Source organism: Sapajus apella, unplaced genomic scaffold (assembly GCF_009761245.1).
Source record: "Sapajus apella isolate SASKATOON/1434 unplaced genomic scaffold, GSC_monkey_1.0 scaffold17, whole genome shotgun sequence".
Lineage (NCBI taxonomy): Eukaryota > Metazoa > Chordata > Mammalia > Primates > Cebidae > Sapajus > Sapajus apella.
This window is the reverse complement of record NW_022436957.1, coordinates 14,566,706-14,696,214: the sequence shown is the minus strand read 5'-3', so window position 1 is coordinate 14,696,214 and position 129,509 is coordinate 14,566,706. Positions and strand designations below refer to the sequence as shown.

The 129,509-nt window shown below is 46.3% G+C and overlaps 2 protein-coding genes, 1 long non-coding RNA gene and 1 pseudogene across 18 annotated transcripts in view; 3 read left to right on the top strand and 1 right to left on the bottom strand.

Annotated features, from left to right (window-relative positions):
- The window catches only part of ADGRG2 (adhesion G protein-coupled receptor G2), a 102,027-nt gene extending 100,189 nt beyond the window's left edge, over positions 1-1,838 (top strand). For all 6 annotated transcript variants that reach the window (XM_032286042.1, XM_032286040.1, XM_032286041.1 and 3 more), the window contains one exon: positions 77-1,838. In XM_032286042.1, the coding sequence (XP_032141933.1) occupies positions 77-261 (185 nt within the window). In that variant the 3' untranslated portion in view covers positions 262-1,838. The remainder of the gene's footprint in view (positions 1-76) is intronic.
- Positions 1,839-2,229: 391 nt separating this feature from the next.
- LOC116556826 lies at positions 2,230-2,346 on the top strand (annotated as a pseudogene).
- Positions 2,347-8,591: 6,245 nt separating this feature from the next.
- PHKA2 (phosphorylase kinase regulatory subunit alpha 2) lies at positions 8,592-111,135 on the top strand. Of its 11 annotated transcripts, XM_032286028.1 has the most exons (33): positions 8,664-8,916; positions 45,116-45,274; positions 46,911-46,958; positions 48,186-48,354; positions 51,891-51,973; positions 56,429-56,509; positions 57,758-57,856; positions 60,399-60,545; positions 62,364-62,417; positions 63,333-63,455; positions 65,944-66,039; positions 70,526-70,633; positions 72,952-73,030; positions 75,903-76,037; positions 77,022-77,131; positions 78,306-78,450; positions 78,704-78,782; positions 83,421-83,590; positions 84,776-84,949; positions 92,296-92,384; positions 94,316-94,449; positions 95,192-95,348; positions 96,452-96,531; positions 97,047-97,125; positions 97,236-97,365; positions 97,927-98,028; positions 101,591-101,709; positions 102,427-102,456; positions 104,229-104,282; positions 106,073-106,243; positions 108,279-108,332; positions 109,037-109,237; positions 109,775-111,135. In XM_032286028.1, the coding sequence occupies exons 1-33, from the start codon at positions 8,839-8,841 to the stop codon at positions 109,943-109,945; spliced, it is 3,708 nt and encodes a 1,235-aa protein (XP_032141919.1). In that variant the 5' UTR covers positions 8,664-8,838; the 3' UTR covers positions 109,946-111,135. The 11 variants fall into 11 exon arrangements, 9 of the variants coding, with proteins under 9 accessions (XP_032141926.1, XP_032141925.1, XP_032141927.1 ...); XM_032286030.1 differs by lacking the exon at positions 108,279-108,332 and having other exon boundaries at positions 8,610-8,916; positions 109,775-110,478; XM_032286029.1 differs by lacking the exon at positions 104,229-104,282 and having other exon boundaries at positions 8,619-8,916.
- On the bottom strand, positions 108,694-110,234 carry LOC116556722. Its single transcript, XR_004271132.1, has 2 exons — positions 110,100-110,234; positions 108,694-109,292 (listed from the first exon to the last, which is right to left on the bottom strand). It is a non-coding gene; the product is annotated as an uncharacterized LOC116556722 (long non-coding RNA).
- Positions 111,136-129,509: the final 18,374 nt, after the last annotated feature.

Below are 129,509 nucleotides of genomic sequence, written 5' to 3'. Positions count from 1 at the left end.
TGCTTTCTGTGGATACTTCATACGCCCTGCTTTCTGTGGATACTTCATACGCCCTGCTTTCTGTTTCCTTACACAGGAAATGCTTCTACAGAGAGGAATGGGGTTTCTTTTAGTGTTCAGAATGGAGATGTGTGCCTTCATGATTTCACTGGAAAACAGCACACGTTTAATGAGAAGGAAGATTCCTGCAATGGGAAAGGCCGTATGGCTCTCAGAAGGACTTCAAAGCGGGGAAGCTTACACTTTATTGAGCAAATGTGATTCCTTTCTTCTAAAATCAAAGCATGATGCTTGACAGTGTGAAATGTCTAATTTTACCTTTTACACAATGTGAGATGTATGAAAATCAACTCATTTTATTCTCAGCAACATATGGAGACGCATAAGCTAATTAAGGGCAATGATTACTATTACAAGAGAAAACCAAGGCATTACGCCATGATTTTTAGACATTTGTGATTTGGTTTCTTATCTTTCTTTTTATAAGAAGGTTGGTTTTAAACAATACATTAAGAATAAAACTCCTGTAAAGGAAACAGAAAAAGGTAGTGAACTTTCAGCCACCTTTTAAAGAGGCTAGGCTCTCTTTGATAACATCATATAAAGCAACAGTTGATTCAGCCTGTTGGTGAGTTTAGCTTTGCATGCCTTTGTTGTATATAAGCTAAATTCTAGTGATTCATGTGTCAAAAATCTTACTTCTACATTTTTTTGTATTTATTTTCTACTGGGTAAATGTATTCCTTTGTAGAATCGTGGTTGTCTCTTGTGATAATTCAGAAAATCCTTGCTATTTCTGCGAATTCTAAAGCTCCTTTTGGAGATGATATAGGATGTGAAATACAGAAGCCTCAGTGAAATCAAGAAATAATGATGCCAGCCAGACTGGGAAAATGTAAGCAGACGGTGCCACAGCTCATACAGTGCCTTTGAGCAAGTTAGAAAAGGGTGTCCTGTGTCCCCACTGGGCAGACACAACCCTATGGGCTCACGGTTTAGCAAACGGAGTGGAGACCATATTTTAGTCCCGCTCACCCTCGGGTGCACGACCTGTACAGCCATACACAGCATCCGGTATGAATACTCACCTCCTGACCTCATCCCCAGTGGTCAGATTATAGAATCTGCACCAAGATGTTTAATTTTATACCTTGGCCACAGAGAGGGATGGAACTGTCATCCAGACCATGTATCAGGAAAATTGTGAACGTAGATGAAATACATACACTGCTGCTTCTCAAATCCCCCAGAGCCTTTCAGAACAGGAGAGTAGACTAGGATTCGTTTTCTTAAAAAGATATATATATATATATATATATATATATATATGGAAAATACCATATTGCTGTTCTTTAAAAGGCAACTGCATGGTACATACATGGCTGATTGTTATAACTGGTACACTCTGGCCCAGCCAGAGCTATCATTATTTTTTAAATGTGTCTTGAAGAATGCATAGTGACAAGGGGAGCAGCTATTGGGAACAGGGGACTGTCCTGCACTGCTATTGTTGTTACATGTATCGAGCCTTGATTGCTCCTAGTTATATACGGGGTCTGTCTTGCTTCCCACCTACATCTGCTTGAGCAATGCCTCAAGTACGTGCTTATTAGGAACATTTCAAAACCCTTTCACTTAAATCTTTTACTAATGTTCCCTTGCATATATTTCAAGTGAATGTTATATCTCAGACTAACCATAGTAATAATACATAGTTCTGTGAGTGCTAACTTGTCTTTGCAATATTTCTTCTCTGATTTATTTAATTGTCTTGTATTTATATGTTAAAATCAAAAATGTTAAAATCAATGAAATAAATTTGCAGTTAAGATATTTAAGTTTGGTAATTTTCACAAAGAGAAAACATCTACAGTCTCTTTCCCTGGTAACCTGGCATGGAAGCAGTAGGATGTGCTGATTAAGACAAACACAGTTGGCCGGGCATGGTGGCTCACGTCTGTAATCCCAGCACTTTGGGAAGCTGAGGTGGGCAGACTGCTTGAGCGCAGAAGTTCGAGACCAGCCTGGGAACCACAGGGAAACTCCTGTCTCTACAAAAAATTAAAAATTAGGTATAGTATTGTGTGCCTATAGTCCTAGCTTCTCAGGAGGCTGAGGATGGAGGATTGCTTGAGCCTGAAAGTTTGAGGCTGCAATGAGCCATGATTGTGCCACTGCACTCCACGTTAGGCGACAGAGTGAGACACCATCTCTTAAAAAGACAAACATAAGACTATACTTTCAGAGATCATTTCTATAGTATGTTACTAGAGAAGTTTCTCTGAATGTGTAGAGCACCGAAACAAGCAATGGGGAAAGGATTCCCTGTTTAATAAACAGTGTTGGGAAAACTGGCTAGCCATGTGCAGAAAGCAGAAACTGGACCCCTTCCTGACACCTTACACTAAAATTAACTCTTAAACATAAGACTTGACACCATAAAAACCCTAGAAGAAAATCTATGCAAAACCATTCAGGACATAGGCGTAGGAAAGGACTTCATGACCAAAGCACCAAAAGCATTGGCAACAAAAGCCAAAATAGACAAATGGGACCTAATCAAACTCCACAGCTTCTGCACGGCAAAAGAAACAGTTGGCAACCAACAGAATGGGAAAAAAATTTTTGCAGTCTACCCATCTGACAAAGGGCTGATATCCAGAAGTTACAAAGAGCTAAAACAGATTTACAAGAAAAAAACAAGCCCATTCAAAAGTGGGCAAAGGATATGAACAGATACTTTACAAAAGAAGACATACATGAGGCCAACAAATATGAAAAAATGCTCATCATCACTGGTCATCAGAGAAATGCAAATCAAAACTACATTGAAATACCATCTCACGCCAGTTAGAATGGCAATCATTAAAAAATCTAGAGACAACAGATGCTGGAGAGGATGTGGAGAAATAGGAACATTTTTTACACTGTTGGTGGGAGTAATTAGTTCATCCATTGTGGAAGATAGTGTGGCAATTCCTCAAGGACTTAGAAATAGAAATTCCATTTGACCCAGCAATCCCATTACTGGGTATATATCCAAAGGATTATAAGTTGTTACTGTAAGGACACATGCACACGAATGTTCATTGCAGCACAGTTTACAATAGCAAAGACCTGGAAGCAACCCAAATGCCCATCGATGATAGACTGGACAGGGAAAATGTGGCACATATACACCATGGAATATTATGCAGCCATCAAAAATGAGTTCGTGTCCTTTGTAGGGACATGGATGAACCTGGAAATCATCATTCTCAGCAAACTGACACAAGAACAGAAAATCAAACACTGCACGTTCTCACTCATAGGCGGGTGTTGAACAATGAGAACACATGGACACAGGGAGGGGGGCTCTATACACTGGGGTCTGTTGGGGGGAAATAGGGGAGGGACAGCGCGGGGTGGGGAGTTGGGGAGAGATAGCATGGGGAGAAATGCCAGATATAGGTGAAGGGGAAGAAGGCAGCAAATCACACTGCCACGTGTGTACCTATGCAATAGTCTTGCATGTTCTTCACATGTACCCCAAAATCTAAAATGCAATAAAAAAATTTAAAAAAGACAAACATAACAATAACATCTTTTGGAAAACAGCAGGTACCCAGCAGATGCAACATTCAAGTGAATGAATGTTATATCTCAGACTGTGACTGTGAAATCAGAGCAAGGGTTGTTCTGCCTCATGAGATCAGTTTCTGAGGTCTCCTTTCCATTTTCCCATGACTCTTTGAAGATTATCTCTTCAACACATTGCCTTTGGCCTGTAGGCAATGTACATGACCCAGTTCAAATCTCATCTAAGTATCCACTTCCTCAGTGTCAAACAGGTAGGACTACTGAAAAGTGAGAACAGGATTTGGGATTTCTGCATTGCTGGTTAGCATGTGCGATCCCCAAATACGGGAAGCTGGCCTCACCCTTCCAAGAGGTCTCTGAGCAAGCTCTTCTTCCAAGGTCCTCAGCTCCCACAAAGATGCCAAGTATTTAATTGATAAGGAAGATGTGAGATCCTCTAGATTGGGGGAGGGGTGAGACCTCAGAAATCAATCCCCCGAAGCAAATTACATAACCAAAATATACATAAAAGGATGCACAATGTCCAGTATCTTTTAGGTTCTACCCACCTTATTTTTCCTATTGTGTCTGCGCTGTGGTCCTTAAGATGAATTCTCTCATCTATTTCTTACTTTAGGCAGACATAGGGCAGAACAGAGACTGTTTCTGTGATGCATCCTCCTTTGGGTTTAAGATTGATCCCACAATCTGAGACTGTACTGTAAGGAAACAGAGGTGGTGCCAATATTAGGAGGCAAGGAGTGTCAGGGCAGAGGCCAGTATTTAAAGAAGTATTTCCTGAAAATATTAGAGTAGTTGTTTTGTTTTGTTTTGTTTTTCACAAAACACTCTGCAGTCATTAACCCCACAAAGGAACTCTGCTGACTTCAGTGAGCAGCAGCACGATTGTTCTTACTGAAAATGGTGAGGCAAGCCAGGCAAGCACCTGTAGTCCCAGCTACTTGGGAGGCTGAGGCAGGAGGATCGCTTGAGCTCCAGGAGTTTGAGTCCAGCTTGGGCAACATAGAAAGACCTTGTATCTTTAAAACAAACAAAAAACGGTGAAACAGCTTCACTTGGGATACTGGGTATGTCTAATGAGGTCAGCTAGGAATCGGTCAGTTTGTTGAAGGCCGTTTAGAGGAAGATCTAATTTACTGCATAACCAGTTCACAGAGTGGGCTCGTTTGGTCATTTGTCTCCGTAAGAGCATTTTAAGGACTATTTAGTTTGTCTCTGTCTCTGCTCCTTGCTGCTGTAGTTGGAGTCCAAAGGTCAGGAAAAAGGAAAGACTGGGTAGGCATAAGAAGAACATAAGCTTCAATGTGAAGAATTCTTATCAATATATCCTTTTTGTTTTGTTTTGTTTTCAAACAGTCTCACTCTGTCACCCAGGCTGGAGTGCAATGGTGTGATCTTGGCTCACTGCACCCTCCGCCTCCCAGGTTCAAGCGATTCTCTTGCCACATCCTCCCGAGTAGCTGGGATTACAGACACCTGCCACCATGCCTGGTTAATTTTTATACTTTTTGTAGAGATGTGGTTTCACCATATTGGCTAGACTGGTCTTAAACTCCTGACCTCAAGTGATCCACCCGCCTTGGCCTCTCAAAGTGCTGGGATTACAGGTGTGAGCCACCGCGACCGGCCAGTATATACTTCTTTCTTTTCACGTTAGTCTCGGGGTACAGCTTCAAGAAGTCAGAGCAGGCAAAAATGGAATATATGTTCTTCTAGAATACATTCTTTTAAATATATTTAATAAACATATTCCTCACTGTGAAGAAATCTTATGTTCCCTGGTGTTTCCTCTCTTTATCTCTAAGTCTCAGCTGAGCTACAGGAAGCTGGAGCAGAGACAAATTCAACATGCTTTAAAATGTAATGAAAAACAAAATGATCTCCAGTCAACTAAATTATCATAGAAATAACTAAATTTGATGAATTGGTCATTTTTGGCAAATTCATTCAGAATTGACCCTCTGGGTCAAAGATGGAGTGCTTTTCTTTAGAGTCAAAGATCTGAACCCTACAAAAGAAACATTTATTGGTTTCCACCTTGGATGTTAACGTGGCAGAATGATGGCAGATCCTCTGGTTGGGGTCAGAAAAATCATACATGGTGCTACCCCAGGGTCCAGTTCTGGGTTTGCATTTTTTTTTTTTTTTTTTTTTAGGTGGAGTTTTGCTCTTTGTTGCCCAGGCTGGAGTACAATGGCGTGACCTTGGCTCACTGCAACCTCCACCTCCCAGGTTCAAGTGATTCTCCTGCCTCAGCCTTCCGAGTAGCTGGGATTACAGGCACCCACCACCATGCCCGGCTAATTTTTGTATTTTTAGTAAAGAAGGGGTTTCACCATGTTGGCCAGGCTGGTCTCGAACTCCTGACCTCAGGGGATTTGCCTACCTTGGCCTCCCAAATTGCTGGATTACAAGCATGAGTCACCACGCTTGGCGCTAAGTTTTCATCTTTATGGAGATCATGAATCAGCTTCAGAGACAGTAATAAACCCTATCATATACTATATCTGATTCTTGACAAATATTTGAGAAATGACTCGGAGACAAGTTTCTATTGGGTGATAACCAGAGAATGGCTTCATGGATATGGGAACCCAGATATGGCAGTTTTGTACCTCAAGGATATGAGGATACTAAAACATGAGACTGATTCTTATATAATATAGCTTACTGGTCCAAAATGAATCACTAAAGTTTGCTCGGAAATTTAAAAGTTTAAAACAGAGTAGCCTTCCTTCTTGGTTTTATTCCAGAATCTTGAGCTTATTGAAGAACACAGCTTACATGTTGCTATGCAATAAGCATAGACCAAAGCCTAAGCCTGTAGACGGCCTGTACACCAAAAGAGGTGCATGCGTGTATAGCAGGAATAGCAAAGAAAGAAGTCAAGAAACCGAAATGTTTCTATAATAGGTAGAAATGCCAGATAAGGAGCAAAGATCATCAGTTATTTCCCATATGGCTGCAAAATTGACTCCTAAAGAAGGACCCAATGGAAAGAAAAACCACAGTGAAAAGAAGCAATGATCCCAGATTTTAGATGCAGATGAATACATGACAATTCTAACAAGTGTGCATTTCAGATTACCAAAACATTTAATGATGATAACAATGTCTGGTTTTACTCACCCCCTAGACCACAGCAGATTCTTCATGGAGGCACATCACATGGATTGCTGCATAATTCAAGAGCCAATATTAAGAAAACAAAGTATTACATGAAGTAATATGTGAGCTGATGAGGAGTTTGGTGCTTTAGTTGAGTGACAGAGTCAAGCCATAGATTTATGTTCTGGAATATCTAACATAAACTTGATTAAGGACCAAACATAAAGGAACTCAACTAAGCAGGACTGATTTCATTTATTCATGCAAGCAACATTAATTGAGCTCCAACTATATGCTCTACCCTGTAACAAGGCATGGTAGGAGATACCAAAGACTGTTTCAGTGAGTAACATACATTCCAATTAGGAAAATATGCCTCATCCACACACGTAAACATAAATGACAGGAGGCAATACACTTCAGCCAAGTGACAATGAAATTAGTTATGATTTATTAAATATTTTTATACTAGCCAGGCTTGTGCTAAATGCTTTATATTCATCCTCTTGATCTTAAGTCATATTGTGAGGTAGGTGCTATGATTATCCCCATTTTACAGATGACAACACTGAAGTTCAAACATGCAAAACAGTATGCCAAAGGTCATACCACTTGTAAATGGCAGAACTGATATTTGAACTCAAACTGAACTGACTCCAAGTCCTAAGCTCTTATTAAAGAAATGGCTATAGAAATTCAGAAAAGGGGGAAGGCTAATAGAGATGCTGAACTGGCCGTTAAGGAAAGATAGGCTTCAGTTAGTCAAGGAGAAGAGGAAGGACCAAAGGGTTCAAGCGTAGAGTAAATGCCTGGAGACTGGCAAAGAGCTTGCGGAAACAATGATTACATTAGTCTAGCTGTCCAGTGAATTCCTATGTGGGCCAGATTTTGGTGGACAATGAATACCAGGCCGAAGATTGTGAACTGTAAGTTATAAGCAGCCACGAAACATTACAATGAATGCCAAGTTTCAAGCTGTAGAACTGTGAGAGATGAACTGCGAAACTGGCGGCGAGAGCGGCGCCCAGGTGGCAAGGGGCGGGGTCACAGGCTCCAGAGGTGTCGCTGGGGCACTTGTCCGGGCCTCCCCCTTTTTCTTCCGGACTGGGCCCGGCTACTCCGATTCCGCTAGGCGACGGAGACGGCGCCAGGGGCGGGGCTCCAATCCTGCCCGCAGAGGGGTGCCCAGGCGGCCGCGGTGGGCGGCCCTCTTTCTCCTGCCTCGGGTGGGATTGGCACCCGTCTCGGAGGCCTCCTCACTACCACGCAGGGAAGCCGACTCGTCCCCTGCCCAGAACCAGGTTCCCCTAAACTCCCGCGGGCAGCCTCCTTTTTCGTCCCCCACCCCTCAGGGTCGCGACTCTGAGGGTTCCGCTCTGCGGCGGAGGCGGGGCCGGAGGTGGGAATGGGAGACAGGGCCAGACGTCGTCACAGGCGGGAGGCGGGGCGGCCTCCTTACCTGTGCCCCTCAGGGTTCCAAGGGTTCCACTCTGCGGCAGGGGCGGAGGTGGGGTGGAGGTGGGGTGGAGGCGGGGCGGGAGGGGCCGAGGCGCCCAGGTGGCCACGGCTGGGGCTGGCAGCCGGCTGGGGAGAGACGGGACTCAGGGAGGAAACGTGGTTCCCGCTGGTTGCTGATTTCTCAGCGGCTCTCCCGGACCTCCCCTTTTTCCTTCCCCCTCAGGCCGCGACTTGGAGGGTTCCGCTCCGCAGCGGGGGCGGGGCCAGGGGCGGGGCTGAGCGCGGCCTGGGCGGGCTGGACTCTTTTTCCCGCCCGGGGGACCTCCTCCCGACCGCTGGGACGTAAAAGGGGCTCGGCAGGGGCGTCCTCGCTCTACGCCTGGAATCCTATTTCCCGCTGCTTCCGCGGGGCGTCCCGGGTCCCGCCAGCGTCGGGAGCCCCGCCGGCCTGGCCTAGGCGGGACCTTCGTCACGCCAGCCCCCGTCCCCGCCCCCGCGCCTCTGGTTGGCTTGCTTTCCAACCGGACTTTGGGGCTAGCGTTTAGAAAAGTCTCGACCTCCTCCGGCCCAGTCCCATTCCGAGAACTGACTGAGGCTGTGAGTGTCCAGGAACCACGGCCGCTTGGAGGCCACAGCCTCGACGTCCCGCGCCCACGCGGCAGAGCGGGCTCTGCGGCCCAGGAGCCTCGGGAAATGCGGAGCAGGAGCAATTCCGGGGTCCGCTTGGACGGGTACGCGCGGCTGCTGCAGCAAACCATCCTGTGTTACCAGGTAAGGAGGGACCGCCCACGGGGAACGCTTAGAACTGCCCTCTCGTGTCACTCAGTCTCCTCCCCAGGCCTCTGGCCCTCTTGTGACCTGAGACTTTGCAATTGAGTTTCCTATTTGAATCTAGTCCTTGCTAGCCAGTGATTCACCCTATTGCCACCTGTGCTCCTTAAAATTCAGGGGACCTAATTGTTGCTACGGCTACTTTTCACAGAATTCTTTGGCCATTGTTAAGGATGAGAATGAGCCTCCTCTGTGCCCTGGGTCCAAACTGCCTCTTTGCATTACTTTGCTTTTTTTGGACGAGAAAAGAGGTATGGGGGTGTTGGACAGACAACACTGGATGAAAACGGTAGACAGGAGTGAAGAAGTTCCTGAAGTTGACACAGGACTCTGCAGTGCGGGGCGACAGCTGCTGTCCCTCCCACGAGCTGCCTTGGTAGAGACCCACCTGGGAGGCCTTTAGGGACTACATTGGTTGCTATTTTATAGATAAGAAAATTGTAAGGCCAGAAAGGTCACTACATGTAGCAGGTCAGCCCCGAAGTCTCCCAAGCTCACAGGGCCCTAAGACACTGCCCATGTGGCCCGAGGTCTGAATGTGCCTGCTATGCTTTGTGTTCCTGGGCTAAAATTATATGTGGGTCCATCAATGTAAGACCACTGAACTATTTTTATTCCTAGTGAAGACAGCAGCTATGTTTCTTGCCCTCAATCAACAGCAACTATTTATAGGGCCTTCAAAGTCAAAAGAAGGAAGTGGCATTCACGGTTTAGAGGCCTGGTCTGCAAGTTGGGAGCCATGGTCATTTCCAAGGCACTGACCATTTTCCCTTCTTAGCTAATTTCTTAGCCTTGCTTCCTCACTTAGGAAATATTTGTGGTGTATCTGTTATATGCAAGGCACTCGACAAAGTGCTGGGGTTACAAAGAATAAATAATCATAGTGCAGTAACGTTTATGCATAGGGTATAGGTCCAAAGTCCCTTATCTGTTTTGGTTTGGTTTTGTTGTTTGAGACAGGGTCTCAACTCTGTCGCCCAGGTTGCAATGCAGTAGCATGATATCAGCTCACTGCAACCTCCCCCTCTTGGGTTCAAGGGATTCTCCTGCCTCAACCTCCGGAGTAGCTGGGACTACAGGCATACGCCACCACACCTGGCTAATTTTTTGTACTTTTAGCAGAAAGGGGGTTTCACCATGTTGGCCAGGCTGGTCTCGAACTTCTGGCCTCAAGTCATCCTTTCACCTCAGCCTCCCAAAAGTGCTGGGATTACAGGCATGAGCCACTGCACCTGGCCTCAGAGTCCGTTAATCTGAAACCCTGTGGACCAGTTGTGGTTTGCCCGTCAGAAATGTTTGGCTTTTAGAAAGGTAATATACATACAATGTACTGTATATACCATAATAACTACAGCCAGATCTGGGCAACACTCCTTCATCAAACAGGTTGTTACTTCCACATCAGAACAGGAGTATTCACGCTGAGTGGGATAAGAAAAGGCTGAAAAGAGTTTCACGTTAGTTCGGCTCATCCTTTGGCCACCAGAGAGCTTGCTGCAAACTTAGGAAAACACTTTTAAGTTTTCAGAGCTTACTGGCTTTTGAGATTGCACATGAAGGATTATAGTCTTTATTTTGGGAGCTTTGAGGAAGGACCCCTCACCCAGTTTGTGGGAGCAGGAGAGGAGTCCTATAAGAAATGAAGTTCAAGTTGAGAGCAGGAGAGGTAGGCAGGCAAATGAAGGTTATTTTTCCCCTTCCTCCTTGGAATATAATTACATCTATAAAGTGTTTTAAAATCCAAATGGAAGGCCGGGCGCGGTGGCTCACGCCTGTAATCCCAACACTTTGGGAGGCTGAGGCAGGCGGATCCAAGGACAGGAGATCGAGACTGGCCTGGCCCACGTAATGAAACCCCATCTCTACTAAATATACAAAAATTAGCCGGGCATGGTGGCGTGCACCTGTAGTCCCAGCTACTTGGGAGGCTGAGGCAGGAGAATTGCTTGAACCTGGGAGGCGGAGATTGCAGTGAGCCGAGATCATGCCACTGCACTTCAGCTTGAGCGACAGAGTAAGACTTTGTCTCAAAAAGAAGAAAAATCCAACCCCAGGCCTTGTGGTCCTCACAGGAGTACTCTGGCTTATTGTGCACCCTTTCCTGAAGGTCCTACTACAGCTCCTCATTCCTTGAGCATAATTATATCTCCTCATTGATGCCATGAGATCCTAAGTACAGAGACTTCATCAGTTTCTTTGCATCAAGCAGTGGCCCAAAGCATGAAAGGTATTCAGTGTTTTTTTTCTTTTTGGAGACAGAGTCTCGCTCTGTCACCCAGGCTGGAGTGCAGTGGCTCGATCTTGGCTTACTGCAACCTCCGCCTCCCAGGTTTAAGTGATTCTCTTGCATCAGCCTCCTGAGTAGGTGGGACTACAGGTGCACACTGCTACGCCTAGCTAACTTTTTATATTTTAGTAGAGACAGGGTTTCACTGTGTTGCCTAGGCTGGTCTCGAACTCCTGAGCTCAGGCAATCCACCCGTCTCAGCCTCCCAAAGTGCTAGGATTACAGGTGTGAGCCGCCGCACCTGGCCGAAAGCTACTCTGAAGTCCTTGATGGTAAAAGACTTCCTGCAGGATCTGAGCCATCCTAATGACCCAGTTACCTGTCCAAGTTTGCCTTCCTGCAGAAGCAAAAGAATTGTCTTCTCATTAAAGCAAATCTGTGGGATTGGACTTTCCTCCCCAGCATTTTAATGATTAAAAAAAAAGTTGTGTGAGCCTTTAGTTGTATTTATTTTGGGGGTAGTTGGGGAGTAGCCCTGGTGTTTGCCCTCTTTTTCCCTTCCTGTGTTGTCAAGCTCTTCTGGCCAACCAGAATAGTCCAAGCACAGTTCTGCAGGGAAATCCCATGCATCCACAAGTGCAGAATCGCACCCATCCACCCCCACAACTGGTGTTCACAGCGGGAGAACCCTGACCCATCCAAGGCCCCATCACCTTCTCTGAGTAATCTTAGGAAGGTCACCTAACTACTCTGGAAAAATGAATAAGCACTTTTATGTATATTTTACCACAATTAAAGAATGAGCTGCACGAAAGATTTCTAAAGTTTATGTTGACTCTCCCCACCTTCTGTAGATAATGTGCAGACGTTTTGAGGCGTTTTTTTAATGTCAGCTGGTAACAAGCTCTGAACTCTGTTTCTGATTTGCTTTTTAAATTGAGATTGATTTACATTGGTTTCATCTGCTAGAAATCATTTGTGTTAAATACGTCAAGCTAATCATCATTCTTCTGTTAGAGGCAATAGTTGGTTCCTATCAGCTAACATCTTAACTAATCCCTTTTCCTATATCTGTGAAAGAGAAGAACATTTCCCATTAGTCATTTGCCAAATAGACTTGCTGCTAAATATTATTTGAATCTTTAATGCAAAGAATGAAAGAGCTACGGTTACAAAAGGGTTCTTTTGCAGGTTTGATTTTGTAAATATATACTCTAGGAAGTATCTTTAAAAATTTGTTGCCTTTGCCAGGCTTGGTGGCTCACACCTGTAATCCAAGCACTTTGGAGGCCAAGGCAGGCAGATCACCTGAGGTCAGGAGTTCAAGACCAGCCTAACCAACATGGTGAAACCCCGTCTTTAAAAAAAAAAAAAATTGTTGCCTTTAAAAGAAGAAATTTTTAGATTGTTTTGGCTCAGGTAAGAAATATGAACTTCATACATCTTTTCACTAACAGCTGTTTGAAGGCTCCTTAATGAAAGTATGAAGCATGAAGTAGTGATAAGAGAATATGGTTCAGAAGGAGAAGCAATGATCAAGGCAGTGTTCACTGTAACGAGATTATTTTGTATAATAAAGCAAATAACTAAGAGCCTGGGACAGTAAATATTGTTAGTTAATGGCCATGGAATTTAAAATGAGAAGAATGGAATAAATAAAACATGGAGTATGGAACAAATAGTAATAAAGAGGAATTGGGGAGAGAGTTAAAAAAGATATAATTAAGTACTAGAAAATAATAATATGGCAGAAGAATAGAAAGACACTGGAGTGAAAGCATTCCTTTTTTTTTTGAGATGGAGTCTGGCTCTGTTGCCCCAGCCTAGAGTGCAGTGGCATGATGTCAGCTCACTGCAGCCTCTAATTCCTGAGTTCCGGCGATTCTCCTGCCTCAGCCTCCAGAGTAGCTGGGATTACAGGGGTGTGCCACCACACCTGGCTAATTTTTGTATTTTAAGTAGAGATGGGATTTCACCATGCCAGGCTGGTCTTGAACTTTTGACCTCAAGTGATCGGCCCACCTTGGCCTCCCAAAGTGCTGGGATTACAGACATGAACCACCTCTCCTGGCCAGAAGTGAAAGCATCCTAAGGGTTTTATCCCATTAAGAAGGAGGATAAAGGTGTTATCATAGCTTTTTTAAGTTAAGAGTTTGTGTTTAAGTAGTACCATTAATATATGTGGAATATATAACTTTTAAAATGATAGAGGAATAAAGAAAAATCTGATCATCTGGGTGAAGGGAGGAAAAGAGTGCTGGAAAAGGTAGGAAGTAAAAAAAATGTGGTAATTATAAAGTACAAAATAAGAAGATGCAAATAAATCCAACTACACAGTATTACTAATCACAACAAGAGTCTTTCTCATTAGTGTAGTGGTGAGGATCTCTGCCTGTCACAACAAGTATAAATGTGGAAATCCACTAGATAATAGAAATTATTATTATTATTTTGAGACAGAGTCTTGCTCTGTCACCCAGGCTGGACTGCAGTGGCATGATCTTGGCTTACTACAACATCTGCCTCCCGAGTTCAGGCAATTCTCCTGCCTTAGCCTCCTGAGTAGCTGGGATTACAGGCACCATCATGCCCAGCTAATTTTTGTATTTTTAGTAGAGACGGGGTTTCGCCATGTTGGGCAGGCTGGTCTCGAACTCCTGACCTCAGGTGATCCACCTACCTTGGCCTCCCAAAGTGCTGGGATTACAGGTATGAGCCACCGCGGCTCACCCAGATAATCGTTGTTTTTAAAAACTTTTTAAAAGGTATATGTCATTTATAAGAAACAAAACCTAAAACACAGGATATTGAGAGGTTGAAAGTAATATGCTTGGCAAACACTAACCAAAAATACATTGATGTATGACTATCAGACCGAATAGACTTTGAAATTATTTTTTTAATTATATTAGGGTTACAGAATGGTATTGCTAGATGACAAAAGGCTAATTCGCCAAGAAAATTAGCAATTTTAAATCTGCAGAATACTAACAACATAGCTTCAAAGTATGTAAAGCAAAACTCGACCTAACTGTAGGAGAAGTTGTCAAATCCATAATCATAGACACAGTTTTTAAACCCCCCTCTCAGATACTGTTAGATCAAGGAGAGAAATAATTAGGCCATAGAAAATTGGAGCACCGTGAGAAACAAATTTGATTGAGTACCTGTACATAGAACTCTGCACTGAACCAATAGGAAATACTTAATTGTTTCAGCCTCACAAGGTATATTTTTTTCAAAAAGTGATGACAGATTAGGGTATAAAGGAAATTAAAAAAATACTGAAGGATCAACTTTATGTGTGCCACATTTTTTTTTTTTTTGGCCAAAATGCAAGAAAATTAGAGAGCAATAGCAAACAATTGCTCATGCTTCCCATATATGTTTGGAAACTTAGCAAGCCTGCCTCTGAATATGCATGGATTGAGCAAGAAATTATAATGGAAGTTAGGAAAGAGTTAGAAGTGAATGACAGCAAAAGCATTCCAAATGAAAATGTATGGGATTACAGCTAAAGTGGGGTTTGAGGTGAAATTTATATTCTTACATGTATATGTTGGAAAAGAAGAAAGATTTAAAAATTAATAAACTCACAGTTGTGAAAAGGACAACAGAGTGTATTCAAGAAAATAGAAGGAAATAATAAGGGTACAAGCAGCAATTAATGTACTATAAAACAGACAGCAAAGATGGGCAAAGCCAAAAGCTGATTTTTTGAAAAGACTAGTAAATAGACTTCTGGCGGGTTGATGGGAGGGATAGGGGAGGGAGGAGGGACAAATGGACCATACAGTAGTCCCCCTTCTTCACAGGGGATGCATTCCAGACCCTGGTGGATGCCTGAAACAACAGATAGTAGCAACCTAGATATACTGTGTTTTTTCCTGTACATAGATGCCTATGATAAAGTTTATGAATTAGGCACAGTAAGAGATTAAGAACAATAATAATAAAATAGAACAATTATAACAATATACTGTAATAAAAGTTATGTGAATGTGGCCTCTCTCTCTCAAAATATCTTATTGTATGTAGTATTTTCAGACCACAGTTGACCACCAGTAACTGAAATGATGAAAAGGAAACGGGATTGGGAAGGACTACTATGTTAAGAGTGGACTGTTTTTTAGCTAAGTGTTACCAGTGTTAAGAAAAAATTAAATCCCGATTAGACCTATAACCCTTAAAAAAATGGAATGAATCCAAAAAGTCCTAGACCAAGATGCTTTTACAGTGAAGGACCAAGGAACATTTAGAGATTTATTTCTTTATATGTCTTGGAAGTTAAATAATTTGACTTTTATTCTGAGTGAGAAGGGAAGCCCTGAGAGGATTTTGAGCAGGGGAATGATGTCATCCAAATCGTGTTTGAAAAGAATCACTTTGGCTGGGTGAGGTGGCTCACGCCTGTAATCCCAGGACTTTGGGAGGGCAAGGTGGGTGGATCACGAGGTCAGGAGTTCAAGACTAGCCTGACCAAGATGGTGAAACCCCATCTCTACTAAAAATACAAAAATTAGCTGGGCATGGTGACGCACGCCTATAATCCCAGCCACTCGATAGGCTAAGGCAGAGAATTCCTCGAACCCAGGAGGCAGAGGTTACAGTGAGCTGAGATCGCACCACTGCATTCCAGCCTGGATGACAGAGCGAGACTCTGTCTCAAAAAAAACAAGAAAAGAAAAGAATAAATCACTCCATCGGCTGCATGGAATATTGACTGTAGGGGACCAAGGAGCAAAACAGAATGACCAGTTAGGAAGCTTCTGCAGTTGGAGCTTAATGACTCAGACAAGGGTTGTTCAAGTGGAGACAGTGTAGAATGGTGAGATTTGCGGTAAATTTTGAAGGTAGAAACAACAGGATTTACTGGTGGAATGAGTATTGGGTGTGTGAATAAAGAAAAGTCAAGAATGACTTCAAGATTTTAGGCTTACAAAACTGGGAGGATGGAATTGCCATTTACTGCATTGGAGAAAATTGTGGGGAAGCAAGTTTGGGGTGGAAAATAGTGTTTTGTTAAGTTTGAGGTATCTGTTAGGCATCTGTATTAGTCGGTTTTCATGCTTCTGATAAAGACTGGGCAATTTACAAAAGAAAGAGGTTGAATTGAACTTATAGTTCTACGTGGCTGGAAAGCCTCACAATCACGGCAGAAGGCAAGGAGGAGGAAGTTCCATCTTATGTGGATGGCGGCAGGCAAAGAGAGGAGTGCTTGTGCGGGGAAACTCCCCTTTTTATACCATCAGATCTCGTGAGACTGATTCGCTATTATGAGAACGGCATGGGAAAGACCTGCCCCCATGATCTAATTACCTCCCGCCATGTTCTTCTCACAATATGTGGGAATTATGGGAGTACAGTTCAAGATGAGATTTGGGTGGAGACACAGAGCCAAATCATATCAGCATCCAAGTAGAAATGGTAAGTAGGCAGTTGAATATGTGAGTCTAGAAGTTAGAGGAGAGGTCTGGGCTAGAGACAGAAATGTAGGAGTTATTGGTATATGTGTGGAGGTTAAAAGGCCCTGAGACGAGACGAGATCACAGGAACAAGTACAAGACAGAGAAGTAATGAGGTTCAAGGAGGAGACCCCCAGAAGTGGAAAGATCCAGATTATGAGGGGGAGTTGCTGCCAAGGGGGACTGAGAAGAAACCATCAGGAAGTAGGAGGAAAACCAGCTAAGGGTCCATGTGCCCCCAAAGTCCTATGTTGATGTCCTAATCTCAGTGTGATGGCATTAGGAGGCGGGGCCTTTGAGAGATGATTAGGTCATAAGGGTAGGGTCCTGATGAATGGGATTAATGCCCTTCTGAGCAGAGACACAAGAGAGATGATTCTCTTCACTACCACCATGTGAGTGCACAGCAAGAAGGTGGCCATCTGCAAGCCAGGAGGAGGGCCCTCACTAGAACTTGACTCTGCTGGCACCGTGAGCTTGGATTTCCTAGCCTCCAGAATTGCGAGAAATATATTTCTGTTGTTTAGGCCACCTCGTCTTTGGTATTTTGTTAAAACAACCCAAACTGACTAAGATAGAAGTTGGGAAAGTAATTCAAGGAGGAAGAAGTCATCAGATGAGGAAAAGGCTGATAATGAGACAAGGTCAAGTAGCTTCAGGACTGAGAGTTGACCATTAGATATGGGAATGTGGAGATTATTGGTGACGATGTCTGACAGTTTATATGGAGTATAAGACACAAACATTGGGCAAATCGAACTCAAGAGAGAAGGGAAGAACAGAAACTAAAGATTCTGAGTTTAAACAGTTCTTCTGAAGAGTTCTGCTGTAAATAAGAGCAGTGGTTGGGTGGAGATATGGGGTTGAGAGGTGTTTTTTTTGTTTTGTTTTGTTTTTTTGAGACGGAGTTTTGCTCTTGTTGCCCAAACTGTAGTGCAATGGCACAATCTTGGCCCACTGCAACCTCCGCCTCCTGGATTCAAGCAATTCTCTGGCCTCAGCCTCCCAAGTAGCTGGGATTGTAGGCATGTGCCACCATGCCCAGCTAATTTTGTATTTTTAGTAGAGACAGGGTTTCTCCATGTTAGTCAGGCTGGTCTCCAACTCCCGACCTCAGCTGATCTGCTCACCTCGGCCTCCCAAAGTGCGGGATTACAGGTGTGAGCCACCCTGCCCGGCCTGAGGGTTTTTTTTTTTAAATATGAGAAATTATATATCTGGTGGGAATGATCTAGTAGACAGGGAAAAACTGATCATGCAAGGAGCAAAGTCCTGACGTGCAAGAGAGCAGATGGATGGTAGCATACATATTATAGGTGACCTTAGACAGGAACACAGATAGCTCATCCATCAAAATGAGGGAACGCAGGGTACATTGCCACTGTGTTCCCTTTTGATTGGTTCTGCCTCCTCAGCAAAACGTGAAGCACGGTCACTAGCTGAGAGTGAGGATGGGGAGGAGCTATTGGAGGTTTGAGAGAGAAGGTATAAAAGTGTCCTTTAGGAGAATAAGGAAATGAATGGACAAGGGATTTCTAGTTATTCATTAGACAGCACTAAGGGTCATTCATTTAAAGGGAGTTCAGTCAGCGTGGCTGTGTGTTTTTCTTTAGCCACATTCAGCTGCATGGGTGCACCTTCAGAGTGGACAGAGGCAGATTTAGCCAGAGCTGGCCTTTTGCCCAGTGAGTACAAGGACTCCATTGTTGCTGACAGAGGGGCAGGGGATTAAAGATAATCCCTATCTTAAACTGTTTCATATAAAAGATAGAGAGAGAGCTCTCAACTCTTTTCAGAAGACCAATACCCCATGATACCGTAGTCAAACGAGGCATGCTAAGACATAAAACTTAAGAAGGAAATTCACTTATGAATATTGATATTAAAGACACAAAGTAAAATATTAAGAAAATGAATCAAGCAGTGTATATAAAACACATCATGATCAGGTATGGTTTATCCCCCAAATACAAGGAAATTTACTATAAAATCTATTAATGTATTTTTTACCACATTAATAAAGAAGAAAAACTGTGATCATCTCAATAGATATAGAAAAGCATTTTATAAAATCCAGTATCCATTAATGATTTTAAAAGCATCTGTTAAGGCCAGGTGCGGTGGCTCATGCCTATAATCCCAGCACTTTGGGAGGCTGAGGAGGGTGGATCACCTGTGGTCAGTAGTTCGAGACCAGCCTGGCCAACATGGTGAAACCTCGTCTCTACTAAAAATACAAAAAATTAGCTGGGCGTGGTGGCAGGCACCTGTAATCCCAGATACTTGGGAGGCTGAGACAGGAGAATCGCTTGAACCCGAGAGGTAGAGGTTGCACTGAGCCAAAATCACGCTACCGCACTCCAGCCTGGGTGACAGAGTGAGACTCAGTCTCAGAAAAAGCACCTCTTAGACAACGAGGCATACAGTGGAATTTTATTATCTTGATAAAGGGTAATGTGAAAATAAATCTACAAACCTCATAAGTAATGTATTGGGGAAAGATTTAAAGTCAAGAACTTCAAGGATCCCCCCATCAACCCTTCTATTCAGCATTGTAATTATGCCCCCATGTAACAGACATGAAAAGGAAGTAAGAGTCATGGAGATTATTATTTGCAGAAAGAAGTGCTACAGAAAACCCAAAGTGACTGGAACTAGTGTTTTCTATTTTTCAAGCAAGTTTGCCATATATAAAATCCATAGGCAGTAATCAAGGTACCCCTTTACGGCAGTCACAAACAATTTGTAAATGTTATTTCTTAGAAAAGCATTCACAGTAGCAATGAAAACTGTTGAATAAATCTAACACAAGGGCTAGACATGCCTGGAGCAAGTTATAAAGCTCTGTTGAGGGATATAAAAGAAGACAAATATAAGGAGAAACACACCATGTTCTTGAATGGGGAGATTCAGTGTTGTAAAAATACATTCTTCCCAAATTAATGTATAAATTCAGTGGAATGCCAATCCAAGCCCAAAGAGACCTTTTCAGGGAAATTTATCCTAAAATTCACATGCTGTAGTAAGGGGCCAAGAATAGCCAAGATACATTTTAAGTCGAAAAGGTGAAGGATTGCCTTGCCAGATTTCAACATGTAAATATCAGGTCATTAAGATTGTGTGATATTGGCACAGCAGCAGACAAATAGACCAGTGGAAAAGAATAAAGACCTCAGGAACAGAAAGAATAGATTATTCAGTAAAAAAATGTTAGGACAATTGGCTGTCTATATGGAAAAAATTCTGTCTCTCTCTTAGACTATACGTAAGAATAAATTCCAGAGGGAATAAAGACCTACATAGGAAAAGCAAAGCTATAAAACTTGAACACTTTTATAGTCTTGAGATAGGAAATGATTTCTTAAACTAACCATAAAAATCATAAATCATAAAATAAATTGATAAATTCAACTATATGCAAAAGCAAAACGTCTTATGACAAGAAGTTTAAGGTTAAAAGATGACCTACAGAATGAAAGAAGGCACATATGAGGAGAAACACACCATGTTCTTGAATGGGAAGATTCAGTTCTTGAATCACATCTTGGAAGCAGGTCCTCTGCCCTAGTCAAGCTCTTACATGACTGCAGCCCTGGCCAGCATCTTGACTGAAACCTTATGAGAGGCTTTGAGCCAGACCCACCCAGTTAAAGCTGCTTCTGAATTGCTGACCCACAGAAACTGTGAGATAATAGAAGTTTATTGGTTTTAAGTTACCAAGTTTTGGAGTTATTTGTTATTTAGCAATATGTAACTAATACGAAAGCTTAATCCTAAGAGAGTCCTTAGAGAGTCAGCCATTTATATAGTTGATTGGATTGAAGTTTCCATCTTAGTTGAGAGCCTGTTTTAATTTGATGAGATAGCAGATAACATCATTGTTTAGCTTCTGGGTTTGCAAATCCCTTCTCTTTTCATTACAAAGAGAAGGGATTTGCAACATAGTACCAGAATAACCAAAAAATATTTTAAATTCAGGTGACTCACTTCATTTTATCCCTTTAATTAAGTTGATTCCCTTCATCATTTACAGTAATTTTATATATTTCTATAATATTGTATTCTACACCGTAAACAAGCAATTTGCAGAGGAGAAAACTAATAAACGGGCTAAAAGATGGCTCAACTTCACTAGCAATCTGAGAAAGTAAAGCAAATTAAAACAACAAATTCAGACTGACAGATGGCAACAATTTTAAAGCATAATTCTAAGTGTTGGCAAGGTTGTAAAGAAGAGGTAACTGTCATGTATCACTCATAAGAAGATGTATTAATAAAGGTAGGCTAACTGCTGTTACAAACAAAATCCAAAATTTCATTGGCTAAACACCGAATTTGATTTTGTACACATATAACAGCCCCTTGTGGGTCCAGGTCATGGGGGGTTCACCCAGATACCTGGACTACTAGTGGCCTTACCATCTTCAGTGTGCAGCTTCCAAGGTCACCCTGGATGTAGACATCCAGCTGGCGTACTAGGGAAGTACAAAAGATTATTCATGAGAAGGCTTTATCGGCAAGGCTTGGAAGTTGTGTACATGACTTTCGTTCACATTCCCTTGGCTAAAACTCAAGCACAGGGCCATGTGGAACTGCAAGGGATGATGGGAAACAGTATAACTAAGTGCCTAGGAAGAAGAGGAAATCAGATTGGTGATTAGGTGGTGGTTTATGCTGCAAAATGTAAACTACAGACTGTTAATTGGTGCAATCACCTTGGAAAGCAATTTGAGATGGTGAAACTGACGCAATGCATGCTGTACGACCCAGGAGGCCCATCTCTAAATATAGACACTAATGATATGCTTTTACCCACTGCCCAAGGAGACTTGTACAACGACATTTATTGAAGCATTGTTTATAAAAGAGGAAAATTAGAAACAATCTGACTGTTCATCAATTTGGAATGGACGAATAAGAGATCTAGCCACACAGTGGACTACTATGTAGCCATTAAAATGAATAACCCAGATTTACATATATCAAATTGGATAACCCTCAAACATTTACAGTTGAATGGTAACTGTATTTAATAACAATATATTGTATTCTTGAAGATTACTAAGAGAGAAGATTTCAAGTGTTCTTACCACAAAAATAAGTATGTGGGGTAGTACATGTGTTAATTAATTCAATTTAGCCATGCCCCAATGCACTCATTTCAAAACATGTTATATATGATAAATATATAATTTTCTTTATGAGGCAGGGTATCACTCTGTCACCCTGTAGTGCGGTGGCAGCATTGTGGCTCTTTTTAGTCTCAACCTCCCGGGCTCAAGTGATCCTTTCACCTCAGCCTCCCCAGTAGCTGGGACTATAGGCACATGCCTCCACACGTGGCTAATGTTTTATTTTTTGTAGAGACGAGGTCTCACTGTATTGCCCAGTCTGGTCTCGAACTCCTAGGCTTGAGCAATCCTCCCACCTCAGCCTCCCAAAGTGCTGGGGTTACAGGTGTGAGCCACCACACCTGGCACAATTCTTGTCTATTAAAAAATTTAAAGATGAGTAAAAAAAAGCAAGTTATAGAAGAATAAATATAGAATATTACTAGGTATGTAGGACTTCTAAAACACCTGAAATATGGTTATATCTTGATTATGGACACATATTTTTCTAAAAATTTTAAAACCATGAACAAGAAAAATATATTCCAGCTTTGGAATAGTGTGACAGTTCACAGAGGGTGATCCCCAGATTCCTGAAGGTCCCTGACACCCTTTCAGGATCTCTGTGAGGTCAAAACTATTTTCATTCCTAACATGTGATTTGCCTTTTTCACTGTGTTGACATTTGCAGTGATAGTAGGAAGCTAGTGCTTCAGTACAAATCAAGGCAGGGACTCCAAACTAGGAGTCATATACTATAAAAAACAAAAAAAGAAGAAAAGGAAAAAAAAGCAATTACACTTCAGAATGTCCTTTTTGAAGCATTAAAAATTTTTTCATGTTTAAATTTTATCTAATCTTTAAAATATTCTGTGTGTTGGGCCAGGCACCATGGCTCACGCCTGTAATCCCAGCATTTTGGGAGGCCGAGGCGGGTGGATCACCTGAGATCGGGAGTTCAAGACCAGCCTGACCAATATGGAGAAACCCCGTCTCTACTAAAAATACAAAATTACCAGGGCATGGTGGCATATGCCCGTAATCCCAGCAAGTCAGGAGGCTGAGGCAGGAGAATCACTTGAACCCGGGAGGCAGAGGTTGTGGTGACCTGAGATCACGCCATTGTACTTCAGTCTGGGCAACAAGAGCGAAACTCCGTCTCAAAAAAAAAATATTTTGTGTGTTGACGTGAAAAATACCTATAAAGCACTTCCGTTGTGTACTGAAGTGTGATGGCTGCTTCTAGGATAATTACTTGCACAGTTGTCCAAGTTGTGAGCTGAACTAGCAGTTTGGTTTTTTTCTTGGATGCCATTTTTACTTGAAAGATTGACAAATTATGGTCATTCAGACTTTGGCAGACATTTTCTCAAAAATGAACAAAGTAAGCCTGTTGCTTTAAGGAAAACAACTGACAATATTTTTTGCAATGATAAAATTTGATCTTTGAATTGAGATGAGATTTGGGGGAAACTTTTTTTTGTAAATTTTCGCTCTTGTTGCCCAGGGTGGATTGCAATGGCACAATCTCGCCATTATCTCACACATAATCCCAAAGTGCTGGGATTATAGGCATGCGCCACCATGCCCACCTAATTTTTTGTATTTTTAGTAGAGACGGGGTTTCACCATGTTGATCAGACTGGTCTCCAACTCCTGACCTCCGGTGATCCACCCACCTCGGCCTCCCAAAGTACTGGGATTACAGGCGTGAGCCACTGCCCGGTATGTTGGGGAAACTCGTATGAGCTTGTGTGTCACTGTGAGCTTGACTTAAAGCTCCTGATACTTGATTTAAAGCTTCCTGATACTTAAAAAACTTTTCTGATGAGATTGGTGGTGATATTAACAAATGTGGATAATGAAATATGTCAACATTTCGGAGAACTGCATAACTCACTGAACTGATATTTTCCAAATGACCAATGCTTGATGTTATAAAATTACATATGGCCAAATGATTCATTCAAAGTACAAGATAGACCAATGGATTTTAAAACGTTAGAGTACATAAAACTCACTGTTATAACTTCAGATTCCACATTTCAACTGACGTTTAAGAAGCCATCACTTGTTGAGTTTTGGTGATATGAAAGAATATTCTTAATTATCCAAAAAGACTTAAAATATTTCTCCCTACATATCTGTGTGAAGCTGGATTTTCTTCATATACGTCAACTAAAATAACGATGCCGTGAAGTGAATACAGAAGCACATATGAGAATATAACTATCTTGTATTAAGCCAGACATTAAAGAGATTGTTTTAAATGTTAATCACTGCCATTCTTCTTGTTACTTTTTTGTTTTGAATTTTTTTTTTAATTTTTTGTAGAGACAAGGTCTCACTGTTTTGCCCAGGCTGGACTCAAGCTCCTGGCCTCAAGTGAGCCTCCTGCCCCAGCCTCTGAAAGTGCTGGGATTACAGGTGTGAGCCACTGCACCCAGCCTGAAAAAAATTTGTAATGTTTTTGTTTTGAAATGACACAAATTTTTTACTTACGTTCACATGCAATAGGTGTTTGTTAACAAATTAGTAAATAATTTAAAGTTTTTCAGTTTTAATTTCCAGTATGGTAAATATCAGTAGCTAGAATGCATATAAACAAAAGCTCTTCAGGGGTCTTCAGTAATTTTTAAGTGTAAAGGGGTCCTGAGACCAAAAGGTCTGAGAACTGCTGGGAAGTTTGTAAACTGTTAGGGAAGACCCCAGGAAGGCTTCAACTTGATCTTTAACTTTTTCTTTCTTTTTTGTAGTCAAGGAAAGACTTGCACAGTTGCAGCTGAATGCTTTCATTTATATGGATATGGGCTATATTGCTTTCTCTTTGCTTCCATATATGTTTAGGCTTTATTTTTTAAAAATGCTATTTGTTTATTTTTATTTATTTATTTTTGAGTCAGAGTTTTGCTCTTGTTGCCCAGGCTGGAGTGCAATGGCGTGATCTCGTCTCACTGCAACCTTCACCTCCCAGGTTCAAGTGGTTCTCCTACCTCAGCCTCCTGAGTAGCTGGGATTACAGGCATGCGCCACCACACCCAGCTAATTTTATATTTTTAGTAGACGAGATTTCTCCATGTTGGTCAGGTTGGTCTTGAACTCCCGACGTCAGTTGATCCACCCGCCTTGGCCTCCCACAGTGCTGGGATTTACAGGCGTGAGCCACCGCGCCTGGCCAAAATAAGGCTATGTTAATAAATATAACCTAGGAGTCAGCTTTGATTCCTCCTAGAATGGGAGGAAATTCTCCACCTAGAATAGAGAGAATTTTCTAATAGATGAGAAAACCAAAACATATCTCAGCTCCACCCACTTCTGTCTGGATTCACTGTCACCACCCTCGTCCAAGCCACCGTCATCTCTTGCCTGGACCACCCCTCTAGTCTCCTGATTCATTCCCTGCCTCTACTTCCAGCCTCTCCTCTCCAGAGTAGTACATGATCTTCCATCAGGTGCCAGACTACACTACTTTCCTCTTGCAGACTTCCCATGGCTTTTGTAACTTCTAGAACATAAAATGCAGAGCCCTCCCGTGACCGACCAGCCTCTGCGAGCTGGCTGCAGCCAAGCCAGCAGCTGCCAGTGTCCCTTCATTCACCACCATTGGGGTCCTGCTCAGTGCTTAATAACAGGCTTCCATTGACTTGAAAACTTTGCTTCTCTGTCAAGAGTGAACCCAGGGGCTGAGGAAAGTGGCTTATGCCTATAATCCCAGCACTTTGGGAGGCCAAGGCAGGAGGATCACGAGATCAGGAGATCGAGACCATCCTGGCTAACACGGTGAAACCCCCATCTCTACTAAAAATACAAAAAATTAGCCAGGCATGGTGGCATGTGCCTGTGGTCTCAGCTACTTGGGAGCCTGAAGCAGGAAAATTGCTTGAACCTGGGAGGTAGAGGTTGCAGTGAGCCAAGATTGTGCCACTGCGCTCCAGCCTGGACAACAGAGTGAGACTCCATCTCAAAAAAAAAAAGGATGACCCCAGGAGAAAATGAGAGAAAGCCACCCCCAATTTCTCATTCCTTCCAGCAAACCTGGATCTTTGCCAACAAGTCTGGTACCACTACCCAGTTGGCAGCCTATGAGTCCTTTTGACCCCTTTTTTTTCCCCTCTCCCGCCTATATCCAGTCCATTACCAAGCTTTGTTGATTTTACACTCTAAACATTCCTCCAGCCCACCTGCTGCCTGTGTTCCTCTGTCACCACCACCATCCTTGTCTGAGCCACCATCCTCGCTGTCCCTCCTCCTGCAATAGCTTCCCCTCCCATCTTATTCCTGAATCCACTCAGCCCCTTCCCGGTACTTCTCCCCACTGAAGCCAAAGTGCCCTTCTCCAAGGACCAGCTCCAGCTTTCGGAGCAGCACTGGGTCCAATTGGGGGAGAGGTGACATTCTTAGTCCCTAGTTAGACAGGGACTGTCTGACAGATGGTCACCTGGTCTTTGTGTTAAAGGGAGCACTCCACGGATAGTATTTTCCCCCTCCTGGGATAATCCAGGGCCCTGCCTTCTGCACCTCCTGCTTCAGCTCTTTTTCGGGATAGCCAGGAGGAAAGCTTTTGCTCTTTTCTGGACAGCGTTTAAATATTTTAGTGTCAGATGAAAACATTTGAAAAAAAAGTCCTCGAATCCTCCATTTACAAATCGAGGACTGCAATAACTGGACAGCATTTAAATATTTTAGAGTCAGATGCAAACTTTTGAAAAAAGGTCCTCAAATCCTCCATTTACAAATCAAGGACTGCAGTAACTCACACAAAGAAGCGGTTTAGAATTGTTTCAAGCTTTTCAGGGATCCAAAAGATCTAGTTGGATTACTTAGTGGCCTTTTACAGTTAAAGAACCCTAACTAGCCAGGCGTGGTGGCTCATGCCTGTAATCTCATCACTTGAGGTCAGGAGTTCAAGACCAGCTTGGCCAACATGGCGAAACCCTGTCTCTACTAAAAATACAAAAAAATTAGCCAAGCGTGGTGGCGCACACCTGTAATCCCAGCTACTCTGGAGGTAAAGGCAGAAGAATTGCTTGAACCTGGGAGGCGGAGATTGCAGTGAGCCAAGATCGCACCACTGCACTTCAGCCTGAGTGACAGAGCAAGACTCTGTCTCAAAAATAACAAAAAAGAGCCACTATGAAGGGAGTTGAGTAGACCTTTTTCCAGGTCATCCTTCTCATGAGCTGATAGCCCTGTGATAAGCACTGTGTCTTGGGCCAGGCCAGATGAGTGGAGATGGTTTAGATACACCAGATTGCAGTGAATATCAAACAAAGTTGCATTCTCCTTACTTTATGTGTTAAAATAGTGAAACTTTAAAAGGCTATTTATTTAAATATTCCACTAAATTTAGTTCTGTCATATTGTTCCTTGTCACTTATATTTGATTATCACTGTTACTTAGGAAAATAAATATCACACCTGTCTCACAATGCGTAGGGAGAACATAATTAATGTTCATAAAATACATCTTGAGAAGTGGTTCTTAATCAAATGGGTTACAGATCCATTTGAGAATTTGATAAAGGCTGACTATCCAACGCTCTCCTGAGAAAAAACACTTACACAAAAATTTCAGGAGTCTCGTAGCCTTCCACCTCCCTGTCCACAATGCGAACCTCCTACCAACACACCACACAAAGCTGATCCGTGGACTCACAGCAGATCCTCTGGAGATACCAGCTTAACAGCCCAACTGTGGAGCGACATGTGTGGTATCTTCATGCTCCAAACCCAAACCCCAACCTGAAACTTGCGAAATAAAAGTCAGTCTTAGGATTGAAAATACCAAATAGTGACATCTGCAATACCCCTGTTCATCTGAAAGTTGACTAGTGCAGCACCCAGGAATCCACCAGTACCTAACATTTTCAGGTTTCAGCAGGAGGAAACTGATATCCCCCTGAGCTGATTGTGTTCTGTAGGTTTCTACAACCCCAGGCTCAGGACTTATGTCTCAGTAATCCTCCCTCCTTACTACAGGAATTGGCAAGAGAGGCAAAGAATTAAAGCCTCCTAGGAGAGTGGTAAAGTCATTTACACATTTGATTGTAGCTAAGGAGCCCAAAGCGGTTTGTGTGAGTTTCAGAAGTTTTAAGATGAGCTTTGGGATCTGGAACGAAGCTGCAACCAAATGGATGCCTGCAATGCTTGGCTTCCAAACCAGTTTATTTCCCTATGGGCCATGATTCATCATTGCAGATGCTGCAGACACCTAGGACCAGGACAGCTTCCAGCTTGTGCGTTGTTTGTAAACCCAGGGGGGAGAATCGAATAAGCAGCAATTTAGACAAAAATATATCATTTGAAAGTGAGAATTACACACCTGTGATCCCTTTAAGTAAAGCACGAGGCATGTTAGAGCTTATGGTTTCAAGATCATTCTCCAAACCACCTGAGGTTTACCTACCAAATTGTACAAAATCTATCTTTTCAGCTAACGTAAAAAGAAACTGTTACTTATACAACCAGTAGTCTCAATTGTAGATGCAATCATCTTAAAGTAAATGCTATTGTAATTCCTCCTTTAGAATACATCTCAAGTGTAAAGCATTGCCCTTGCCCATTCCTCTTTAGTATTTCAAAAGGTAGGAGCTGGAACAGAATTCTGGTACAACAAATGAATTTAACCAGTTGTTGGCATTATTGTAACAGTATTTTTCGCTTTCTGTTTTTGCTTTACCAACATGGAGAGTGGTGGTGAGATATGTCTTTTCAACATTCATCCTGGTCTCTTCTGTGCATTTTATTTGAATAATTGAACTGTACTTTCCTCCCTCAAAACTGAGCAAGGTGGGGATATGCACTTAGCAATTCTTAATCCAGAGGAAAAAAGACCAAGGGTAGGGTTGGCCTGAGGCCTGTGACCTCTGTCCCATGGAGTGAAGGAAAGGGAACCAAAGGGCTGGGAGATTGGGGAAGGCTTCGCAGAGGAGGGAGCTGCCGTAGGAGAACAGTTTGCCAGGAGGGCTTTACAGGCAGAGGGAGGAGCAAGGGTGTACATGGGCCCGGAAGTGCCAGAGCAGAGCGTGTGCAGGAGACACTAATTCAGGTTTTCTTGTGGGCTAAGGAGGGAGTGTCAGGTGATCAGGCTGGATGTGAGGGGAAGAGCCAACACACAAGCCTTGGATGGTAATCAAAGGGATTTAGATTCTATCTTGCAGGCACTGGAGAATTCTGAGCGGGCAGAAATCTTGGAATTCTAGGTCTGTGACCTAGAAGCACAGGAAGGGTGGCCTTTCTGTGACCACCCTATCAGGAGGATGGATTGGAAGGAACCAATACCAGAAGCAAGGAGATCAGTGAGGCGCTATTTTCAGTTTTCTTGTGGGATACATGTAGGGGAAAAAGGGAATTGTTACTTTGTATTATTTCTGGTGCATAGATGACGACGTTCATCTCTGTGCCATCCAGCTAGAAACTGAATTGCAAACTGTTAGATGTAAGTAGTTTGCTGCTACCATCAGGCATATGTATTTTGCCTTGGTATTGCCTCAATTGTCCATGTCTTTAATAGCACCAAACACATGTTTTTATGGCGTCTAGTTCATCATGGCCATATAAGCATTAATGGTTATATTTTTCCAGATTCTTTCAGTTGGAAATGACAGAAACTCACCTCAAACAGCCTTAAGCACAAAATTTATTGCTCAAATAACTGAAAAGTTCAGGGGATTGGTCTAGATTCAGGCATGGCTGGATCCAGGAGCTCAAGTCATCAAATACAGTATGTCTCTTTACAATGCCCTGTTTGACTCTGAGTGGGCTTTATTCTCTGGCAGGCTTGTCCCAGGCGGTAACAGTGGTGCCCCTGGGAGCTGCAGGTGATAGTCTTCCAGAGTGGCAGCCTCTGCAGAAAGCAAGCTTTTCCTATAGTGGCTCCAGTGAAAGTCCTAACTGAGCGTGGCTCTCAGGTGGTCCAACTTGGGTAGTCTGCCCATCCCTCAACCGTGCCCAGCTTGGCCAGGCTTGGGCCACATATCCTTCCCTGCAGCTGGGCCAGGTCCAAAGTCAGCCCCACCAGAGCCACACTGGGCAGAGCAGGGGAAATTATACACCATCACCAGAAAGCGGGAAAACAGGTGCTGGACAGGCAGAAGCAACAGCATTCCATCAGGACGGGGACAAAGTAAAGGGCCCAAGGAGACACACTGAGTTGAAATTGGAAGAGTTCAGTGAAAGGGAAAAATTGAATCCCTCTTGCAGAGGACAACCTTTTAACTCTTTGAAGCCTCACCTTAACACTTGTGTTCTTCCTCCTTCCCATGAGATGTGGCTTTTAGTTTTTTCATTGCCCTGATCACCCTCCTCTGGCTATGCTCTAGGTAGTGAATGTCTCTTTTAAAACATGGTGTTTAGTGATAACAGAATATACCAGATGCACTCTGTCAGGCTGGCGTTTGGTGAGGCTCTTAATTCCCTTGTTCTGAAAACAATACTTCTATTCACACAGCATTGGCTTTTTGGTACGTGGTACTCCCACACTGCTGGTACAAGGTTGCTGTGAAAACTTGCAGTTGGTGTCATCCCGTTGAATGTTCTTTGTTTGTTTGTTTGACTGTAGTATAAGATGGGTTTAGTAGACTGGCTTCATGAATTTTCTTGAACCTAAGTGTTGGGCAAGCTGTGGCTGGGTCACAGAGTGGTTGCTGGGGTGGAGAGTGATTTGGCAAAGAGAGAAGCTCTGTTTAAAGATTTATTGGGATCCCGAAGGTGGGGGTGTATGTGTAAAGAGAGCTGAGTCACCTCAAATGTGGGAGTGATGGCTAATAAAATTAGTTCAGCAAAAATTTATGAAACACATGAGCCCAGTGAATAAATCCTTATTGAATGCCATTTAGTTTGTTTCGATCTGTTGTCCAAGTCCTTGACATTCTGCTGTTCCAGTATTGGCTCAGCGTCCATTTTGCAGTCCTTACCTGACCCTCCTTGCACACGCATGCACCCATAAAGGAGCAGTGTATACTATTTCAACGTCTCCCCCTTCTTCTGTTGTTAAAATCTAACCCATCCCCTGCTTGCTTGGAGAATCATCATCTGTGTATTGCCACCAGTCAAGAAGATTGTTTAAGTGATGTTTCTCAAGCTTGTGTGATGAAGACTTTTGTTTTTCACTTTACAATAGAAAATTATAATGTTGAATATGTGTTTTTAAATTACAAACGTACCACCTTAGGGAGTCGTGTAGCCTGTATTCTCTGGTCAGCTTCTACCACTGCACCCTGACCCCCACTGAAATTCACTGCTTTAACTTTTGCTTCCTTAAACTTCGCCTCCATCCTGTGATGTTACTGCTTTCTATTTCACCCATCTCAGCTCTGACTTGAGCAATGATCCATTTCCTGTATTTGAAGCAGCTCTCCTGTTTTGTCCACTTTTCTACCTTTAAAGCAAAAATGAGGCTTTACCTTCTGTTTGAGTCATTCTCAAGGTTCTCATTTTGCATGTCTGATTTATTCCTTTTGGGTTTCCTAAAGAAAGGCTGAACAGAAGAACATTATAATAATAAAATGAGCATTCTTTTTTTTTCCCCATTTATTTATTTTATTGCATTTTAGGTTTTGGGGTACATGTGAAGAACATGCAAGATTATTGCATAGGTACACATGTGGCAGTGTGATTTGCTGTCTTCCTCCCCTTCACCTACATCTGGCATCTCTCCCCAGCTCCCCACCCCACGCTGTCCCTCCCCTATTTCCCAACAGACCCCAGTGTATAGTGCCCCCCTCCCTGTGTCCATGTGTTCTCATTGTTCAACACCCGCCTATGAGTGAGAACATGTGGTGTTTGATCTTCTGCTCTTCTGTCAGTTTGCTGAGAATGATGGTTTCCAGGTTCATCCATATCCCTACAAAGGACACAAACTCATCATTTTTGATGGCTGCATAATATTCCATGGTGTATATGTGCCACATTTTCCTTATCTAGTCTATCGTCAATGGGCATTTGGGTTGGTTCCAGGTCTTTGCTATTGTAAACAGTGCTGCAAAGAACATTCATGTGCACGTGTCCTTATAGTAGAACGATTTGTAATCCTTTGGCTATATACCCAGTAATGGGATTGCTGGGTCAAATGGAATTTCTATTTCTAGGTCCTGAAGGAATCGCCACACTGTCTTCCACAATGGTTGAACTAATTTACACTCCCACCAACAGTGCAAAAGTGTTCCTATTTCTCCACATCCTCTCCAGCATCTTTCGTCTCTAGATTTTTTAATGATTGCCATTCTAACTGGTGTGAGATGGTATCTCAATGTAGTTTTGATTTGCGTTTCTCTGATGACCAGTGATGATGAGCATTTTTTCATATGTTTGTTGGCCTCACGTATGTCTTCTTTTGTAAAGTGTCTGTTCATATCCTTTGCCCACTTTTGAATGAGCTTGTTAGTTTTTTTCTTGTAAATCTGTTTTAGTTCTTTGTAAATTCTGGATATCAGCCCTTTGTCAGATGGGTAAATGCAAAATTTTTTTCCCATTCTGTTGGTTGCCGATTTACTCTATTGACTGTTTCTTTTGCTGTGCAGAAGCTGTGGAGTTTGATTAGGTCCCATTTGTCTATTTTGTCTTTTGTTGTCAATGCTCTTGGTGTTTTGGTCACGAAGTCCTTGCCTACACCTATGTCCTGAATGGTTTTGCCTAGATTTTCTTCTAGGGTTTTTATGGTATTAGGTCTTATGTTTAAGTCTTTAATCCATCTGGAGTTAATTTTAGTGTAAGGTGTCAGGAAGGGATCCAGTTTCTGCTTTCTGCACATGGCTAGCCAGCTTTCCCAACACCATTTAATGAACAGGGAATCCTTTCCCCATTGCTTGTTTTTGTCTGGTTTGTCAAAGATCAGATGGTTGTAGATATGTTGTGTTGCCTCCGAGACCTCTGTTCTGTTCCATTGGTCTATATCTCTGTTTTGGTACCAGTACCATGCTGTTCTGATTACTGTAGCCTTGTAGTATAGTTTGAAGTCCAGTAGTGTGATGCCTCCCGCTTTGTTCTTTTTGCTTAGAATTGACTTGGCTATGCGGGCTCCCTTTTGGTTCCATATGAAGTTTAAGGTGATTTTTTCTAGTTCTGCGAAGAAGGTCATTGGTAGCTTGATGGGGATAGCATTGAATCTGTAAATTACTTTGGGCAGTATGGCCATTTTCACGATATTGATTCTTCCTAACCATGAACATGGAATGTTTCTCCATCTGTTTGTGTCCTCTCTTATTTCGTTGAGCAGTGGCTTGTAGTTCTCCTTGAAGAGGTCCTTTACATTCCTTGTTAGTTGTATTCCTAGGTATTTTATTCTCTTTGTGGCAATTGTGAATGGAAGTTTGTTCTTGATTTGGCTCTCTTTAAGTCTGTTATTGGTGTATAGGAATGCATGTGATTTTTGCACATTGATTTTGTATCCTGAGACTTTGCTGAAGTTGCTTATCAGTTTCAGGAGATTTGGGGCTGAGATGATGGGGTCTTCTAGATATACAATTATGTCGTCTGCAAATAGAGACAATTTGACTTCCTCCTTTCCTATTTGAATGCCCTTTATTTCTTTTTCTTGCCTGATTGCTCTGGCTAGAACTTCTAGTACTATATTGAATAGCAGTGGTGAGAGAGGGCATCCTTGTCTGGTGCCACATTTCAAGGGTAATGCTTCCAGTTTTTGCCCATTCAGTATGATATTGGCTGTTGGTTTGTCATAAATAGCTTTTATTATTTTGAGACACGTTCCGTCAATACCTAGCTTGTTGAGGGTTTTTAGCATAAAGTGCTGTTGAATTTTGTCAAAGGCCTTCTCTGCATCAATTGAGATAATCATGTGGTTTTTGTCTTTGGTTCTGTTTATGTGGTGAATTACGTTTATAGACTTGCGTATGTTGAACCAGCCTTGCATCCCCAGGATGAAGCCTACTTGATCATGGTGGATAAGCTTTTTGATGTGCTGTTGCAATCGGCTTGCCGGTATTTTATTGCAGATTTTTGCATCTATGTTCATCATGGATATTGGCCTGAAGTTTTCTTTTCTTGTTGAGTCTCTGCCGGGTTTTGGAATCAGGATGATGTTGGTCTCATAAAAAGATTTGGGAAGAATTCCCTCTTTTTGTATTGTTTGGAATAGTTTTAGAAGGAATGGTACCAGCTCCTCTTTGTACGTCTGGTAGAATTCGGCTGTGAACCCATCTGGACCTGGGCTTTTTTTGGGTGGTAAGCCCTTAATTGCTGCCTCAACTTCAGACCTTGTTATGGGTCTGTTCAGGGTTTCAGCTTCTTCCTGGTTTAGGCTTGGGAGGAGGCAAGTGTCCAGGAATTTATCCATTTCTTCCAGGTTTACTAGTTTATGTGCATAGAGTTGTTTGTAATAATCTCTGATGATGGTTTGAATTTCTGTGGAATCTGTGGTGATATCCCCTTTATCGTTTTTTATTGCATCAGTTTGGTTTTTCTCTCTTTTTTATTAATCTGGCTAGTGGTCTATTTTGTTGATCTTTTCAAAAAACCAGCTCCTGGATTTATTGATTTTTTGAAGGGTTTTTTGTGTCTCTATTTCCTTCAGTTCTGCTCTGATCTTAGCTATTTCTCGTCTTCTGCTAGACTTTGAGTTTTTTTGATCTTGCTCCTCTAGCCCTTTCAGTTTTGACGATAGGGTGTCAATTTTTTATCTCTCCTTGCTTCTCATGTGGGCACTTATTGCTATATATTTTCCTCTAGAGACTGCTTTAAATATGTCCCAGAGATTTTGGTATGTTGTGTCTTCATTCTCGTTGGTTTCGAAGAACATCTTTATTTCTGTCTTCATTTCATTGTTTATCCAGTCAACATTCAAGAGCAAGTTGTTCAGTTTCCATGAAACTGTTCGGTTCTGGGTTAGTTTTTGAATTCTGAGTTCTAACTTGATTGCACTGTGGTCTGAGAGACTGTTTGTTATGATTTCCGTTCTTTTGCATTTGCTGAGGAGTGATTTACTCCCAATTATGTGGTCAGTTTTAGAGTAGGTGTGATGTGGTGCGGAGTAGAATGTATATTCTGTGGATTTTGGGTGGAGAGTTCTGTAAATGTCTATTAGGTTTGCTTGGTCCAGGTCTGAGTTCAAGTCCTGGATATCCTTGTTAATTTTCTCTCTGGTTGATCTGTCTAATATTGACAATGGGGTGTTAAAGTCTCCCACTATAATTGTGTGGGAGTCTAAGTCTCTTTGTAAGTCATTAAGAACTTGCCTTATGTATCTGGGTGCTCCTGTATTGGGTGCGTATATATTTACGATCGTTAGCTCTTCTTGTTGCATTGATCCTTTTACCATTATGTAATGTCCCTCTTTGTCTCTTATGATCTTTGTTGCTTTAAAGTCTAATTTATCAGAGATGAGAATTGCAACTCCTGCTTTATTTTGCTCTCCATTTGCTTGGTAAATCTTCCTCCATCCCTTTATTTTGAGCCTTTGTGTATCCTCGCATGTGAGATGGGTTTCCTGGATACAGCACACCAATGGGTTTTGGCTTTTTATCCAATTTGCCAGTCTGTGTGTTTTGATTGGGGCATTTAGTCCATTTACATTTAGGGTTAATACTGTTATGTGTGAATTTGATACTGCCATTTTGGTGCTAGCTGGGTGTTTTGCCCATTAGTTGATGCAGATTCATCATTGTGTTGATTCTCTTTACCTTTTGGCATGTTTTTGGAGTGGCTGGTACTGGTTGTTCCTTTCTATGTGTAGAGCCTCTTTCAGGAGCTCTTGTAAAGCTGGCCTGGTGGTGACGAAATCTCTGAGCACTTGCATGTTCACAAAGGATTTTATTTTTCCTTCACTTATGAAGCTTAGTTTGGCTGAATAGGAGATTCTGGGTTGCAAGTTCTTTTCTTTAAGGATGTTGAATATTGGCCCCCACTCTCTTCTGGCTTGTAGGGTTTCTGCTGAGAGATCTGCTGTGAGACTGATGGGCTTCCCTTTGTGGGTAACCCGACCTTTCTCTCTGGCTGCCCTTAGTATTTTCTCCTTCATTTCAACCCTGGTGAATCTGACGATTATGTGCTGTGGGGTTGCTCTTCTTGACAAATATCTTTGTAGTGTTCTCTGTATTTCCTGGACTTGAATGTTTGCCTGCATTGCTAGGTTGGGGAAGTTTTCCTGGATAATATCCTGAAGAGTATTTTCCAGCTTGGACTCATTCTCTTTGTCACATTCAGGTACGCCTATCAAACGTAGATTAGGTCTTTTCACATAGTCCCACATTTCTTGGAGACTTTGTTCATTCCTGTTTACTCTTTTTTCTCCATTCTTGCCTTCCCGTTTTATTTCATTGAGTTGATCTTCGACCTCTGATATCCTTTCTTCTGCCCGGTCAATTCAGCTGTTGATACTTGTGCATGCTTCACGAAGTTCTCGTGTTGTGTTTTTCAGCTCCATCAATTCACTTATATTCCTTTCTATTTTGTCCATTCTCATTAGCATTTCATCAAATCTTTTTTCAACGTTCTTAGTTTCTTTGCATTGGGTTAGAACATGTTCTTTAAGTTCACAGAAGTTTTTTTACTACCCACCTTCTGAAGTCGGATTCTGTCATTTCATCACACTCGTTCTCCATCCAACCTTGTTCCCTTGCTGGTGAGGAGTTGTGATCCCTTGTAGGAGGAGAGGTGTTCTGGTTTTGGGTGTTTTCATCCTTTTTGCCTGGTTTCTTCCCATCTTTAAGGATTTATCCACCTGTCGACTTTGTAGTTGCTGGCTTTCAGATTGGGCCTCTGAGTGGACGTTCTGTTTGTTGATGATGAGGTTATTTCTGTTTCTTGGTTTTCCTTCTGACAGTCTGGCCCCTCTGCTGTAGGTCTGCTGAGGTCCACTCCAGGCCCTGCTTGCCTGGGGTTCACCTGCAGCAGCTGCTGAACAGTAAGGGTTGTTACCAGTTTACTTCTTCTGCTATCTTTGTCCCAGAAGGATACCGGCCAAGTGTCAATCTGATCTTTCCTTTATGAGGTGGCTCTTTGGATATATAGAGGTCAGGGAGCTGCTTGAGGAGACGGTCTCTTCTTTATAGGAGCTCAAATGGTGAGCTGTGAGCTCTGTTGTTCAATCAGAGCTGCTGGGCAGGTGCGTTTGGGTCTGCTGCAGAACTCATAAGCTGCTTTTTGTTCCCAGCTGCTCTGTCCCAGGGATTTAGGGCTTTATGATTTTCGGTTATGCTGCTGCCTTCTCTTTTTTTTTTTTTTCCTTCAGAGCTGTCCTGTCCAGCAAGGAGGCAGCCTAGTCACTGTCTGCCTGTAGAGGCTTTGCTGAGCTGCTGTGGGCTCCACCCAGCTGCCGAGTGAACTTCCCTGCGATCCTGTTTATATGGGTGTAGTTAGAACTGCCTCGGCAATGGTGGCCTGCCTCTATTAAGGCAGAGCCTCTCTGCAGTGGCGGGTTGCCTTGGCAACGGCAGGCTGCCTCAGCAATGGCAGGTTGCCTTGGCAACGGCAGGCTGCCTCAGCAATGGCAGGTTGCCTTGGCAACGGCAGGCTGCCTCAGCATTGGCTGACTACCTCTGTAGTGGTGGGCTGCCTCGGTAATGACGGACACCCCTCCCCCTCAGAGCTGGACCATCCTAGGTTCAGCTGCGCTTGCTGTGAAACTCTCAATCCAGAGAGTTTCTGATTGCTGTTCTTTTGTGGGGGTGGGACCACACTAGCCTGATCGTCTGGCTCCCTGCCTCAGAGCCTTTTTTTTCTTTTTTTTTTTTAAGTTGGTGTTCCAGTCACCTGTTGAAGAGGCGCCGCGGTATGTGTTTTTTCCACTGCGGCAACTCACTGTGCTGGCTTAAACAGCGGCACTGAGATTCGTGGCACTTTTTTTGCCCTGGAATCTACTATCCTGGCTCCTTGCTCAGTCCCCTTTTTAAACAGACAAATGGGCGACTTCCCGTGGCTCCAATCTCCAGCCAGAAGGGCACCCGGACTGTTGTATTTTGTACGGAGAACCGTTGCTCTGGGGCGCCGACAAAGCAGCCACGCGGGGCAAAGCAGCGGTGCCGGCCGGCACCGCCGCTCTGGCCGAAACAGCCGCACTGGCGACCGTGGAGCTCTTCCGCCTGGGAATTGCCTAGTCTGTGGGCAATAAAAATGCGGCGCCCACTCACCCTCTGCGCTTTCACTGGGAGCTGCAATCCTGAGCTGTTCCTAAACAGCCATCTTGGATATCCCCCCAAATGAGCATTCTTAAGTGGCAAGTTACTTGTATTAGCTATGTATAATACAAATATATGTAGACAGAGAATGTCTATATATATTTATATATATATATATATATATATATATATGAGTGATACTTAAAAGTGTCTTTGAAAAGATATATCAGACTATAAATCAGTAAAAATAAAGTGATTTATTATACAGACATTTATTTATTAGGTGCCTAACTAGGCCAGGACCTTGGCTAGAGTGATAAACAAAAAAGATAGACTTTGCCTTTAGGAATCTTGTAATATGAAAACCATGCTTAAGATTGTGCCAGAAAGACATCCCATGTCCATGAATCATAAACTCAATATGGTTGAGATGGTAGTATTGTCCAAACTGGTCTACAGCTGTGGAATTGAGATTGAGGTTCTTTTTCTTGCATATGTATGTCCACTTGTCCCAACATTGTTAAAAAGGCTGTTCTTTCTTGGATTGTCTTTAGATCTTTGTCAAAAATTAGTTTGCCCTGTTCATGTGGATCTGTTTCTGGACTCTGTTCTGTTCTGTCCAGCTATGTGTCTATTCCCTTTCCTCTTGTTAGGATTTTGATGAACTGACCCTCATGGTTCTCTGTGTCTTCCTTCTCCTGTGCACAAGATGAGCAGTGACATCGTTTGGATGTTTGTCCCTGCCCAAGTCTCATGTTGAAATGTAATCCCCAGTTTTGGAGGTGGGGCCTGGTGGGAGGTGATTGGATCATGCAGGTGGATTTCTTATGAATGGTTTAGTATTTGTGAGAAATGGTTTAGCATCCCTTGGTGTTGTCCTTGCAATAGTGAGTGAGTTTTCCTAAGATCTGGTAGTTTAAAAGTAGGTGGCACCTCCCACATCTCCCTCTTGCTCCTGCTCTCGCCATGTGAAGTGCCTGCTTCCATTTTGCCTTCCGCCATGAATAAAAGCTCCCTGAGACCTCCCCAGAAGCAGATGCCGCCATGCTTCCTGTACACCCTACAGAACCATGAGCCAACTAAACCTCTTTTCTTATAAACCTAGTCTCAGCTATTTCCCTATAGCAATGTGAGAATGGCCTCATAAAGGCAGTGTTTTAGATGCAAGTTGCTCTAGTAGCCTGGTTTCTACAGGGAAGATAACACAGAACAGAACCACAGCTGGCCAGGGATAGACACACGGTATGGACAAGAAATAAGCATTTGTTGTAATAAACCACTGAGATGTTAGTGTTATTTGTTACCAGACCATGGGGGCCAAGCTCTGGACCCAATCCATTCTAGGTCATAGGGGCCTGCCCTTTATTTTTCATCAACAGGAGCCAACAAAGGCGCTTTTCCTAGATTAGAAACCCAGAAGTGGTGCAGAAGGTAACAGAGGTGAACACATGGCTGGAGATGAAGGACAAGCTGTTCAGCTCTTGGCCCCTTGCTTTTGATGAAACACAGTTTATATTAGACCCCTCTGTCTTGGGCCCCTTCTCACAGAGTTTAAGGATATCGTTGGCAGGTTCTCCTGCAGCAGGGATGCTAACTGTCAGTGCAGGTTCGGGCTATCTCCACTAAGACCGGCTTGTGATACTGCTTATGATTCTTAGCTATCCTCAGAGTTGCCGTTTCTAGAGATCTGCCCCATTTGCTGTCCTTCAGGACTCTACATCCGATCACCTGATATAGGTGGGAGAGTGGATATTATTACAGAATTTGCCAGTGATGTTAATTTAGTCATTGTTTTTTTCAGGCAAAGTACACAAAGAGTTTAACAAAGTAAACAGGGAAGATTTATATGAATGAGCAAAATTCAGGGCTAAACTTGAAGGAAAAAGGCAAGACCTGGGTGTGGAGAGGACAGAGTGCCAGGTTTTTTGTTTCAAAAATATTAATGTGATAAAATAGTTTCACCAGTATTGTTTACAGTAATGATAAAAGAGGGCACCTCAAACTTTGGTGTTTTTTCTAATAAAAATGATGGTTACATCAACCTCACTTGCAGATTCCTCCCCTTGCTACATCATCTGACTTCCTGAAATTATTGTAATTATATGAAGAAGAAATACTGTTAATGAAAGCCATTTAAATGGGTCAGTAATATTAAACATTGCAATTATTAAGCAGACAGAGTCCAAGAAGCTTGATACAAATTCATTCATTTAATCTTGACAAATAACCCTATGAGGTGTACACATTGTTATAATCCCCACTTGACAGGTGGACACTGAAGTTATTTGCTCAAGGTCACAGCTGGATGGTGGTAGAGCTTTGGACATGGGCAGTTTGATTCCAGCTTGCTCTTAAACACAATACATGGAGGGTTGTCTTTCTTTGTAGGTAGAAATGGTGACATAGTACCTGGTTTAAAAAGAAACTATGCCAGATCCGGTGGTTCACGCCTATAATCCCCAGCACTTTGGGAGGCCAAGGTGGGGTGGATCACTTGAGGTCAGGAATTCGATAGCAAACAGCCAGGCCAACATGGGGAAACCCTGTCTCTACTAAAAGTACAAAAATTAGCTGGGTGTGGTGGCATGCACCTGTAATCCCAGCAACTGAGGTGACTGAGGCAGGAGAATCGCTTGAACCCCGGAGGCAGAGGTTTCAGTGAGCCGAGATCGTGCCATTGCACTCCAGCTTGGGTGACAAAGCAAGACTCCCATCACACACACAAAAAAAGAAACTAAAAATTGATCAGCTCACCAAAGAGCAAATCCAGTGCCCTTCCCTCCCAGACAAGAATGACTGGATGGTTAAATTCATAGGTAGTCAGGGAAATAAAAATTTTTAAAATAAAAATGGTTGGCCGGGTGCGGTGCCTCACGCCTGTAATCCCAGCACTTTGGGAGGCAGAGGCGGGTGGATTGCCTGAGGTCAGGAGTTTGAGACTAGCCTGACTAACATAATGAAACCTCGTCTCTACTAAAAATACAAAAAATTAGCTGGGCGTGGTAGTGGGCACCTGTAATCCCAGTTACTCGGGAGGCTGAGGCAAGGGAATCACTTGAACCGGGGAGGCGGAGGTTGCGATGAACCGAGATTGCACTCCAGCCTGGGCAACAAGAGCGAGACTCCATCTCAAAACAATAAATAAATAAATAAATAAAATAAAAATGGTTATGAGATACCACTTTACACCCATCAGACTGACAAAAAAAACTATTGATAACTTGTGGCAGAGATGGGGAATAACTATTAAAATTTAAAGTATGTATGCATATTACATGCCAATCCAGCATTCACATTTTGGGGATTCTGTTTCATGGAAATAAAAGCACTGTTGAATATATAAGGATATTTATTGCAGTCTTTGTATTGCCAAATAAAAAAAAAATCCCAGAAAACAAATGAAAACCTGTTGTTACAGGTATCCTCTGGAATGTGATGCAGCCTCTGAAACTCGTGAGTTTGAATTATGCCAGATCACTTGGAGGGACCTCATAAGGTTCTATTGAAAGAGAAATGCAGGGTGCAGCAGTATGTATCATTTGATCCCACTATCATGCTCATTAAAAACAGTTGCCCTGGCCGGGCACGGTGGCTCACACCTGTAATCCCAGAACTTTGGGAGGCCGAGGTGGGCGGATCACCTGAGGTCAAGAGTTTGAGACCAGCCTGGCCAACATGGTGAAACCCTGTCTCTACTGAAAATACAAAAATTAGCCAGGCATGGTGGCGCACACCTGTAATCCCAGCTACTTGGGAGGCTGAGGCAGGAGAATCGCTTGAACCCGTGAGGCGGGGTTTGCAGTGAGGCGAGATTGCACCAAAAGAAAACCTGTGCATGAACAGGAATTTTAATTATATGTATGTATATGTGTGTGTGTGTGTGTGTGTGTGTGTGTGTGTGTGTGTGTGTGTGTATAGACTTCACCTTAAGGTATACAATTGTGTGTGTGTGTGTGTGTGTGTGTGTATAAAATCTGGTTTTAGTAACACATAGGAGAAAATGTGGAAAAAATGTATATATGAGGTTGTTACATGGACTGTGTTTATGGGATTGGTGAGGGGAGGAGGGAACCAAGCGAAAAAAGAGAAGGAAGAAAGACAACTGAAAAAGATACATCTATCTGATTATGGTTATATATTTCTGCAATGCTATGTGTGGGTGCAGATATAGCTAAATAATGTTTTTCAGAGATTGGAAAGCAACAATGGTTAAAATGATCATATCTGAAACCATAGGTTTGGCTTGGACAAATCTCCCTACTGACCTCCTGTAGTCTGTCTTTGCCTGTGTTTGTGTTTAGCTTCCAGAATGGATCAGACAGGGCAGCTTCTTGTTCCCTCCTCCATCACCATACTTAAAGTAAAGGAAAGACTCCGGAGCTCCAAAGAGATGGACCTGTGTAGGTGGTTCCCAAGCATCAGTGAGTGAGAGTACAGATATGGCAGCATAGTCCATCTCCAGGCAGGAGAATGACTCAAAGACAAAACCACTGGGTCATCCCTATTAGAAGGGACAGCAGAACAGAAGTATCTGTCAATCTGTGGTCATTTCAGTTTTTATGAATCACATCAAAATGGAACCACCTACATCTCCTTCCAATACAGAGGATTGGCTTTTATAGACTTAACACGAGAAGCAAGTCAAAAAGTAAATATTCTTATTGCTGAGTAAAGTAACACCCTAATTTTACATGGTTGGTGTATGTCTGCTTCTGAGTGTGGAGATCCCCTGAAACACTCAGACTGCTTCTCTGTAGTTGAATGAGGGGGACAGACAACATACCTTTGGGTGAGGATAAACTAATCTACTCCAACAGTTAAGCGCAGTCTAAAGAATAAGAGAGATGACTTTCAGTTAACAGGACAGGGATATTTCATAATCCAAACCACACTTGGCACTATGTGAGCGATCACTGCTGTGTCACCGGAAGGTTGTTTGTTTCAATAGGCACATGGTTGGCAGGCACACCATAAATGGGTTGAGTTTCTTACTCTGGGTCTCCTGTTTCCCTGTCCCTGGCTTACCTAGCAAGCCTCAGAACAGATAAAGATGCTTATGTTGTTGTTGTTTTTGAGACAGAGTCACATTCTTTGTCACCCAGGCTGGAGTGCAGTGGTACAATCTTGGCTCACTGCAACCTCTGCCTCCTGGGTTCAAGTGATTCTCATGTCTCAGCCTCCTGAGTAGCTGGGATTACAGGCATATGCCACCACGCCCAGCTAATTTGGTCTCAAACTCCTGTCCTCAAGTGATCCACCCGCCTCAGTCTCCCAGACTGCTGGGATTATAGGCGTGAGCCACCGCACCAGGCCAAGATGCTTATGTTATATGTTATTGGTGAATAGTACTTTTTAAAAAGAGCACCATTAGTCTACTACTGGAATAAGATTTGTACTTGCACTCAGCCATTCCTAGACTTCAGTTCTGGTTTACTTTAAATCAGTAATTCATAGTTGTTAGCTATAGAACCATGTCAATACATTGAATGCTGTTGCCCCTGCGGGTAATATCAGTTGAGTTTTAGATGTTTTGGTAGAGGGCGTAGATTTGTTAGGGGAGAAAATCAAATATTTAATTTCTTAGGTGGGAACATGTGAAACCATGCCAGTGTTTTTTACCTAATATCGGCAGTATCATTATGAAAGTACCCAGTGGAGTGTTTTCATGAGCTCTCTTGTAAATAATATGGTACCCTTTTGAGTAATGTAATTTTTAAGCCTACAAGGTTCTGATTATTATGATACATTTTATTAGGTAAGTACAAATTTTCAGGAAATGTCAACAGAAGGGTTATCATTATATGACTCTTTTATCTGATTTCTAGGCAGAGTTTATTGGGACTGCCTTTTAAAAAGTTAATAGCTTTATTTACTTACCATACAATTCACCTATTTAAGCTGTACAGCTGAATGGTTTTTGGCATATTCACAGATTTGCGCATTCGTCACCACAATCCATTTTTGAGCATTTTCATCACCTAAAAAAACAAAAACCACTAGCAGCCACTGACTCCCAGATTCTACCTCTACTCCCAGCACAGTCCACCACTAATCTACTCTCTATCTCTATAGCCTTGCCTTTTCTGGACATTTCATACACATGGAGTCACACAATATGTGGCCTTTGGCATCTGGCTTCTTTCACTTAGCATGATGTCTTCAAGGTCCATCCCTGTGGTAGCATGCATCAGTACTTCCTTTTTCTGCCAAATAATATTTCATTGTTTGTATAGATCACATTTCATTTATCCATGTATCAGTTAATGTGTATTTGGCTTATTTCCACTTTATGGCTTTTATGAACAATGCTGCTGTGAACATTTGTGTGTAATTTTGTGTGGCAAGGTCTGGCTTTTTAGTGACTCAGTTGCCCTTTTAAATGCCCATGATATCATAGCTAAATAGGACTTCCAGATGTCCTCTTGCTTGGTACCTTCTCTTTAGGCACATGAAGGTCTGGATTCCCCAGAGAGGGAACGTCGCTTCCCTGGCACACAGAGCTAGAGAGTGGAGTGGGGTCCTGCCTCCAGGCTTCTTGCTCTCAGGGTCAGTGCTTTACCTATTGATATGGACACATGAAGGCTGAAGAAGACCTAAAGTCTGCAATATGCCACTTTGTGAAAGCCTCGCAGGCTTTTTGTTTGATGTTTCTTCTGTTTTACCACTTACAACAGTGTGGTCTTGTCTGAAAGCAGAAGAGCTGGAATCTTCCTTAGATATGTTCTTTGTTTTGTTTTGTTTTGTTTTGTTTTGTTTTGTTTTGAGATGGAGTCTTACCCAGGCTGGAGTGCAGTAGTGTGATCTCTGTTCACTGCAACCTCTGCCTCCCAGGTTCAAGCAATTCCCCTGCCTCAGCCTCCCGAGTAGCTGGGATTACAGGTGTGTGCCACCACATCTGGCTAATTTTTGTATTTTTAGTAGAGACGGGGTTTCACCATGCTGGCCAACCTGGTCTCGAACTCCTGACCTTGTGATCTGCCCGCCTCGGCCTCCCAAAGTGCTGGGATTACAGCCGTGAGCCACCGCGCCCAGCCCTTAGAGATTTTCTAGTCACGTATCCTCGTGATACAAGTAAGGAAACTGAGGTGCCAAGAAGGAATGTGATGTCTCACCCAAGATCACACTGTTAGTGGCAGATCAAGGACTGGAACTTTGGTCTCTCTGCTCCAGGTCCTGGTCTTCATCTCCCCTGTTAGGGCAAGCATCTGTTACCCAGGGACTGCATGAAGGGTGGCACTGAGCCATTTTGTGTCTCTTCTCTAATAGAATCCCGTCACGGGGCTGCTGTCAGCCAGCCATGAGCAGAAGGATGCCTGGGTGCGGGATAACATCTACAGTATCCTGGCCGTGTGGGGCCTGGGCATGGCCTACCGCAAGAATGCAGACCGCGATGAGGACAAGGCTAAGGCCTACGAGCTGGAGCAGGTAATGGTGACTGACGGCTGTATCTCAGCTGCTCAGCCACCTTGTCCTTCAACTGGAAAACCTACAGAGAAGTAGCTGTGTGCGCAGAACTGTTTGGGTGCAGGCCTCTCCTCCATTTCCGCTTTAGAATATTTTGGGGAGGCACTTAGATGGTCTCATCCTCACATTTGTCTTTCTGTTTGAGATTGGACATTCCCCTGTAAAACAATGACAGCATCCAGAATCACAGCAAATAGAAAATGAAGGTGTCCACACTTCTTTTTTTTTTTTTTGAGACAAAGTCTCACTCTGTTCTCCAGGCTAGAGTGCAGCGGTGGCTCACTGCAACCTCTACCTCCCGGTTTCAAGTGATTCTCCTGCTTCAGCGTCCCGAGTAGCTGGGATTACAGGCACCTGCCACCATGCCCAGCTTATTTTGTATTTTTAGTAGAGACAGGGTTTTACCACATTAGCCAGGCTGGTCTCAAACTCCTGGCCTCCGGTGATTGGCCCACCTCGGCCTCCCAAAATGCTGGAATTACAGGCATGAGCCACTGTGCTTGGCCGAATCCACATTTCTAACCCCAAAGTGTCAATTTGCGTAATTAGTTACATTTCTCCCATATGTGCTTTATCCATTTTATGCATATTTATACATGAGGTGTCATCATAAACTGATATGTTTTTACAAGTCACCTCACCACAGCTTCACATTCCAAAGCATGTATTCTTCAGAGTAGTCACATTGAAAGGATATTTATCCAAACATTGCTGCTGCATAAAATATTTTTGAAACTTCCCTTAAAAATACCTTTCTAATTTGAGCCATTCCAGGAAAGCAATCTTATTAATTTATGGTCAGCCTTTAATTTTGAACCAAATTGGTGTATCCAGTTTGGGAGCCTATATTATTCACCACGAGAAGGTGGTTTTCCTGCAGCAATGAAGTCCTTTTATTGTTGCCCAAAATCTAGAACCAAGACACCTATCAAAAAGTGTTTTGAGGGGTAGCATTGAAGTAGGGAGCACTGAAATATAAAAATCATTCTCTTGGCATGAGAGCTCTTGGGATTTTTCTTTGATGGTCTCACAGTCAGTGGATCATCTGGCATGGTGTCTCATTCATTAACATAGCATTATTATTGTTATTTATAACGAGAATAAGACTTGTAATTGGTTACAGTAAATCAGATTATTCAGAAACCTTGGCTGTCACTTGCATTTTGTTAGAGCTTTACTCAGTAATTCAGTGATGGTTTCACAAATGGCCATTTGGGCAAACAGTACTTTTGGGCAGGCGTGGTGGACTCAGTGTAACAAAAAAACATTACCAAAAAATGTGACATAAAGCACCAGAGTATTAGCCTTACAAAAATTGTGTTGCTAAGGTATCAGCGAGGAGTCACTGAATTTCAGAGCTGGCAGGTAATATGTGATCTGGCCCCTTTATGTGAGGTAAGTCACTTTGTCCAGATTTTTCTTTCTTTGTGATGGAGTGGGGAGAACATGAACCATCAGAATACTCACATAGGTTCAGGATTGGCCTTTCCAGGGGAATTGCTGGGCAGCCCTGGCTTGCCGGCCACGGTGGTCAGGAGGTGGTTTTCCTGCAGCAAGGGCCCTGGGCCTTGTTCCTGATTCTGCTTTATCTCCACAGAATGTGGTGAAGCTGATGCGAGGTCTTCTCCAGTGCATGATGAGACAGGTAGGCAGAACGCACACACATGCTTGCCAAATGGGCATTCCATGTCATTGTAATCGTGACAGTTAACATGCTTAAGATGTCTTTTACTTTTCTTCTCAAGAGGAAGAGAAATTGAAAATATTTAGCTTACTTTCTCTCTTTTTTTTTTTTTTTTTTTTTTTTTTTGAGACAGGGTCTCACACTGTCACCCAGGCTGAGTACAGTGGTGTGATCACAGCTCACTGCAACCTCAAACTCCTAAGCTCAAGTGGTTCTTCCACCTCAGCCTCCTAAGTAGCTGGGACTACAGGTGTGTACCACCACACCTGGCTAATTTTTATTTTTTATTTTTTGTAGTTACAACACCTCACTATGTTGCCCAGGCTGGTCTTAAACACCTGGATGCAAGTGATTCGCCCGCCTCCTGGCCTCCCAAAATGCTGGGATTACAGGCATGAGCTACCATGCCCAGCTACTTTCTCTTTCTAAAATTATTTTCAGTAACTTTGCTGTTGAACCACAGTCTCAAAGGACAGTTTCTGAGAATCTCTTTTGAAGAGTTACATGAGTAAAAGGAGAACATGCTTTTTTTTAAAATGGGGAAGATAACTTTTTTTTAAAGGCGCTTCTAGAAAGCCATACAGTATTGTTTATTCCATCATGTTTATAAAAGGTATATTTTCATTGAGATGAAATGCTTGAGTTTTGAAAACTTGATATTATTGTTTAGTGGTATTTTCAGTGAGAGGTAAATAAAACAGTTCATTGAGCATGTACCGTATATGGAACATTATGCTAGGATCTCCACAAATTCAAAGATGAAGATGACACAGTCCCCACCCTTAGTCAGCATGAGCAAAAACATAGTAGCTCTTTACCTTTCAACATTAAGAAACAAGAAGTTGAAATTTAAACAGGTCCCTTTTCTCCCCTCTTTTTCTCTCTTTTACCTTCCCTCCATCTCTCCTTGAGTATCTACCATGTGTCACAGCTGGGGATACGTAGACAAGGACACCCTTTGGCATGACCCATCACTCCTGCAGATGAGATTCTCCCCAGGCTGGTACATTTCAGGCGAGTGGGCGAGAAGAATCACCAGCACAGCCCCTCTGTGCGGTGCCCCCTAGCAGCTGACTTCCCTCCCAGAAGCGGTAGATATGAGCTCTAGATCCAGGTGGCTGGCCTTGGCCATGACCTCTGCCAGCCATGAACCCCGGTAACTGCAGAGTGGGCTTGCCTTTCCCTTAGGTGGCCAAAGTGGAGAAGTTCAAACACACTCAGAGCACCAAGGACAGCCTGCATGCCAAGTACAACACTGCCACCTGTGGCACAGTGGTGGGCGATGACCAGTGGGGCCACCTCCAGGTGGATGCCACCTCTCTCTTCCTCCTGTTCCTGGCCCAGATGACTGCCTCAGGTGAGCCGGGGTCGCTGGAGCCCATTGTATAGGGAGTGGCAATCCAGAAAAGGGGTGGGAGGAGGGCAGGCAGCGGTCAGGGTCTTAGGCCGTTTGTGCTGCTTCACTGCTTTAATAAAATACCTCAGACAAGGCCAGTTCTACAGAACCAAAATGTGTTTTCTCACAGCTCTGGAGGCTGGGAAGTCCATGACCAAGGCACCACCAGGCTCAGTTGTCTGGTAGAGGCTCCATCCTCCAAAGAGGAGGATCGCTGTGCCCTCACCTGGGGGAAGCCAGAAAGGCAAGAGAGCCAAAGGCTCCATGAAGCCTGTTTTGAAAGAGCCTATAGCTGGGCACAGTGGCTCATGCCTGTAATCCCAGCACTTTGGGAAGCTGAGGCAGGTGGATCACCTGAGGTCGGGAGTTCAAGACCAGCCTGACCAACATAGAGAAGCCCCATCTCTATTAAAAATACAAAAATTAGTCAGTTGTGGTGGCGCATGCCTGTAATCCCAGCTATTCAGGAGGCTGAGGCAGGAGAATCATTTGAACCTGGGAGGCAGAGGTTGCCGTGAGCCAAGATCGTGCCGTTGCACTCCAGCCTGGGCAGCAAAAACGAAACGCGAAACTCTGAAAAAAAAGAAAGAAAATCCCTTCATCCCACACATGATGGGAAGAGTCCTCAGGGCCTGATCTCTTAATGGTCCACCTCTTAATATCATCACATTGGCCGCACCTCAGTTTTGGAGGGGACCCATTCAGACCATAGCAATCAGTATTTTAAATCAGCAGTTTACACAAAAGAAAAGCATGCTGCCTGTAATCCCAGTACTTTGGGAGTCCAAGGCGGGCGGATCACGAGGTCAAGAGATTGAGACCGTCCTGGCCAACATGGTGAAACCTTGTCTCTACTAAAAATACAAAAAAAGTTAGCTGGGTGTGGTGGCATGAGCCTGTAGTCCCAGCTACTTGAGAGGCTGAGGCAGGAGAATTGCTTGAACGGGAGGCAGAGGTTGCAGTGAGCCGAGATAGCACCACTGCACTCAAGCCTGGTGCCTGGCGACAGAGTGAGACTCTGTCTCAAAAAAAAGAAAAGCATGCTTCTCCATATTCTGTGCATTCTCCTCTGTGATAGGGCAGGGAATGCAAGGACCCTGTCTGTAACCTGCAGAGAGGACAGTCAACCTCTGCCTGGGCCCCAGCAGGGTGAAGGCCGTGGAGCTGGCTGTCTCAGCTTCCCTCTGTTGGGCACACAGCCTCCTTACTGTCACTCTCTCCTAGTTCCTAGAGCCACATAGGTCAGGTCTAACTTTGACACTTAGCTGTCTGGAGACCATCCCCCACCTGCTCTTAGAGGATCAGAAGCCCTGCCCTGTCAGCTCTCCTGCTCACTACCCTGGTCACCCTCTTTTAGACACACCCTCACTTTTCCAAATTATATCTGAACAACACCATATCCACCACTTGGCAGTGTGCCCAGGGTGAGCTGAGCAGCCTGTGGCGCCTGTGCTGTGAGTAGGCTCACAGTTTGCAGGCAGCGTGCCTTGTTCCTCTTGAAGCTGGCGCCGCTGGCCTCTGTGGCAGCCTGGACGCCAGGCCTCTGTCTCCCCGACTAGGGTCTCACACCAGGAGATCCCTCTCTCCCACAATGGCATGTGCCACAGATGCTGCCCAATTTAGGGCACTGAGTGCCTGTGTCTTGGAGTTCTTATCACCTACCTGTCCAGTCAACTGATGTGCCTGAGGCCTCCCATTCATTGCAGACTGCAAATGTGACACTCTCAAAATACCAAAAATCAGTAAGCAGTATTGTTTATGGCTGTGAGAATAAATCACACATTTATGCAATTACTTTTTGGCTATGAAAGTTAATATGAGCTCACTGTAGACAACTTTGAAAATGTAACAGAATATAAAGAAAAAGATTCCACTGCCAACTTTCATTTTGCTGCACCTCCTCCAAGTCTTTTTTTCTGTGCATTTTTTTTTACATGTTTAAGGTCACATTGTATACATAAGCATAGTCTTTTTATTACATAGCATTATAACAAGCATTTCTTCCATGATATAACAAGCTTCTTCATAAACATTATTTTAGTGAGTTTATCAATGAATATACCATAGTTAACTATTCCTTGATTCCTTCTTTAATTTATTTATTTTTGTTTTTATTTTCTCTTGAGACAGTTTCACTCTTGTTGCCCAGGCTGGAGTGCAATTGCATGATCTCAGCTCACCGCAACCTCCACCTCCTGGGTTTAAGCAATTCTCCCGCCTCAGCCTCTAAGTAGCTGGGATTATAGGCATGTGCCACTATATGTGTGTAGTTTTAGTAGAGACGAGGTTTTTCCATGTTGGTCAGGCTGGCCTCAAACTCCCAGCCTCAGGTGATCCGCCCGCCTCGGCCTCCCAGAGTGCTGGGATTACAGGCGTAAGCTATCATGCCCAGCCCCTTTCTTTTATTTATTTATTTATTTATTTATTAAGACAGAGTCTCACTCTGTCGCCAGGCGCCAGGCTGGAGTGCCGTGGCGTGAGCTTGGCCCACTGCAACCTCCACCTCCTGGGTTCAAGCAATGCTCCTGCCTCAGCCTCTCAAGTAGCTGGGACAATGGGTGTCTGCCACCACACCTAGCTAATTTTTGTATTTTTTAAGTAGAGAGAGGGTTTCACCATGTTGGCCAGGATGGTCTCGATCTCTTGACCTCGTGATCCGCCTGCCTCGGCCTCCTAAAGTGCTGGGATTACAGGCGTAAGCCACCGCGCCTGGCCCCTTTTATTTTGCTATTGTAACTAATGTTGCAATACCAACCTTGACCCCATCTTCATTTACTTCCTTCTGAGAGTTAGATATCACTCAAAGGCAACTCATATATATTGCCAAATTGTTTTCAGTTTCTAGCTAAACTTAGTTCTGATTCAACTTCTAATCTGGCTTATTAGTTAAGCTTCCCTCATTGATGTAAGTGTCTGTTTCCTATTATATCCATAGCAGCTTCCAGAATTCATACTTTAAAAATACCTGTATTTGTTGTAGCTGACTGTATTTTTGCGCAGGATTAAAGGCCAGCTCCTGGAGCTGGCGACTCTGCTTTCCCTGTCTCCCACTGGGAAAAGTATTTGCCCTTCTCTTTGGCTCACTCAGAGATAGATCAGTGTCTCAGGTTCTTCTGGGCTAAAATCCTTGCTTTGTTGGACCCTTCTCTGCACCAATCCAACCTGTACCAGAGGTCCCAAACCTCTCTCAGCCCTTTCTACTCAGGCACACACAGGAAAGTGGAGCCCTCCCTCCCTCCTTCCTCCCTTTCTCCCTTCCTTCCTTCCCTTCCTCCCTCCCTCCCTTCCTCCTTCCCTCCCTGCCTCCTTCCCTCCCTTCTTCCCTCCTTCCCTTTTCTGAGATTAGACATTAATAGTTATGACTTACTTCAGAGATGCCTTTGGAAGAAAAATGAAAATGAAGTTGAAAGGGTTTATTTCCTAGTGTGATATTTGTAATTTGTGATGGGCAGCTTTCTGCGACATGACTTCATAACCTCATTGTTTTTCTTTGCTAGGCTTACGTATCATTTTCACCCTCGACGAGGTGGCCTTCATACAGAACCTTGTCTTTTACATAGAAGCTGCATATAAAGTCGCTGTAAGTATCAACCCTGGTAGCCTTTTCCGATGTGCCAGTCATCAAAAAGAGTAAATATCATGCCAGGTGCGGTGGCTTATGCCTGTAATCCCAGCACTTTGGAAGGCCAAAGCGGGCCGATCATGGCGTCAGAAGTTTGAGACCAGCCTGGCCAGCGTGGTGAAACTCTGTCTCTACTAAAAATACTAAAAATAGCCAGGTATGCTGACGTGAGCCTGTAATCCCAGCAATTCGGGAGGCTGAGGCAGGAGAATCACTTGAGGCAGAGGCAGGAAGCTGAGAATCACTTGAAGCAGAAGTGGGAGGCCAAGGTTGCAGTGAGCCGATATCATGCCACTGCACTCCAGCCTGAGCGACAGAGTGAGACTCTGTCTCAAAAAAAAAGAATAAAAATCATACAGTTTTTTTGAGGGCCAGACTGTTTGCAGCTGACCAAAAGGTTAGCGAGACTAAAGCTATGAGATTGTGTCACCTCCACACACAAAGTGCGTATTTTTGTCCTGGAATAGGGTTGGGGGTTTCATGATTTTGAAATGTACTCTGTGCTCTGTCTGAATCCATTATGCTTGTTTTATTTCTATTTATTTATTTTGAGCCAGAGCCTTGCTCTGTCACCCTGGCTGGTGTACAGTGGTGTGATCTCAGCTCGCTGCAGCCTCCGCCTCCCAGGTTCAAGCAATTCTCCTGCCTCAGCCTCCCAATTAGCTGGGATTACAGGTGCCCGCCACCACTGCTGGCTAAGTTTTATATTTTTAGTAGAAATGGGGTTTGCCATGTTGGCCAGGCTGGTCTCAAACGCCTGACCTCAGGTAATCCTCCTGCCTTGGTCTCCCAAAGTACTGGGATTATAGGCCTGAGCCAGCTCCTGGCCCATTATGCTTGTTTTATTTTTTATTTTTTTTAATTTTTTTATTTCCATAGGTAATTGGGGAACAGGTGGTGTTGGTTACATTCAAGTCCTTTAGTGGTGATTTGTGAGATTTTGGTGCACCCATCACCTGGGCAGTATATACCACACCCTATTTGTAGTCTTTTATTTCTCTCCCCTTTCCCACCCTTTCCCCTAGTCCCCAAAGTCCATTGTGTCATTCCTATGCCTTTGCATCCTCATAGCTTAGCTCCGACATATCAGGCAGAACATACGATGTTTGGTTTTCCATTCCTGACTTACTTCACTTAGAATAACATTCTCCAGTCTCATCCCGGTTGCTGCAAATGCTATTATTTCATTCCTTCCAATGGCTGAGTAGTATTCCATCATATACCTAACAGTTTCTTTATCTACTCATTGGCTGATGGGCGTTTGGGTTGGTTCCACGTTTTTGCAGTTGTGAATTAGGCTGCTGTGAACATGCATGTGCAAGTGTCTTTTTCACATAATGACTTCTTTTCCTCTGGGTAGATACCCAGGAGTGGGATTGCTGGATTAAATGGTAGTTCCCATTATGCTTGTTTGAAATAAGATCCTAAAATGTCCTGCGGGATGCATTTGTGCTGGCCTGAGTTGGGGCTGAAGAGGTAGTAACATTAGCACCTTGGTGGGCACTGGGGTGCCATGAGTATCACCCCAATTGGGCCACAGGTAAAGGGGCTCAAGCCAGGCGGAGCCCCAACTTGGGCCAGACTTGCTGGGTATAAATGTATATAAACCCCCTTTCCTCCCAGCTTCTGTCTGGTTTGGAAGGCAAAGGCTGAGGGACCTTTACACAACAACCCCAGTGTGCAAAGCTGTCGGGGAAGGAGGATAAGGGTAAAAGGTTGTTTTGTTGTTGTTGTTTTTTTTTTTTTTGTTTTTTTTTTTTTTGGGACGGAGTTTCGCTCTTGTTACCCAGGCTGGAGTGCAATGGCGCGATCTCGGCTCACCGCAACCTCCGCCTCCTGGGTTCAGGCAATTCTCCTGCCTCAGCCTCCTGAGTAGCTGGGATTACAGGCACACGCCACCATGCCCAGCTAATTTTTTGTATTTTTAGTAGAGACGGGGTTTCACCATGTTGACCAGGATGGTCTCGATCTTTTGACCTCGTGATCCACCCGCCTCGGCCTCCCAAAGTGCTAGGATTACTGTGAGGCCAGGCGTGGTGGCTCACGCCTGTAATTCCAGAACTTTGGGAGGCCAAGGCAGGCAGATCACGAGGTCAGGAGTTTGAGACCAGCCTGGCCAACATAGTGAAACCCTGTCTCTATTAAAAATACAAAACTTAGCCAGGCATGGTGGTGGGCCTCTGTAATTCCAGCTACTTGGGAGGCTGAGGCAGGAGAATCGCTTGAACCTGGAAGGTGGAGGTTGCAGTGAGCCGAGATCGTGTCATTGCACCCCAGCCTGGGCGGGTGATAGTGCAAGACTCCAACTCAAAAAAAAAAAAGCCACTGTGATCTAAAAGAAGGTCAGCAAAGGTTTTCTGTAAAGGGCCAGAGAGTAAATATTTTCGGCTCTACAGGATCTAGGGTCTGTTTCCTAGGTACTTGGCTCTGCCTTTCTAGCATAAAAGCAGTCTTAGACAGCACATAAACAAATGAGCATGGCTGTGCCCCAGATAGACTTTGCAAAAATAGGTGGCAAACTAAATTTGGTCTAAAGGCTGGAGTTCGCTGGCCCCCAGTCTAAAGCAGTGATTCCCAACCAGAGGCAATCTTGTCCTCCCAGGGGACATGTGGCGACGTCTGGAGACATTTTGGTTGTCACATCTGGGCAGTAGATGTTACTGGCGTCTAGTGGGCTGAGACTAGGACTGCTGCTAGACATCCTAGAATGCACAGGCTAGTCCCCCACTATGCAGATTACCTGGCTTGAAATGCAGTACTGCTGAAATTGACAAACCCTGGTCTGAAGGAACTTGAGAAGTCTGTGGAAAGGGTGGGCATTGAGTTGGACCTTGGAAGCTGAGCAGAGCTTAGATCAGCAGAAGGGAGGAGAAAGGGAGTTTGGGTGCAGGAATAGCTTGTGCAGTCCCAGAGGCAGGAACAGGCTCTGAGTGTGGCTGGGTGGGCTAGGGGGTGCTTGAAGAAAAGGGTACAGAATAAAGGAGTAGACTTAGGGGGAAAGCTGACTTGGAAAAGAGTAGAAAATAAACCCAGCTTGTGGGTGTGTCCAAGAAGGCCAGATCATGGGGCATATGGCCATCCAGAGAGAGAGATGTGAATATGATCCACTAGGAAATTCACCATTTGTCATTTTAGACCCTGAAGCAGATGGAAGCAGCGATCGATGCAGTTTTTGAGGATGAATCACCCAGCACCAGGGTTGGAAGAAAGGTGGGATGGGCCTCAGGAAGGTGCAGATGAGAGGAGTACTCAAGGAAAGAAGTCAGTTTCAGTCACCAGGCACACTCGGTGGGGAAGTTGCTCTAGGATGCCTGAGTCTCAGCCTCCACGTTTTGAAAATGTTCTGGCCGGGCACAGTGGCTCATGCCTATAATCCCAGCACTTTGGGAAGCCGAGGCAGGTGGATCACCTGAGGCCAAGAGTTTGAGACCAGTCTGACCAATATGGTGAAACTCCATCTCTACTAAAAATACAAAAATTAGCCAGGCATGGTGGTGTGCGCCTGTAGTCCCAGCTACTTGGGAGGCTGAGACAGGAGAATCGCTTGAACCTGGGAGATGGTGGTTGCAGTGAGCCAAGATTGCGCCACTGCACTCCAGCCTAGGTGACAGAGGGAGACTCTTTCTCAAAAAAAAAAAAAAAAAAAAAAAAAAAATTCTTTTTTGGAGATAAAAAAAAAAAATAAAGACTGAATTGTTGGCATCAGTCCTGTTTATGTTAGGTGGTCAGCTTTCAGTAGTGTACATAACATTGTTTCAAAACAGCATCCCATATGTGGGTTTTTAAATGAAAATATGAATGATAGGTTACGTACACACATACCAAGTCCTCTGTGTGCCAACATTCTGAGTCAATCCCTGGTAATCGGTTTGTAAATACCACGTAGGTTCGTGTTCTGTGTCTCAGTTGTGACTTTGGCTCCAGTTACTTGCTGAGCATTTTTTCCCCCAAGAGGTAATGCTAAAAGTAGGTACTAAATTATTTTAAATGCTTTTGTTGGCTTCGACTAGTTATGAGCCATGTGCTAAAGTTTCTGTATTCTATCTTACAACTTAATATAAGTTCAAAGGCATTGACTAAACAGAGAAGCAGCATTTTATTTGATTTTAAGAAGATAAAATATTTTGTTCTCCATATATCCAGAGTTTCTTACAAATGAATACCTTCTAGAAATAAGAAATTTGAGAGTGTTGTGGCGTGCACTTTTTTCCCATTTAAGTATTTTCTTCTAAAATTCTGCACAGTGGTCTCAGGAACTGAAATTGAGGAAGAACACAGTATGAGTCTCCAGAGCCTCCAAGAAGATCGACTTGTGTTTTAGTGTGCCTGCGGGAACATAAAGGAAGCATTTTTCACATAGCACTTCTCATATGCCTCTCCCTCCCCTCTGATTCCTACCTTTTTCTCCCCCAGGATTATGGAATGTGGGAGCGTGGAGATAAGACTAATCAGGGCATCCCGGAGTTGAACGCAAGCTCCGTAGGAATGGCCAAGGTAACAGTTGCCCTGCTTGTTCTTCCTTCTGCACGTTTTTACTGCTTTGATTCTGTTTCCTTCATCAGGAGTTTGGATTTAATCTGATTAGCATATGTTTTCAAAAGTCGACAGCAAGTATGTGAAATTCAAGTGGCACAGGTACCCCAGCCACCTGAAATTCTAGGTAAAGAGGGTAGATTTCCAGTGCTGAAATCTGCACATGGCAGAAAGTAAGAGTGCCCCATCCTGGTTAGCCGCTGCCATCACCCACGGGTCTAAGCTCTTGCTGTTGCTAAATAAGCTGCATGTATAATGTCCGGTCTTCTTTTCTGGGTCACAGAGAGGACTGAAGAATATCACCACTTTGTAGGTTGGGCTCACAAGTTCAAAAGTCTACAAGGTCAGGCAAGTAATGGATGCAGAGTGAAACTAGCCAGACAGAAAGATGGGAGTGGGGGAGGTATTGGGGACACTGGGAAGCTTTCCCTAAAGGTATTCTGATTCAAACTCATATAAAATACTCTTCAAGCCAAAAAAAACACACCTATAGGGCAGATTTATTCTGTGCGTTACCAGTTTGCTTCTCTTGCCATAGACTTATAGGGTGCCTCCTTCCTTCCCTCCTCCAGGATGAAGCATATTTTTTGGACAGGGTAGAGCCTCCAGGGCTATAATTTTTAAAGCAACAACAAACATGCTCTGTTGAGGTAAACAGACTGAAAATATACTTATTACTAAAAGAATTAACTTTCTGGAGTGCCAGAAGTTTGAAGATAACTGTTAAAACATGTGAGAGAAAAGACTCATGAATTTAGTGCACACACCCACACAGTGTTATGAACTTGTTAATTCATTTTTTGGTAGAACACTAACTTCACTTTGGAAAATGTTTTTCTGTTTTCTCTTTCTTCTTTCTGTAATGAGCAGCAATGTACAGGAGAGCTCTGATCCAGTGAAAATAAGAATAGGGTAGGGCACAGTGGCTCATGCCTGTAATCCCAGCACTTTGGGAGGCCGAGGTGGAAGGATAACCTGAGCCCAGGAGTTCAAGACCAGCCCCAGCAAAATGGCGAGACCCTGTCTCTACAAAAAAAAAAAAAAAAAAAAAGACTAGAACATGACTATAGGATTCTAGCTGGATTTTTAAAATGTGTTTCATTACCTTTGGGAAAACATGTATACTAGGTTGCTTAATGAAAAAGGAGCACCAGATATTGGAGTATATGTTTATTAGAAAGAAAAAGTAATTTATACCTGTGTTTGCAGGCAGCTCTTGAGGCAATTGATGAACTGGACCTTTTTGGAGCCCATGGAGGACGTAAGTCAGTGATTCATGTCCTGCCGGATGAGGTTGAGCACTGCCAGGTAATAGCCTCTTGCATTCCGGAGAGTAGGGAAGGAAAGTTCTGGTGTGGAAGGCCTGGGATCCAGTGCAGATTCCCCACCTTTCTAGCTTGGTGATACTTTGCTTCTTTGAGCTTAAGTTTCCTGACCTATAAAATGGGCAACTTGGGACCCTCTCCTCTGGCCTCACAAGGTAGTTGTAACAATCAGTCAACTTAGCTGGGCATGGTGGCGCATGCCTGTAATCCCAGCCACTCAGGAGGTTGAGGCAGGAGAATTGCCTGAACCCAGGAGGCGGAGGTTGCGGTGAGCCGAGATCGCGCCATTGCACTCCAGCCTGGGTAACAAGAGCGAAACTCTGTCTCAAAAAAATATATAAATAAATAAAAATTTAAAAAATGAAAAAAAGAATCAGTCAACTTAGTCTAAGCACTTTGTAAGCCAGAAAGTACTATGCAAATGTAAGACACCGTGATGCTGTGTAGATGGAACCAAGCAGCCTTGTTTTGCTAGAGGCAAAGTTTGTTTTTTGTGTTTTGAGCACAAAGGTGGTTTTCTTTCAGGCTTATTTCACAGTGCTCCCAAAGTGAATGATGAGCAAGCACTAGTTCACTTGGGGGTGTGGGGTTGGGGATGGGTGGAATAGGTAGTGGGGAAGAAATGAGACAGGAGAGATGGGAAATGAGTAGAACCTCTGTGAAATACAGATGAGAGAAAGGAGTGATCTAATACAGATTGGGGGATTGTATTGAGCAGAGTGCAAGTCATCAACTGCTGGACCCTCAGCAAACTCTTATTCAGTGAGGGCCCACTGTGTGCCAAGTATGTTGCCAGGGCTAAAGTGGGTCAGATACATAAAGAATTTTGAATGGAGAGCTTTTGGTAAAAGTTTGTGTTTCCAGGCAGAGAAACTCTAGGGAAGAGTGAGTTACAGAACAGGGCTCCAGGCTCGGTTGGCTATAGAAAATAAAGCTTTATTCTGAAGCTGAAGGGTTCCACTCATCTTGACTCTACCTTCCAGCTCACTCAATTTTTCCCCTTTAAGTAGTCCTGATATTTCTTGGGGTGTAATCTAATGGAACCAAGATGGTGTATTTTTTTATTTTTTTAAGAGGAGGTCTTACTCTATTGCCTAGGCTGGAGTGCAGTGGTACAATCATAGCTCCCTGTAACCTCAAGCTCCTGGGCTCAAGCAGTCCTCCCGCCTCAGTTTCCCAAGTAGCTAGGACTACAGGCATGTGCCACCCACACTCAGCTAATTTTTTAAAAATTTTTTTGTAAAGACAAAAGCTCGCTCTATTGCCCAGGCTGGTCTCCAACTCCTGGCCTCAAGCGATCTTCCCACCTCAGCCTCCCAAAGCTCTGGGGCTGCAGGCATGAGCCACTGTGCCTGGATGTGGCGTGCATCTTAATAGATGTGCAATCCAGTGGAAATGCGTGAGCTTTGCAGCCAGCTGGGCCTGAGTTAGAATCCTAGTTCTGTCACTTACTAGCTGCATGCATTAGACATGAGTCTCTATCTCAAAGTCTCAGGGTCCTCAGGTGTGAATTGGACATGGTACCCTAAGTCCTTCTTCATATGAAAGATTCAATGAGCTTATGTTTGCAGGGGTCTAGCCTCATGTCTGTACATGTTAGATCTCAGTGTTAACTCCTTCTTTCCCAAACTTTTCCTGATAATTTCAACTGCTGTCCAAGTTTCCAGTCCCTAATCTTGCCATCTTATCATTGAGGCCATATTATAGTGCCTCTAAGTAACCCTAGAAAGATTCTAGGACTAAACTAATTCTGTGGGTTACCATTTTGTCTGAGTGTTCATGAGATCTTCTGGATTTGTCTCCTCTTTTAAGTGGTTTCTGGGTCACCCAGTCCAATTGGTCACATTCCACAGAAGCCAGACATTTCTCCACGCTGGCCCCCTGTATGTGTTCTTTTCTGGTCTCTGTCTTCATAACTAGACACCTTAGCCTACTGACACAGGTGGCCCTATAGTTCCTTCCCTAGGGCATGGAAAGAAGGGAGATAGGCGGGGCACGGTGGCTCACGCCTGTAATCCCAGCACTTTGGGAGGCCAAGGTAGGTGGACCATGAGGTCAGAAGATCGAGACCATCTCCGCCAACATAGTGAAACCCTGTCTCTACTAAAATACAAAAAATTAGCAAGGCATGGTGGCATGTGCCTGTAGTCCCAGCTACTCGGGAGGCTAAGGCAGGGGAATCACTTGAACCTGGGAGGTGGAGGTTGCCATGAGCCAAGATTGCGCCACTGTACTCCAGCCTAGCGACAGAGCAAGACTCTGTCTCAAAAAAAAAAAAAGAAGGGAGACAAGCAGTTCTCAGTATGGGCTCCAGGCAGTACCATGCTCTCACCAATCCCTGAGGAAAAGGAATCATTGCTCTGGGTATACAGGGTTGGCTAGCAGGGGCCATGTTGGTAAGACAAAGCTGTACTCAAAATCAGCAACCATGTTTGAATGTTCCCTTGGGGCTAAACTCATGGTCCCTAGATATTGCGCCTATTACTGCATCTCCAGGTTAAACCACCTCTTTGTTTTTCATTCAGTCAATTCTGTTCTCCATGCTGCCAAGAGCATCAACATCTAAAGAGATTGATGCTGGACTTCTTTCCATTATTTCCTTTCCGGCCTTTGCAGTAGAAGATGTAAACCTTGTGAATGTGACCAAAAATGAAATTATTTCTAAGCTCCAGGTAAGCATTAATCACTGGCGCCCTTCTGTCCTGTGTGATGTGCACTTTGACATGATGGCATGGAGTAGCTCACCCATGCCTTAGTTCCCCATGAGGTTAATGGCTCGATTTATCTAAACTGATTCATAAAGCGTTCAGAGCTGAGTCTACAGGCAAGAAAACAAAGTCTCCAAGTGATTTAGTGATTTGGTTCTCTCCTTGAGTAGCAGAACTTGCACCCAGGAGGTACCTGTGAACCACAATTTATACCAGTACCATACTTCTAAGGCAGAGCTACTTAACCCTTTAGAGGTCACAAACAGTATATAGAGTCACTGCCAGAAAAAAAAAAAAAAAAAAAAAAAAAAACTGCATGTGTCCCAATATCCTCAAACTTTACACACCATTTCAGTGGACTTGGCAATCCCAAAGTTACTTTCAGGTTGAAAAAAAATCCCTGTTTTGAGGTGAAATGCAGTAACCATGATACACTAAACTGAGAATATTATTAAATACTCCAGCCAGTTAAAACTGTCAGTAAATTATCAAAGAATATAAGTTTCCCTAAGCTGAAATCTGCATGTTGATTGTCCTACTTAGGTTCCATGAAAAATGTTTTTGTCCCTTGGAGTCCCTATGTCTCCAATCACATTCCCAAAAGAAAGCAGCTGTTGGCCGGGCACGGTGGCTCACACCCATAATCCTAGCACTTTGGGAGGCCGAGGCAGGTGGATCACCTGAAGTCAGGAGTTCAAGACCAGCATGGCTAACATGGTATAACCCCGTCTCTACTAAAAATACAAAAATTAGCCAGGCGTGGTGTCATATACCTGTAATCCCAGCTACCTGGGAGGCTGAGGCAGGAGAATTGCTTGAACCCGGGAGGTGGAGGTTGCAGTGAGCCAAGATTGTGCCACTACACTCCAGCCTGGGCATCAGAGTAAGACTCTCAAAAATAAATAAAAATAAGAAAGCAGCTGTCTCAGGGTTCAGGGGGAAAAGGGGAACTCCTTTAGGTAGTTGAAGTAGGAAGGGAATGAATGCAGGGAATGAGGTGTTTACAAGAAGAGGAGGTTCTAGGCTGAGCCTCCTGGGATGACTCCCAGGAAAGTGCAGTGCTAGCCGCTAGGGCTGGGGGCGTGGTTGCCTCCATGACCGTCGCAAGAGCCGCATCTGCTGTAGCAGCCTCCACACACCTGCAGACCGGAGAATGGACACCCAAAGCTGCGATCTATGGATTAGGGGGTCAAATTAATAGAGTGCTGCCCCTGCCCTCCTTTTTTAACATCCAGGAAGCTGGGGCAGAACCCTGGAGCCTGCAGCCCAAAACCAGCAGCAACAGTCCTAAGTGCAGGAACCCCCTCCCACCTTCTGCTAACCCTTGTGGGGGTGCATCTGACCTGCAGAGCCTCCTCTGCAGCCGGAGCCTAACTTCCGGGAGTCTGGGGAATGTCCTTTTAGCTTTCCAATCTTGCAAGTAGGAACAAACCAATCCAAGTATCTGCCTTGGTGGCTTTTCTAAATAGTGAGGGTCCTTTTAGGTCTCCATGTAATACAATAAATCAGAATGAAGGCATGGTCATTCACTGAATTCTTGGTAATTACTCTTGCAGCCCTGATATTCCAATGGAAAGTTTTGATATTCCCTTCCAAGTACTGATGAAACCGGAATTGATTTTGCTTATTACTTAAATATGTTAATAACTATACTGACAGCAAAGAACACTAGGTATAAAACTCATTACTAAAAGATTCATGGGAAAGTGGGTGCAGGGCTGACTTGAATTAAAAAGGCAATGAAATTCCTCTGAGCTCATCAAATGTACTTTCTCTTATTAGGGGCGTTATGGATGCTGTCGCTTCCTTCGAGATGGTTATAAAACTCCAAGAGAGGTTGTATTTAAAATTGTTTCTTATGCTTCCTTAACTGTTTCATCTCTAAGTTGCCACTGTGTTGTTCTCCCTCTATTGATTATATGTTGGAATACTGGAAAGGGAAGTGTTAATTTTGGAGTCAGTAAGCCTGGAGCCAGGCAATAGAATAGTGTCTTCAGTAGGGACAGTGTGCTGGTCGTTTAAAACCAGCTTGTAGGTCAGGTGCAGTGGCCTGTAATCCCAACACTTGGGGAGGCTGAGGAGGGAGGATCACTTGAGCCCAGAAGTTTGAGACCAGTCTGGGCAACATAGTGAGACCTTGTCTCTACAAAAAAAAATAAACAAAATTAGCCAGGCGTGATGGCAGGTCCCAGCAATTTGGGAGGCTGAGGTGGGAGGATCACTTGAGCCCAGGAAGTCAGGGCTGCATTGAGCAGAGATCACACCATTGCACTTGAGCCTGGGTGACAGAGTGAGACCCTGTCTCAAAAAAATATAAATTTCTTTAAAATTTTAAAAATAAATAAAACCAGCTTGTAGACAAGGACAACCAATTCTGTGGCTCACACATTTTTCTTAAAGACCAACTGTGGTCCCCTCCTTGGGTTTCTTTGCCACAGTGACTAATATAATGATATAAATCAGATCATCTGCCAAACTTGGTGGTAGACATATTGCTATTTCTCTGTTAGAGATATAGGAAGCTTTAGTATAGTAAACTACCAAGGAGTCTTGTGTATGTTTCTCACTTACTTTCTGAAATGTTACCATGGAAAACTGCCAAAAACAGCATCTCCTCATTATAGTAAAATTCTACTCATGCCAGCCTCAAAGCTGTAAAAATCAGACAAGCATGGGAAACGTTGTGAGGCACAGGGTGTTACGTATGTACTCTGATTTCACCTTTAAAAAGTTTGACTTATTTGATTCTAGGACCCTAATCGACTGCATTATGACCCTGCTGAACTCAAGCTCTTTGAAAACATTGAATGTGAGTGGCCTGTGTTCTGGACATATTTTATAATAGATGGAGTCTTCAATAGTGATGCTGTTCAGGTGAGACAATGCTGGGTGTTATGTTGATAATTATTTTCATTCCACTGTTGTACGATTATTATTAGAACATAGGGTAATACAAGAATTTAGGTCACTGTTTGGTTTATCTGTTCCCACTTAGCAAACTTTCCCATAACTGAGTGAATTAAAACAACAGTATTTTATTTATTTGCTCATGATTCTGCGATTTGGGCAGAGCCCAGCAGGGACAGATTGTCTCTACTTTACCTGCTGTCAGCTGGGATGGTTCCATGTGAAGTAGAGAATCCATATCCAAGATAGCCTCACTCACATGGCCAGTTGATGCTGGCTAGCAGCCGACACTGGGAGCTCAGCTGTGCTGTTGGCTGAGGCCATGGTTCTCCTCCACGTGGCTAGCTTGGGCTTCTCACAAAATTGTAGTCCCTGGGCCATTAGTTTTACATGTTGGTTGTTTTCTCCCCAGAACACAAAAGCAGAAGCTGCTAAGCTTCCTTAAGTGTTAGGCCCGGAAGTGACAAAATGTCACTTTCATCACATTCTGTTGGTTCAAGGGCCATCGCATATTCAAGTGGGAGGGGACTAGACAAGGGCATGAGTCCTAGGAGGCGTGGTTCCCTGGGGTCTGGCAAGAACGGTCCATCATAGACAGGTTTTGTTGTTGCCGTTGTTCTTTCCAGATCAGCCAGTGGTTTTGCTGTCTTTAGTCCTAGCTTGGGGAGCTCTTCTATAACATCTTACTTTGTGTAACAGCCTCCTAACTTGAATCTCAACCTCTGGCCTGGCTCCCTGCTGTTTCCATTCTTCTCACCCGTGGCAGAGTGATCTTATTAGAAGGCAAATTAGGTTATGATACTGCCTTACTTGAAAGCTATGAATGGCTTTCTGGTTCCTTTTGGGATGAAGTACAAGCAATTCATGCATTTTGTGGGGTTCCATATGATCTGATCCCTGTTTTCACCCCTTTAGCCTCATTTTTTAGTGCTTCTTTCTTTTCTTGAGTTCTGTGATCCAGTCCTTTAAACAGGCCATGTGCCCTCCTGTCTTCTGAAAGGCCTAGGACATTCTTTTCTTCCCCTGTTGTCCCTCCCCCTTCCCTTGGTTCAATGTGAGTGTGTCTTCTTTTGGAAAGCCTTCTCTGACCTTTAAAGCTGGGGCAGGTGCCCCTGTGCCCCATAACAACTGTAACAGCATGGGTCACACTATGTTGTATCTCCCACTTACCTGTCAAAGGACCCTGGTAGAGGCCATCTCTCTCCAGCTCACGGGTATAATCCCTGTGCCTAGTGCATTGTACATGCACAGTAAACATAAGCAACACTCATTTGTTCAAGACCTATCTCTTTAGTTTCTGCTTGGTACCATGCTCTGTGCTGAGCCCTGAGCCTACTTCGTTGAGCAGAACCAACCTGTCCTTGTGCAACTTACATGAATGACCGACATCATAGATGCTTTGCCATTTTTTTCAACTGGTTTTGATCACGTTTGGTGGAAGTGGGGATGATCAATCAGAGATCCATTTTAGCTCTTGAAAGTTCTGCTCAGGAATGCTGGGGGCTTCAGAACCAGCAGTTAGCTGTAAATGTTAATATTTTCCCACTGTTGATGCTTTCTCTTAGGCTTCAGTGACAATCTTAGATTATCTGTCATTTTATCCCAGAATTGAAAGATCTCAAAAGAATTGACTTAGAATTTCCATTGTGAACAGGCTTAGCAATGATTGGGGGAAAGAACACTCAGGGGAGGAAAATGACTATGCTTAGCATCTTGTTTAAGCCTCATGTAACCTATCCTACTACACGTGTGCTGTCTCTCCCACTTGCTGCGCAATGACATTTTTAATATGGGGTCAACTTTTTTAGCTCCCACACATGAGGGAGAACATGCGGCATCTTTCTGTGCCTGGCTTAGTGAAATAAGTGAAATTAACACAATGTTAAGTGAAATTAACAGTGACCTCAAGTTCTATCCATGTTACTGCAAATGACAGAATGTTATTCTTTTGTTATGGCTGAATAGTAATGAATGCCTCTTAAGTGGAAAACTTCCCAAGAGGTAGAAATGGGATACACTGCTTAAGATACTGCTTCCCCCACAAGAAGTTTATGATCTGGTCGCTAAGACAAAATTTTAAATATATGATGGGTTAGGAGTGAAATAATTACATGATGAGTTAAAGACAGCATAGGAAAGACATCTGATACATGGTGTAGATGTGACTACTGGAGGAATTTTGAGGAAGAAACAGCTACTGCATGATGGGTGCTCTGTCCCTTTTCTGGAAGCGTGACAGGTGAGCTTAGACACACTCCTGGGAGGAACAGCTGATCGTGTTTAGCTCCTCCTAACACTGTAAGTGTGCCTCCTGCACTCCTGGAGCTGAGGGTATTTGTGCCCTGTATCCTAACTCTAATCTGTTGCCATGAGAGTTTTTGTCTCTGTTGCACCGCTGTTAGAGCATTCATGACCAGACCTCCTTCCTTCCATGGATGATGGGGCTGTTTTCCAGGTCCAAGAGTACCGAGAGGCCCTAGAGGGAATACTCATCAGAGGCAAGAATGGGATCCGCCTGGTGCCAGAACTCTACGCTGTCCCGCCTAACAAGGTAACCCGGTGGCAGGGGGCCCTTTGCACCGCTTATCTAGAACTAAGTGACTCATTGCTTGGTCTGTTGGTATTCTTTATCCCTCTTTTTGATTTAATGAACACCTTTTCTCCAAATGTGATTTCAAAAGCCCTAGGTAGGCTGGGCATAGTGGCTCATGCCTGTAATCCCAGCACTTTGGGAGGCTAAGGCGGGTGGATTACTTGAGGTCAGCAGTTTGAGGCCAGCCTGGCCAACATGGTGAAACCCCATCTCCCATCTCCACTTAAAAAAATTAATTAACCAGGCATGGTGGAACATGCCTGTAGTCCCAGCTACTGAGGAGGCTGAGACAAGAGAATCACTTGATCCCAGGAGGTAGAGGTCACAGTGAGCTGAGATCATGCCACTGCACTTCAGCCTGGGCTACAGAGCAAGACTCCATCTCAAAAAAAAAAAAAAAAAAAAGGCAGAAAACCCTAGGTAGTTTACCTGTCTATCTCAAGGAATTGTGGCTTTGGGAAAAAAAAAAAAAAAACCCTAGGTAGTGTTCCTGTCTATCCCAAGGAAACATGGCTTTGGAAAAATATGTGGAACGTGCTTGACCATGGGTATCATGTGGAGGCAGCAGTTGAAGACCTTCAAAGGCTACCTGTCCCTCCCGCAACCCTGACACAGGCTCTCTAAAGAACATAAACCTCTGTTGTGCACCATGTTTTTACATACTTCCACAGACGAAGAAGCCAGAGGTACAGGGATATTCAGAATCTCTTCCTTTGATTCAAGCAGTTTGCAAGCTAAAGTTTGAATAATCAGAAGCTATTCTACATCTGGGAGAGAAAAACAGTCCAGTTTCAAGAAAATACCCAAACATAGTTTTATTCTTTCAAGTTTTCTAAATTGGGTCAGGATGGACCTATTATCTTGGCAGGAAGATTTCTCTGTCAATATCTCATGGTTAAAAGAGAAGAGTTCTTGGTTCTAGGCTGTCCCTCGGATGCTCCTGGTGCCTCAAAGCTTGATTATCGTGTTTGTGGGATGAAAAGACCTTCAGAGGGCTGTGTCTTCCCCCAAATCACCAGGGCCTGGAGGAGGTCGTAAACCAGCAGAGGCCTGGCATACAGCGACTTGGGTTTAGGTGTTCTGTGGTTAAATCAGGCCCACACGCACATGGCCATAGAACTGGCAGGGCCTTTTAAAGTGTCTGCCTTAGCTCAGCTAGGCTGTGGAACCTGTCAGAGCTCACATAGCACTGGGCTCCGCTCTGGGGCCAGAACCCAGGTTCAGGGCCTTGCTGTCACCCCATGCTGCCTCCTAATGGGTGGTACATTTCTGGATAATGGAAGTATCCACAGTGGATGCTCTCACTAGGCTTCTGAAAGCAGTGGTATAGTGGACTTCTTTACTTTTCCAGGAGTCTGATACTTGGTCCTTAAAGCAAAAGAGGTACCACCATGTATCACTTTGGGCGATATTTTCATCTAAAAGGAACTATTATGTGTTAGATCATTGAAACAGTTAAACCAAGTAGAAAATCAAAGGAAAGAGTTGACTTTCCATGAGTAGAATGTGCTATTGCCGGAAGTATTCAGGTTTTTGCATTTATATTAGCCCATCTGGTTCACTGGGCCACTTGAGGTGGCCACTTGCTCCAGGTGGGCTCACCAAGTCCCACCAGCCTGGACCCTTAGCCCTGAGCTCCGGGATGTTGATGGCCCCTCATCCCATCATGAACTGACAGCCCACATCATCCGAGCTCTCTCAGGACTGATTTTGTTCCAGGGTTAAGGGCCAGACTTTGGACAGGAACTGTCTTCCCTCACTCTGCGGATCAGTCCAGGGAGCCTGCTGGGGCTGTTCCCTGTAAGTGTCCTCAGCCTAGATTCCCTGCAAATGAGTGCATTCTTTTTAGTACACGTACTGCAGTGTGTGGGTTGGGGCAGGGCTGGCAGTGGAGGCTGGGTGACCTAGCAGCTACGTGTTCATATCCCCCTTCAGGTTGCTCCTTTCCCAGTACTGAGGCATTTGGCAAAACAGAATTGGTAATGAGAGGTCGTTTGGAACCTAGAAGCAGAGCAAGGGAAAATAAATGCCTTCAGGGGTATTTTACTTATTCTGTGGTAGAGAAGAGGCATGCAAACTAGAGGGCATGTTTTATTGACTGTGGTAAATGCTAGATGTTATGAGCTACCCTTTTCTTTCTTTCTGATGAGCAGTGCTGACTACACATTGTAAAAAATTACTCTATGACTTTCTCTCTTCTAAACTCCACACTGACCTTTGGGTTTCTGCATGTCATTACAATGTCCTTAGTGTGTGTATGCAGGTGTGCCAGGCACCAATTTTGCACACTCTTTGACACTGATTGCATTTTGTGTTGGCTGCTTCCAGATGGCAGCTGGGAAGGTTCCTCAGTCACATCAATAACATGTAGAGACCGCCGGGTAGGATTTCTGCACACAGGGCCACCACAGGGCCATGTGGCACCTGTGTGCAAATTAGATAAAGGGGCTCATCAGAGTGGCAGCAGCCCCAGGCCAGGGTGGCATGCAGCTTGGATGTCAGCCCCACTCATTTCCTCAGCTGGAGGTGCTTGCACAGGGCACCGCCTTGCATGAGGCCCTCCGTGGACAACTGGAGACAGTGAAACTTCCTGCAAACATGAATTGAGCACCCGCTCTGTGGCAGGCACCAGGCTAGCTACTGGGTCACAAGGTGGGCTACAGCACCAGCTCTGTCCCCATGAGCTTGCAGGTTAGCGGGGGCCAGAGGATCTGGCCTATGAGATGGAGGGCAGCAGAGGCGGCAGCAAAGGCATGGCACCTTTGAGGACCTGTGGGCAGTTCGGAAGGACCAGTGTGCAGAGAAGCGGAGAGGGACGCCTCCATGTGGGGCAGGAGCTGGCTTATGGGTAGGAAGAGTGCAAATCCAGGCTGTCTTGTGACCTGGACACCTTGTCTGCTCTCTGCTCTTTGCACTGAATATTTCTCATTCTAGATCTTTGCAGTTATTTGTTTTTGTTTTTGAGACAGAGTCTCCCTCTGTCACCCAGGCTAGAGTGCAGTGGCGCAATGTTGGCTCACTGCAACCTCCTGGGTTCAAGCAATTCTCCTGCCTCAGCCTCCCAAGTATCTGGAACTATAGGCATTTGCCACCATGCCCAACTGATTTTTGTATTTTTAGTCAAGACAGGCTTTCGCCGTGTTGGCCAGGCTGGTCTTAAACTCCTAGCCTCAGGTGATCCGCCCACCTCGGCTTCCCAAAGTGCTGGGATTATAGGCGTGAGCCACCGTGCCAACCTAGCAGTCTTTCTTAACACGACTTATATTTCAAATAGTTTTCACATACTACCTGATTATCATACAAGTAATTCTGTACACTACAAAACATTAGGATTCTGTAGAAAGAAGAAAACATTATCTCTAATTCTACTACCCAAAGATTATGACATTTTGGAGAATCTTCCACACTTTTATCCTATTGGATTATTTGATTACTAATGACATTTAGTTCTGTTCAGTTCATGCACTTAAGTTTTTCTTTTTTTAAAAAAAGTTTTTAGTTTATTAATTTTAGTTTTTAAACCCATCTTTTTTTTTTTTTAATTGTACTTTAGGTTCTGGGGTACCTGTGCATATCATGCAGGATTGTTGCATAGGTACATACATGGCAAGGTGGCTTGCTGCAGTTTTACTAAAATATATTAATAACATCACTGATTAATCCACAAGCAGAAAATGACTCCCCTGTGGTGTGATGTTCCCCTTAGGAGAAAGATGTTGCCTGTTTCCTTTGGTTGACTTATGTTTTCTGGAGGAAAAAAGCAGTCACTGACATTACCCCCAACCAATGATGTGATGGCTAAAATGGCAAAGCGCAGCATGGAGTTTAGAAGAGAGAAGGTTGTGGACTAGCTTACAATGCGCAGCCAGCTCTGTCCATAAAGCACCAAAGTTGATTTTGCTGAGACAGAAGCCCCCAGTGGATTGAGCTTTTTGAGGCCCTGAAGGAGCAGTTGCAGGCTAGTAGTGCAAGTGTTTTTCCACAGTAAATAGTGCCACCTTCTGGCAGTTCTCCTGCGTTAGACGCACAGTTTATAAACCCCTAGGGATGGCTTCCAGTGATGCACCGCCACAGCTGGAGGCTGATGTTTTCCATCATTTCACCTATAATGCAGCCAAATGTAAGCATGAGCTGTGAGCCTTCTCACAGCCAGAGCCATGCCACAAAGAAGGCAGGCCAGACATCTGGTGTCATGACCTTGCATTTGCCTGTAGGAAGGACACTTGTCCAGAACCAGGCCGCAATTTGACTTCCACCTCCACTGCTTTATATATAGCCTTGCAGCCCTGAGGAAGGAGCTTGCGCCCCAGTATCCTAGCGCCTGCATGGAATTGGCCTGGAGGATGAATACCATTCTGTAAATCATCAGCGCACTCCCCAGGGTCAGGTATCATGGACATTTTATCCTCTGAGTTTCTGACTTTGGATTTGTTTCTGTTTCCAGGTAGATGAAGAGTACAAGAACCCTCACACTGTGGACCGAGTTCCTATGGGGAAGGTGCCTCATCTGTGGGGCCAATCTTTGTACATCCTCAGCTCACTGTTGGCAGAGGTAGGGGGCTTGGTGGCCTCACAGACTGTAAACCATGTGATTGGAGGTTCAGGGAACCCCAGAAGGGCACAGGGACTCTCTGCCAGGGGTACATGCGGATGTCTTTTGCATCTTCATGCGTTTAAGGTCATCCGGACCATGTTGGCTCCAGGGTTCGACTCCTGGCCTTGTGTGTCCATATTTCCATGAGGCCAGCTCAGGTCCAGGCAGGCCCAGCTCTCCCCATCGCCCCTGCCAGCATTCCTCCTCTGTGGTTGGAACCTGTTTCACGTGATGGTCAGAGGAGCTGGAAGCTTCTTGGCCAGGATTATTAACACATCTGATCCTAGAAGATACAAGATTTGGGAAATGACTAGATCAGCCCCAGCTGCCCCTGCCCCAGTCCTAGGTGCAGGAAGTGCAAGAACCACAGATCTCTCTACAGAAAGAGGCGGCAGGCCAGATTTTCTCTGGTGGATTTTGTGTCAGGTATCTCCTCAGACAACCCACAGCACCCTTCCTTCTGCAGACAACTGCCTCTGGACACCACTTTTTGTTCCGTATTGACTTGTCCCCAGGCTTTTGTTTTAATATGCAAATACTCTGGAGTTGCCTCAGAATGAATCCCCCAGTCCTCAGTATGAGTTACCTTAACAGATGTCCTTCCTGAGAAGGTCCTGCTCAGCTGAGTGCAAGGAGAAGTGGGGAGGGGAAGGAGCCCAGGGAAGGGTCAAGGGGCTGCCGGGCTCTAGAAAAGGCCGAAAGGGTGGTGGGTCAGCATGCCACCGGGTTCCCAGAGTGTCGAAGCCCAGGATGAAAGATACCACCGTGGAAGCAGCCCTCTGGAACTCTAGCAGCCAAGCTGGAGCAGTTGTTTCATGGGTACCTCTAGACTCCCCAGGGTCCTGGTCATGTCTTTGGAGTAGGTGCTGCATCTTCCACTCCTGTGTTTATTAGTAGGGAAAATGCATATATCTCCTTTGAAAGCCAGCCCTGTCTCTCAGTAGTTCTCTGACTCTGGGCGAGTTTTTAACCTCTCTGGGCCTTGGTTTCCTCATCTGTAAAGTGAAAAAGTTGGACTTGATCATCTCTGCGATACCTTCCAGCTGTGATTTCTGTATCAGTGAGATGGGAAACCAGTAACTCCCCTCCCCTGCTTTCTGCTCCCTGATATGAAGGCTTTCTCTGGGCCCAGTACTAGGCCCATTTCTCCTCAGAACTCCCAGAATACCTTGATCCTCCTTCTCGGGGCTCAGATCATTTGTAGAAAGTACAAGGAGGTCCATATTCGAAGAGAATACTTTGCAAGCAAGTGGGGGTGGTGGGGCCAAGTTCCCACTCTGCCACTTCCCTTGAGTCATTACCTTGGTTTTCCCACCTGTACAGTGATGACGGTGGTAGTATAGGGGCCAAGGCGTTCCCCTAAAAGTTTGATGAAAAGTCGCTGACACGAGGCAGATTGATTTATAAGAAAAAAGTGCATGCAGATGTACTTAACATGTATACAGGGGAGCCTTCAGAATGAAGACCCCAAGATCTAGGGGAAATTGTCCATTTTTACACATAGTTTCAACAAAGTATGGACAGCTGTGTATAAATGTGATTACCCAAAAAGGGCCCAATTGAATACCAATGGCCTGAGTGGGGAAACCCAGCGAGGCCTTTCTGTCTAGATTCTTCTTGGCCTCTCTGTGCAGCGCTCCTTCCTGCTGGGTGTGGGGCCCTTATGACCTACAGCCAAACAAGGTAGGTCAGGGAATTTTTTATGGCTAGTTTTTACAGAGAATATTTTTAGGTTTTTTTGGCTGGCTTTGGGAAAAAGGGATTCTGGTTTCTATGCCCCGCCTTTGGGAAGAGGGATTCTAGTTTCCAGGGTGCCTCCGGGAGAATGGACTGAGTGAGGGAGGCAGGAGAAGGTCAGAGGAAAGCTTTTGCTTCTGAGGCTGCTGCTGAGGCTTTCATTTGGGGGGGTGTTTTCTGAGCCCCAACAGTATTGCCTACCTGTCAGGAGACATAAATGTGACAGTCCACATATAGTGACACAACACAATGCCTGGCACGTTACTGAGAGCTCAAATAGTATTGGTTATCATTCTTTTTGCTCATACAAGATGGTGGCATATTCGACGAGCCCTAGAGAGCTAGGTGCAAAAATGCAATACGTTTATCAGTGGCGATTTGAACGATGTTACTCTGTTTCACAGAAAATAAGCAACTGACTCAAAAAATATAAAAAAAGCATTGAATATGTTGAGCCTCAAAATATTTCGTTTTCACACTTCAGTTTAAGATGAAATTTAACTTAATATTTCATAGTGTTAATGTTCCTTTTTTCATAGGGATTCCTTGCCACTGGTGAAATCGATCCCTTAAATAGAAGATTTTCCACTTCAGTCAAACCTGATGTTGTGGTACAAGGTTTGTGAGTGTGTTTGCTATTTATGTTTAACTTTGTAAAACCAATGTTATTTTAATTCATAGTGTTTCCTAGTTTCTTATTTCATTTTTTAGAATTGTGTATGTGCCTATGCTTTAGCATGTAGCAGTTCTGTCAGATGCCTTGTATAACTCAGTGGCTCCCAAATGCAACAGAATTCTTCCCAACCACAAAATGACTTTCTACAAAGCAATTGTTTTCTTGAATATAAACCTTGATTGCAAGTTGGGCACAAGTGATTCATTGTGCGTCATTTTTCATAATCGTTATTCTTTGAAAAATAGAGCCTAAGCCTGGTGAAAACACAGAAGCCAACTGAAGGTCGTTCATTCCTCCCTTGGAGCCCTGACGTCTTTCCGCCTTTTGCCTGTATCCACCTTTCCTCCCCCTCCTCTCCAGCCAACCCTTCTCCTGGAGAGGTGGGACACCGGCCCAAGCTACTGCTGCCATCCACCTAGCAAGTGATTTCACCCTTCTGTGCCTCAGGGTCATCAAGACTTGAGCTCCCTCTCTGGGGCTTCCTAAGATGGACTGAGATTGCAGTGGGGAAAGTGCTTGGTGTAGTGCCTGGGGTATGGTGTGCACCCACGTGCAGCTGTTCCTCTTCCTACCTTCCCTCTTAGGGAGGACCTCCTGGCAGTCCGGTAACATTCTGTGTGCCCCATAGAGCACACCATCTGTTGGAAATAGATGTTGGAAGTAGATGCTTGGTGCCACAAAGAAAAATTAGCACTGAGACAAAGGATCTTTCAGCAACACAATTTTTTACTTCCTGGACTGCAGGAAGAGTACTCACTAGCCATGTTGCCATGAGAATACAAAGAACAAAGAACACACACAAATTTATCCCTTTTGCATTTGGGGCTGTCCTTACTGCTGTGTTTGAACTCCATTGGCTGGAGTTCTAATGTCATAGCACGTTGTGTGTACACCTTATTGCCCCTAAATGAGACTGTATATTTCTTAATGACAAGGCTCATATCATTCTTGCAATTTCTATGTTGATTGGCACATACACACCCATACATTGAAAATGGTGATTGAACAAAATGGCAAGCATTTCTCTGTGGCCACTGGTTCATTTTGCTTTGGGGGCTCATGCTGTGGTGAGATGAGCTGATATCACCCAGTCAGTAGAGCCATGAGATACACCTATCACAACATTCTGATTAGGTAAAGTTTGTGAGGATGATCGTCATCTCCACCTTATACACGAGGCTTAGAAGTTCACCCCCCTCAAGGAGCCACAGCTGACAGCTGAAGGTGTGAAACCATTCCTGACTTCCAGGCGGACTGATCCAGCTGGACTCCATTGTCCCTGCGCTAAGCCAGAGCACGGCCTGCTAATTAATCCCTTGAATCGACAAGACCATTTTTCTAACTGCAGACTGGGGCACTTTGATGGGTGTTCACTAGCATTTGTTTAGTGTAACAGAACAGCGTAGAAATTCCCAGGTCAGGCATAGAGTAGGGGAAGTGCAGTTTTAGAACCTTAGCCACATCCTGCTGCACAGATCGTGAGGCTCCCAGGCCTCCCCCAAAACCACTGCTCTAAAGGAGTTACTCCTACAGAGAGTGGCTGCTGGGGTTTTGATCATTGTGGAGTCTCACATGTCATTGGAAGCTTTAGAAGAGACAGGTGTTCAGGGAAGCCACCCAGCCAGCCCTGCATGGCTGATGCTTCCATTTGCTGAGGGCCTGGGAGATGAGGTTTCGGTCCACGTGCAGCTGTCACTGGCCAGTTGCATATGCAAGGCTTCCCTCGGGCCTTGTTGTGAAGGTCAGATGAGATAATGGCTATGAAAATACTTGAAAAGGCATCAAGTGCCATGTAAATAGAAGGAGGTGGCACTCAGCTCTCAACTGCATGTATATGTATTGTACATTCCACCCTGCCAGCCCGTGGGTACAGTGATTATACTTACCGGTAGCCAATCCTGCACCACCCTGAGCCTCTCCAGCCCCCACCACAGCTGGACATGGCACCAACCTCTCTCCCTGTGGCAATGCTCCCCTTTTCCAGTCCCGTCCCTGGAGTCCTTCCCTTTGCCAAAGCGCTGTCCCTTCTGAGAAAGGCTAGCAATACTAGTACAGCAGGTGCAGACTTAGCCGATCCTGGGGGTTCCCCAGTGACAGCCTCCCTCTTCCATGGGCCCCCAGGTCCCAGGCACTATGAGCTCCCTGTCTGCTGGAGAGCCAGGTGCCCAGCCTCTCCCACCAGAGATGGGGCCCAGGCCAGCCCTGGGGTGATTTTTCCCCACCAGTGGGGCCCTGTGCAGGGGTTCTGAATAGGCCAGGCTGTTCCACTACCACCAGCATCCTCACTCACAGGCCCACTTTGCTTTCTCTAGAGGGATATCTCTTCCTTCTCGCCCCCTCAATCAGAACTTCCCCTGCCAGCAGATACCCCATCTTACTTTTCTTTTCCCCGTCCTTTGGGATCAGGGGCACAGGCTTCTGGCATCCTCCAAGCAGAGCTGTTTCCACTCCTGACCCTACACGAAAAGGGACACCAGGCAGGTTTAGAACAGTTGCAGACCCAGAGGGAGGCAGGACATTACATGAGACTGGGTGACTTGGCTTGGGACTTACTGAGGATAGTTTCTAGAAGTCTCTTATCAGACTGTCTTGCACATTGAGGGCACTTGATAAATAGGCCTCAGGGGTGTTGAGGGGTGGCAAGGACAGAACGGGGAGGAGCAGCAGGACAAATGCTGTCATTTCCAAATCCAGTCATGGCATGGAAGAGCATGCTAATGTGTATGTCACCAGGCGGAAGAGAGCAGTAAGGAACGTGTGTCCATAAGAGACAAGAGTCATGAGCTACCACTCATTCTGTGCTCTTGTTCACAGTTACTGTTTTGGCAGAAAACAATCACATTAAGAACTTGTTGAGGAAACACGGGGTGAACGTCCAGAGTATCGCAGACATTCATCCAATTCGAGTCCAGCCAGGCCGGATTCTTAGTCACATATATGCCAAGCTTGGTAGGTTTGTGGAAATTACTAGGGCATTTTTGGCTTGGGGACATCTCGGTTCTAGGTTTGGGGTCTGAGGGAAACTGTGATATACGTAAGTTCTAATGAGTTGGACAAAACACTAAAGTGGGCAGTTCCATGCTTTGGTGTGAAGAGGAACAGGCAAACCAGCACGCTCTTCCCACACCCGTTCAGTGGGTACCAGCACAGGTGGCCACAGCATTCGCTGGATCTGTTGTAAAGTAAGGAGCCACCTTGGAAAATTCACAATTGGGAAAGTCATTTGTGTCTTGATGATGCTTCTCATGTTTACCTTTAGTATCAGAAAATGCTCATTTACCCATTAAAATGGGAGGAGGTTCTCTATGCTTTTTCTTTTATTTTTTTGAGGTGGAGTCTCGCTCTATCACCAGATTAGAGTGCAGTGGCATGATCTCAGCTCACTGCAACGTCTGCCTCCTGGGTTCAAGCGATTCTCCTGCCTCAGCCTCCCAAGTAGCTGGGATTACAGGCGTGCCCACCACACCTGGCTCATTTTTGTATTTTTAGTAGAGATGGGCTTTCACCATGTTGGCCAGGACTGTCTCAATCTCTTGACCTTGTGATCCACCTGCCTTGGCCTCCCAAAGTGCTGGGATTACAGGCATGAGCCACCACGCCCGGCCTCTCTCTGCTTTTTCTAGAATCTAACTTTGTTTACTATGATGGCTCAATACTAAATAAATCAAAAGTAAACGTTCTGTAATCCTTTTAGTAGTTTTATTCCATGCAGTTCCAACTGAGTACTGTTCCTATACATTCATGAAAAGAAGGGAGGTAGGATTTGTTTTTATATTCAGCTGTGTGCCATTTTAAAGGATGATGGCAATAGAATAACCAAGCCCCAAAGTAGGTTGTCTAATCTAGAAATGAGCTCAGTCTTAGCCTGAGTCGCCTGGATTACTTGTTACTGTATTTCCTCTAACTCCGGTTTCTCTTTTTCTCTTCAAACAGGACGGAATAAGAATATGAATTTGAGTGGGCGACCGTATCGACATATTGGTGTCCTTGGAACCTCTAAACTATATGTGATTAGGAACCAAATCTTTACTTTTACACCCCAGGTGAGGAGAGCAGGCCAACAGCAAGCCAATGAGCTTCTTTTTTTACTTACATTCTCTTGGCTGTCTGGTAAACTTTTCCCCTATGAATATGGCAGAATTCTGCATGCATAGGTTCAAATAGAGACATGAGAAATGACACACAGTGTCTGGTACAAGTCTGCCCATAGTAGGTACTCAGTAAATGTTGATTGAGTCACGTATGCCATCACTTCCGGTCATAAATAGTAGTGAAACTCAGACTACTTTAGAGGTTTGCTGTTGACATGTCACCTGACACTTGACTTACAGTCCTTGCGCCCCTAATCACAGTCATCTCTGACCCTTATGCAAGCTGTCATCAGACCCTCTGCTAACACATAGCCACGCTGATTTTCTGGCCCCACTCCCCTTACTGGGTTACTGAGTATACTGATTATGGAACTTATCTGCAGAGCTTTGGGTTCCAAAGAAAACTAGTCCTGTGGAAGTACCTAGAAAATGTTTTTCACCCATTTGGGCAGCTAGAAAGACCAACAGTGAGATCACTTTGGCCACGCGGGGCACAGCCCCAGCTCACCTGGGCACAGGGGTGGTCATGGGGTCTTGGAGCACTAGCCCCAAACTGCTCTTTTTCATCTTAGCCCCTGCTCCTCACTGAAATCTTGCAAGCCATTTCCTTTAGTAACAGATTTCAGTTCAGAGCTGAGCCTGCGCTAGTCCAGAGGCCAAGAGAACAATTTGATTTGTTCTCAACATCTGGCAGCAGTGTCTTTAGGTGACATTAACCAAAGCTATCAATCAGGTAAACAGAGTGTCCACCTCTCACCTGCTCACGGTGCCCCCACTTGGAAAGCATCTTCGAACCCATAGCCCTGGAAAGAATAGGAATTAAGGAGTTATTGATTTGCTTTCAGAGACAGTCGTGTTGGGCAAGATGCTTAAATCCCCATCTGAGGTGCTGAAAATAAATCTAGCACCACACCTTTCTCTTCCACACTATAGCGACTGCTCCTGGGCCGGCAGCAGACCGATTTGTCTGATCTAGAGCAGGGCAGCCCAGTGACCTAGTGGATTGAAACCAGCACTGAGTTTCTTGCCTGGCAATAAAACCCCAGGATTAGTGCTGCCCTGAGTGTCAGCTGGTGTTTCAGGTAAATGAAGGGTGGCCGTTGACCTGGCCTCTTCTGACTTTCAGTTCACTGACCAGCATCACTTCTACCTGGCCCTCGATAATGAGATGATCGTGGAGATGCTGAGGATCGAGCTGGCCTACCTGTGCACCTGCTGGAGGATGACGGGCAGACCCACGCTCACCTTCCCTATCAGCCGCACCATGCTCAGTAACTCCAGGGATTTCAGCAGGCTCCCTCCTGCTCCAGGGGTGGTTTGGGCTTTTACAAATGTTTGAAATGACTCCCATGGCCACAACAAAGCACTGAAGGGGTTTCTTAGCAGTTTGGTTTCTTATCTTGGGAATCTTCTAGGCCAGAAGTATTTTAATTAGATGGTGTTGATGAAAATGTTTCAGTGCATACCAGGGGGAAAAAAGTCTTCCCAGACTAAACTAATTCATCCCTTTCTTTTTTTCCTTAGCAAATGATGGTTCAGACATTCATTCTGCTGTGCTTTCCACAATTAGAAAACTAGAGGATGGGTATTTTGGAGGAGCCAGGTAATTTGTGATTTAAAAAAAAAAAATAAGAGTAGCACTGACCTTTCTTAAAGTCCTGCTGCCCTTGTCCCGCTTTTCATATTAATCGTTGAACCTAAAAGCATGGAGTTTTAGAGTAAGCAGGAAGTTAACACTTCTCTAATCCAGTCTCCTGTGTGAAACTTGGCTTATCTCTGAAATAGCACTCAGCTGATATCTTTTAAGCTTTACAGGCACCAGAAGGCCTCAGACATAGGGAGGTGAACCCATCAAGTCCCTCTGAAGTGTCCATTCTTCTTGGAACACGTGTATGGGATTCTGCGTATGTTTTTCTTAAAAGGTGTGGAAGAAAATACTCAGTACCTAGGATCTGGCAGGGTCCCAGTAAACGCTCCTTGCACCAACTTTAGTATGCTATCACCCTAAGATTCATTTGCAGGCTGGGCGTAGCGGCTCATGCCTATAATCCCAGCACTTTGGGAGGCTGAGGCGGGTGGATCATGAGGTCAAGAGATCAAGACCATCCTGGCTAACACAGTGAAACCCCATCTCTACTAAAAATGCAAAAAATTAGGCATGGTGGCACGCACCTATAATCACAGCTACTTGGGAGGCTGAGGCAGGAAACTCGCTTGAACCTGGGAGGTAGAGGTTGCAGTGAGCGGAGATTGCACCACTGCACTCCAGCCTGGGCAACAGAGCGAGACTCCGTCTCAAAAAAAAAAAAAAAAAGATTCATTTGCAGGATGTGGTAAATTCCTTAGAGTCCTGGGAGCAGAGCACCTGAATGAGCCTGCATAGGTCACTGTTCCCTCACCCTCTGTGGAATGAGCCACCTTCTGGTTTAGAGGCCTGGATTAGGGCAGATGGCACCCAGATTTTCTGCTTAAGCACCTTAAGTGATGGAGGGCTTACCCTCCAGGAAAGCCCCTTCCATTTTTGTGCCCACTGTCACAAGGCAGAGGTTTTCTCTGTAGTGTCTCTTCTCTCATCTCCCTGCATCCCCTAGGATATACCAGAAGGGCCCCAAGAGACACCGTGGGCCAGGCACAGTGGCTCACCCCTGTAATCTCAGCACTTTGGGAGGCCAAGGCGGGCGGATCACCTGAGGTCAGGAGTTTGAGACCAGCCTTGCCAAAATGGTGAAACCCTGTTTCTACTAAAAATACAAAATTTAGCCAGGCATGGTGGTGGGCGCCTATAATCCCAGCTACTCTGGAGGCTGGGGCAGGAGAATTGCTTGAACCCAGGAGGTGGAGGCTGCAGTGAGCCAAGATTGCACCACTGCCCTCCAGCCTGGGTGACAGAGCAAGACTCCAGCTAAAAAAAATAATAATAAAAATAAAATAAAAGAATTTTACTGTGTAGCCCAGCCCCGGTATAGCCTTTCCAGGGCTCAGGGAGGCTTTTGTTTGGTCCCTGATGGAATGCCAGTTGCTAAAACTGTTGAAGTTGCCCTTTCTTCTCACATTCTCTCACCCCAGGTATACTGCCACCACGGCAAAATCACCGTCATTTTTTAAAATTATGGTAATTTACCTGTAACATTACCTTAACGATTCATAAGTGTACAGTTCAGTAGTGTTAAGTACATTCACATTGTTATGCAGCCAGTCTCCAGAACTCTTCATCTTGCAACAAGTAAAACCGTGGACCCATTAATAGCAACTCTATTTCCCTCCTCCCAGCCCCTAGCAACCACCAGCCTTCTGTCTCCATGAGTTTGACTGCTCCAGATAGCTCAAATAAGTGGCGTCATATGCTATTTATCGTTTTATGACTGGCTCATTTCATATGATGTCCCCAAGCTTAAGTCCCTGTTATTTCTAACCCTGGCCTCCTGCGATTTGAAGAGCCTGCTGAGGTTGGTCTCTCTGCCCACAGAGCTTGTTGCGGGTTTTGCTGTAGACTTGAAGCCACCCTTGATCCAAGCTTCTCCTGGCCTTTCTCACAAGACTGTCCCCAGTGTTTTGCCATGTATGCTTCCAGGACTAATGCCATACCAGCAATTTGCATCTGCTTCTGCACATTTTACCTTTAATTCGCTTCAGTTACCACCTGGTACATGGCATCGTAATGGACAGAGAATACCAAAGGCCTATCATTAACCATTTTGCAAAATAAATTCTTTTTTTCCCTTTTTTTGAGATGGAATTTCACTCTTGTTGCCCAGGCTGGGGTGCAGTAGTGTGATCTTGGCTCACTGCAACCTCCACGTCCCAGGTTCAAGCAGTTCTCCTGCCTCAGCCTTCCAAATAGCTGGGATCACAGGCATGCACCACCACACCTGGCTGATTTTATATTTTTAGTAGAGATGGGGTTTCACCATGTTGGCCAGGCTGGTCTCAAACTCCTGATCTCAAGTGATCCATGTCCCTAGGCCTCCCAAAGTGCTAAGATTACAGGTGTGAGCCACCACACCCAGCCGCAAAATAAATTCTTTTGTTGAGATCTAACCATTGTAAAAAGGATACTGTCTGCAGTTCACTGAGCACCGGCAGTGTATGCAATGTGTTGTCTCATTGAGGCTTCACTTTTTGACTTGGGGGCATTCCCATTTCATAGACAAGGAGCTGTAGACTCAGAGAGCCAGGGGTGGAAGAGGAATAGGTGCAGCGGCTCTGCATGAACCCAGAACCCGGCCTCTAAGCCCTCTTCTGAGCTGGATGAGGGCCCAGAACCTGGCCTCTAAGCCCTGGTCTGAGCTGGATGATGGCTTCATGGTGTCAGGAGGGCCCCTTGGTTCTAGACCGTGGCAGATAATTGAGAGAGCCTTAGAAGAGACTGGAACACCTAGGCTACTTCTGCTCAGTTCTTGATCATTAAGAGCTTTACAATTAATAAATTATATTATAAAATTAATATAGTTATATCTAGTATATAATTTATAGATTACATATAGAAGTTATACCTATGTAATACAGTGTTATATTATAAAATACAAATTATATTGCAAAGATAATTAAATTCTTGATAATGTTGAATCCTAGCTTTGGCTTTTCCTCTATTTCTGAGGGTTTTTTTTTTTCTTTTGAGATGGAGTCTCACTCTGTCACCCAGGCTGGAGTGCAGTGGCATGATCTCAGCTCGCTGCAACCTCTACCTCCTGGTTTGAAGCAATTCTCCTGCCTCGGCCTCCCACATAGCTGGGATTACAGGTGCCCACCACCATGCCCTGCTAATTTTTGAATTTTTAGTAGAGACAGGGTTACACCATGTTGGCCAGGCTGATCTCAAACTCCTGAGCTCAGGTGATCCGCCCACCTCCGCCTCCCAAATTGCTGGGATAACAAGCATAAACCACCATGCCCAGCCTATTTCTGAGGGCTTTTTAAAAGCTGAACTAACCCTACATGCCCCCTAGATCCACTTGGTGGGTGCTCAATTAAAGGAAGGCTTTTCTTTCCCTTGGGCCATCGTTCTGGTGATAGCCCTTTTGAGGCTGAAGCTCCAGCATCCCTGATACTCTTGCATTGCATATGCCTCAATTGACTCTTTAAATGTTTCTCAGACTTTTTTTTAACTTCAAGTTCTAGGGTACATGTGCAGAATGTGCAGATTTGTTACATAGGTATACAGGTGCCATGGTGGTTTGCTGCATTCATCCCCCTGTCATCTACATTAGGTATTTCTCCTAATGCTATCCCTCCCCTAGACCCCCACCCCTCTACAGGCCACGTTGTGTGACGTTCCCCTCCCTGTGGCCATGTGTTCTCATTGTTCAACACCAACTTATGAGTGAGAACATGCAGTGTTTGGTTTTCTGTTCTTGTGTCAGTTTGCTGAGAATGATGGTTTTCAGCTTCATCCACGTCCCTGCAAAGGACATGAACTCATCATTTGTTATGGCTGCATAGTATTCCATGGTGTATATGTGCCACAGTTTCTTTATCCAGTCTGTCATTGGTGGGCATTTGGGTTGGTTCACTAAATCCCAGTCTGGTGCTGGTAACTCTGAGGGAGGGATCCGTTGCTTTCTGCTGCCCCCAGTGTAACCTTTTAAGACTGTTTTCTGTAGGGTGGAAGTAGCTCCCAGCATGTGGGGTTAGACCTGAGAACCTCAGACCCCAGGCTGCCAAGCCCAGTTTCCAGGTTTCAGTGGAACTGTACCCAGCCTAAAGTGAGAGGGCCACTCAGGGCTTCTGCTCCAGTCTGGGGACAGCTTCCCCATCGAATACTTTCTAGAGGGAACCTGGCCTCTTCCATCATAGCACTCCTGTCCCTGTGTGATGGTGTTTCGTGGTAGAGACTCAAATAATAGAACGAGTGTGCCCAGAGAATCGTGGCTTCTGGTCTAGTCATTTTGGGGGAAAACAACAAAACAAAAACATGGGTGGGTTCTGTTTAAAAGTAGTTTGCTCGATATATTTTGTCACACTGTTGGTTCACTAAAATAGATTCTTATTTGTGTTGGGTTGGGAGTAAGAAGTCAGTGTGATTCATTTGGCTTTTAATATGCTGTGCACGTTCACGTCATACTTGTTATTGAATTTTTCAATGAACGTCTTGGCTGACCGCTTATATGGGGCAATCTGCAGAGTAATATATATATTGATTCTGGCAGAAGCGCCACCTGGTTGTGCAGAAATCTCCGAGTGATGCATAGTAGAAGTTTGTCCACACTCTACCCATGTCCCTCACACAGTGTCTTCTTGGCAGAGTAAAATTGGGGAACCTTTCGGAATTTCTCACCACATCGTTCTACACGTATCTGACTTTCCTGGATCCAGACTGTGATGAGAAGTTGTTTGACTATGACAGCGAAGGGACTTTTAGTCCCGATAGTGATTCAGATTTGGGAGGATATCGGGAAGACACCTGTAATCAAGGTACGGCTTGGAATGCTTTTGTGGACAGTTTGCTAAATTTATTTAAACTTTAGCATTGTGATAAAATTGCCCTAAGACTCAAATACAATTATAATTAAAAACAAGGAAAAACAAAACAAAAAAGAGGCTTCTGAAACTTCCATATATTAAAATGAATAAAATGCCAGTTTAAAAACCTAAAATGCAAATGATGTCCTTAAAAGTGGGGCATTTTTAAACCTAGAAGGACAAAGTGTTTCAGGAATGGGGACTTTTTTTTTCTTTTTCCCTTTTTTCTTCTTCTCTTCTCTCTTTTTTTTTTTTTTTTTTTGTTGTTGTTGTTGTTGTTTGTTTTTGAGACGGGGTCTCACTCTGTTGTCCAGGCTGGAATGTAGTGGCATGATCATGGCTCACTGCAGCCTCGACCTCCTGGGTGGGCTCAAGTGATCCTTCCACCTCAGCCTCCTAACTGGCTAAGACTATACACCTACAGGGAAGCACCACCACACCCAGCTAATTGTTTTGTATTTTATAGACATGGGGGTCTCCTTATATTGTCCTCGCTGGTCTTGAACTCCCGGGCTTAATTGATCAGCCTGCCTCAGCCTCCCAAAGTGCTGGGATTACAGGCATGAGCCACTGTGGCTGGCCAGAAATGGGGACTTTGCACAGAATACATTCTGAAGACAAAAACATACTGCTTGAATTTTCAAAGGAATGGTAGAATGATCTAGGTTTGTTTGGATATGAGTGATGAAACCCTATGTATATTAACATTTCTCAGCCTGAATAAGGTTTTGGGGTGGTCTGTTTTTCACTTTTAGATAGTAGTTGGAATTAGGGCTGGGAGTTCCATAAGGCTTAGCTCACTCATGACAAAGAGCCCAGATTTCGGCCTCTACCCTTCAGGTTGTCTTACATATTATTCAGTTTATCTTGGGAGGATGAGATATAAACACTACCTTGACCTGAAGTTGTTTTTTCCTGGGATGAAGTTTCTCCAAACAATAAATTTCTACATGTATATATTATCTCTGTAAATCTCCTCTTACTCTTCGGGGATGAGTGGGAGTGCAAATATCGATATCTCAGTGTTGTCATCTGCTAAGCCTACTCAGTGCCACTTGCTACCCACGGTCACTATTGTGCAGTCATATTTCTGCAGCTTGGTTTCATTGGCTCTTTTTCTTGCTTGTCCTATTACAGAAAGCCAAGACGAACTTGACCAGTATATCAACCACCTTCTACAGAGCACATCCTTGAGGTGCTATCTGCCTCCTCTTCGTAAGAACACAGAAGACCGCCATGTCTTCAGTGCTATCCACTCCACGCGGGACATACTTTCTGTGATGGCAAAGGCAAAGGGTTTGGAAGTTCCATGTATGTTATTAACTCTTTTCTGCCTGTTAAAATACCTTCTTTTATCAAAGTAATGCAGAGACATAATTTAAAGGCCAAAGAATCCTAGAAGACAACAAAATGCCCCCCTGCCTACCCGCCCCCCGTGTCCTTCTACTTAGAGGTAACCACTTTCAACTCTTTCAGCTCTTTCTTCTGGTATATGCATATCTCCATATTTCTCAGATAATGTGAGGATACTTCTGTCTTCACATGCATTGACTTGATTCGGTAGCTATTGACTTCTATCATATGAGTAAGGATCTGGTGTCTAAAATCGCCACTCCTCTGCTTCACTCCCCCTCACCCACCAAGGGGTTAAAGTTTAGTTCAATCAGTATTCACTCTTTATCTCATTGTATTTATGCAAATATGACTTGCAACTGAGCATTATAGTATACTCTGATTACATGCCCATTTTTACTCTTTGTTTTCTCGTAAGGTAAAGTTACCCTAGCTTTTCATTTGCTTTGCTTTCTTTCTACATCTTCCAGTGACCTCGCAATACAAATTTCCACAGGCTCAGCCATATCAGTGAATCTCTCAATTCCACTGCCTTTCTTAGAGGCCACGAGACTCCTTCTGTCTGGGCTGACTGTGATCTAGGCCTGTTGCGTATCTGTCATCCTGGGAATTTCCCTGGTTTGTCTCTTTAGTTGGATTCCCTGGTTCCTGAATCTGGTGTGTTCTCCTTTCTCAATGTATTCTTCTGTTTTGGTGTAGCGCATTCTAGAAAGTTTCAGTAGGTTTAAAAAAAAAAAATGGGTGCAGTGGAAGAGGGTATGATGGTGACAGCTCTCAACTTGCTCGTTTTTGAACTACAGTGCCCACTGCCCCCCTTCTGGTTTAGTTGCCCTCCGTGTCTGAGGTGCGTTTTACCCCGAGATCTTCCCTAGAGAGTTCCTTGACTTGTCTCCTGGGATGGCTCTCCTGTGTACTGTATCTCAACTCTTCTTTCTTGGTTCACCCTTATTTTGATAGAGGACATGCAGTAGTTTCCTGAGAAACAGTGCACGCTGGGTAAAATTGTTGAAAGCTTGCAATTTAAAAAATGTCTACGAATGTTCCAGACCCATTTGAGAGTTTGGCTGGGTATAGAATTCTAGATTGAAAATACATGTTTTTGGCCAGGTGTGATGGCTCATGCTTGTAATCTCAGCACTTTGGGAGGCTGAAGTGGGCAGATCACCTGAGGTCAGAAGTTCAAGACCAGCCTGGCCAACATGGTGAAGCACTGTCCCTACTAAAAATATAAAAGTGAGCCAGGTGTGGTGGCCTGCACCTGTAGTCCCAGCTACTCCAAAGGCTGAGGCAGGAGAATTGCTTGAACCCAGAAGGCAGAGGTTGCAGTGAGCTGAGCTTGTGCCACTGCACTCTAGCCTGGGTGACAGAGCAAGACTCTATCTCAAAAAAAAAAAAGAAAATACATTTTTTTTCCAGATGTTTGAAAGTACTATTTCATTGTCTTCCTGCTATCAGTGTATCAGTGTTGCTATTGAGAAATCTAAACCCTGCCAGACACAGTGGCTGATGCCTATAATCTGAGCACTCTGGGAAGCTGAGGCAGGAAGATCACTTGAGTCCAGGAATTTGAGACCAGCCTGGGCAACATGGTGAGACCCTGTCTCTACAAAAAATAGAAAAAATAGCTGGGCATGGTGACACATGCCTGTAGTCCCAGCTACTTGAGAGTCTGAGGCAGGAGGATCACTTGAGCTTAGGGAGGTTGAGGCTGCAATGAGCTGTGATCACACCACTGCACTCCAGCCTGAATAACAGAACAAGACTCTGTCTCAAAAAAAAAAAAAAAAAAAAAAATAGGCTAGTCTAGCATTGCCATAAAGAAATACCTGAAGCTAGGTAATTTATAAAGAAAAGAGGTTTAACTGGCCCAAGGTTCTGTAGGCTGTACAGGAAGCATGATGCTGGCATCTACTTGGCTTCCAGGGAGGCCTCAGGAAGCTTCCAATCATGGCGAAGACAAAGGGGGAGCAGACACTTGACATGGCAACAGTAGGAACAAAAGAGAGAGTGGCAGGGGAGGGGCCACATACTTTTAAACGACCAGACCTCAGATATCTTGTGAACTCAGAGTGAGAGCTCACTTATCACCAAGGTGATGGCCCAAGCCATTCATGAGGGACCCACCCCCATGATCCAGACACCTCCCACTGGGCCCCATCTCCAAGACTGGGGATTACATTTCAACATGAGATTTGAGTGGGACATCCAAACCATACCAGAAATCTAAACCCATTCTGGTTTTTTCTTTTTTCTTTTTCTTTTCTTTTTTTTTTTTTTTTTTTTTTTGAGACAAGAGTCTCACTTGGTCACCCAGGCTGAGTATAGTGGTGCGATCTCAGCTCACTGCACCTTCCGCCTCCCAGGTTCAAGCGATTCTCCTGCCTCAGCCTCCCAAGTAGCTGGGATTACAGGCGTCCACCACCACACCCAGCTAATTTTTGTATTTTTTGTAGAGACAGGGTTTCACCCTTTTGGCCAGACTGGTCTTGAACTCCTGACCTCAGGTGATCTGCCCTCCTGGGCCTCCCAAAGTGCTGGGATTACAGGTGTGAGCCACCACATATGGCTCATTCTGATTTTTGATACTTCGAAATCAGAATGAGCGATTTTTCTCTTTGAAAGTGTTTAGGATCTTCTCTGCACCCAGTTTCTGACATTTCAGTGCCACACCTTAACCTTTAGCTGGGTGTGTTTTCATTCATTGTATTGAACACAGTAGGCCTTTGCAATCTGGAAATTTATGTTCTTCAGTCCTGTAATGTTTTCCTGAAAAGTTTTTTGACTCATTTCGTTCCCTACATTTTTTCTGTTCTCTCTTTCCGGTGTTTCTGTGATTCCAAAGTTGACTTCCTGGAGAAGACTTTATCATTTTTTTCCCCTCTGTTTTCCACTTCTCTGTCTCCCGTGAGAGCCACTGTCTCAACTTTTTGTTCTACTCCCTCAATTGAGCCACTTTTGCTATCATGTTTTAAAACTTTGTTCCCCAATTTGCATCTGTTTTTGTTTCATGTTTACAATATAATCTCTTGGCCAGATGCAGTGGCTCATGCCTATAATCCCAGCACTTTGGGAGGCTGAGACAGGCAAATCGCTTGAGTCCGAGAGTTTCAGACCAGTCTGGGCAACATAGCAAGGCACTGTCTCAACAACTACAAAAAAATTAGCCAGGCGTGGTGGTGCATGCCTGTGATCCCAGGTACTTGGGAGGCTGAGATGGAAGGATCACATGAGTCCAGGAGGTTGAGACTGCTATGAACCGTGATCGTGTCAGCGTACTCCAGCCTGGGTGACAGAGCGAGATTCTGTCTCAAAAAGATAATAAAAATACAGTATAATTTCTTTTTATGAGAGAGAGAGAGAAAAGGGTCTTTCTCTGTCACCCAGGCTGAAGTGTAGTGGTGCAATTACGACTTACTGCAGCCTTCACCTCACAGGCCCAAGCGGTCCTCCTACCTCAACCTCCCGAGTACCTGGGACCACAAGTGCGTGCCACCACACCCGGCTAATTTTTATTTTAATTTTTGTAGAGACAGGGTTTCACCATGTTGCCCAGGCTAGTCTCAGAATTTGGCCTCAAACAACCTGACTGCCTTGGCTTCCCAAAGTGCAGGGATTACAGGCATGAGCCACCGTGCCTGGCAATTTGTTATTATTCTAAGAATATTAATGGCAGACCTTTTTGTTTTGGTTTGTATTTACCCTTTTTTTCTCTTTGAATGGTTTCCATTCCCCCAAGTCACTTTTTCTGGTTTGCTTAGGTTTCTGTCTTCCACATGACAGTCTTTCTTCCAGTGCCCTGCTGCTCCTCACTTACCTGGTCATGCATGAGAATCTCCAAGCCCATGAGTGGGGCTTGTTGACTCGGAGTTATTTTATTTCCCAGAGATACTCTACAATCTCTGAGTGGATTTCTTGTTTCAAGGGTTAGGGTCTAGTTGCCTGGAGCTATATAGTTACTTATAATTCCCTTAAGGAATGTATCCAAGCCTTCAGATGTGCTAGTCAGCAGCCCCCCTCTCTTCTACCATCTTTCTGAGAGACTCTCCAGCCTTCTGTCAGAGTGAGTGAGTTGGTCATCAAGCTGGGTGTCGTTGAAGAGGATGTCCAGGGGGCTCCACTGCTTCTCAAACAGCTTCTCCCAAGCCTTCCTTGTTTTGCACACCCCTTCTAGACCTCAGTTCCAGCACCACATGGTGCAGCAGGCTCCAGAGACTTCTGAGGACCCTCAGGTGTAACTGACAAGCTCTCGGATTTCTCCACTGCAGACTTGGGAATTGTGGCCTTGTATCAGCTAAATCACCTATCTTTCATCCATCAGCTTTCCCACTTCTGAAATCTGTTTCTGTCATCTTCTCTGTTGCTTTTCTTCATTCTCAAGGATTTGTCTTTTTTTTAAATATATATACGGTCATGCACCACATAACAATGTTTTGGTCAATGGCAGACCGTATATATGGCGGTGGTCTTCTAAGATTATAATGGAGCTGAAACCTTTCTGTCACCTAGTGACATTGTAGCTGTAGTGATGTTGTAGCACAGTGCACTGCTCACGTGTTTGTGGCAATGCCAGTATCAACAAACCTCCTGCACTGCCCGCCGTATAAGTTAAACACATATAATTATGTATAGCACATAGTACATAGTACTTGATAATGGCAATACATAACTACATTGCTGATTTGTGTATGTACTATACTATATCATTATTTTAGAGTATACTCCTCTACTTATTAAAAAAAGTTAACTGTAAAACAGCCGCAGATAGGTTCTTCATGAGGGATTATAGGAGAAGGCATTGTTATCTTAGGAGATGACAGCTCCATGTATGTTACTGCCCCTGAAGACCTTCCAATGGGACAAGCTGTGGAGGTGAAAGACAGTGAGATTGATGATCCTGGCCCTGTATAGGCCTGGGCTAATGTGTGTGTTTGTGTCTTTTTTTTTTTTTTTCCCCTGAGACAGAGTCTTACTCTGTAACTCAGGCTGGAGTGCAGTGGCACAATATTGGCTCACTGCAACCTCCGCCTCCTGGGTTGAAGCAATTCTCCTGCCTCAGCCTTCCAAGTAGCTGTGACTATAGGCACCTGCCATCACACCCAGCTAATTTTTTGTATTTTTAGTAGAGATGGGGTTTCACCATGTTAGCCAGGATGGTCTCGATCTCCTGACCTTGTGATCTACCTGCCTCAGCCTCCCAAAGTGCTGGGATTACAGGCGTGAGCCACTGCACCTGGCCTGTGTCTTCATTTTTTCACAAAAGTTTAAAAAGTAAAATAAATAAACTAAAAAATAGAACAAAGCTTATAGAATAAGGATATAAAGAAAGAAAATATCTTTGTACAGCCATACAATCTGTTTTAAGCTGTTATTACAAAAGAGCCACATTTAAAAAAATTTAAGTTGATAAAGTAAAAAAGTTACAGTAAGCTGAGATTAATTTATTAAAGAAAGAAAATGCTGTGATGAATTCAGTGCAGCTTGAGTGTAGAGTCTTTATGAAGTCTATAGCAGTGTAGAGTCATGCCCTAGGCCTTCACATTCACTCACCACTCACTCAGAGCAAACTTCTAGCCCTGCAAGCTTCATTCATGGCAAGAGCCCTATGGAGATAAACCATTTTTCATCTTATATACCACATTTTTTTTTGAGAGGGTTTTTGCTCTGTCACCCAGGCTGGAGTGCAGTGGCACAATCAGGGCTTACTGCAGCCTCAACCTCCTGGGCTCAAGCAATCCTTCTGCCTCAGCCCCCACTACCAGTAGCTGGGACTACAGCCATGGGCCACCACACCCAGCTCATTTTTTTTTTTTTTTTAATTTTAGTAGAGATGAGGTCTCACTATGTTGCCTAGGCCTGTCTTGAACTCCTGAGCTCAAGCAATCTTGTCACCTCAGCCTCCCAAAGTGCTGGAATTACAGGTGTGAGCCACCATGCCTGGCCTATACCATATTTCTACCGTACCTTTTCTGTTTAGACACACAAATACTTACCATTGTATTAGAATTACCTACCGTATTGAGTATAGGAACATACATGTAGATTTGTAGCCAAGGAGCAATCGCCTTTATGATCCAACCTAGGTGTGTAGTAGGCTGCACCATCTAGGCTTCTGTAAGTACACTCTGTGATGTTCATGCAGCGAGGAAATTGCTTAACAACATATTTCTCAGAACGTATCCCTGTCATTAAACAACACATAACTGTATATATTTTCTGTAATGTTAGTGGAGGGTTGGAAGGAAGTAAAATGACAATGTCTATTCAATTTACCAGTGTAACCTGGAGGTCTATAAGTGCCGTTTAAATATGCATCATGTTTACCTTGAAAACTTCCTATTCTCCTGAGATAGCATACTATAGCCTGGAAGACAGAAAGGGCTTAATGAATAAATATCGATAATGATCATATCCAGAGGTGGTTGAAAAACAAGCCCTACCACCCAGCAGTGGCGGAGTAAAGTGCATACTGGACCGGAAGCTCAGATACCTTGATTATGGGAGCCCCAGTGACCTTAGACAAATGGTCTACCCTCTCTGGGTCTCTCAGTTTCCTCATCTGAAAGAAAAAGAGCTCAGGCGCAATTACTTCTGAGTCTCTTTCCAGTCCTAGGACGTTATATCATTTTCCCTGAATTCCAGGAGGGAAGAGCAAAATCCAATTCTCAAAGCAAGATCCATTCCCTGCTCACTTCTTATTCCCAGATTTAGCACATGAGGTGGCTACATGATAAATTCTTACTGAAACTAAATAAATGATCTTTCCTTTGGTTGGTTTGTGTTAAATAAGGAGTAGCCGCCATACTTCTCAAAAGAAGTATTGGCCGGGCGCAGTGGCTCACGCCTGTAATCCCAGCACTTTGAGAGGCCGAGATGGGTTGATCACCTGAGGTCAGGAGGTCAAGACCAGCCTGACCAACATGGCAAAACCCCATCTCTATTAAAAATATAAAAATTAGGCCAGGCATGGTGGTGCATGCCTGTAATCCTAGCACTTTGGGAGGCCAAGGCGAGCGGATCACCTGAGGTTGGGAGTTTGAGACCAACCTGACCAACATAGAGAAACCTCATCTCTATTAAAAATACAAAATTAGCCGGGCGTGGTGGCACATGCCTGTAGTCCCAGCTACTCGGGAGCCTAAGGCAGGAGAATCACTTGAACCTGGGAGGCAGAGGTTGCAGTGAGTTGAGATCATGCCACCGCACTCCAGCCTGGGTGACAGAGCAAGACTCCATCTCAAAAAACACAAAAAAAGAAAAAATTATTTTATCCTTCTTCCTCCTCAAAACTCTATTTTGTTTTCCAGTTGTTCCCATGACTTTGCCGACTAAAGTTCTAAGTGCCCACCGTAAATCACTGAATCTTGTCGATTCTCCTCAGCCACTCCTAGAAAAGGTAAAGTATATGGAATAGGTTTTTGAAAAAGTATGGTGTCCTGCAATGCAGGATTAGTCCCCCAACTCTTTCAAGTGGTTCAGCTCAAAAGAAAGAAACAGCCTATTGTTATCTGGGACCTTTAGGTTTAGAACCTCTGGGCTTGGATATGAACCCAATTCATTGTCTGGAATCTGACTTGCATCAATATGTACATTAAATTTGATGCAAACCTTTACGTTTTGCCTGTAGGAAAAGCTACTGCCTTGCTGCCTTCTCATCAGAGTCTATGTAGTCACTAGAGGAAATCACTCACTACCTAGCCCCGCCTAACTGTGTAGCCTGCCAAGGTGGGACTGCCTGTGGAACAGGGTATAGGACTCTTTGTTCCTAATGGCCTTTTTAAAATTTTTCTTAGACAGGGTCTTGCTCTGTCACCCAGGCTACAGTTCAGTGGTGTGGTCATAGCTCACTGCAGCCTCAACCTCCAGGCTCAGGCGATCCTCCCACCTCAGCCTCCCAAATAGCTGGGAATGCCAGCGTGCACCACCATGCCCAGCTAATTTTTGTATTTTTCGTAGAGACAGGGTTTCACCATGTTGCCCAGACTGGTCTGGAATTCCTGGGCTCAAGCAACCCTCTTGCTTTAGCCTCCCAAAGTGCTGGGATTACAGGCGCGAACCTCTGTGCCCAGCCCCTAATGCTCTTTATGTAAGAAAAACGAGTAAAAGATTCTTTAGGATACTGCAGGAAAAAGATGGACATTAAAAAAATTAAAAATTAAGATTCCTCAGGAGAATAAAATCTCAGGGTGTTCCATGGATTCCCACAGTTTATTTTATCCAGGACTCTTCTCTGATTCTACCCCACACAAATAGACTCAGTGCCTGTTGGAGAAGATTTTACCCCGATTTCAATTTTAGGTTGCTTAAAACATACTTTTTGTGTTTGTTTTGCTTCCAAATAACTATACTATATAGGCAGCATGGTGCAGAAAGCAGGAACAGAGGAGCGACAGGTCACCTCCAACCCCTCCTTAGCTGTTGTGAGGGCTTTTCAGCTCCATCTAGAAAGCCAGCTTGACACCAGGCAGGTTAATAAGAAAAAGCATTACAAAGGTGATTTGTTTTCTGGGTACATGGGGATCTTCACAAGAGCATGAGGTCTGAAGAAGTGGTCCAAGCAAGATGGTTTCATACTTTTTAAACCAAGTGATAAATTTGAGAAGCTAGACAGGACAAGAAAAATCTGGCTAGAGGCAGTTACTAGGAGATCCATGGGGGCGTGTAGAACTAGCGGAAGATAAGGGTTCTTTGGGTAAGTGTGTTTATACAGGTCCATTGCCACCCACCCCCAGTTCCCAGGCTCTAGTGATATGGGCTATTTTCGCGCCCTGGGAGTGCCCCCCTCCCAGAGGCATCTTTATGGCTTACTGCCTGCAAAAAGAGACAGGTCAGCTACCCCTTTCTGAAACTACAATTTTTCCAATGTTTTCAACTCAAAATAGTCAATATACCAACCTGGCATATTTGGGGATAGCATATCCTTCACACTTTCAGCTCAGTGAATGATCACCAAACCAGTATACCTAGATCAGTGACCACCTTCTGTGACCCCCCTCCCATCTCTTTCTCCTTTTCTAGTCCAGAGATAACTGCCGTCATGATTCCTAACACCGGAGATTAGTTTTGCTTGTCTGTGAACCTTCCATAAATAAAACTCACATATATTTTAACCAGCTCAGTCCAGTCTCTTGCAGATGTTGACCAGCACGATGATCCACTGATCAAAAATCATAAAAGCCTATAAATAAAAAGGTACAAAAAAGTCATTGAAAACTGGAGCACAGCACAGTGATAGAGTTCCGAGACCAGATTGGCGTTTCACTTCTTGATCTTCCAAAAGTTCCATGCCTAGCCCATCTCCCTGCTTTTTGGCTCTTGTATGAGCAGGTTCCTGAAAGTGACTTCCAGTGGCCCAGAGATGACCATGGTGACGTGGACTGTGAGAAGCTGGTTGAGCAGCTGAAAGATTGTTCGAACCTACAGGACCAAGCAGACATTCTGTACATTCTTTATGTCATCAAGTAAGTGTCTTAGTCCATTCTGGCAGTTAAAACAAAATCACATGAACAGGGTGGCTTATAAACAACAGAAATGTATTTCTTACAGTTCAGAGGCTGGGAAGTTCAAACTCAAGGCCGAATTGATGTCTGGGAGGGCCTGCTTTCTCATAGATGGCATCTTCTCATTGCATCCTCACATAGGTGGAAGGGGCGAGTGATCTCTCGGGAGTTGTTTATATAAGGGCACATCTCATTCGGGAGGGCTCTGCCCCATGACCTGATGACCTCCCAAAGGCCCTGCCTCCTAATGTCATCATTGTGGGGGTTAAGATTTCAACATAGGAACTGGGTGGAAGCAAACACTCAAGCCATAGCAGTAAGCTGATGGTCTTTACCGGGTTGAGCTTTCCCTGTTTTCTTTAATTTTTTCCCTAGTATTCTTGGCCTTCTAGCCAGTCCAAGTCATGATTATATTCACTCCAGTTACCCAGGATCACCAGGAATGAGACTTCTATCCCCTTCTCTGCCTACTGATGCTGGTCCCCCAGGATGAGAAGGCCACGTGAGGCCAGGAGGCCACAATCTCCTCATGTCAGGCTTCTTTTTCAAAGGACATAGAGAAGCTTTGGTCGGACATAACCCTCTCAGTGAGACTCGGACACTGGGAGAGCCCAAGCACTTTGCAAAATGCACAGTGATCTGTTCCTCTCCCAGTCTTTAAACATTCTGGACCATATTTCTGAGTTTTTCTACCTCTTGGCAGGGGTCCCAGCTGGGACACAAATCTCTCTGGACAGCACGGGGTCACCGTTCAAAACCTCCTCAGCGAGCTCTATGGGAAAGCTGGCTTGAACCAGGAGTGGGGTCTGATTCGCTACATCTCAGGCCTGCTCAGGAAGAAAGTGGAGGTCCTGTCTGAGGTCAGTGCGACTGTGCGCCGGCCCGTGTGTGCTCATTAGCTCACGCCCCCTTCCTCTTCCACTTTCAGTCTTCTAGTTACACCTCTTACTTGTGAAGGAGCCCCATTCTTTCTTTTTTTTTTTTTTTTTTTTTTTTTCTGAGATGGAGTCTCGCTCTGTGCCCAGGCTGGAGTGCAATGGTGTGATCTTGGTTCACTGCAACCTCTGCCTCCCAGATTCAAGCAATTCTCTTGCCTCAGCCTCCCAAGTAGCTGGGACTACAGGCATGTGCCACCACACCCAGCTAATTTTTTATATTTTTAGTAGAGACAGGGTTTCACCGTGTTAGCCAGGATGGTCTCAATCTCCTGACCTCGTGATCCACCCACCTCAGCCTCCCAAAGTGCTGGGATTACAGGCATAAGCCACCGCACCCGGCCTGGAGCCCCATTGTTTAACCTACAGGTAGAGCAGGCCCTTCTCTCCTGCCTGCTCACTGCTCCAGGAAGGTGAGCAAAGAGAAGGAAATGCAAGTGGATTTGTTTTGTTCTTTCTTAGCTATAGAAAAAGGCTTGCCAGGAAATCAAATGAGAGTGCTCTGTGGCCTGGCAGCCTCTTAGAGCTCTCTTTTTTCACACATCCACAGTACAGTGATCATTAATATTTATAACACCAAAGCCAGGCAAAATCCAGAAAGACACTCAAGTTCAGTTGTGATGGTAAGATGATGGCATTTATTAGATGTGAATAATGGGGAAACGGGTAATTTCAGAATTTAATATGGTTATTAACTCTTACCATCAGTATCTTAGGACTCATCCCTCTCTCACTGAATAGCAGGGAGTCCAGTGTGTTTGCTACAGTGGATGGGCATTCATCACCCACTGACGGGCCCTGCAGAGCCAGGCCTGGGCCACACATTGGAGACAGAGCCCACAGACACCCAGCCCTGCCTGGGTTGCTTAGTCTGGGGTCTAGGTATGCATTTTTCAAATCAAGGGCAACATGGGTCATAAAGTTTGTAAAGGTAAATGTACAATCTGATTGGCAGTGCCTCGCCCCCCCCATCATCTTTGCCAGTCTCTCTTGCGCCCTGTTTCTCACCCTGTCTCCTAACTGCACAGGCCTGCACGGACCTGCTATCACACCAGAAGCAGCTCACCGTGGGCCTGCCACCCGAGCCCCGGGAGAAGATCATCTCTGCGTAAGTCCTCAGCCCTGGGGACCTCAGGTTTTTTCGGGGAGCCGCGGGGAAAACATCAGTGCTTCCCAGTGTTCAGAGGAGGGGCTTTTTAAAGACACTCTGTCATGGCTGGGCACGGTGGCTCACACCTGTAATCTCAGCACTTTGTGAGGCCGAGGTGGGCAGATCACAAGGTCAGGAGTTCAAGACCAGCCTGGTCAACATGGTGAAACTCCATCTGTACTAAAAATACAAAAATTAGTTGAGTGTGGTGGCAGGCACCTGTAATTCCAGCTACTCGGGAAGCTGGAATCACTTCAAGGAGAATCACTTGAACCTGGGAGGTAGGGGTTGCAGTGAGCTGAGATTGTGGCACTGCACTCCAGTCTCGGCAACAGAGCGAAACTGTCTCCAAAAAAAAAGACACTCTGTCACATGGGTGCATCTAGCACAGAAAATAAGGGTGTTCCATGGAGGGCGAAGAGGCACTGCCTCAAGACACCTCATCATGTTTATGGGACAATGCTCCTTCCTAGGCCCCTTCCGCCAGAGGAGCTCACAAAACTCATCTACGAGGCCAGCGGGCAGGACATCAGCATCGCCGTCCTCACACAGGTCAGGGGCTGGTATGGGAGGGGCTGAGCCACAGCCTTCCTGAGAGTGGAAGGGACCCCTCAGCCACCCACTGGTCTCTGAAACCCGATCTCCATGTGTGTCTGCGTCAGGAGATTGTGGTTTACCTGGCCATGTATGTGAGAGCACAGCCCAGCCTCTTTGTGGAGATGCTGAGACTCCGGATTGGACTGATCATTCAGGTGATGGCCACAGAGCTGGCGCGGAGCCTGAACTGCTCAGGTGAGAGGCCCGCAGCTCATGCAGCTCCCGCCGCACCTCACCCTGGCCACCCAGCCATTGCCTCCATGCTCAGGGGAAGCCCTGCTTAGGTTATCTTGAACCTAGCATCCAAGCCTGTGGGCAAGCTCAGGCCTGACCAGCCTCTCTCATTTAGATGGAATTCCCATCCACGTGACATGGAGCTGAAGTTCCTAAGTCAGGGAGAATGGGGCCTTAGTGACATTTACCATTAGAGCCTCAAAGGCGATGCAGAATCTTTTGCCCTGTAACTGACATCTAAGCTCCTTCCTGGATGCCCTTGCTGGGAGATGTCACCCCCATTTCATAACACCTTCACTAGGAGAAACCCTACCAATTTGAATATAAAAATCCATCATGAGGCATCCCATGTGGGGGATCATACATTCTTAGACACAAAATCTACAAATAGCGAGGTTCTCCCGAGAGGGGGACCTGCCACAGCATCCGGTGTCACTTCCCTCCCCACCCAGGTCCACCTGACCCTACCTTCACCCGCCACCAGCCCTGTGTCTGGGACACTTACAAGACATTTGTTTTTAGGAGAAGAGGCTTCTGAAAGTTTAATGAACCTCAGCCCTTTCGATATGAAAAATCTCCTACACCATATTCTAAGTGGGAAAGAGTTTGGTGTTGAAAGAAGCGGTAAGTCCCATGCTCCTATTACCTCTTCAGGGAGCTGCCCCTTTACATGCCACAGACATCACAACTAGCGCTGGGGGGCATAGGGAATGCGGGAAGGAAAGGCTCCTACCTGAAGGAGAGGGACAGAGTCCTCGGCTCCAGCTTCCTGCTTTGGGGGCTTTGGGACTCACTGTGGTGTGCTGGACGAGCTTTTCTTCCCCAGGTTGGCATGACATGTGGGTGTGGTATGCTGCCTCCTGTAGCCATAAGCACCTGGTACCATCACTTGTGTAAAAAAGTGTGGGGGACCCCGAGTGCCAGGATGAAAGGGCTATCCTTTCAAACCACCTGAGTGTCCTGGCCTTTGGTTTGGGTGAAAACATTCTCAACCTGGCCTCACATCACCCTCCACAGGGCAAGGAGGGGACCCCTCTGTGACCTCACAGCATGCTCAAGTGACCTCACAGCATGCTCAAGCTAACGTAGTTTGCTTTGTCCTGCCTCACTCACTGTGTTTGTATCTGAACCAGAACCCTGCTTGCAGTGCTGGAAAACATAATCTCCCAAGTCCTAGCATGATTCTTGTTCTCAAATGTTCCCTAATTATAATTGAAGCAATTATCATTTCTACTCGTCATAAAAAAGCTAAATGATTTGCAGGCACGTTGGTGAATTTATTTCATTATGCCAAAGAAACGAGCTGTGGGCTATCATTCCATTTATTTAATAAGAAGGACACTGGGTACTTTGTAGGTTTCCTGAGCATGTGCTGGCCACAAACAAAGACGGCATCGAGCAATCAGATGTGTTTTGGTGGTTTTTCTCCTTTCCCGAAGGAGGGGTGCTCAAAATGCTTCTGCAAAAGTAATTTCCAGTTCTTTCCAAGGCAGAGTCCTTGAAATGGTAATGTACAAGATAAATATTTAATGTGCTCTGCTCATCATTACAGTATTCATGGCTTGACACAGATAATTACTAAAAATTTGTCATTAGATGTACAGCTATAGATGCTATGAAACTAGGAACTGAGTCATGTCATTTGAAAGCCATAAATATGTCTGATTGCAAGCAAGAACAGAAGACATGCTGTCTTTTTAACATATAACATCGTTTGTTAGCTGTCTTTTGTAATCGTTCGATTTTTGTAAATTAGGAAGCCCAAATAGGCTTAGAATGTTGATTAAATCCTGAAATGACAAAGATTAATGTTTCCAGCAAACACCCACCCTGGACAGGCCCTCTTGTAGCTTCCAGACCCTTCTTGTTCTGTTTTCCTGGATCCTTCCTTCCTCTCCAGCTCATCACTGAGCCGCCTCTGTGGGCTTCTGCCTCTCTGCTGTTTTCTAAATTTCGGTGTCCCCATGTTCCTTATTTGTCACTACTCCCCATGGACAGTCCCCTCTACTCCCAGTGGGGTCCAGTAGGGTCAGGTGGGATGGTGAGGCTTGCAGGGGATGCTGCCCTAGGAGGTAACCTTTGAGCTGGGCCTGGCTTGCTGGTCCAGGCAGATACCCAGTGTGGCGCGGGTGGCCGGGAGTGTCGGAGGAGGTCGGACTCCAGTGGTAGAGTTTCAGGTGATGCTGGGAGGACTGTTTGGTCTTTGTCCTGAAGACAGCTAGACCTAGGAGGCTTTGGAGTGAGCAGTAATCCGATCACACTTGCCTTTTAGAATGATTGCTGTAACCACAGCACAGAGGCCAGGCTGGTGGGCAGCGGGGCTGGGGACAAGTCTGAGTCCCGAGGCTGGTGCAATAGGTCAGAAGTGAGAGGTGGTAGCCTGGTGCTGTGCGTCGGTGGCCTCCGGTTGCCTCCATCTCTAGCCCCTGGCAGCCTGGCTTTCCAAGCACTTACCCCTCCAGTCTGAGGCTCTCCTCTGGCTGCCACCATCATTTCATTTGGCGCCTCGCCCTCAGGCCTGGGCCTGGGCTCTCCTCCAGGCACCACTGCGGCACTGGATTCTCCTGCAGTCACACCTGCACCTGGTGCCCAGACAGGGCCTGGCACCAGGAGGCCCTTCTGGATCACCCAGCCCATGGCCACAGCTGCCCAGGGTGCCAGCCCCTCAGGGGCCCACAGAAGTTTTGTCATTTCCTGGGGGCATTCTGAGAGTCACACAGGACTGGAACAGAGCCCAGCAAGGCCCATGTGGGTCCTACGTGTTCGTCATGACGAACTCTTTAGAAAAATATTAATACAAACAGGATTGGGTATACTGTTGAGCAGTCATCACTTACCAAATCAAACTCCATGCGGTCATGAAACATGATGTGACAGAATATTAACGCGAGGAAGAGAGATTCTGATGTAAGTGCAAGAAGGCAGGTCACTGAACCATACCTATGTCCACAGAATGTATGTATCCATCTCATATGTTTCTGTAGCTATACATATGTATGTGATGATTCTGTTTTGTTAAAAACATACAGTCCTAGGGAAAAAAACTGGAAAGATAATGACTAAAATATCAAGCGATGTTAATTCCAGCTTCTGTAGTTCATTGGTCTCAGTTTTCTACAAGGAAGGTGTGCATTGGCATTTTTTTAAATTTATGCATTTATTTGTAATAAATATAAACACGAGGTCTTACCATGTTGCCCAGGCTGGTCTTGAACTCCTGGGCTCAAGCAATCTTCCCACCTCAGCCTCCCAAAGTGCTGGGATTACAGGCGTGAGCCACTATGCCTGGCTTCGGGTATGTTCTTTTAGAATAATTTTTTACTTATCCAAAAGCAAGGCTGGGGACAGGGGTTCATGCCTGTAATCCCAGCACTTTGGGAGGTTGAGGGAGGCAGATCGCTTGAGCCGAAGAGCTCAAGACTAGCCTGGGTGACATGACAAAACCCCGTCTTCACAAAACATACAAAAATGAGCCAGGTGTGGTGGTGCATGCCGGTGGCCCTAGCTACTCGGGAGGCTGAAGCGGAAGGATCACTTCAGCCTAGGAGAAGATTGCAGTGAGCCAAGATCGCGTGCTCCAGCCTAGGGAACAGAGCAAGACCCTGTCTCAAAAAATTTTTAAAAAACGGATCGCAGGGCCGGGCGCGGTGGCTCAAGCCTGTAATCCCAGCACTTTGGGAGGCCGAGGCAGGTGGATCACGAGGTCAAGAGATCGAGACCATCCTGGTCAACACAGTGAAACCCTGTCTCTACTAAAAATACAAAAAATTAGCTGGGCATGGTGGCGCGTGCCTGTAATCCCAGCTACTCAGGAGGCTGAGGCAGGAGAATTGCCTGAACCCAGGAGGCGGAGGTTGCGGTGAGCAGAGATCGCGCCATTGCACTCCAGCCTGGGTAACAAGGGCGAAACTCCGTCCCCAAAAAAAAAAAAAAAAAAAAAAAAACGGATCGCACTGTGTAAGGGACTTCGTGGCCACTGTGTTGTAATGGTGCTTAAGTACTCTGCACGCTTCCATCCACTCCTTTAAGCGCTGACTGCTGTGCCTGTACTGCTCTCCGTGCTGCAGACACGGCACTGGCAGGGCAGAGAAGATCCTCATTGTCAAGTTGGGGAAACGGGCAGATCCTCCTTCGGGATGGATGCGGTAGATTTCCTAAGAAGCATGTGTGTGTGTTTCCTCTCCAGTGCGCCCTATCCACTCCTCAACATCCAGCCCTGCCATCTCTATCCACGAGGTGGGCCATACCGGAGTCACCAAAACCGAGAGGAGTGGCATTAACAGACTGAGGAGTGAGATGAAACAGGTAAAAACACCTCGGTGGCAGCGAGGGGAGAGTGGTGGTCTCCCTACCTGGCTCCCCGCTAGAAAGCGACAGAAATCTAGACCCCACTGTCTGTAGAGAATGGGAGGTCCCTTCTGTCTGGAATCTGAACACACCCTGTCCCCAGATAGATATTCCAGAGCTGCCCAAAAATGTGATGTTAACATGAACATTCCAGAAAATACCCTTGTCAATGTTTGCCTCTGTTCCCGAGAACCACTCTGTGGAGTGGGCCACAGCCATGCAAAAAGTCATCGAGTCATCTGTGTCCTTCAAATGAAATAGCAAGAGGGCTCTGGAAGTAGACCGGAATGCCCGTGATACTTGGATTCTCCACCAGCCACAAGGGTCTAGTCTCTTTTCTTAGTTCACCTTTAATTCCTGGTAAAAATCCATTTGAAGTGGCCACACAGGGCAGCAGCTCAGCATCACAGTCTTAATGTGCCAAGTACTGTGCTAGCCCTTGCTCGGGATCCATGGTGGGAAAGAGTTTCCTTCTGACCATGAGAAGTGCACTCAGATTTTCTGCTCTATTTTAAATGCTGGTCGTGACCCACTAGATCGAGTCCCTGATGTGCTCATGGGTAACCCCCTGCGGTTTGACCAACATGGCCCTGGATTGAGAGAGAGGGTGACAGAAGCAGCACGCCTTCTTGACTCAAAGCTGGTTTTGATTTCCTGATGTATATTTGCTTTCAGATGACTAGGCGATTTAGTGCTGATGAACAGGTGACGCCCCTTTGCCTTGTTTCATCCTTTACTTCCTGTTCTTTCTGGCTTGAATGTGGAAAGAGAGGCTGTGACTGCAGCATGTGAATGTGTGGACGGCGGCTCTATCCAAACAGCAGGCTCAGGCGCAGGCAGAGAGCGGGGCTTGAGGGCAGGAGAGACGACCTTGCCCCATGCCTTTAAAAATAGTCTGTTTCTCAAACTCTTGGGCTTTGTAGGGTACTTTGTGAAAGAGATCATCCAGGTTCTGCCTCAGTGAGAGTTTCTGTTCAAAAAGAGGGAACTAAATAGGAAACTAAATGGAGGAAATGTGGTCATCAGTTATATCCATAAAAAGAATACTGCTATTCCTGTCCTCAGATCGCCCGGGGGGACTTACCCTGGAAGGAAAAACATGTAAGGATGCCACTCTTTTCTATCACCCTTGCGATATACTTTCTCCTCCCCCTCTGAGTCGCATTTCTAACATTTTGATGTCTCTATTACCGTAAGAGCCTAGAGGAGGCGTCTTAATGACATGTAAAGGCAGATTCCATATATTGTCCAGAGGTAAAACGTGTTTTCTCTCCTAATTTATGCTGTTTCCAAGTAAGGAACTGGCTTTCCAAACATCTTCCTTCGCCAGCCACTCGGTGGCACCGTCCCTCTGTCCCCACATCCCAATGGCCTGACCGTGGGCGAATCCGAGCAGTTCCTTCCACCTCCATTTCATGCTGTTCTGGCATGTTATGCGGACAAAGTGATCACCTGTTCCTTGCTGGGTTTGGAGTCACCTCGCCAGTACAAACTTTGTATTTGACCACTTATGTCAAAGAGCATGTTATTTCTTCAAAATGTAATAGGTATTGTGGGATTTTCAATTTCTAGTCTCTTTTGCAAGAACACCATGTAGATAACACACTGTGCCCTTGCAAATTAAGGGTATGTTCTAGATTTTTAGACGAGGAGATACTTATTTGGACAAAGGGTTAGCTTGATCATATTCGTTCCTTTAACAAATATCTACTGAATGTCTGTTAGATGCAGGATATTAGTGTCAACTGTAGGTATTTGGTTCATCTGTAGATTTTCACAATTCTTACCATAAAATATGAGCATTTCATGGCTGTGAGTTTGGAAAATAAATTGTGTCCTAACTTGATGAGGCACCCTCCACATACAACAGGAACATTTACCTTATTTATGTTCAGTGGTAACAGTTCATGGGGTTTTGGTTTTTGTTTTGAATGGAGTTTGCTCTGTCACCCAGGTTGGAGTGCAGTGGCGCGATCTCGGCTCACTGCAACCTCCGCCTCCCGAGTTCAAGCAATTCTCCTGCCTCAGCCTCCCAAGTAGCTGGGATTACAGGTGCCCGCCACCACTCACAGCTAATTTTTTGTATTCTTAGTAGAGACAGGGTTTCACCATGTTGACCAGGCTGGTCTTGAACTCTTGACCTCATGATTTGCCCACCTCAGCCTCACAAAGTGGTGGGATTACAGGTGTGAACCACTGCTCCTGGCCACAGTTCATGTTTTTAAAAAGACCAGTTAGCAAGTTCATGTTTTTAAAAAGACCAGTTAGCAAGTTCCGCATGGAGTCGAAGCCCAGAGCGGTGCTTGCAGGTGTGCCTGCACCTGAGCTGCCTGTGTGTGTTGCTGTGGGAACTTCTCTGCACCCGCGTTTGCTGCTGCTGCTTTCTGTGGTTGTTTTGCATGCTGCTCCGTGACCCTCCTCTGCCGTGTCTCTTGGTGTCATTGCTCACGACTGAATGGATTCTTTTTGTTTTGTAGTTGTTTTCTGTGGGCCAGGCTGCGTCCAGCAGTGCGCATTCCTCCAAGTCTGCGGTAACCGTGCCTCGGGATCATTGTGTCCGTCACTGCTTCTCCTCACGTCCTTCCTCATGTTGTCACCTCATGCCCAACTTGTGAGGATTCGAGCAGGGCTGTTTTCAGCGGATGCTCACAGGCTCCTCCAACGGGAATTCTAAGGAGGGTAGAAAGAAGGCCCCAAAGTGCTTGCACTGAGCTTTATTCTCCATCTTGAGCTCTCGGTTCTCTACCTGTGCTCCTCGGCTCCGTGTGGGTGAGGAGCGTCCTTCTCACCAATTCTCAGGGCTTCTGGAAACTTCTGGGCATTAGTTCCGGGCCTCTTTATGGAGCCAGGATGGTTAGCCCTTGCCCGCACGTGCCGACTAGCAGCCTGCACCCACCATGCCCCAGGTCCCATGCAGGACTCGGATTGCACTCACTACACAGTGGAGGCTGTCTTGCTCCTGAAACTGAAGTGCCCAGATCAGCTGAGTCATTGAGGAGTGCAGCTGTAATTACTTTTATTTATGTCTAATTGTTGCCTTAGTGGCAGTAATGAGCCCAGTGGAATAACCCAGCTGAACTTCCTTTCAAAATAAGATCTGTTGAAGTCCAAGTGCGGCAAAAAGGCACACTCCACCCCCGTCCTGTGCGCGCTTCATGTTTCGGTTCCACTTTTAACCCTTTACATTTGACTGTGCGCATTGAGAAATCAAAGTGCCACATGGTCCCAGGCAAAGAGATGAGTGAGTGTGAAGGTTAGCCCTTCTCAACCTAGAGGTCACAAAGCTAGAAGCCCCGCAGGGCAAGACCGAAGGCTGGCAGCTTTGCTGCAGGGAGGGGATGTGCCCCCATGCAGAGGCCTGCCCCCGCCCCAGCTGCAGGGAGCCTCTCGGACAGTGCTCCCCTCTGGAGCCTGAATCCATCCCACCAGTGTTGAGGAGGTGGGAAGGAGATGGCACCCTTTTCCCTCACTTCAGCCAAGTATCCCCAGTTCAGAGGCACTCATTGCCCCAAATTAAGATAAAGCCCAGTGCCATGAACAGGGCAAGCAGGAAGTGAGATTGCAAAGGGTGGGTGGATGGAGATCTCCACGGTCCCCACCACTAAACATGGGCTTTACTGTTTGTCCTCCCCCACGTTGTGTGTTGCATTCTCTGGTTTCCGCTCTATGGAAAGGTGACTGTTACTTCTCTGTGGCACTGCAGCAGTGAGGTGGGCACTTTGGAGTTTGTCTCCCTGGGCCACGGGTATCTGCTCTGAGAGCCTGTTGTCACTCTCAGAGCTCTCCCACTCCACGTGCCGGTGACAGCTGCCCCTCGTGGGCACTTAGTGCACACCAGGCGTGCCTCAGGGGCTCCTGTGTCTCCATGTGGGGAAGGCTCCCAGGTGACTCTCTGAAGGATGCCCAACTGTGTCCCCACTGTGTAGATGGGACTGAGGCCCGGAATTAGTGTTCATGGCAGGACCAGAGGGCCTCGGGTGTGTCCTTGGTGCCACTGGCATTAAGTGGGGATTAGCGTTCTGGCAGTCTGGAGCCTGTGCCTGCCCTGCTCGGCCTCTTCCCTATGGGTTCTAGCTTTGGGGGCGAGACCACCTCTCAGGGGCCAGGCAGAGTGCAGCATGGAATAAAGCGACCAGCCTAAAGTGTGTGCATCCTCCCGCATCAGGAAACAGGCAAGGTGTACTGCAGGCACCGTGTTCCTCTCTGGCAAGTGGTGTTCTGGCATTTGGGTCTGGGTTGTGGGGCCGCCCTTTGTGATGGTGAGCTTTCCCTGGGGCACGCGCTGAGTGGCTTCTGAGGCCCTGAGCTGTCTGTCTTGCAGAGGTCCAGCACCCCATCCTCACCCACTGGGACATCATCCTCAGACTCGGGAGGACATCACATCGGCTGGGGGGAGCGGCAGGGCCAGTGGCTGCGCCGGAGAAGGCTGGATGGGGCCATCAACAGGGTCCCCGTGGGATTCTACCAGAAGGTGTGGAAGATCCTCCAGAAGGTGAGCTCAGTTGCGCTCTGCTGCATTGGTGCTGGGAGACGCTCTCTCGGAAGCGAACCGTCCCCTTACTGCCCTGGTGAGGCATGGTGGCATCTCCAGGCAAGCAAACAGCCTAGAGGACAGCTTCTCTGCCTTCATGCTGTTGACACCTGGGCCTGAGGCACCCTCTGCCAGGGGCCTGTGCGTGGTAGGATGTCTACAGCATCCCTGGCCTCTACCCACCACATGCCGTCTCTCCCCGCAGTGTGACAACCAAAAGTGTCTCCAGACATTATCACATGTTCCGTGGGAGGGAGATCACCCTGGTTGAGAACCACAGCAAGTAAGACAAGGTGGCAGTCCACGTTGTAGTTGTGTGGGACCAACTTGCACGTATCTTAGGAACATAGAAAAGCCAGACAGTAGAAGAACAGGGAAAGGCTGGGAGGCTTCGGCTGAAAACCCCATAAGACAGACAACCCCAAACAGCTTCCACAGGCCTGGGACCCGGAATGACAGTTCACTAGGGGCCTGGAGTGGGCCAGCCCCCAGCCTCCTGCACGTCCAGGCAGGAATGGTGTCCCTGCTGTTCAGCGATGGGACTGAGCCCCCACCCTCAGATAGTACCTGCCATGTTGGGTCCCAGGGTGTGCAGAGGTGGAGAGCTTCCAGTCTGGCCCCGGGTTCTGTGGGCCCTGAATGCGCAATCTCTCTCACGCCCTGCTTTCCCCCCCCCGGGGACGCCTCTCTCCTCAGCCAGCTGCTGCAATTCCCATGTGCCTGAGGCTGTTCTGACGCCCCAGCCATTGTCCTCTTGTCCTTGGGAACTGCATGCATGCACCTGAGCCCAGCAGCACCTCCCTGAGCGCCTGTTGCCAAGGAGGGGGTGGCATTCTCTGCACCTCGCATTCTGCCTCCCTCCTGTCTCGGCCCCAGAGAGTTTGTGCAGCTCCCTGGCCCCAGCAGGCCCTGTCTTTTCCCTTGCATGGAGGGACAGTCTGCCTTGCTTCAAAGCTGTACAAACCAAGACATTCTTTTGCCTCAGAAATTTTTTTTTTTTTTTTTTAGCTCATTTCACAGTGGGAGAGGAGAGAAAAAGAATCCCAGTGGTAGCAGACAGCAACCCCTTCCCAAAGCCATAGCAGTGCTGGCTGAAGGTTCTTTATCAGCGGCCCCTGTACTTCGTGGGGGCCCGAGGTCTTCACGGCCACCGCAGAGGCTGGTGAGGAGGTCGAAGCAGGCCCTGCCCGAGCAGCTGGACTCCTGGGATCCAGGCAGGAGCCTGCAGGGGCTCATGGTGTTTGCTCCCTTTCCCGCCTCTCTTGGGGGGGTGGGGGCGGGGGTGGGAGCGGCCATTGCTGTTCTCACCTCCGCCCACCAGGGATGCTGCAGGCCAGGGTGCTGGTATTTAGAAAGTGGCCAGTTAGACTAGAACAAGCTGTTCCTAGAAAATCTCCCCACTCTTCCTGGGGCATCACATGCTTCCGCTCAGACTTGCTGGCCCAATCCCAGTCCACTTTTATTATGAAAAAGCAGCCTTGAGTGTTGAGCTGGCACTCGGTATTTATATACATGGGTGTGCATGTGCATGTCTGTGCATGTGCTGGAGGCTTTTGTGATTGGTGCTTATTATAGAAATCTCAAAAATAGATGCCTGCAAAGGCGCAGAAGCATCCCTTCCCCAGCAGGAGCCATGAAAATCTCCCTTTATTATGGCACCAAAGGGGCCTCGCAGCCGCCAGGGCCCAGTTGGCAAGTGCAGTGTGGAGCCTCCCGGGAGGACCCCACAGCCCCCTAGGGCATTGTTCTGGGGAGATCTGAAAGATGCCTGCTGGGCTCCCTAGAATTGTTCCATCAAAAACAGCCTGTGGGCAGTGAGAACAAGCTCTAAAAATAACTGACAGCCTGGTGGGCCCCAGCCCTCATACGGGTTTCCAGGTCGGAGAGGGCTGTGTGTGCACGCCTGTGTGTGTGTGTGTGCGCACATGTGTGTACATACATGCATGTGCTTATGATCTCGTTCTGGAATCTGAAATGTGCTGTGTTCTGCCTCCAGTGCCACGGTCTCTCCATCGATGGTTACGTCCTCCCATCCTCGACGACCCGAGAGGTACGATGAGAAAAATGCAGGCACGGGCCTCGCTCTGGGTTCACAGCAAGGGCTTCATTGCACGGATCTGAGCTCCTGTGCTTCTTTCAAGCTCATTCTAATTGACAGGCCATTTGCAGGTTGGAGCTGTCTAGCGACTTCACCCTTACATGTTGCAAAACGTCTTTCCTGCATTTATGAGCCTCGGCCTTTTTCTTCACCTGAGAATAAGCATTTCTGGGCTAGCAAGCTGTTTTCCTTTGCCAGACACCCCTTAGACCTGTGTTGAAAGAAAGGAGCCGATCTCCACGCCACACTGGCCTGCCCCCCAGCCAGCCTTCTCGGCCCTTTTCTCCGACTAAAAACAGTCATTGTCCCTAGGTGATTTGTCATTCTTTTTAGTGTGAATTTTGTTAGTCTTCCCCCACCCAAAGCACCATGCTTTATGCTGCAAGGAATAATGAAGAGGAAAGAGAAGGCAGAATTGGTCACTGCTCCCTAGAAGCTATAGTCCATGGTGGGAAAGGTAGATAAATCAGGCTCAGACAGGCTGATTCTTGCTCTGAGGGCTGCCACCAGCAGAATCCAGACAGTGACCAGAAAGGGGGCAGCAGTGGTGCTGAGCCCTGAGCCCAGGCAGTGATACTGTCACCCTTGGTTCCTTGGTGATAGGGCTACCTCTGTCCTGTCTCTCACTGGTGGTCACCTGCCCGTCCCTTTGCTAGATGACCCCGCATGAGATCAAGTTTGCTGTCCACGTCGAGTCAGTGCTGAACCGCGTGCCCCAGCCCGAGTACCGGCAGCTGTTGGTGGAGGCCATCATGGTGCTGACGCTGCTCTCGGACACGGAGATGACCAGCATCGGGGGCATCATCCACGTGGACCAGATCGTGCAGATGGCCAGTCAGCTGTTCTTGCAGGACCAGGTGGGGGTGCCAGGGAGCCAGGTTGGCTGGCATTTATCTGTTGAGGCTGGAGATTCTGTGTCCAATAGGAAAGAATATACTTGAACTAAGAAAATATCCTCACAGATGGGGAAAAAATGTCAACCACTTGGTTGGTTAGAGAATGGTACAGTGGCCACTTGGGAAATCTCAGGACCTTTGGAGATGGATAGGCCTGTCTCAGTGCAGGTTTTATCCACACACGACCACTTGCAACACAGGACCCGGGCCGAACCCATTATCCTGTATGCAAACCAAGTTCAGCAAAGTGGTCCTCTCATCATAGTCAATGAAGAGCTGCAAACTAGGGTGCGTGATGAGAGAGTGCAGGGGCCAGAGGAGGGGTGGGGCATCCCCCCTGGCAGTGCTGGCTGTGTGCCTTCAGCATTGGAGCTTCTCAGGAGAACAAGGGCCTCTAGCAACCCTCACCCTGCCCAGGTTGACCCTCCACCAACACGCAGAAGCGTGACGGGGAGTAAGGGCTCTGCTCATTGTCCCCTCTGCCCTTTCCTACTGCAGATGTCGATTGGAGCCATGGACACCCTGGAGAAAGACCAAGCCACGGGAATCTGCCACTTCTTTTATGACAGTGCACCGAGTGGGGCTTATGGGACCATGACCTACCTAACAAAAGCAGTGGCTTCTCATCTGCAGGAATTGTTGCCCAATTCAGGCTGCCAGATGCAGTAGGGTCTCGCCTAGAAACATGACCACACACTGAATCTGTCACATGGCCCCTAGCCTTACTGGGAACCTTCTATCTCCTCCCCCCCAAGATCCCCTGTGCTATCAGGAAAGCATGTCCCATCAAAAACACTCACGGGGGGACGCCGGCAGCACTCACCCTGTGACTGATGTCTGTTAAAGCCTCAGAGATAGATAGGGCTGAGGAATCCTCTGCTCCCCCAGCGAGCGCCTGGGATCATTTTCTAGGTTCATTTCGCTGGAACATTTGTCGCAGCATCTGGTCTTACGGACTCTGAGGAGGAATTGGAAATTGGTCTCTTTTGAGTGCAGAGGGAACTGAGAAGCCAGCTTAAATTGGCTCTTGCAGAGAGTTACAGAAATAGTTTCGATGAGCTAGTGCCACATCCTAAGATGCAAAGATCCTCTGGAGGCAGCAGCCAGACAAGCAGACCTTGACAAGGGCCACCTCTTCACAGGATGCAGTCAGTCTGTGCACCAAACTCTTCACCAAATAGAATGCGTGCGTCTCTGTGGAACTGGGGTTTTCTTGTGCCTTGCTTGCTTTCGTAGCCTTGCGTTGTACTGGCATGGCTGCCTTCATGTAGCATAATTCTCTATCCCTAAGACTTAGAAAATTCCTCTTCATTCACCTTGGCTCATGGTCTTAAAGGGTTTTTATCCTGGCTTCCCATGAACTGGGGTTTTCTCTTGCCTTAGGAAAAATCCCGAATCTTCTGGAATCTAGGAAAAAAAAGGCTAGACTCATGTAGCCAGGCAAGCAGTTGTTTCAGGGCTAGGCCTGTGGCCCCTGCTCGTGTAGGGTGAGCGCCCCGCAGAGGATACTTTCCTCCCATGCTCTGGGCGAGGCGTCACGGGGTGAGCGCGAGTCAGCAGTGCCGTGGTACTGAGCGGGTGTGTCACTGCGGAAACAATGCTTCCCTCTGAAAAGCAGAGCCAGCTGGGAACCTGTACCTTCTTGGTAGAAGCAGTTTGGTCTTCACTCTCTGGTGGGTGTGGTCAGAGGCACCAGTTCAAAGGGAGCAATGTTGAGTCAGGTGCCAGGGTCTGGCAAATCTTTTGCCAAGGTCCTGGCAATGGAGTTTCTCTTGAAGCATTGTCTTACCTTGGGGGAAGGAAACTAAAGCAATGGGAAAACAGTTTCTGTAAATAATAAACCTTGGAAGACAAATGCTCACCCAATGGCCAGAAGGCGCGCTCTGTCTGGTTGAGAGCAATTGGCTAGACGGTGGTGACTCTGCCTCTGAAATGGAAACAAGGCTGTGGGATCGTTACCTTGGACATCTGTGTGGAGGTGAAGCGATCACCGTGCCCTAGCTGCTTTGAGTGGGCATCGTGATGCCCAGTGCCCCTCAGAGCCAAGATGCAATATTGCTGGTTATTCCTGAAGCAGAGGCGAGGCAGGTGGCCTCAGATGCCTGACAGCTTCCTGGCAGAGTCCTCTTCAGGTTGAGCCAAACCCTTTGCAGTCTAGAAGAGTCTCAGCACTCCCATCTTGGTGTGCAGGCTCAGGCCACAGGGGACTTCCATGCTGTGCCTTTGTTTCCATTTCTTCCAAACCATGACGCTCTCCTTGCAGAGGTGCAGAGTAGTTAGGTAAAGGAAAATCCCCCGGAGTCTCCTTATCTTCCTACAGTGGACTTATGCGTTTCTTGCATTTGAGGGGCAGATCCCAGGGACCAGGAGGGCGGCACATGAGCAGGCATGGCACCAGGCCCTTGCCCCCTGGGGCCACCCCATTCCCTCCCGATCCTGGCGGGCCACAGTGGTGGTGGGCCTGGAGGGACACGCAGGACAACAGCCACTGACCAGAACAGCTCTTCCCTCGCAAGCTGGTTTGCTCCCTTTGCCCCTGAGGCTCCATGGGGCGCAGCCTCCCAGGTCTAGGGGTCACATTTTCATAGCCTTCACATGTGTGTCTTTAAAATGTGCTGGACAGAAACAAGAGTCTTGGAGACGACATGTAATTCACCTGCTGGGTGGATCATTTCAAACAGATAATGTGGGCAAGGTATAAGGTTTAAGCCATGAACGTTTTTCTTGGAAGAAGCTCAGGAAGAGTTAGAGCCCTCCAGAATGAGCCAGGTGCTAATTTAGAACAGTTACCTGCCTGCCGATGATGATGATGTGCTCAGCCACTGAGCCGCGGGCTGAGAGAGGAGCCGTAATAAGCGATTCCACTGAGCCTTCCAGCCACTCCTTTGAAACCTCTTTAAAATGAAATGCTGAAATAGGACCGCATTTCCACAGGCATCAAGCTGTCAGCTTCAAAGGAGAACAGGCTTCTGAGGCCTGGCTCCTGCCCGAGGAGAGGAGCAGATGTTTGAGGGCAGAGGGCCTGTCCTGACAGCACCTGCGGGGGGGTGGGGGGGATGGGGGGAGAGTAGGGGTGGGAGGGGTCTTGGGACTTGATTTCTAGGCCAGGTGAGAGTGGCCTGGCAGCCACCTTGAGCCTGGGGGTTGGGGGGCTGCAGCTAGGAACTTCTGCCTTCCGCCTCGGAGCCAAGAAGTCAATTTGAACCTTTGCTGGGGCTCCGGATTAGCATGTTCTGTCTTGGAGGGCAAGCTGGTGGGGCCAAGAACAAGCATTGCTTTTAACAACTTCAGCTGAAAAGCAGCTGGCACCCCACCTGCTGCTGTCCCTGGCTCTCACCAGAGGTGAATTCAGCATACGTGCCACTCTGCCAGTGCCTCTGTGATCCTGTGCAAGTGAGCCGACCACTGTGTACCTCAGTTTACCCATCCACTAAAAAGTGCAAAAGGCCGATGGAGCAGCCCAAGACTAAATGTGGAGGCGTGACGTGAACTCCCCCTCCTCCTCCGGCTGAAGGCTTCATGCTTAGAGGAAACCAGATATGCCCTATGGCAACCCTGCCTGGAATTGTGGGGGGCTGAGGGGAGGAGGAGGGGGAGACCCGGCCTTTCAGGCCCTGGGGCTTGAGGGGTGGGGCTCCATTAGGAGGTGAGTTGGTGGGTGGTGAAGGGGAGGAAAGATCATCAGGGCTCAGCTGCCTGAACAGAGGATGAAAATCCTCCCTGTGCAAAAAAAGAAAAGACCCCAGAGCAGGAGGCAGCAAACGCAATTTGGCAGGTGGTTGATGCCGTTTGTTTCTGGACAAGAAGACAGGCGGCTTGGCCACCCTTGCTGGAAATTGCAGCAGAACCATCAATTCTATTGACTCCCGCATCAGGCTGGCAAATAGCTTTTGTCTTTCCTGCTTTCTTCTTGTCAAAGATTTCAAAGGGTACAAAAGCCCCCCACACCCCCCACTGCCCTTTGCGCCATAATCTTTCAAGGTTACTTATGCTTTTGAAGTCCCTGCCATCTGCTCCGCTGGTCTGTACTTTGCAGGATGTGAGAACACTGCGTTCCCAGAATGCCTTCTGTTGTCCCCGACGTGGCCGCTGATGGCTCTGTGAGGGGAAAAGAAAGCTGTGCTGTGGCCCTCTTAGCCCAGTCCCTGCTTTGTCCCTCAAAAAGCCAGTTAGGAAAGCCACGGCCTTGACTTACCAAGAGAATTCTCTGAGAAATGAGAAGACCAGAAACTGCAAGAGTGTCTGCGCTGCAGTTGAATACTAGGTGTGTCTGGTGATGCCTGAGAGAGGGAAAAACTCCATCAGACAACTACCATGGTTTTCTTTAGAGGAACATATGTGCACTTTTGGCAAAAAATGCCGTCTTAGGAGGACTGGAATCGGAAGCAGTGAACTCCAAAGTCACGTAATTCGTCCCTCTGTCTTCTTGCAGTCTTTAAACTCTTCTGAAAAATGCATGAATCCAACATGAATCCCAGCATTTCTGCCATGTCCTCTGAGAGCCAGGCAGAAATACAGCCTGGTCCGGGGGGTGGGGGGTGGAAAAGCATCTCTTCTGTGTTTGAAGGCCCCTGAGGAAGCCCCAGGGGCTCCCCTGGTGTGCCTGGCACTGGCCTACCAGGGTGTTGGCATCCCGAGCCAGATCCTGTGCAGCATCAGCCCAACCCTTGCAGGTGGCCACCACCCCTTCCCCCTACAGCTGGTGCAGCTGAGGTGCCAGGCTCTGCCAAGGGCAAGCTGCAGCTGAATTGGGCAAGAGGGGATGGTTGCACCTTCCACATCTCCTTTTTGTGAAAGACCTTTCCAGATACAGACCCACGATGGACTTGCCGAAGAGAAATCCCAGTAACTGGCTCTAATCTCTGTGCCACCAGCTGCCATTATATCTAAGTTCATTTGCAAATAACAGAAAAGTAGGTTTATTAAAGAATATTGGGCCAGGCACGGTGGCTCATGCCTATTTTTAATCCTAGCACTTTGGGAGGCTGAGGTGGGTGGATCACCTGAGGTCAGGAGTTCAAGACCAGCCTGACCAACACGGAGAAACCCCGTCTCTACTGAAAATATAACAATTACCCAGGTGTGGTGGTGCATGCCTGTAATCCCAGCTGCTCGGGAGGCTGAGGCAGGAGAATCGCTTGAACCCGGGAAGCAGAGGTTGTGGTGAGCCGAGATCCACCATTGCACTCCAGCCTGGTCAATGAGAGCGAAACTCCGTCTCAGGAAAAAAAAAAAAAAAAAAAAAAGAATATTGGATAGGTCACATGGTCACCAGCCTAAGCAGTTCCCCAGCCAGGACCAAGATCATGATCCCATGTCACTCCCCAGTACTCCCAGGTTCACACCCTGGGACTTGCACCACAGACACCTGCAAGGCTGAACACTGTCACTGGGGCCACTGCCTCTGCTCTTTTGGAAACTAAATGTAGAGGCTTCTTGTCACCAAAAGGAATTTTAAACAGCCACTAGCTGCCACTTCAAGGTCTCAGGGCAAGCATGCTGCCTTGGCTGAGGGGAGAGGTGAGAAAAACCAGCATCCATCAGGGCGAGGTGCTTGCGCCTGTAATCCCAGCACTTTGGGAGGCTGAGGTGGGTGGATCATGAGATCAGGCGTTCAAGACCAGAGTGGCCAACATGGTGAAACCCCGTCTCTACTAAAATGCACAAAAAATTAGCCAGGCATGTTGGCAGGCACCTGTAATCCCAGCTACTTGGGAGGCTAAGGCAGAGAATTGCTTGAACCTGGTTGGCAGAGGCTGCAGTGAGCCAAGATCATGCCGTTGCACTCCAGCATAGGCAACAGAGTGAAACTCCCATCGCAAAAAAAAAAAAAGAAAAACCAGCATCCAGCCAGGCAGAGTGGCTCATGCCTGTAATCCTGGTGCTTTGGGAGGCCTAGGCAGGAGGATCTCTTGAACCCAGGAGCTCAAGACCAGCCTTGGCAACAATGTGAGAACCTTCCTACAAGAAATAAAATCAGCCAGGCACAGGGGTGTGTACCTGTGGTCCCGGCTACTCAGGAGGCTGAGATGGGAGGGTCACTTGAACCTGTGAGGTTGAGGCTGTAGTGAGCTGTGATTGCACCACTGCACTCCAGCCTGGGTGACAGAACAAGACCCTGTCTCAAAAGAAGCCAGCATCCAAGAATTCTGCCTTCCAAAGTGGAGATCCCCTGAACATAGGAAGGAGGTTCAGATGCCGAACATCCAAAATTCAGCGTCTGCTCCAGCCGGCATGCTTGCTTTTCATTCCTCTGTCCAGAAAACAAGGACCTGTGCCCTCACCAGGGTCTGCCCTGGAGAGCTGACACAGAGGCACATTTGCCCCTGAAGAAGGCTGTGCATCAGGAGTCGAGAGGGGTCTACAGGAACCCCTCCCCACCCCAAGCACATGGAAGCCATCCTGGCACCCACTGCTGGGCTGGAGGTTGGACAATTAATGACATATTCTCTCTTTGGGTAGAAGTGCTATGAGCCATAAGGGCTGGATGGCCACTCTTGCCCAGCCTAGCCCACCAGACTGCCTCCCACCACCCAGCAAAGCCCGGCAGAATTGCCAGTGCGCCCAGCAGTTTCTGTGACCAGCAGCCCAGTCCCATTAGATTTTCGTGGCCCTTGAGTGACAGCCCATCTGGGTCAAGACACAAATGATTGTCACATCTTTTCTTCTAAGTCTTTAGCCAGCTGGGGGATTTAAAAGTAATGAATCGGAACCATTCGTGGCATAAGTGTGTAATTTCCCCAGCTGTCACCAGGGATCGTCCTGAGTTCTTGTAAGTACTGAAGTCTCTCTCCCAGGCTCAAGCGAGGCGCAGCCATCGAGGCAAGGCAGCCCTCTCTGCCTCTATCTCCCTCCCTCCCTCCCTTCTGGAGTGGGAGGCAAAAGCTCCCCGCTCCCCTTTCCCTCATTAGCCACAGAGATCTGGAGCGCAAGTGGCCCAGCAGACTGGGAGGAGGTTTTGAGAGGGCATTGCACACACGGCGGCTGATGCAGCTCTTCACGCCAGAAGATGAAACAGCCATTCTAAGTGGCCCCTTGCACTGCCGCCTGAATCTCACCAGAAAGTACTCTGGGCTGTCCATCCCCTCAAGCAGAGAACTCCCTAGTGCTAAGGTGGTCACTGCCCCCACAAGATATGTACCTTCATCCTGGCCCAGAGACGACGCTTGGGCTGGGTGGCGCTGGGCTTGACTGGTTGAAGAGCAAAGGGTTCCACACCTAGTCAAAAAAAGCAAGTCTACAACGTAAGAGGGGTCAAGGTGGAGCCTGAGTGGGAGAGTTCACTGCCAGCACGGGGTCAGCAGAGACTCGGAGGAGTGACCGGAGCCGGGAATGGGGGGTGTGGAGCGGCAGAAAGTGCAGGGAGAGGCAGGCACAGGCCAGGCAGGCTAGTAGCTGTGCACTAGGTGGAGGGGAAGTAGAGGGGACGCAGGGGGCTTCCTGGGCTTTGCTGGGGGTGGAGAGGCCTTAGCAGAGCCACTGTCTTTGGCCCCTGAATGCCAGGTGCCACCCCTCTACCAGCCCCAGCCCAGCTTGTTCAGCCATGCAGGGGGAAGAGGGTGGAGGCTCGAGATGAATTGGAGGGGGAGTTTGACCCTCCCAACCCTCGCCTGGGTCTGATGGCTTCCTCCTAAGCAAAGGCTGAATAAAGCGGTCAGTCCTCTGAAAAGTACCCGCCCAGCGCAGGAGCTGCTCAAGAATCCCACCCCGCAGGATGGGACTAGTCCTTTAAATGTGAAAGCAGCTGGCTGGGTGGGGACAGCACAGCTGGGCGAGGCCAAGGCCATCTCCTCCTTTCCCGCAGCTCAGCCAAGGGAGTGAGAAACCCACCCCTGACCCTTCCTCCTCCCCACCCCGGGAAATGAACAAGGAGCGATGATTTTTGCAGCATGTCCGGGGTAGGACGAAGCTGAGGAAGCTGGGGGAGGCCTGGGAGCACGGAAGTCCTGTGCCCTGGGATAGCTGGAGACCATCTCAGTGGGCAGGATGTGATCGGCCACCTGAAGGAAGTGAGGGCCTGAGCCTCGCTTTACCTGGGGGGGAGGGCACAGGGCAGCGGAACCGCCAGTGCGAAGGCATGAGGCAGGACTGCACCCAACACGTCCGCAGGGGGCGAGAGTGGAGGAGGAATGACACAAGTATTGCCAACCCTGCCCAGAGAGATCTGCATTAAAGGTTAGGGGGCAAGGGAGCCGAGGCAGAGGCGGAGTGGGAACGGGTTGGTTTCAGTGCAGATCTGAAGGGACGGGTGTGAGACGCAGAGCCAGGAAGGGAGCCAGTGCCAAGGCCGTGTGACTTCCTTCCACATATTTTGAGGAGCCGAAAGCCTTCGGGAGCAGTCCCTGCTTTGCTGCTATTTAGGGGAGATAATCTAGTAACTGGAAAGAAGGGGTGAAGAAATGACAGAAGAGGGAGAGAGAAGCGATGTCTGTTCCCTTCCTCAGCCCCCTCCGCCGTCTCGGGCCTGAAACTCTATGTGGTCCCTACACCACAGTCAAACCGACATGCGCATGCGTGTGCACAAGCACACCCACATACAAAGCCACAGACCTGCGTCTGCTGGCGCCACCTCCCTCAAGGATGGGTCAGCAAAGGACACAGTGGCTGGGACTCCATTCCCAGGGCCCCCTCCTCCACCCTGCCTTCCCCTTGCTCTCACTTGCCCTCTCAGATGATTCCCCAGGCAGACATCAGACCTCTCCCCTGACGTCCCCAAGTGTCCACTGCCCTTCACATTGGGGCTTTAGGAAGCAGCAGTGACAGACTTTGGGGCTGAGGACTGGAAAGGTTCTAAAGACTCCACACTCTGCAAGTTGTTCAAAGGCTGCTTCCTCTATGCTTTAAATAGATGTGCTGTGCTGAGTTTTAAATTTGACACATTTCTTTTTTAAACTTAAAAAAAGCACAATCGGAAAAAAAGAAAGCAAGAAAGAAATGTAGTGAGTCAGCCACAAGTGGGAGGGAGGGGCACCCTGCTGGGAGGTGGGGACCAGGGGAACATTCCAGGAGGCTGGCCAGGGAGTATGTACCCCAGCCAGTGGGGAGAGGAAATACAGGAGGGGATAGGTGAAGCCAAGAGGATTGGCTCAGAGGAGTCCCTGGAATCAGTGACTTTGTTCCCTGGGAATCTTTCTCCTGTAAACCTCAGGCGTCTTGGAAACTAGAGGAAGGTGAAGACCTGAGCTATGGCTCCAGCCAAGGGACACATTCCACAGGTGCTGAAGAGCACGTGATCATCGTCTGTGTCTGCTTAGTTAGGGCTGCTGTTAGCACCTGGATTTTACAGATGAGGAAACCAAGACTCAAGAGGGCTTGTGAATTTCCAAAATTCACACGTGTCAGTGGCAGATCAGGAAAAAGCCCATTTCCATTTCCAGCCTCCATGTTTACCTAGATCTAGGCAAAGAACCTTGCCTTTCTCTAACAAATTTACCTCAGAAGAGAGACTCATTTGTTCAGCTTATTCAAGGTTTGGATAGTAGATATGAAGAGAAATAGTGAAGGGGAAGGGAGTTCTCAGCTTAGCATACAGGGGTTAGGAAGCTAAATTCAGCCAGGGTGATAGAAGTCACGCTTGCAACTGGGCGGCACAGCAAGGCCAGGGACGCAGCACTACGGACAGTGGCCAAGTCTCAGCTCTTCGAGTCCGCTGCCCCAGATAGGAAGTGGGGACACCAGGTCCCACCCTGCCTCTCTCAAAAAGTCCATTTCAAGGTCCAGAGAAATGTGCCTTGTGCTTTGAAGCCTGCAAAGCCCTTTAGTAGCCTCTGCTGTGAGGTGGGCACAGCCACCCTAAGCTACCAGATGGTAGCCTTTGGTGAAATTGTGACGCAGGCAGCACTGGGTTTGATGTCTCACACCTTGCTTTGGCCACCTCCTGGACTCCTGTCACCACCAGGAGCTCAGGGGGAAGATGGGCCAGAATTCTGACCTCCCATGCTGCTACTTAGAGCTGGGCACCCTCTGATTAGACAGTCTCTTGGTGCCTCAGTTTCCTCCTCTGTGAAATGGGATGATGATTATATAAACCATCTTCATGAGGTGGTTCCAGAGATTAACAAGCTAATGGATGTAACAGTAACAATACCGTGTATGTAATGAGGTCACAGTCACGTTTGTATGCCCCTGGCACCAGCAGAGGCTCAGCAGACAGAAGCTGCTGCCACTCCCCCCAACCCACAGTAGCGCCGGCCTAGGTCGCCGCCACCTGCAGCGCCGGCTGCAGATCACCCTGAGGGCCCAGAGTGGTTCTGAAGGTGAGTTTGGATCAGACAGGTGACATTTGAGCTCCCTGGCCATGGATAGCAAGTCACTTTCTGAGCCTCATTCCCTCATTGGTCAAATGGGGATGACAGTGCTCATGGTGGAAGGTTCTGGAGGACCGTTAAGAACGAGCTGGGGGATACATCCATTTTAAACAGAGCAAGAGAGAGGTCTGTGAGGACTCCAGCCTGGCACACCTGAGAGGAGCCCAGTTCAAGGTCAAGGTTGTTGCAGTCAGCGCCGCCCCGAGCAGGGCTCTGTGATACGGACCAAGGACAGAGCAGAGTGGACAGAGGCAGGAGGCAGCACTTTCAGGAAGAGAAGCGAAGAGCATAAAAGCCCTGTCTTTGTGGCCTGGCGTGGTGGCTCACTCCTGTAATCCCAACACTTTGGGAGGCTGAGGTGGGCAGATCACGAGGTCAGGAGATCGAGACTATTATGGCTAACATGGTGAAACCCTGTCTCTACTAAAAATACAAAAATTAGCTGGGCATGGTGGTGTATGCCTGTAGTCCCAGCTACTCGGGAGGCTGAGGCAGGAGAATCGCTTGAACCTGGGAGTTGGAGGTCGTGGTGAAGCAAGATCATGCCACTGCATTCCAGCCTGGGCAAAAGAACGAGACTCCATCTCAAAAAAAAAAAAAAAAAAAAAAAAAAAAAAAAAAAAGCCCTGTCTTCATCCTTCACTTCTGGATTCCTTCTTCCTCTTGACACTTGCTGCCCAAGGGCCTGGGGTTGCAAAAGAGTCTGGAGCCTCCCACCCTCACTTGGTAGAAGCCTGGCTGCCATTAGAAGAAGGGAGAGAGCCTGGGATGGGGGCCGGCCCCGGGGAAGGCTGAGGGGCAGGGCTTGTCTTTTGCCTAGGCCACTCAGGACCCACCAGGGTAGGCAACTAGGGATGGTTTGGGCCCAGGGAGCTGGCAATAAGTGGTGCCACTTCACCAGAGGTGTCACTACCGCACAGCAGTCTGAGACTGTGAGAGCTGCCTGGCATGGTGGGTGTTTCAGAGCACAGCGTTGGGGCTGGCTGCAGTGGTCTGCCCGGCTCACATCCGGGGCCACCACCTCTGTACTTGGGCATAGTGAGAGCAACTGTGCCTCTCATGGCTGTCACAAGGTTGTGACATATTTTTAAAGTGCTTGGATACCACTTGGCACATAGTGTGTGCTAAATAAATGCTTATGTAATTTAAAAAAGATGGTGAGGATAAAGCTGCTGGAACGAGCAAATATTCAATTAATTCCTCTGAAAACAGCCTCTGAATGCCTTCTCTCCCATGCTGTGCTCTCTCCAGCCAGCCTCCCGCTACCCGAGAGACAGGTGCTGAAGTGCTCCCCGAAAGAGGCCACAGGGGACGGTCATTCCCAGGCCTCCCTGGAGTGTTTGCATTTCACAAGTCACATATGACTTTCAGCAAAAGCTCTAACCTGCAGAATTCTCAGCCCCTGAGCTGGACAGTTTGATAGGGAAAGTGTCCTTAACTCCCAACTGTCACCTTTTCTGCCTGTGTGCGGGCTGTATTGCCTGGGGTGTACGTTCTTTTCTTTTTTTCTGAGACGGAGTTTCACTCTTATCGCCCAGGCTGGAGTGCAATGGCACAATCTCAGCTCACTGCAACCTCTGCCTCCCGGGTTCAAGCGATTCCCCTGCCTTAGCCTCCTGAGTAGCTGGGACTACAGGCGCACATCACCACACCTGGCTAATTTTTTGTATTTTAGTAGAGACGGGGTTTTGCCATGTTGGTCAGGCTGGTCTCGAACACCTGACCTCAGGTGATCCGCCTGCCTCAGCCTCCCAAAATGCTAGGATTACAGGTGTGAGCCACCGCACCTGTCCTGGGGTGTACGTTCTGACAACCTGCCTCCTTCTAGGACTCTAAAAGGCAGGAATGGCCGGGCGCAATGGCTCATGACTAATCCCAGCACTTTGGGAGGCCAAGATGAGTTGGGATGATCGCTTAAGCCCAGAAGTTCCAGACTAGCCTTGGCAACATAAGGAGACCCTATCTCTATAAAAAATTTAAAAAGCCAGGCGTGGTGGCAGACACCTGCAATTCCCATTACTCAGGAGGCTGAGCTGGGAGGATCACTTGAGCCCAAAGGTGGAGGCTGCAGTGAGCCATGATCACGCCACTGCACTCCAGCCCGGACTACAGAGCAAGTCTCCATCTCAAAAAAATTAAATAAACTATAACATAAAATGGTAGGCAGGATCACACAAGAAGACAAATTCCTCAGTAATCTCTCAGGATACTTTCAGCTGTCCATTGAGGCTACCCAGCCTGTCAGTGACTCAAACAATGAAGACCTGTCTCACGCCATGTAAGAAGAAGACTGCAGCTGGGAGGCTGCAGGGTGGGTTCAGTGGCTCAACAATGCCACGAAGGACCCGTGCTCTACCCATCTTTCTTCTCCATCAACTTCAGAGTGGCACTTTCTCTTCTCATGGTTATAAGATGGCTGCAACAGCTCCAAGCATCACATCCTTAAAGGACAACATTCCAACCTAGAGGGAAGGGTCAGGGCTTTTTTCTTTTTTTTCCTGAGACTGTCACTCTGTCACCAGGCTGGAGTGCAGTGGTGTGATTTTGGCTCACTGCAACCTCCACCTCCTGGGTTCAAGCAATTCCCTGCCTCAGCCTCCCAAGTAGCTGGGATTATAGGCACCCACCACCATGCCCAGCTGATTTTTGTATTTTTAGTAGAGATGGGGTTTTGCCATCTTGGCCAGGCTGTTCTTGAACTCCTGACCTCGTGATTCACCCGCCTTGGCCTCCCAAAGTGCTGGGATTACAGGAGTGAGTCTTGGCGCCTGGCCAGGTGAGGGCTTTCTTCTTTAGCTGGCTTCTGTCTCTCTTGTTCCAGTCTCTCTCCTTCTCTCTCCTTCTCCCCACCGCCGCACCCCCACCCCAACATCAACCCATTCCAAGTAGGGAAGTCTTTCCCCAAAGCCCTCTGGCAGACTTTTCCTTAATTCTAAATGCCCAGGACTGAGTCGTAAGCCTGTTTTACACTAATCACTGGCAAGTGCCATAAGGATTAACAGGAGGGATTTCTAAGTCGGGAACCATCATGGGCCTTGCAGGTTGGGGGACACCTTTGGAGACCTCACCTGTCAAATACCTGCAACAAACTCGGGGTTCTGATAGCGGTGAAGAAGGGAAACGGCTGCTGGGCAACCCTGAGTCTGGAGGAGCACCGGGCCTCCTGGGTCGTGGTCATGGTCTCTTTTTTTTTGTGCTTCCTAAAGTTTCTTATGCCTTGTCCAGGGCCCCTTGCATCAATCCTGGGCTGGGAGAACCTGGCAGCATGGCCAGGTCTAGGGTTCAACAAAAATATCCCCACACAGAAGCCAGAGGATGCTCTGAGATCCTCCCGCCTCGGCCTCTGAAAGTGCTGCGATTATAGTCTTGGGCCACTGAGTTGGGCCCTTAGTAAGATTTTTGATTGTCTTTAGAGAGTAACCAAAACCAAAGCAAAAGAACAAATATATTAATAATTACCCGGAATGAAAAGTCTAGATAAAATCAGCATGGTAGAATTTGAGGTGAGGGGGTAGACACTGTGGGATGTGAAACATGCAGATGTTCTTTTCGAATATAAGAGGTGAGAAAGAGATCAATTCCAAAACAAGACGAGAGGCTGGGTGCGGCAGCTCACACCTGCAATCCCAGCACTTTGGGAGGCCGAGGAGGGCAGATCACCTGAGGCCTGAGTTCAAGACCAGCTGGCCAACATGGTGAAACCCTGTCTCTACTAAAAATACAAAAATTAGCCAGGTGTGGTGGTGCACTCCTGTAGTCCCAGCTACTCGGGAGGCTGACACAGGAGAATCGCCTGAACCCAAGAGGCAGAGGTTGCAGTGAACCGGTATCGTGCCACTGCACTCCAGCCTGAGCGACACAGTGAGACTCCATTTCAAAAAAACAAGCAAACAAAAAGCAAGACGAGAAACATGGAAACACAGAATTTCCATCCTGAAGGCAGGACAGAGTGCCTGTGTGTCGGTCTGTTACACAGATGATACGTGACAAGCTATATATTATTCTCTAAAATGAGAAGGGCCAGGTAGGAAAAGCACCCATACACATGAATGTGTTCAAAATGAGCTACCTAGATCAATGGTGACAATAATGTCAAGAGACCAGACCCCTGTTAAATGACAAATGTTGACAGATCGGGTTCACGTGGGTTCATGCAGAAAGATGTCTGCTCTTTGTAGGTATCCAGATGTAGATGGTCACAAGGAAAAGAGCAAGAAAAGACATGCCAGGCAAATGCTATCGAAAGCGAGCTGGTCTCCCTCCGTCACTGTCGGGTAAAATAGACTTCAGGACCAAAAGTGGTATGAAGGATGAGAAAGGGGACAAGAGGATGACAAAAGATGAAATTCACCAAGGAGACATTTCCATTTTAAACATGTCTTTATCCAAAAAACAACTTCAAAACAAATGCAGGAAACATTGACAAAAGTACAGGGAGAACAGGATGACTTCATCACGGTAGTGCGGGATTTCAACACATCGTTTTTCACTACTGGTAGGTCAAGCTGACCAGAATATCATCAAAGACACAGAAGATCTGAGTAACACAGTTAACAACTTTGACCGAACAGACCTGAGGACAGGTCTGCCCGACTTGAGAATACACATTTGGATCCTTCATGCACACCTGGAGTATTAAATTTCAATTATTTACTAAGCCATAAAGAAAGATGCAGGACTGGGCGTGGTGACTCAAGCCTGTGATCCCAGCACTTTGGGAGGCTGAGGCAGGTGGATCACCTGAGCTCAGGAGTTAGAGACCAGCCTGGACAACATAATGAGACCCCGTCTCTACATAAAAATTAGCCAGGTGTGGTGGTGCACACCTGTAGTCCTAGCTACTTGAGAGTCTTAGGTGGGAGGATTGCTTGAGCCTGGGAGGTTGAGGCTGCAATGAGCTGTGATCGTACCACTGTACTCCAGCCTGGGTGACAGAGCAAGATACTGACTCAAACAAGCAAATAAATAAGAGAGGTTGACTGGAAGAAAAAAGAAGCAGAAAGGTATTGAGTTTGCTCCTTCCCCAGTATGCTGGATGGCCTTGGGCAGGTCACATAACCTGCCCAAGTTTCCTCAGTCAGTCCTCTGGACACATATTTAGTGAGCACCTACTACATGCCAGGGACTGATTCAGTCAGACACATGGGAGAATCCATGAGCAAAACAGTGATTCCTCCCATCTCAGAGCCTAGGTTCGGGCAGAGACAGATGATAAGCAACGACCCTAACAAATCGGGATGTTATGCAGCCAGCTCCACAGTGAGGCCAGATCGGGGCCAAAGGACAAAGAAAGACTGGAGTGAGGGAGGCAGGCAGCAGCATCAAATAGGCTGCTGAGGCTAGGGCTTGTCAAGAAGAAAGATCTGAGGGAAGACTGGAAAGGATTGAAGGAAAGGGCCGCACGGCCACAGGGTGAAAGCACTCGTAGCAGAGGCAGAGCGGACCCAGGTGTGGTGGCACACGCCTGTGATCCCAGCTACTCGGGAGGCTGAGGAGGGAGGATTGCTTGAGCCCAGGAGGTGGAGGCTGCAGTAAACTGGGAAGGAGCCACTGCACTCCAGCCTGGGCAACAGATGGGAAAGTGGGACAGACGGGACAGTGCCTCCTGGTCTCAAAGACTGCCCCACCCTATCAGGGCCCTGGACCCTGGTGGCCTTTGGCTTCCTGACCCAGAGCCTCCCTATGATCCAAGTGTCTCCTTGGACTTGGATGTCCTGTCTCAAAAACAGTAGCTCACACCTGTAATCACAGCACTTTGGGAGGCTGAGGCAAGTGGAGCACCCAAGGTCAGGAGTTCAAGACTAGCCTGGCCAACAAGGTGAAACCCTGTCTCTACTAAAAATACAAAAAATTAGCTGGGTGTGGTGGTACGTGACTGTAATCCCAGCTACTCGGGAGGCTGAGGCAAGAGAATTGCTTGAATCCAGCGGGCGGAGGTTACAGTGAGCCGAGATCATACCACTGCACTCCAGCCTGGGAGAAATAGCAAAACTCCGTCTCAAAAAAAAAAAAAAAAAAAAAATCAAGCGACTGACCTGGCACCATGGCTTGTGCCTGTAATCCCAGCACTTTGGGAAGCTGAGGGAGGAAGATCACTGGAGCCTAGCAGTTCGAGACCAGCTTGGGCAACATAGTGAGACCCCATCTCTACCAAAAATTTAAAAATTAGCTGGGTGTGGTGGCACGCACCCATAGTTACAGCTGCTCAGGAGGCTGAGGCAAGAGTGTGGTGTGAACCCAGGAGTTTGGGACCAACCTGGGCAACATAGCAAGACCCCGTCTTTTAAAAAAAAAAAAGTAAGCAACTATACTGTGATTGGCAACAGATTAAATTTCAAATATCAAAATTCAACTTCATTCAAGTGTCTTTAGGTGTCTGACAACGTTTGGAAATTCAGGTTGAAATAGATTGACTTCAACAGCAAAGAAAACAAGGAGAACGTCCATTTCCCCGTGTCCTAGGCACACTCGTCCCTCACATGCCATTAGTTTCTCATGCCACCTCTCTGACAGAAGGCATTATCACCCCCTTCTGTAGACAGGGAAACTGAGGCTTAGAGACATTCAGAAGCTGATCTGGATTCCAGCACCTGTATAGAAGTGGCAGAGATGGGGCCGGGCGCAGTAGCTCATGCCTGTAATCCCAGCACTTTGGGAGGCCAAAGCAGGTGGATAACTTATGGTCAAGAGTTCAAGACCAGCCTGGCCAACATGGTGAAACCCCATCTCTACTAAAAACACAAAAATTAGCTGGGCATGATGGCACGTGCTTGTAGTCCCAGCTACTCAGGAGGCTGAGGCAGGAGAATCTCTTGAACTCGGGAGGCGGAGGTTGCAGTGGGCAGAGAGCAAGTCACTGCACTGCAGCCTGGGCAACAGACAGAGCGAGACTCTGTTGAGGGAGAGAGGGAGAGAAGGGGAGAGAGGAAGGGAGACAGACAGACAGACAGACAGAGAGAGAGAGAGAGAGAGAGAGAGAGAATGAAAGAGAGAGAGAGAGAAAAGAAAAAAGGGAGGGAGAAGTAGCAGAGCTGAATTCAAAGCCAGGCCTTGCCCTTTAAAACTACACGCCTTCTCCCAGGGTTGGAGTCCAAAGGGTCCCTCCTTTCCCCCACTCTTCCTGGAGGAACATGCGTCAGCACTCAAAAGCATACGTGTAAGGTGGAGACACAGGGCACCCACGCGGCACCCAGGCGAGCCCCCTCGCTTATGCCATTTTTCTGCATTTCACTGAGTCCGGATGATTTCCCCAAGCACTGCCCAATGGAGGCTGAGCCTCCTGGGCCCACGTGGCCTCCTCAGCCTGGCTCTGGGAGGATGTAGCTCAGCTGCATCTTCCCATCTGCTAGGTGTCAGGCTCTGCAGGACTCTGGTCCGGAAGCTGTCCCTGGCCATCCTCTCCCACCCACACCCCACACCATTTCCCAGCTTCCCAGGAGGTGACAAATCCCTTGTCTCCTCCCCAGTAATGTACCCTGGCCCCAAGTCTCTCCTGCCCCCAGCAGACCCCATTCTGCAGGCATGAGGCATCCTTGGGTTCCGCAGTGAAAGCGCACAAGCTTATGTGATCAGTGTGCACACTAGCATCGGCAGCAAGCCAGGGCCGGGCATGCTGTATAGTGAAATGCCAAGAGTGTGCACCCGGGAACAGCCTGGAGGAAGCAAGAGTGACAGGGAAGGAGCTGAGCAAGGCGTGGTGCCAGGTGGAGCCCAGCCAGCCCAACTCCACAGAGGGCCCTGGAGTGAGCATGCAGGCAGCCAGCCCGGCGTGGTGGCTCACACCTGTAATCCCAGCACTTTGGGAGGCTGAGGCAGGCAGATCATATGAGGTCAGGCATTCAAGACCAGCCTGGCCAACAGCATGAAAACCCATCTCTACTAAAAATACAAAAATTAAGCCAGGCGCGGTGGCTCACGCCTGTAATCCCAGCACTTTGGGAGGCCGAGGCGGGTGGATCACGAGGTCAAGAGATCGAGACCATCCTGGTCAACACGGTGAAACCCCGTCTCTACTAAAAATACAAAAAATTAGCTGGGCATGGTGGCGCATGCCTGTAATCCCAGCTACTCAGGAGGCTGAGGCAGGAGAATTGCCTGAACCCGGGAGGCGGAGGTTGCGGTGAGCCGAGATCGTGCCATTGCACTCCAGCCTGGGTAACAAGAGCGAAACTCCTTCCCCCAAAAAAAAAAAAAAAAATACAAAAATTAACTGGGCATGGTGGCAGGCGCCTGTATTCCAAGCTACTTGGGAGGCTGAGGCAGGAGAATTGCATGATCCCGGGAGGCGGAGGTTGCACTGAGCTGAGATGGTGCCCCTGCACTCCAGCCTGGGGGACAGAGTGAGACTCCCTCTCAAAAATAAAATAAAATAAAATAAAAATAATAATGCAGGCAGCTTCTGCCACTAGTTAGCCAGTGGCTGCTGGCTGCACACAGGTGGCGATGGGTGGAGTTGGGGGCGGGGCACGGATGGGACACACATTCCTAGGCAGGCACCTCCCATTAGCCCAGGGCAGTGCACCAGGAAAGGGGTCGCTGTGCACTGCTGGCACCCAACATTCCTAGAAGCTGGAGGATGAGTCCACCCGCCAATAAAGGGGACACAGCTGGGCCAGCAGCTCCCACTAGAACGAGCTACCGCTTCCTGTGCTGCGTGCTTCACGTACATTCACTCTCGTCTTTGCTACAGTCCCGGGATGTGCTTGCGGTTATGCTCCTTTTGCTGGATGAGAAACGGAGGCTCCGAATGCTCAAGTCATTTGTGGTGAGTTTCCCATACCCTTGATGGCAGAGGAGCATCTGAAGTCAGGTTGTATGACTTCAGAGTCCACGTAGGGTCACCAAAGTTGACAACTAAAAATACTAAACGCTGGCTAGGCACGGTGGCTCAGGCCTGTAATCCCAGCACTTTGGGAGGCCAAGGTGGGTGGATCGCTTGAGGTCAGGAGTTCCAGACCAGCCTGGCCAACATGGTGAAACCCCGTCTCTATTAAAAAACAAAAATTAGCCGGGCATGGTGGCACACACCTGTAGTCCCAGCTACTCAAGAGGCTGAGGCAGGAGAATCACTTGAACCCAGAATGCAGAGGTTGCAGTGAGCAAAGATCACGCCACTGAACTCCAGCCTGGGCGACAGAGTAAGACTCTGTCTCAAAAATATATAAAAATATATATATGTACACACACACACACACACACACACACACACACACAAAATGCCCAGTTACATTTGGATTTAAGGCCTAGCTCCATGGCTCACGCCTGAAATCTCAACACTTTGGGAGACCAAGGTGGAAGGATCACCTGAGGTCAGGAGTTTGAGACCAGCCTGACTAATATAGCAAAATCCTGTCTCTACCTAAAAATACAAAAATTAGCCAGGCATGGTGACACATGCCTGCAGTCCCAGCTACTTGGAGGTTGAGGCAGGAAAATCGCTTGAACCCAGGAGGCGGAGGTTGCAGCGAGCTAAGATCGCGCCAGCCTGGGCGACAGAGTATGACTCTGTGTAAAAAATAAATAAGTAAATACATTTGGATTTCAGGTAAACAACAAGTCTGTTTTTAGCACGAGCATGTCCCAGGCAATATTTGGGACATACACGCATGAAGCCATTATGCATCGCTTATGTGACGTGCAAATTCGCGGGGCGGCCTATATTTTAGCTGACAACCCTGAAGCCCACTGTAGCAGGCTGCCCTCTTCCACGCTCATTACTCAAGCAAACAGCCCACGGGAGGGAGATGGGGGTGGTAAGTACACATAGCACCAGATACTGGGGGACAGCATTCTGTTACACTGAAACGCGCACAAATGCTTTCTTGCTTTGCAGAGGGAGGGGACCTACAGTTCCCTGCTAACGAGGATGTAATTGTGGCCACATCGCCAGGTTTATGAAATGATCCCCTTTCAATGCAGTACCTATG

What these genes read in the sequence shown, in the direction of transcription:
- PHKA2 (XM_032286028.1), top strand. Translation starts at nt 8,839, where the DNA reads ATGCGGAGCAGGAGCAATTCCGGGGTCCGCTTGGACGGGTACGCGCGG. An exon ending in TCCAGTGCATGATGAGACAG is followed by an intron (nt 46,959 to 48,185) that starts GTAGGCAGAACG and finishes CCTTTCCCTTAG; the next exon opens with GTGGCCAAAGTGGAGAAGTT. An exon ending in GCGGAGCCTGAACTGCTCAG is followed by an intron (nt 97,366 to 97,926) that starts GTGAGAGGCCCG and finishes ATTTGTTTTTAG; the next exon opens with GAGAAGAGGCTTCTGAAAGT.